This window comes from Sorghum bicolor, chromosome 3, assembly GCF_000003195.3.
Source record: "Sorghum bicolor cultivar BTx623 chromosome 3, Sorghum_bicolor_NCBIv3, whole genome shotgun sequence".
NCBI classification, from domain to species: domain Eukaryota; kingdom Viridiplantae; phylum Streptophyta; class Magnoliopsida; order Poales; family Poaceae; genus Sorghum; species Sorghum bicolor.
In genome coordinates, this window is record NC_012872.2 from 69,100,048 (window position 1) to 69,203,613 (window position 103,566).

General features: G+C 46.4%; 11 protein-coding genes across 21 annotated transcripts; 6 read left to right on the top strand and 5 right to left on the bottom strand.

Moving 5' to 3' along the window:
• LOC8063129 (UDP-glucuronate:xylan alpha-glucuronosyltransferase 1) lies at positions 18,062–23,596 on the top strand. Of its 2 annotated transcripts, none has more exons than XM_021455563.1 (5): positions 18,062–18,214; positions 18,793–18,926; positions 20,900–21,100; positions 21,264–21,898; positions 22,194–23,596. In XM_021455563.1, the coding sequence occupies exons 2-5, from the start codon at positions 18,886–18,888 to the stop codon at positions 23,216–23,218; spliced, it is 1,902 nt and encodes a 633-aa protein (XP_021311238.1). In that variant the 5' UTR covers positions 18,062–18,214; positions 18,793–18,885; the 3' UTR covers positions 23,219–23,596. The 2 variants fall into 2 exon arrangements, with proteins under 2 accessions (XP_021311238.1, XP_002456736.1); XM_002456691.2 differs by having other exon boundaries at positions 18,097–18,319.
• LOC8063130 lies at positions 25,430–29,358 on the top strand. Its single transcript, XM_002456692.2, has 3 exons — positions 25,430–27,076; positions 27,406–27,595; positions 28,846–29,358. Exons 1-3 carry the CDS (start codon positions 25,553–25,555, stop codon positions 28,971–28,973), a joined length of 1,842 nt encoding a protein of 613 aa, XP_002456737.2. The 5' UTR covers positions 25,430–25,552; the 3' UTR covers positions 28,974–29,358.
• Positions 31,064–34,168, bottom strand: LOC8063131 (probable pectinesterase/pectinesterase inhibitor 51). The gene is made up of 2 exons (XM_021455564.1): positions 32,920–34,168; positions 31,064–31,886 (listed from the first exon to the last, which is right to left on the bottom strand). The coding sequence occupies exons 1-2, from the start codon at positions 33,851–33,853 to the stop codon at positions 31,201–31,203; spliced, it is 1,620 nt and encodes a 539-aa protein (XP_021311239.1). The 5' UTR covers positions 33,854–34,168; the 3' UTR covers positions 31,064–31,200.
• LOC8061015 (protein trichome berefringence-like 7) lies at positions 35,782–40,806 on the bottom strand. Of its 3 annotated transcripts, XM_021455565.1 has the most exons (5): positions 39,380–40,799; positions 38,184–38,342; positions 37,704–37,981; positions 36,945–36,978; positions 35,782–36,589 (listed from the first exon to the last, which is right to left on the bottom strand). In XM_021455565.1, exons 1-4 carry the CDS (start codon positions 40,207–40,209, stop codon positions 36,956–36,958), a joined length of 1,290 nt encoding a protein of 429 aa, XP_021311240.1. In that variant the 5' UTR covers positions 40,210–40,799; the 3' UTR covers positions 35,782–36,589; positions 36,945–36,955. The 3 variants fall into 3 exon arrangements, with proteins under 3 accessions (XP_021311240.1, XP_002458862.1, XP_021311241.1); XM_002458817.2 differs by lacking the exon at positions 35,782–36,589 and having other exon boundaries at positions 36,662–36,978; positions 39,380–40,797; XM_021455566.1 differs by lacking the exons at positions 35,782–36,589; positions 38,184–38,342 and having other exon boundaries at positions 36,662–36,978; positions 39,380–40,806.
• LOC8061464 (stearoyl-[acyl-carrier-protein] 9-desaturase 1, chloroplastic) lies at positions 44,355–45,829 on the top strand. The gene is made up of 2 exons (XM_002456693.2): positions 44,355–45,040; positions 45,137–45,829. Exons 1-2 carry the CDS (start codon positions 44,468–44,470, stop codon positions 45,704–45,706), a joined length of 1,143 nt encoding a protein of 380 aa, XP_002456738.1. The 5' UTR covers positions 44,355–44,467; the 3' UTR covers positions 45,707–45,829.
• Positions 46,026–48,095, bottom strand: LOC8063132 (pentatricopeptide repeat-containing protein At3g21470). The gene has a single exon (XM_002458818.2). The coding sequence runs from the start codon at positions 48,066–48,068 to the stop codon at positions 46,434–46,436; it is 1,635 nt and encodes a 544-aa protein (XP_002458863.1). The 5' UTR covers positions 48,069–48,095; the 3' UTR covers positions 46,026–46,433.
• On the bottom strand, positions 50,946–62,987 carry LOC8061465 (CHD3-type chromatin-remodeling factor PICKLE). The gene is made up of 24 exons (XM_021456337.1): positions 62,843–62,987; positions 62,391–62,492; positions 62,179–62,316; positions 61,981–62,061; positions 61,753–61,881; positions 61,550–61,666; positions 61,379–61,474; positions 60,975–61,051; positions 60,812–60,873; positions 60,537–60,618; positions 60,170–60,448; positions 59,586–59,650; positions 58,797–59,206; positions 57,671–57,795; positions 57,240–57,432; positions 57,051–57,139; positions 54,566–54,735; positions 54,328–54,482; positions 53,697–53,719; positions 52,779–52,871; positions 52,564–52,676; positions 52,289–52,409; positions 52,145–52,172; positions 50,946–52,045 (listed from the first exon to the last, which is right to left on the bottom strand). Exons 1-24 carry the CDS (start codon positions 62,985–62,987, stop codon positions 51,246–51,248), a joined length of 3,693 nt encoding a protein of 1,230 aa, XP_021312012.1. The 3' UTR covers positions 50,946–51,245.
• Positions 64,461–66,471, bottom strand: LOC8061466 (putative clathrin assembly protein At1g03050). Its single transcript, XM_021455284.1, has 3 exons — positions 65,434–66,471; positions 65,116–65,397; positions 64,461–64,986 (listed from the first exon to the last, which is right to left on the bottom strand). Exons 1-3 carry the CDS (start codon positions 66,469–66,471, stop codon positions 64,762–64,764), a joined length of 1,545 nt encoding a protein of 514 aa, XP_021310959.1. The 3' UTR covers positions 64,461–64,761.
• On the top strand, positions 67,929–72,229 carry LOC8061467 (F-box/kelch-repeat protein At5g43190). Of its 8 annotated transcripts, none has more exons than XR_002451621.1 (6): positions 67,929–69,032; positions 69,248–69,462; positions 70,067–70,210; positions 71,102–71,160; positions 71,757–71,795; positions 71,886–72,229. XR_002451621.1 is itself a non-coding variant. In XM_002456694.2 (2 exons), coding segments are annotated over exons 1-2 (1,044 nt in total). In that variant the 5' UTR covers positions 67,929–67,989; the 3' UTR covers positions 69,249–69,639. The 8 variants fall into 8 exon arrangements, 1 of the variants encoding a protein (XP_002456739.1); XR_002451625.1 differs by having other exon boundaries at positions 71,933–72,229; XR_002451622.1 differs by having other exon boundaries at positions 70,106–70,210.
• Positions 96,069–99,544, top strand: LOC110433964 (bidirectional sugar transporter SWEET1a). The gene is made up of 6 exons (XM_021457228.1): positions 96,069–96,404; positions 96,541–96,577; positions 96,978–97,073; positions 97,802–98,084; positions 98,224–98,343; positions 98,934–99,544. The coding sequence occupies exons 1-6, from the start codon at positions 96,368–96,370 to the stop codon at positions 99,168–99,170; spliced, it is 810 nt and encodes a 269-aa protein (XP_021312903.1). The 5' UTR covers positions 96,069–96,367; the 3' UTR covers positions 99,171–99,544.
• On the top strand, positions 99,826–103,383 carry LOC8063135 (protein artemis). Its single transcript, XM_002456697.2, has 5 exons — positions 99,826–100,468; positions 100,581–100,686; positions 100,912–101,123; positions 101,228–101,428; positions 101,739–103,383. The coding sequence occupies exons 1-5, from the start codon at positions 100,274–100,276 to the stop codon at positions 102,882–102,884; spliced, it is 1,860 nt and encodes a 619-aa protein (XP_002456742.1). The 5' UTR covers positions 99,826–100,273; the 3' UTR covers positions 102,885–103,383.

The window sequence follows — 103,566 nt, forward strand, 5'->3', positions numbered from 1 at the left end:
CCAGCGGCGCCGATGTCCGGGAGCGCACCGCGCGGCCTTGAGCCCGACCGACCCTGCGTCGCGCTCTCGCACTCGCACATGCGCGCACGCGGGCGCCGGCAGATCGGCAGGCGATTAAACAAGGAAGGGATCGCTGCCACTGGGGTCAAAGCCCGGAATGGTTTTTTGTTTCTCTGCCAAAGAATCCTGATGATGGTTTGGCCATCCAGCTAGGAGGATTATGTGTGTGACTGACCGTGCGTCCCCGCGAGGCATCTGATCTGACTCCCCACCAGCACCCGTTCCCGTACTCCTACATGCATGCCGGTCGGTCGTAGTACTAGCGTACTGACGCAATGCAACGAAAATCACATCACACAGGTTGGCATCGATCACAGCTGGCTCGATCATATCGCTACTAGTGATGAGTGCTAGCCGCTGCGCGCGCAACACATGGAATCTGGACGTGGCGCGGGGGTCAGAGATCGCATGGATGGCTTTGTTTATCTGCGCCGCTTTGTTTAATTAGTGGGCGATGGAAATTAAAACGAGATGAGGCCAGCGTTTAGTATAGTTTTCAGAGTTATCAGCGTTTAATAATATAATGAAATCCGGCTCAGGCGGAGATACGATCGGCACAATGCACTATCAGCCCCTCGTGATCCATCTGGCAATACGACAGGGTCGACCGGCAGGATCGAGATGCCACCGGACACAGCCTCAGGATCAGCCGGTCAGGGGGGGATTTCCTGCCTGGGTGTCTAGATATCCAAAATCATTGCATAGCGTGTTGATTTGTGACTACACTACCTACCTTGCACAGTTACCAGCGTCAAATGGTTAGGATCTCAGGCTCTCGACGCAAGGAACAGAACAACAGAAGCATGATCCAAATCTGGCGGACATTACTAGCTACTACGTCTGGACCACCGATGCAAGACCAAGCAGCTCCAGACAAATGGACCTCGCTTGCCAACACACCTGCTGGACTGTTCATCGTTCTCCCTACGTGTAAATTTTGTCCGAAATCGGCTAATGGTCACGTTCACCTCGCGTCCTTGCCGGGCAGATCATGGGTGGGCTCTGGGCTGTGATGCACCCAGGCGTGTGGGGCTAGCTGAGCTCCATGACGGAATTATTTCTTCAGAAATATTATCGCTTATCGCGGCTTCTTCTGCAGATGGTGATGGCCTATACGGTGGACGCAGTCAAACAATGCATGCATGACTTGCCATGGGGGAAAAAAAACCCGGCAGGACGGGGCAGACACATGCCTATTTTTGCAGACGAGCTGAAAGCGATGATTTTTTTTTTCCTGCCACGGAAGAAATTAGATATCGCCAGTACACAAAACAAATCACAACAATTTTCCGTCGTCCTGATTGATTGGAATACCACGAAACACATGAGTTGATGGGCAGACAGGCATCATCATGGAACTGGTTTGGATTCCTCGCGTGAACGCATGTGACAGCCGATCGAAGAGGGGGCCGGGGAGGAAGGAGCATCGCAACACGCCTCCGCTGGCAATGGCATCGACTGAATTGAAATTGATCGCAATTCTTAACGCTCCGCAACACGTGCAGAGCCTGGTGGGGAGCACGGAAAGTGATTTGTCACCACCCTTGGCTCACAGTACAGCTGCATTAAGATTTGTGCGGCGCCAAATTGTGCTTTGTCGCGGACGCACTCATCAATAAACTTCCTTATCGTCTTTACTCAACGGCTTACAGATTCAGCGGTAGCGATGTGGTTTAATATGATTTCGTCTTTTGGCTTATGAAATGAGCCATAGATTCGTATGCAACGGGAACTGGGGGAGACCACGTGGTTCGGTAATCTCCGATCCGTGGAAAAAAGAGAGTTACTACGGATGAACGGAACATGTGTGTACGGTGGACCAAGTAAAGAGGCCAATTGATACCATCCGAGGCTCTGCCTGCCCGTGTCACTTGTAAGCTCATTTTTCCTCTAGCATGAATGGCGGTACGATTGAGAGAAAGTTCCTTCCTTCTCCCGGTCCATGATCGATCTTGGCAAAAATTCTACACGAACCGTGTAAGCCTTCTCCCCTGACCCCTGTCCCGGAAATCTTGACTCCTGGTGTGGTGATAGCGCCACCGGTGCGTGACTGCGACACCATGTGACGGCACGGCACCAGCTATTAGCGTTTACCAACTTGCTTGCATGCTAGACTCTCGGGTCGGGACTGTAGCCGGACTCCATGCGTCAATGTGAATCGCGTTTCGCAACGCCCGGCTGGCCGGCTGGCCCCGTGCGGCTCCTCACTCCAGCAGCCCTTCCGCGAAGGCACGCGGCCGGACGCACGGGGAGCGCGTCGCGTCGTTTCCCCCGCAGATCTCCGTGCGCGGCATGGGTCCGGGTCCGTCCCGCGCGGCTAGGCCGCTGGCACGCACAGCACAGACGGCGGCGGGCAGCGGAAGCAAGCGGAACCTCCGGGCGGCAGCGGGGCAGCCAGCAGGCAGACCGCAGACGGCCGGGAGCCGGTGAATATTTTGAACCGTGCGCGTTGCCGTCGTCGGCTCCGTACCGTACTGTCTGATTCCACCTCGACCTCGACGCGGGTTGCCCGGCTGGGACTGCTGCGTGCGTCGGTGCTGGCCAGGCCTATAGCTATCGGGTGCTAGAGATGCCGTCCATTTTCGATTTCACTTCGGCAAGGGGTATGTATGTGTATGGTCACGTCACGTTCTTCTTCTGCTTATAGCCGTGTGGGTCACCAGCTACTGCTAGCCGGGTCCCGGGTGTGCTCGAGTGGGGACTGCACCTACGTCGGTGCACGCCACCTGGAAAACGAGTTCTAACCAAACGCCAACACGGATCACACATCACACACTCTAGCTAGCCAGAACCAGAATGGATAGGCATCCATATCCATGCATACTCCAGACGAGAGAGCGCGTGGTAATGGCTACACGCCTACAGGGCCAGCGATTTGGATGTAGCCGTGGCCCATGCAAGCATGCAGGCTTGTCTCGCCGGCCCCCGTCTGGCCGTCTGTCGTCTCCGGATGAGCGCAACCCCACTCCACAATTAGTGATGACTAGACAATGACGAGTCGACGACGACGACAGAGCGCGGCCTTTAGCCGTCGTTAGGCCAAGAATTTTGTCACCGATCGGTCGATTCCCTCTGGCAGCAATGTGGCATGACACGTCTCTTTCGCATCTTCAAACTCTCATGCATGCGTTGATCTCCTGTTCTTAGCTTGTTTGAATAAACGAAACACATCAGGACTCAGGAGCATCCTCTGAGGTCTTCCAAATCAAGTATACTGCTACGAACTCTTGGTTGGTGACTTGGTGTACGTACGTACGCTAACGCCATGGATCGGTTATAACACTACAGGAAACGAGAGCTTTGCCGAGAGCTAGCCCTCGGCAAAGACTGCCTTTGCCGACAGCTAAAAACGACCCTCGGCAAAGAACCTTTACCGATGGTCAAGCTCTCGGCAAAGACAGACCCTCGGCAAAGGCTAGCTTTGCCGACAACCTAGCGCTCGACAAAGATAGGCTATCGGCAAAGGAACAGCGCTGGTAACGGCAACCGTTGTCGTCACCTTTGCCGAGAGCCACGGCGTTAGGCTCTCGGCAAAGAGGAGGTCTTTGCCGGAGTGCCTTGTCAAGCTCTCGGCAAAGAAGAAAGGTTTTTTTTAGTTTTGGACCCAAACTTTTTCTGTAACCCTTACATATTGTACACAAGCATATGTTCAAATTTAGGAGCTTTTTATAACATTTTGCTATATTTTAACAATTAAATTATTTTATTTGTATTTTTCTCGAAAAAGAAAATTTGAACTATAGGAGCATGAAATAATAAAATATAGTCATTCAAAAAATGATACTCATGTTCAAGACTGCATTTTGATGTTGTATCCATAAACTCACCCAAGAGTTTGAATTTCTTGTATATAAAACATGACCATCCATGTGTCGTACAAGTGATTTTTAATTATATAAATTCCAAATGAAGTCCAAAAATCACGAAACTTGACGACGTGTCCTGTTATGGCATGTGGAGACTGTGGTAAAAAAATCATAAGGTTTCGAGTAAGTTGCGATACCGGATATCTAAAACCCAGACATCTCCGCATGTGATCACATTCGATAACATGTGAAGATGTCTGGGTTTTAGACATCCAGTGGCGCAACTTGCTCGGAACCTTATGAATTTTTTACCACAGCCTCCACATGCGATAACACGACACGTCGCCAAGTTTCGTGATTTTTGGAGTTTATTTGTAATTTATATAATTATAAATCACTTTTGCCTCACATTCCTCGACATGTTATGTTAGCGAGAGGGTTGAGATTTCATGTGTGGTTGTGGATACGGCCTCAACGTACACCAAATATCTTGACTATCATTTTTCGAATCATTGATTTCTAATATTTCATATATCTGCAGTTGAAATTTGAATTATGTGAAAAAATTTAAAGAAACAAGATTAATTAGCTAAATATAGCAAAAAATGTCTAATTAATACCAAAATTTAAAATATATATGCTGTCGGCCATCGAGTCGGCTTTTTCTTGCAGGTTTTGGAAACTTCCCCGTGCAGGGGAGGTTCTGCCGAATTTTTGTACTTATAGTGTTGTTTTTCTTGTTTTGCAGAGCAGGACCTGTCGGAGGGGACTCGGAGCACTTTGGCACAGCGCCACCTCGCCACTGCACCGTCTCGGCGCCACATGGAGGCAGAGCAGCAGCACACGCAGCGTCAGATCTCGGACCTAGTCGGCTACTTCCAGTCCATCCAGAGCTCTACAGCGCCTCCGCTTCCTGCCTCGCTCTTCGCTCCACCCCCTGTTCCTCCCCATGTTTCTGCCCCCTGCGGGGAGTCCGGTGAGTGTATATATATGTTTGTGTATTGTTTTGGCTTGTGCGGCCGTTCTGCAGATACTAATGAGATTGCTTCTATATCATGCAGCATCAGTCGTGGGGTTCGAACCCGACCCCTTCACCAGGTAGCGGTTGGCAGGTTAGTCCTTATGGCCACCCGAGTACGCAGCCCACGTGGCCTGGTGCCCATCCGCAGCACGGCCACCCTGGGTTGTCTGGCAGCCCTCCTCAGCGCCCCGGGTACTCGTACCCGTACCAGTTGCCGTCAGGACAGGCCATGTGGGCGCCGTGGGCAGGTGGGAGCTCTCCACACCGTGGGGGGCACTCACCCTGGTCGGCGTGGCCAGATGAGGGCTCGGGACACGACGGAGGCCACGGCGGCGACGGGTCAGAGTCACAGCACTAGAGGTGAGGCGCTAGCGACTTCGAACAGTGATATTCATGTGGACTTATGGTTTATGTTATGAATTTGTGGCTTTTGTTATGAACTTGTGGTTTTTGTTGGACTTTTATGTTAGATTTGTCATATCTATGTGGATTTGTGATGTCTATGGACTTTGATATGTTTCATGTGTTATATATGTAGATTGTGATATAGACATGTGGATTTGTGATATATATATATATATATATATATATATATATATATATGGATGTGCACGTAAAAAATAGAGAAAAAACAAAAAAAAATTCCAGCTTTGCGAGAGCTAGGATGGCTACCACTCGGCAAAGATAGAAAACTGTTTACAAAAATTACAGCTTTGCCCAAGAGCCTGCCAGGCTGGCTCTCGGCAAAGGAGGGCTTTACCGAGAGCCTTCCAGAAAGGCTCTCGGCAAAGATTTTTTTTAAAAAAAAATAAAACGTCTTTGCTGAGAGTTTGTCTGGACGGCTCTCGGCAAAGACCTCCTTTGCCGAGAGCCAGCGTGGCTAAAAAGTCTTTGCCGAGAGCCTGCCAGCACAGCTCTCGGCAAAGACGACGTCAATATTGACGTTTCTCGACGGCGCCGTAGGCTTTGCCGAGGGCGTTTCTGGCTCTCGGCAAAGTCTTTGCCGAGAGCCACGTGGCAGGCTCTCGGCAAAGACTTTGCCGATGGCTTTTAGGCCTTTGCTGAGGGCTGTCGGCTCTCGGCAAAGAAGCCGGATCCAGTAGTGTTACGTGTGAAAATTGTGATATGCATTGAAGGACTGGGGTCATCAGTCAACTCGCGTCGCCACATATCTTTTCTTCGCCTTGCTGTCCGGGTTAGTTCTGGCCTAACCCGGCCTAATTGGAGTCGACACGATTTAGACTTCAAGTCTTTTCAACACATATACGCGCCTAATTCATTCCATCATTGCGTTGTGTGTGTGTGTGTGTTCGTGTTCGTTAAGTAGTCACAGTTTTGCCTGACCTGACATCCACCAAAGGCTTCAAGTCAAATTGTCCACCAAATTAAACCAACCGCTTTGTCATTCAGCGAAGCAAACACGTGTTTGGCACATTTCGTCCAAGTCAATGCACCTGCTGTTACAGCTTCTATTGTTGGGTGCCAGTTGACCCCCGCCCCCCCCCCCCCCCCCCCCCTCGTTCATAGCAAACACAGTACAACACAAACTGCATGCATGCCGCCATATGCTGATGGCACGTATAACTCTTGATGATTAATTGGTGTGTTTAATTTGAAAGGGATTTGGGATTTAGGGTGGACGACAGAAGAAAAGCGAGAAATGATATCGATGCAATGATGCATAACACACGTCAGCACATTCGTAACGGAACTGATCCTCATCCCATTATCCACCTGTAGCTGTAGTCCAGTGGCTGCCAAACGTGCTCTTGTCTCTTGGTATGGTAACATCGCCTCACACTCGAAAAAAAAAAACTCGCCTCACGACGGCAGAATGCATGCATGCCACATCAGACGCGGATTAATCAAGGCTTATACATCAATGACGACCAAACAAGTCTCCGCACCAAAACCAGATAAGTATATTCCAGGTCTGGTCCAGTGATGTCGTACTTGAAGGACGGCCAAACTTAAGGCTACCTTCCGGCAATAAGCGGCCAATCAGAGTGCCAAATGTGACGTGAACTACTACGCTACGGCTACTTGACATCTACTAGTAGTTCTACTTCACCAGGGTTGGTTGGATCGTTCTCCAATGGATCGACGCGAGTTGAAAAAGATGCCACCCGATGAATTACATATACACTGTATATATGAAATACTGTATGATATATATAGGTCGGTTGGATCTTGTTCTCCAATGTACTCGCAGCTGTCCCCATCATCTATGGCAGATCGCTTATATATATGCATCGTCCATGCTGAAATCAGCATGGTTGCGAGCGTGTGCTTATGGCGCCGACCCTGAATGAAAAAACAAAAATTAAAGAGAAGATGATAAAGTTCTGATGGGATGGTGCAACGGAGCATGCAGAAGCTTCCATATCGTCAATGGCGACGCGCAACGATTATTCGGCGTGGAGGAATCGAGTTTGTTGCGGCTTTGCTTTCAGGCAGGACACTGTCTGCCTTGTCTTGCATTGCATTGGCTCCCTCCTCGCATAGTTCCAATTTCCGTAGCTTGGTAGCCACACATTAACAGCGCGAGAGCTATACTAGCATGGATAGAGTTTAGACGTGGAAAAAAATGCATCCAAACAACGCAACACCGCAATCCGCATGATATCGGCAGATCACAGATGATTTTTCGTCCATTGCACAGCGGCCCTAGCTCTTGTTTGCCGGCTGGACAAGGCTTGGCCACTAGCGCATGATATAGCCATGATACAGCGAAGCCAACCCAAAAACGGATTGGATTTTTTGCCATTTCGTACACATCGACTAAGCACCAAACGGCTGTCAGTGGGAACTAAAAGCCCTTGGCAGGCGTTCGATTTCCCTCACAGTGCGTCACAAGTTTTAGCTATGAACGTTTGGTGAAGCGTTCGAGGTTTGTTTCAGTTTGGCAGAAACTCGCCAGCAAAAAAATGTCTTATTTGAGAGCCATTTTGGCCCTGGCGGTCGATCTCTTGCTTTCACAAGGCTGACAGTTCAACAAACCATCTTAGATTCCTAATCATGCTACCGGAAACGAAGAAAGATGACCGACAGATCATAAACTGTGTAGTTGAATTTAATTCAGTTTGGTGGCAGTTGGGGCACAGATGATAATCCTAAAAAAAAACAGCATTTTCTACACTTTTATTAGGGGGCGATGATAGATATCAGTCAGCATCGGTATGACATGAAAATCGTGGCCATATTCTCACATTGAATAGACTCGTGTTTCGGTTCCGGGGTGGTATTTCTCTATAGAAAAATGGGAGACAAATAAATTGCAAAGCATTATTCGATGATAACGCAAAGCTGTACGTACCTTGTAGCTGCTGGTGGGTGGAGTATCAGAATTGTGGGGTGTTGAAATAAAAGACCTCGATCGTTCCATTTTGAAGCCATACGATGCGCCAACAAAGAGAATCAATAACAAAGCATTTTTTTTTTGCAAAGTCACGTTTGCGAAAAAAAAATATTTCGTATGCGTCTTAAATCATCTTTTTCATGAGGGCACTGAATTTTTTAGTACTTGAGATGCCATAATCATCTGGAAAGCGAAGAAAATGTCCCTTCAAACACAACTAGTATGATAGAAGGATTATAGAGAACATCTCTAAGAAACTCTCTAAATCCTTTCTAAATGTTAGAAATAGATGTTTTGATGAAAAAGTACTCCTTCAACAACCTGTCTAAATAGTAATCCAAATATAGCCATCTTCTATTCCGGATTTTTTCGCTAGCCAAAAATAGAAGACATGAGTGAGTCTCTAGAGTGGACATGAGATTAAAAAAACTGTTAGAGAACCAAAAGATATACAAAATGATTTTTATGCAAATAGCTCTTCAAATGATGATTTAGAGTGTAAAATTTAGAAAGACTCTTAGAGATGCTCTTATATGGGCAAAATATTCAAACTTTATAAATTTTAGTCACCAGTTATTCAAATTATGCACATGCTTAATTAATAAAAAAAGGTCAAGTTATGCTTCCAAAGACTTTACTATATACTAATAGGCCTTAGAATAATAAATGGATGGAGTATTATATAAAGGCAATATCAATAAGCACAAATGTTTGTTGTTGAGGAACATGTGGAGTAAAGGTTATTTTATTAGAGTGCAAAAAAAAGTTTGGTACTAGTCATTACTAGAACTAGGTGAATTCCTCGTGCATTGCTGTAGGATTTTCTTAAAAATAAATCATTATATACATAGCATTACTATATGATATTCAGTATATTATGTATGTATACATATATATATGAATTTGACTTGCATGTATTTTATTGTATTAGATATATTAAAAAATTGCTATGTTAATAGAAGAAAAACTAATATTTGGTTACATTATGGAGGAATTGGTTACATTATGGAGGAATTGGTGATGAAACAAACAGTGCATGTACATAACCCGTATGTTAATAGATTAAAGATTTAAAGTATTTCACATGATATAGATAACATGGTCATTTTTTTAATTAATATGGGATGATATGGACTCAGCGTGGGAAATGATGTGGACACCCTGCATGAAGAGATGAAGAGATAGAACATTTAGTGGGTCACTTAGTGGGAAATGATGTGGACACCTTGCATGAAGATTGAAGAGAAAATTGACTTGAATGTTTTTTTATTGTATTAGATCTAGTAAAAAATTGCTAAGCTAATAGAAGAAAAACTAATATTTGGTTATATTATAGAGGAATTAGTGATGAAACAAACAATGTATGTATATGACTTGTATGTTATTGGATTAAATTAAAGATTTAAAGTACTTCACATGATATAGATGATATGGTCATTTTTTCTAATTAATATGGAATGACATGGACTTAGTGGAGAATGATGTGGACACCATTTAAATTCTTCTTTAAAGGAACAGTACCACTCGTCCACTCCTTTAATTAAATAAAACATAGTATAGCCTTTGGTACTTTGCATCGACTGTACCCGGATACCTGTACGGAACCGTTAGTAGTAGCAAACTAGCAACGCTAGCCTAACCTGTAAAGAAACGTTACATGTGACGATGGAATACATAATGAAATACACACACACGATAAAAGAAAAAAAAGGAGGGGGGGGGGGTTAACATGCGTATCACATGAAGAACTTCTCACCAGCCCGGTGCCCCGGATGAAATCTGGGTTGGACCAAAAGACTCGACAAGGACAGCATCGCACCACTTCGCTTTCAACAGATCCATTGTTTTCACTGCCCGGGGGGGTGTGGCCACACGCTTCCATGTGTCGGTCTGATCCGCGTGAGCTGTGTGACTGGCTCCCCCCCTATCCCTGCCAGGACCGGGGTTTTTGTCTCATGAGGCCACAGGCCAGACGGCCAGCCGGGCGCCGGGCGCGCGGTCCCCCCGCCCCGACCGCATCCGATCGGGCGCCGTTCCTCCCTTCCGCATGGGCGTCGCCACGCCCCGGCTGGCCGGCTCCTCCCCGCCCACCGCTGCCGTGTGCCGTACGCCCCGCCCGCCGCGATTTGTTCGTAGCGCGCCGGTGTCCGCGTCACGCCCTTGCTTGCATGTTTCTCATACGCTGGCGCGCCCAGATTTGGTTTCTCTTTCACATCCACCACGTCCTCTCGGTACGTACGTGAGCTCATGCTCATCCAAGCCCGATCGTATCCGGGAAGAGGATGCGGCGTCGTTCTCGTGTACGTACGTAGCAGCCACGACCACGAGACGGAGGAGGACGCGGTCGTATCGTGTATTCCTGTGCTCCGTCGTCGGACGTTTTTTGTTTGCGGTGGTGGTGGGATGAGAGCGAGGCGCGCGGGGAGCACGGTGAGCACATTAAAATTTCCGGACTCCGGCGTGGGCAGACAGCCAACCACCAGCTAGCGGCGACACGGGCGTAAATGAGGTCCAAGTGCGCTACGTGGGGGCAGCCAGTTACCACCAGACGTCGCACTTGCGGCGAGTCCTCAGAGACGCTTAACTCGTGGCGTGCCATTAGGGCACTCACAATGCAGACTCTATTATAGAGTCTAAAGTTATTTATTACATCGAATAATGTAGACTTAGAGTCTAAGAGCAAGTTTAATAATACAGCCCACTTGCTGGCTGTAAGGTTGCTTACAGCCTTCTCCCAGCCCACCCATACAATAGTTAGCTATTCACTATTAATACATGGCCCACTTATCTCTCTCACAAAGTTTCTTGGTTTTTGTGTCTAAGCTGGCTGTAAGCTTACGGCCTGCTTCTCCTCTCTCTCCTCCCTTCTCTCCTCCACATAAGCATTTAGCCAGCTTACAGCCCACCATAATACTTGCTCTAAATAAGACTTGGAGTCTTATTTTTTCTACCTCTTTCTTCAATAAATATGCTACCACATCAGCAAAATACCATAAATAATATGTAATTAAGTGTCTTGGACTCTGTGATAGAGTCTTGCATTGTGAGTGCCCTTAGGGCACTCACAATGCACATTCCATCATAGAGTCTAAAGTTATCTATTACCTCGAATAACGTGGACTTAGAGTCTAAATAAGACTTGAAGTCTTGTTTTTTCTACCTTTTTCTTCAATAAATATGCTGCCACATCAGCAAAATATCATAAATAATATATAATTAATTGTCTTGGACTCTATGATAGAGTCTTGTATTGTGAGTGCTCTTAGAGCACTCACAATGCATACTCTATCATAGAGTCTAAAGTTATTTATTACCTCGAACAACGTGGATTTAGAGTCTAAATAAGACTTTGAGTTTTATTTTTTCTACCTCTTTTTTTCAATAAATATGTTGCCACATCAGCAAAATAGCATAAATAAAATGTAATTAATTGTCTTAGACTCTGTGATAGAGTCATTGTGAGTGGTCTTAAAGAAACAAGGAGTGGGCAACCTGTGAGATGCCAAGAATGAGGCCCCCTCAGGCCCTCAGGAGGCACGAGATGGAGAATTGGGGATGGTGATGGTGGCGGCCAGCCATCTGCCAGTGCCTAGTGGGAGAAGAACAGGGTTCTTGGCTCCCATGTGGGGGCAGGGGCGGAGAAAAAAACGAAGGGAGAGATGCTGTGAAGCGGTACACACTGGTACTACTACTGTCCTACACGGGTGTCGTAGGAGGCACGGTGTGGTTGGTGGGCACGAGCACAAATCTAGAAGGATTTCAATGGCCAATGGGGATGCGTGTGAACCTAGATTAGCAGGAGTAAACTAGCAGTAGTACTGCTGCATCGATGATCGATCGCCACCCAGGCGCGCCAAATGATCCCATGGGATGCATGCATCACGGCATCAGCCATTGCGCATATGGCGATAATGAATAATGAATGGTGTGGAACTGGAGCTGTACTGCAAGCGTTGGATGGTTATCAAAATGTTTGTTGCGGTAAATAACTATCTGATCCCGAGCTGAAAGCTTCGGAGTTGGTAACCGGAAGAGGCCCCTTTTTAATCTGCCATGACATCCTTCCTTTGAGTCGTGGTTGGGTCGGTTATAAATAAATAAACAAATAATGATTGTGATAAGAAGACGCCAGTGGCTACTAGCTACTCCTACTAAGCTCCATGATGCCGTGCCATGCAGCCATGGCTGCTCACTCACTTTCTTTCAGCTCCGTCGCTTTTTCCGTTATGTAAGCTCCCGCAACCACCCGTCTCCTCAACCCAGAGCGTTAATAAAAAAACGCTGTGCCAACCGCCACCTACAATGTGGCGCACAAAATAACTAGAACACTCCTGTCTTTTTTTTTTTGAGTATCTCCTCTCCCCTCGGCTAGAAGGCATGCATGAGGATATACTATTTGCCAGTCAAGCATTAGCAGGTACATTTGTTGCAATGATGCCTGTCAATGATGCACAGGCAGCCTTCTTTCGTCATTGTCCAATACTGCTGCTCATCATTGTAGTTAGCACTGACCTGGTGTAGTGGTGTTGCACAGTTGCACTCGTGCTCGTAACAATACCCAGAACCCAGAAGGAGTAGAAAAAGATACTTACAAAGGTGGAGTAGACAGTAGTCGTGTGGAACGAATTCTTGAAAGCAATGTCCATTTCATGCATGGGCACGGTGCTTAATGCTAGCAATAATAGTATGTAGAATATAATGCTGGGACTGATTCCTCACGTCGCGTCGCCATCGAATTAAGCCCGTGGAACAAAATACTATCAGCTGGGCCGGCGTCGTACTGCCGATTCATGGCGCGACTGGCCCTGGCCACCTTCCGCTCCGCTGCGGCCGTTCCCACGGCGAAGCTGCGCGAACGAGCTAGCCAGCTAAGCTACACTAGCCGCGGCCCTGGCGGCCTCCTCGACCGATCGATCGAGCGGCCAATCAATGTGTTGGCCTGGCGCTGGCGCTGGCGCCGGGGAAAGTCTTGCCTTTGCTGCGCTACCGTTCCCGTCCATCATCATCATGGTCATGTGAAAAGCGCAGGGGCTCGTTGGCTCCCTCCCTTCCCTCCCGTCAATCCAGCCTTGACAGCCGGGGCGCCGTTTCTTTTCCGTGGTGGTGTGTTTTGAATCGGCTTGGCGAACGTCACTAGGAATTGTCTGTCTCGTGAGCGCGAGGAGGGAGGAAGGGGGAGGGCATCACGTTCACGTCACCTAGGATTAGGAATAGAACGAACCGACCGTAACAGAAAAAATCTCAGCCCTTTCCGTAACAAACTTACGCCCTTTTGACCCCTCCTCTCATAACAGCCGCTGCCAAATCATCCGATTTGGCGGAAACTGACGCCAGTTTTCATTTTCACAACCAATCAAAAACGGGTTACCCTTGAGCTCAGGCGCTCTGTGCCGCGGGGAGAGCAAAACCGCGGCGCGTACGCCGAGGCCCCGTGAACGCGGCGCGTACGCCTAGACCCAGACCCGGCGCCACATCCTGGCGGGTTCCTCGCCTCGCAACGCAACGGCTACGACGGCCTCGGGCGCGTGCGTCTCCCTCCCTCCGTCTCTCTCACGTCAAGGAGCGGCCGGCCGCAGCGGATCGAGCGGTGGCTCGGCACTCGGCAGGGTGATCCCAATCAAAGCGACCGGACCGGACAGGGCTTCCTGACGAAATGGCTTTGCGCCTTTGCCAGACAGGATCACAGGGAAGCGCTGCCATCTTTCCGTGTTGATCCCACGTCGGTGTCGTGGTGTTGCCGCGAGTACAGCCACCGTCAGGGCTGAAGCTTGTGTGGGCGTGAATTGAATGCCCCCACACAGGTGGCCGCGTCCGGAGCGCCACGCCAAAGACCACGACCAGCCATTTTTTCACAACGAAAAAAAAAACTGCGAAGAGACACCTAGAGGGCATTGGGTGCTCCGGGAGACCATGCCGAGGACGCCGAGGGCGGTCCGCGGCGGACGGATGGGCTCTCCGACGCATGGCGCTCCTATACCTGGGCATGCAGCCCGAGCCCGTGAGCACGGCCCGAAGCCCGTTATTTTGGCCCGGCCCTAGCCCGGCTCGGTCCGAAGGTCATTGGGCCCGGGCTGGCACGGCACGGGCTGCAGGCCGTGCTTGGGCCGCACTTCAGGCCCGTGGGCCGGCACGGCCCGGCCCGCCAAATAACAACATTGTATAAAATAACTCATTTTGATATCTAAATATATTCTCTACATCTGTCATATGTATTTGAATGTGTTCTTTATCTATACCTACTAATAAATTGTGAAAATTTCAGTCTGCCCTAAACTTTTCTTCTGCTCCCGTCTCGGCCAGAATCCGTCTCTCCGTCCGTTTAAGGCTTGTAGGAGAGAAAAAAAAATAGAATATTTTCTAGGTTCCCAATGCAAATCCATTCCGCTAGCCTCTGCCGTCCGCTCTTAAAAGAGCACAAAGAAAATAAATTTCTTTCATCCTATATCCTATTAATTTTCTTTTCTTTTATTCTTTAATTTGGCTAAAAATTAATAAATGCATAGTAATTCATAGAAAATCTAAAAATTACAAAACAAATTTTGTTCAGCTCGACATATATAGATTCATGCAGTAAACAAAAAATACGTGCAAAGTGTTTGTCCTATTAATTTACCTTTTCTTTTATTCTTTATATCAGCTGAAAATTAATAAATGCGTAGAAATTCATAAAAAAATCTAAAAATTACAAAACAAAATTTGTTCAGCTCCACATATGTAGATCTATGTAATAAACAAAAAATATTAGAAATTTTAGTATATTTTTTTGCTAGAGATGCATGCCTATGCTTTTTAGTGTAAAATTTAAATTGTACTCCCTCCATCCCAAATTGTAAGTCATTCCAAGAATCTTGGAGAGTCAAACTTTTCAAAGTTTTACCAAATTTATATGATAAAATAATTATTATTATGATACCAACTAAATATCATTAGATTCTTCCTTAATTATATTTTTATAGTATACTCATTTTACGTTATAAATTTTAGTATTTCACTCTATAATTTTGGTCAAACTTGAAAATACTTTGACTCTCCAAGATTTTTGGAATGACTTACAATTTGGGATGGAGGGAGTAGTTATCTTGCTCCAATTTGGGATGGAGGGAGTAGTTATCCTGCATATCTCACTGATTTACTAATTTATCTAAAATTATGTTTGCTAAATAGTTTAGCATCAATTTAAGTGTGTAAAAATATAAAATAGAAACTTCTACTATCTTGGCACGATTTGTTGTTATATCATATGAACACTTCATAATTAAGCCTATGTATTTATAATCTACATACATTTAACTGATATATCATATTTTATAGGAATCCTAATCTAAATAAAAAAATAAAGCTAGCAACAAACTTCTCATGTTTTAATATAATACTATTTTTATTATTAAATAAATATGTCTCCAAGCTACATAATACTGTAAATATTAACTATCTCATACCATAGATGTCATGGTTATCAATAAAATAAATTATGGACTTTAAATTTCATAAAAAAGATAAATATAAATAGATATGTAATATTATGTCCTTATTTTTATGACCATTTGATGTTTTTTTCTCGTTGCAACGCACGGGCATATTTGCTAGTACTGATAAAGTGATGAATTGATGAATGTGTTTGAAATATGCTTTTAAATCTGTGTTTATTGATATGTTATTGTTGAACGGGCTATGGGCTGGCCCGGCCTGACGGGCCCGTCCGGTACGCAAAAAGGCCCACGGGCCCGTGCCTGGGCCGGAGGTCAGGCCCGCAGGCCGGTAAGGCACGGCCCGCAGGGCACGACGTGCCCCCTCGGCCCGTTAGGCAACGTGCCCCAGGTATAGGCGCTCCTCATTGATGAGGTCCACAACACTACTATTGCAGGAGACGAGCCGAGGAGGGGGCTGGCCGGATGAGAACGGGTCGGAGGCCCACCAGAATTCGCGTACCCCCAGCGCCTTCGCTTTCTCTCCGTTCTGGCATTTCTTTTTTGGTCTTGCGACCATGATTGCGATGGAAAATCCGTTCCTGCCACAGACGCGGTTAGGCCATCCTTGTGGGGAGTTTCACGACACAGTTGTGTATAGGAGTTTCATAGGGATGAAACTCTCTCTACTTCCATAAAACTCTTATCATCTCTCTCTTCATTAATATAGCGCCACATCAGCATATTTAATATGCATCAAACTCTAATAAAACCTCCATTGAGACTGGCCTTATGGAACGTCGGTGGAGCTGTTTAGCAACACGACCAAGCATTTTTTTTGAAATAAACCAAGCGGATTGCAATAGAGATGGCGCAGGTAAAAGCATATACCGCTGGGCACTCGCAGAAATGTGAGGATGACTAAAAAATTAAAAAAAAATTTAAGATTCCCTCCCATTAAATCTTGCGGCAAATGCATGAAGCATTAAATATAAACGAAAACAAAAACTAATTACGCAATTGGCCTGTAAATCACTGAGACAAATCTTTTAATCCTAGTTAGTTCATAATTAGATAATATCTGTCACAAGCAAACGAAAATACTACAGTAGCGAAATCTAAAAAATTTTCGCATCTAAACAAGACCTAAATTCTACTACAATCAGAATCTCGGTCCCACTGTTTTTGTCCTTGCCATAGAGCTCGAACGAGCACCGACCTCGTTTCTACTAGGGCTTTGTTTAGCTTAAAAATTGCAAAATAAATACTATAATATTTTTTGTATTTGATAAATACTGTCTATTTATAGACTAGTTAGACTCGAAAAATTCGTCTCGTAAATTATAGAAACTGTATAATTATTTATTTATATTTAATATTTTAGTATGTACCTAAGATTTGATGTGACGAAAAATCTGATTTTTTTTAAGAACTAAACAAGACCTAGACTAAAATATGACATGAAGACAGTGAGGCAATAGCTGAACTGCGACTAAAATGTCTACTGTAACCCGTGTTGAAGTTCCTGTAACAACAAAAGCTCAACTGAAAATGCTCGACACCGTACAAAGAGACTCCGCAGGAAGATTCCTCCTAACAAGTTTGGTAATAATGTAACGAGTGGCTGTACTTTACGTGTTTCTCCAGCGTGGCTTCACACTTAAAATTTCATGAGCACGTCAAGTTGATCTAACACAGGTCAATTGGTCAAAGTCGGTCAAATTAGACCACTCGCAGTAGTTTAGCCTACACGGACGGGAGATAAGTTCACCATTCTCACGTTTTACTGGGTTTTCTCCTAAGCACCCTGAGACCCAGGAAAAAGGTTTGGCACATGGTAGACTCTCATTAATTTAATGATGAGACTATGAAGAAACGACGCAAGTATATTTGGAAACCGTAGAATAACGTATATCTAGAGAGATTAACTCCTATGACTTGCACTTTGAAATTAAAGAAGCATGATACTTCCATATACGGAGCGCAGGAGTTCCATATACAAGATTCACATGACTGTCTTTGCCATTCTAGGCATGCGACACGGTTTGTACAAGAAGTAGTAACCACTAACCAGTAACTAAAAAACACGTTCGTTTTTACTACTACTACAAAGCCAGCTTTCGTCATAAGCCAAGAATGTGTCAACGTGGTCTCTCCCTCTTGCGTCAGGCATCAGCCAGCTTACGCTGCTTTGGCTAACCAGCCTCACCGACTCCGCTAATCACCCTACCCCGGGGCCCCACAGGAACCAAAGATTTGGCCACGACCGTACGCGACGTGGGCCCACCAGAGGAAACGGGGAAATATGGTTCTACTAGTAGATTACTCATGTTAAACAGAAACAGCAGCGCGCTTCCCCATTTTCATCTGCTTGCTTTTGCTTAAACCAGCTCCCCCCCTTTGCTTTTGCAGTGGGGTTATATATCTTTGCTATATATACAACTCCTCCTGCTCCACTCTTCAAGCCCACCCAGAGCTCTGTAGAAGAGGAGGAGAGGAGAGAGAGGAAGAGGACGAACCGGAGCCACTCAGCCGCCACCTCACCCCGCATCGGCCGCCTGAGGTCCGTCCAACCGCTCCTGCCGCCGCCCGTTGCTCTCGCCATTGAAGCCGTCGCCGCCTCCTCCAGCCCGCTCGCTTGCCTGCCTTCCTGCCGGCTGCCTTCCGGGTACGCGCCGCCCTGCCTGTGTCAGCCTGTGCCGCCGCCGGTTCTTGCCGTGCTTTCATCTGGTTCCGATGCGTTCTTGCTGGGAGGAGGCGCCTGATCTGTTCTTGGTGTTTCGTGTTCTTTTTGCGCTGGTGGTATGGTAGTGTGTCAGGCACCACCATTTGCTCGATTTGGTGTTCCTACGCTCCCTTTCGGCAGCAGATTTACCCCTTTTTTTCCTCTCCCTTGTTTCTTGCTTGATTTGTTGCCGTCTTTTTCGGTAGATTCGGGTTCACAGCTTTACCGCGCGTTGTTGCTCCTTTCTTAACCGACTTGTTCCCATTCATGCCCTTCATGCTTCGCCTCACGGAGATTTCCGCTTCTATTGTGTCTGGCCCTGTGTGGCATCCGGGGCATCTTCTTGTTTTCTTGCTTTAATGGAGGGACTGCGAAAGCTAGCGGATCCTGACGTGCCTCCCTTGTCTCCATTGCAGATGAGAAGCGGCGCAACCTGGGCGGTGCAAGCGTGGTCGGCCTGAGCCTTCGTCGGGGTTAACGCCGAGAAGAGGATCCTGGAGTTTAAGCGCATGGGTTCCTTGGAGGCCCGGTATCGGCCGGCCGGGGCAGCGTAAGATCTCCCTCCCTCTCGAGTCTCGATCTACCTCCCCTCCCCCTCACTACCCTCACCCTGCCTTCTGCTCACGCTTTTGAGCTGGTTCTGCTTGGTGTGGACTGTGGATAGCGTGCTAATCCAGGTTTAGCCTCAGATGCGCCATTTGCTTAACCATGTGCGGTCATGTGCTGCGTGCTGTATTGACTTGCATCTAAGCTGGTATTGATGCCTGTGTCTGTGGTGAGATGGCGACCATCCTCCATTCTGGGAGAGTGTAATCTTGCAGCAGGACTGCAGGAGGGAGTGTGTTGCGGTACTAGTGCCATGTACCCTGTACAAGATGCCGTCCCTTCCCTTCTGGTCGCTGTTCCGTTCACCATGCCCTGCCCCTCCTTCATAACTTCCCCTGATTTTGTAGGTGGCGCTGGTAGTGGTGGTTATGCCTTTATGACATCTTCCACCTGTCCGTCCGTTCTTCCTCCCATTTTGCCATACCCAGCTAGAGAAACCGGCAACAACTTCGCCCCATCTCCCCACAGATGATATGTGACTATGTGTGGCTGCTGGTGGGTCGCTATCGATGCGTTTGAAACGTGTAAATCTGCCCGTCCTCGCACTCGTCGGGATTTTCACGGTTCTCCTGGCCGAAAGTTACACTCTTTTGTGGCGATTTCCGATCCCATAATCGGATTCTACTAACAAGCAACAAAGATTTGCTGCGAGCTGAGCAGTTTCTTCTGCTGTAAAGCGCGCAGCCTGGCGTCGGTGGCCATCCATGTGCTCGCACTGCTGTTTTGCCCAAAGACTGCACCTTGTGGCAGCAGCCGTATTTAAATCCCTGCACTGCAAGCATTAGCTTCATGTGCAGTGTCTGCTAAGGCCACATTGAGCAGGTCAGCTACTGCTGCTGCTTGGTGCCTCCTCTGGCCCTGGACCGTTGAATTGCTATGCAGGCGTGCAGGTGTTGAAAATAATAGGTTTTTGTGTGCGCCCTACCGGTGATTTCAGCTATCTTGGTCGGGTCCATATGTTTGGACCAAATTTTCTTCATGATGTTTACCCTAGTACTGGGAAGAAAAGGTTTTCTTCTTCTCTGTAGCTGGGATCAACCATCCGTGCGGCTTTTTCGTTGCGTGTTTCATGGTATCAAAGAACATGGAGGGTTAGGTACCAGGCATCTTCCTGTATGCTCTGCTTTCCCAAAAGACTAATAAAGTAGAGCTCTCGACATTAACAGAGGCCACTAATTTCTTTTGGCTCCTTTTTAATTCTCAGTGCTGGGTGTGGATTTTTTTCTTTAGCCTTTTTTCCTTCTATAGCCAAATAACTTTTGTTTGATTGAGCACTTTACTCTTATAAGTGACACGGCAAGTTTTTTCTCTCAAAAAGATGTGCTCTGAATACTTTAATTTTAGTATTACAAGGCAGTACTGTCAGGTGCGGCCACATGTCATTGGATTCATCTCCTCCCAAGCGAGAACATTAAATAAATAAAGATCAATGCAATCTTCTAGGAAAGTTAAATACCAGCACCAGTACTACTTTAGTTTTACCTTTCTAGAACTAAGATTACGAAGTAAAAAGCTGGGACCAGGTTTTCTTACCTCGGACTAGTGTTATCATTTCAACAATATGGCTGTAATTATTTTGGCATGGTCCTGCTGAAAAATATGTATTGCTAACTTGCAGTTTAGGTAAAACACAGTGATCACATGAGCCGAGAATTGCACTTATTTCTTCAGCAATTTACCATGTGTAATTTTTCTCCTAATGTAATTCTGTACTCTATCATCATAAATGGTTTGAACCTACATTGACTTCCATTTTGTGATGACTGCCTTTTATCCAAAGACAGTTGTATCACAAATCAAATATCTTGTTTTTCGATATCTTATTTTTTGGTTGATGATTAGGATTACTAATTGTTGTTAAAATACACGCATTGAAGAGTTTGCTGTCCTGACATTGTTTTCTCTCTACCTTTTCAGTGAGGACACAGCTAAGAGAAGGACCCAGAAAAGCAAAAGTTTCAAAGAGGTTGAAAAATTTGATGTTTTTGTGCTGGAGAAAAGTTCAGGTTGCAAATTCCGATCGTTGCAACTTTTGCTCTTCGCTATCATGTCTGCTGCATTTCTAACACTCCTATACACACCATCTGTGTATGAACATCAGTTGCAGTCAAGCTCTCGGTGAGTATACCTGTGCGCAATATCCAGTAATGCAGTAGAGAATTCATGATACCTCCCCATTAGTTCATGGTCTAATGTTTACGCGATTGAGCCTTGAAGTTTTTAATATAACAGTACAATGTCTATTTATGTGGTGCTTATGCTGTCCATGATGCTTTTGCAGGCTTGTCAATGGGTGGATATGGGATAAGAGAAGTTCTGATCCCCGATATGTATCTTCTGCCAGCATTCAATGGGAGGATGTGTATAAAAGTATCCAAAATCTGAATGTTGGTGAACAAAAGCTCAGTGTTGGACTCCTGAATTTTAATAGAACTGAGTTTGGCGCTTGGACACATATGCTCCCAGAAAGTGATTTTTCAATCATAAGGCTAGAGCATGCCAATGAAAGCATTACCTGGCAGACTCTGTATCCTGAATGGATAGATGAGGAGGAAGAAACAGAGATACCATCTTGCCCTTCGCTTCCAGATCCAAGTTTTCCAAGAGCGACACATTTTGATGTTGTTGCTGTTAAGCTTCCCTGTTCTCGTGTGGCGGGTTGGTCAAGAGATGTTGCAAGGCTGCATTTGCAGTTGTCAGCAGCAAAATTAGCGGCAGCCACAACAAGAGGCAATAGTGGAATCCATGTGCTGTTTGTGACTGATTGCTTCCCAATTCCAAATCTCTTCTCTTGCAAGGACCTAGTGAAACGTGAAGGCAATGCATGGCTGTACAAACCTGACGTGAAGGCTCTGAAGGAGAAGCTCAGGCTGCCTGTTGGTTCATGTGAGCTTGCTGTTCCTCTCAACGCAAAAGGTAAGTTGACTAATGTATCAAGCTTGTAATAGTTTCCCATCAGAAGATGTTCATTATTTCCCTAGTCTACCACTCTACCCTACTGCACATATCCAAAAAAAAAACGAATAATTGCATGCATAAACTTCTCAACACCCGTTACAAATAATGCCGCATTGCAACTATCGTTTCTGGAATATGTTGGTGAGACAGACTAGTTTGCTTTAAACTTGTTGTAAAAAGAAACTCAAATATACCTATTCACTGTCTAAGGTTTTTTTCACCTCAATGATGAACAATTTCCTTTCTTCTGCAGCACGACTCTACACAGTAGACAGACGCAGAGAAGCATATGCTACAATACTGCATTCAGCAAGTGAATATGTTTGCGGTGCAATCACAGCAGCTCAAAGCATTCGTCAAGCAGGATCAACAAGAGACCTTGTTATTCTTGTTGATGACACCATAAGTGACCACCACCGCAAGGGGCTGGAATCTGCGGGGTGGAAGGTCAGGATAATAGAGAGGATCCGGAATCCCAAAGCTGAACGTGATGCCTACAATGAATGGAACTACAGCAAATTCAGGCTATGGCAGCTTACAGATTATGACAAGGTTATTTTTATTGATGCTGATCTCCTCATACTGAGGAACATTGACTTCTTGTTTGCAATGCCTGAAATCACTGCAACTGGGAACAATGCGACACTCTTCAACTCCGGAGTGATGGTCATTGAGCCTTCAAACTGCACATTCCAGTTACTGATGGAGCACATCAATGAGATAACATCTTACAATGGTGGTGACCAAGGATACCTCAATGAGATATTCACATGGTGGCATCGGATTCCAAAACACATGAATTTCTTGAAGCATTTCTGGGAGGGTGATGAAGAGGAGGTGAAAGCCAAGAAGACTCGTTTGTTTGGTGCTAACCCACCGATCCTCTATGTCCTTCACTACTTGGGCCGAAAGCCGTGGTTGTGTTTTCGGGACTATGATTGTAACTGGAATGTTGAAATCCTGCGGGAGTTTGCGAGTGATGTAGCGCATGCTCGCTGGTGGAAGGTGCACAACAAGATGCCCAAGAAGCTTCAGAGCTATTGCCTTCTGAGGTCAAGGTTGAAGGCTGGGTTGGAGTGGGAGCGGCGGCAGGCTGAGAAAGCAAACTTCACTGATGGGCATTGGAAACGGAACATAACTGATCCGAGGCTGAAAACTTGCTTTGAGAAGTTCTGCTTCTGGGAGAGCATGCTATGGCATTGGGGTGAGAACAAGAACAACTCGACGCAGAACAGTGCAGTGCCGGCAACACCTACTGCGAGCCTGTCGAGCTCATGAGATTTGTTGTAGATAGCTTCGTTGAGAGTAGTATACCGGATACAAAACTTCCCAAGCTCCATACATACATAGCAACAGCTCTGTAAAGGTAGCTATGTAGGCCTTTCCCCCGAATGACTATACTTTTGTTCGCCGTCACAGCTGCGCCCTCCCGCTGCTTTCTGATGGTTAACAATTCTTTTGGTTTTTGCCAATAATTCGTCAGTATAGGCTGTTTTTTTTCCCTCTCTGGCTTGAGTCCTGTCCGGGTCTGTTGCTTCAAGTCCCATGGGCTATTGCTTTGCAGTACGCCTGGTTTGTTGTATGGTGGTTGAACAGTTTCAGTGATAAATCTGGAGTGATGCAATATCAGATTGCTGACCAGCGAACAGTGCATCATGTTGGCATGAATATGATGGCGTCGTTTTTTATGCCGTAGTGAAGTTGGATTAGCTTGATTGCTAGGGACCAAAAGGATATTATTTGAGTGCTGTTTGAGATGAATGAACCACCCTGACTTTTGAGTTCTTTGTATGCAGCATCTCGGTGTTTCTGGTCGTGTGCCACTGCCACGTAACCATGGACGCAATGCAAGCATTCAAATGCCGTGCCTCCCTGTATCGTACTGATATAGAGCAAGCATCATTGCGTCCATCGAGAGGTTCGGCTGGGTGCACATTGCTGTTGCGCCAAAGAACGAGATGCATCATTGCCCGGATCCATGATCTCGTCATGTTCACTTGCAGTCTTTTGCAGCTCATCAGCCTTGCTCGCTTTTTCCAACAGCAGCACACCTAAAAAGCACAGGCTGTACGTGCGAGCTCGCTCCAGCGGTGCCATCGCTTCGCCGAGACACTGTACATACTCCTGATTGGAGTCCTTTCCCTTGCCACTCACGATTGGAGTAGTTGGATGGTTGCGTTGCAAGTGACTGGGATTAGGTTTTTCTCCTCGTTCGCCATTAGAAAACCAGAGAAACGCGTCCAGATCTGGTTAGTTGCAGTACAAGTAGAGGTGCATACAATACACAGAAATGGCACTGTTCCTGCATCTCTAACCACTATTCTTGCCATACCCACGAGCGTCGGCGTCGTCGGCGGCGTCGCGTTGCGAGCTCGCGCTCTTTTTTATGCCGCCCTGCCTGTGAGCCATCGTCCAAGACACTCCGTCGTGGTCCGTACCGCGGTGTACTACAATATTGTTTGGGAGGGACGGGTTCGAGGCTCGTACGTACACGCGGCGGCGGTGGTAGCCCCCGGCCCCGGTGTCTCTGCCTCGGCCAGCACGAGCGGGACGCGGCAATCGAACGCCACCGTTCCCGGCGTCAGATACGCATGCAAGGGCAAAGGGCGGGCATGCCGGCATGGGCGGCACCAGGCATGGACCGACCACTGCACTCGGTGGCATAGGGTTAGGCCAGGACAGGACAGAGACCACCGCGCAAGGGCCGGCGCCGCGACACGCGTCGACCTGCGTCGGACGTTTGTCGCCGCGCTGCCAGCTTTTGAGCTTTTGACCGGGCAAAGCGAGAGCCTGCCAAGGGACAAATTGAAGAAAGAACTGGTCGCGGCGACGCTGCGGTGGTGTGGTGGGGGCACTGCGCGTACGACTGTTGGAGTACTACGAGTGTTCACGGCTCGTGCTCGTCTCACGACTCACCTGTTCCGGCATTGCCGTTGGCAACGAGGAAGGCGTGGACCATTCACATGGACACGTCGTGCTCAGCAGGGGGGCGAGGGCGAGGAGGAATCCAGCGCATGGTTGGTTCGCCTCTCGCCGTCACGCACGCGGCTGCGGCGCCGCGCCTTGTCGCCGGTGCGGCAACAGCGACTAGTCCGGGTCCGGCTGCGGCGGCATGCGCCATGCGCCATGACCCAGGGTTTGCGGTCGCGGCTGTGGCTCGGAAGTCTCGGAACGCGGCGTAGGATGGGGACTCATGGCCCGAAGGCCGGCGCAGATTGCGGCTCCTGACGCGGACGTGAGTGGGCCGATACGGCAACGGTGAAGTAACAGGGTGTTGCTAGGGCCCAACCGCCACGCGAAGCCCAAAGTAGCAAACCTTGGCATCCATTTCCCCTGAGCTGTCGACCCTTAAACAGCATCAATGCGAAGATTTTTGGACCCTTAAACAGCATCAATGCGGCCCAAGTCCACGCATCGATTCCACGTTTCAATTGTCCTGGCCCAGTCCACTTTTGCTATTCTAGCGGGCCAAGGTTTTGGGAAAGAAGTGTGGCAATATGTGTAATTGTGCAGTTCATCAAAGGGATTTTTTTTTTCCGGTCCTTGTTGGCGAACCTTCCGCATCCTTCCATCCCGTTCCGCAGACACACCTTGCCGCGCCCGCTCGAAGAAATGCTCCTCCGCCACCGCCACCACCTCCACCTCTTGTCACGCCCGCGCCGCTGCTTCCCTCTCGCCGCCCTGCGTTGTGTCGCCATGTCCTCCTCCGTTTGCCCCTCTTCCTCCACCTCCACCTCCGCGGCCGCGGACTACCACTGCCGCACCAAGCACAGTCCCACCGCCGGCTACGCGCGCGGTCCGGGCCGCCTCGACTGGGCCAACCAGCCCAACCCCTTCCTCCGCTTCTGCCCCGCCCCGCAACTGCCGCTCCCCAATCCGCCTCCGGTCGCCCCCGTCCCGTACCCTGCCCTCTTCCACTCCCCGCCCCCGCCGCCGCAGCCGCTCACCGTCGACTCCCTCTCCGCGCTGCTCTTCCACTCCCTCGCGCTCTCCGCCTGGAAGTCCGCGGGCCTCTCTACCTGGTCGCTCCGCGTGAACCCCAGCAGCGGCAACCTGCACCCCACCGAGGCCCACCTGCTCTTCCCGCATCCGCGGGAGGCCGACCGCCTCGCCGTCGCCCACTACGCGCCCCGCGATCATCTCCTCGAGGTCCGCGCTACCGCACCAGTTGGGGATCGTTCCGCGATTCTGTCTGCGCCGGGGATGGCGGTCCTGGCGCTATCGTCAATCTTCTGGCGAGAGGCGTGGAAGTACGGGGAGCGGGCGCTGCGGTACTGCAATCACGACGTGGGGCACGCGCTCGCGGCGGTGGCGGTGGCCGCAGCCACGCTGGGTTGGGACGCGCGTGTGCTAGACGGGCTGTCGGACGAGGACCTCGGGAGGCTCGTTGGTGTGGACAAAGGGAGCCCGGCTGCCCCTCCGGAGGGGCTGCCTGACAAAGTGGTCAAGGGTAAGGCGCCATGGGTGGAACGGCAGCATCCAGATTGCGCTGTTCTGTTATTCCCGGCGGGGTCTGAGCCTGAGGTCGACTATGGCAGAATGAGTGAGGCGCTAAGGGGGTTTGATGGGCTGGAGTGGGTGGGGAAGGCAAATGCACTTAGTAAAGATCATGTGGTGTGGGATGTGATATACAGAACAGCAGAGCAAGTGAAGAAGCATGGCCCTGCACTCGGGGAACGGTTCTTTGTGATGCCATGGCAGAAGAGTCCAGCCTTGTCCAATGGACTGTATAATGAATTAACAGTGCAAGAGGTAGTGCGGCAGAGGAGAAGCGCGGTGGACATGGACGGCGTGCATGTGATGGGAAGGGATACGTTTTACCAGATGCTGATGCACTGCCTCCCATCAGGGGAGGTTGGATCAGGCGAGCGGCAAGGGCAGCAGAGTGCCCTGCCATTCCGTGTATTACCATGGGAAGCAGAGGTGCATGCCGCACTATTTGTGCATCATATCTCAGGGCTGCCTAAGGGGATGTATTTCCTTGTCAGGAATGAGGAGCACTTTGATGCGTTGCAGCATGCCATGAGGCAGGACTTTGAGTGGGTTAAGCCAGAAGGATGCCCTGATGGCCTCCCACTCTACAGGCTGATGAAAGGGGATTGCCAGAAGTTTGCCATGCAGGTCTCGTGCTTTCAGGTATATGGAGATGTCAAATGGTGTTGTTTCAGGCTATTCATTTATAAATTACACTTAGCATTTGCTATGCACTTAGACATACGATGTCTAGATACATAGTTAAAGCAATGTATCTAGGAAAACCAAAACGTCTTATAATTTGGAATTGAGGTAGTATTTGATTTGCTTTATTATTTATGCTGTTGTTTGCTGTGCTCAGATTTGCGCATTCCACCATTAGTTATGTTGTTTATCCTGCTATATTAACCATTTGAAACTAATTTTAATATTCCTCTTTTAAATTTCCCAATTGATTGTGAATAGTATTTATCCTCTTTTTTTATATACAGGAAATTGCCTCCCATGGGTGCTTTAGCCTTGGGATGATTGCTAGATTCGAGCCCGTGTTGCATGAGAAAGGTGAATGGATGTATCCTCGTTTGTTCTGGGAGACTGGCATTCTTGGTCAAGTGCTTTACCTCGAGGCCCATGCTGTTGGAATATCTGCCACAGGAATTGGATGCTACTTTGATGATGCTGGTAAGTTGAGCTGCGATTTTAATAGCTCAATCATAGTTCCGTACTTTGTTGGTTAACCATGGAGGCATTGTTTTTATTCAGCAATGATCCTCTTACATTAGCTGATATAGGTGCAGGGAGTGTCTACAAATGGTTAAGAACATAATATTTTTTTTGAACACCATTCAATTTGCTCTAAAAAAACTCTCATGCTGTACACAACATGGAGGTGCAAATCCCAGTTTTTTTATTGAGCTTTGCAGTTTGTGAACATTAAAGATCTGGTAATTAGAAACGAGATAGAAAGTGTTTTAGATGTTAATTAAGTTTCCTTGTAGGCATATATGACATAGTTAACATAAGTTTCCTGGGGTTAAAGGGTGTTTGTTAGATTCTGAAGGATCTTTTTGTATCCTTTTTGAATCAAGCGAGAACCAAGAATAATGAATTACTCTTGCCATAACCCAGAAGTTGCATACATTGTCTATCTCCTTCTTCTACCTTTAATCCCCTTAAAGCGATGCTATCTGGTTTTCCTTAGCCTGGTGTGAATTAACACTCACAATAGAGAATGAACTAATTATCATGTCCTGAAACAAAATTGGTTTACATGCCCCTATGCACCCAACTCTGCTGTCTCACCACTAGGTGTCATCAATTTCTACACATTATGTCAATTACACCTATTTCTCAGAAATTTGATGAAAGACAAATATGTGTTAATGCTTGAGCACATGACTATGCTCTAATCATGTTTTCCTAATAGTTCAGCTGTCCAGCTTAATAATGACATCATCCCAACTACTCAATTGATCAATTCTGTCATTTAATATTTTGTACAGTGTTACATGCAAAATGTTTAGTTTTTTTGTTCATGAAAAACATGGGTTGGCTACATCTTTGCAGCACATTGCTCGATTTTCGTGCAAAAGTTGATTGCTCATCTTCACTTCTTGTCATCATGAAGCAAATGTCACTTCTGATTTATGATGCTTGTTTTTTTTTTTCTTAATTATAATCCATGATGACATCTTGAATAACGCCTTCTTGTCATTATTTCTCGAAGTTTCAGACAGCAGTGTACAGCTAAATGCAGGCTAACATGGCTGTCTGAAACTCTGAAACGTCAATCATTATTGACCTGAGGCAGTAATATTCTCCATATTTCCAGTCAATTCAGAGAGTTGGCAATAGTTTAACCATCCACTGATAGCTTCTAATTTTCTCGATTTTTTGTGTAGATTCTAATTTTCTAAATCTTTTTTGTGTAGTTCACGAGGCACTTGGCTTGAAAGGTTTGGAGTTTCAAAGCCTGTACCATTTTACAGTGGGCGCTCCTGTGCTTGACAAGAGGATAATGAGTCTCCCAGCTTACCCTGGTCCCGGAATTGACGCATGATTTTTGCCTAGTATTTTCTGTCGACAGATCATCATGAGAACAGAGCAACCTGACTATTTCATTTCATGTATAGTGGCATGCTTGAAATGTACGCATACCCCCGGTAGTAGCCAGTATTTTTTGTAGTGGTTAGTCAGTATGATCTTATGTTGCACCAGCGTAATGTTGGTACAGTATGTTCGGATGTTCCAGTGTGCGATTATTCTGGTCCTCAACCAGAGTTTTGTATCCACCCCACCATCTTTACTAGAATAACCAAGGTGTACAAAATTGTAGAACTAGCTATGTAAGAAGAAAAATCAGGGGACAAAGTGTAAATCCTTTTGCGGCTATACAATTGAAGCGAATTTCTGCATGTGCAGATTGGTTTCTGCCCAGGTCCAAACCAGCTGGCGTCTGTAAACTGAGGCCTTGTTTAGTTTCAAAATTTTTTTAAGATTTTTTATCACATTGAATCTTGCGGCACATGCATGAAGCATTAAATGTATATAAAGAAGATAACTAATTGCACAGTTTACTTATAAATTTGCGAAATGAACCTTTTGAGTCTATTTAGTCTATGATTGGACAATAGTTGTCAAATAAAAACGAAAGTACTACAATAGCAAAATTTAAAAATTTTCGCGAATTAAACAAGGCCTGAATGTGTGAATCTACCTGCTTTCTTCATTGATCCCTGTATTTGCTTTTGACGTCTTCTGAAGGGAATTTGCCGCAGTACGTGCTATAACTTCAAATATGCCTTGCCCTGGTTTTGTATATACATTCCATGGGAATAGAGTGATGAAACATGACACCTGAAAAGCTGCCACTTTTTTTTTTGGGACAAAGACTATTGTATATATATTGATTAAGAGAAAGCAGTAATTGCTCGCAAAAAAAAAAAAGAGAAAGCAGTGATACAAGACCACCTATTAAGGTGATTGTGAGAAACAAGAAAGTCCTCCAAAAACTTACAACAAGGCCATCAAGGCCGAGGTGGAGCTTTGTTGGCGGCCCAGATTGCTGGTAACCTGTGAGACGCCGAGGCGGAACCGAGGAAGGACTTTGTTACAGGCCCTGTTTGTTTTAGGCCTTGTTTACTTCCAAAATTTTTTGCAAAATAGAAATAGTAGCACTTTTGTTTGTATTTGATAAATATTATCCAATTATAGACTAACTAGGCTCAAAAGATTTGTCTCGTCAATTCCGACCAAACTGTGTAATTAATTTTTATTTTTATCTATATTTAATACTTCATGCATACGTCTAAAGATTCGATGTGACGGAGAATCTGAAAAATTTTGCAAAATTTTTCGGAAACTAAACAAGGCATTAGTTTATCTGTCAGTGTTTTTTTGTCACAAAAAGTTAACAAACAGTATTTTAAGAATATCTCAGCCGTTGATGTAGTAGAAGCTTGTCAGAGTAGCTAATATTTATTTTTCTATAAATATAGTTAAACTTTTTTCTTTAGGACGGAGTAGTACTCCCCGTTACCTCCACACAACATTTCGGCTCTCCTGCGGTCCTGCCTCTTTTGTTATCGACTTCTCGAGTCATGGCGCATGAATGCATGCGTCCGTAAGTGGGTAGGCGCCGATCCACGACACGACGGTGACTCCCCGAGCTCCGACTCATCTTGGTTGGGTGGTCGGGCGGCGGCGCACATGCGGCGATGGAGGGCGCAGCTGCAAAGGCAGCCAGTGATGCAGTGCTGGACCGCCACTAGCGGCGAGGCGATAATGTTGTTTGCCAGCACCTGCTAATTGCGGAAGCCGCACGCCGAGCCTATCTGCCTGTCATCTTCGTGCTCTACTCCTCCACATCACTCTGCCATTTCGTCCAAGGCCTTGTTTAGTTCCCTAGAAATTTTGCAAAAATTTTTAGATTTTCCGTGACATCGAATCTTTAGACGTATGCATGAAGTATTAAATATAGATAAAAATAAAAACTAATTGCACAGTTTGGTCGGAATTGACGAGACAAATCTAATAATATTTATCAAATACAAACGAAAGTGCTACTATTCCTATTTTGCAAAATTTTTTGGAAGTAAACAAGGCCTAAGCCACTCCTCTCTTGAGGGCTGAGGCCACAGACACTAGCGATGTTCTTGTTCATGGCGATCGTTATCGCGGCAGACTGGTTTTATTCGTGTTCAACGTCAGGAAGCACCGTGTCAACTGTTTGACACGATTGCTACATTCTCTACTACTACAGTTATTACACGATACGGCAGTACTACCTACACTTTTGGTATCCACTCGTGCCCCTGTATGAAGTTGGCGACGCTGTAGGCGTCGACGTGTTCCTTGGGCACCTTGCTGCTCCACGCCACCCTCCGGCTCGCCGCGCCGGCGCCAGGTCCGGCGCTGTCGTACTCGCCGTAGTAGAGCGTCTTGAGCGCGAAGTCCCCGTTCCACGGCATCCACCCCTGCGGCTGCACGATCTCCGCGAGCGTGCACCCGAGGTACACCGTCCGGGAGTACTCCTTCCAGGGACGTCCCAGGTACACGTGGTGCACGCCGGGGTTCTCGCGGTACAGCGCCAGGAACTCGTCGCTGCCGTTGACGGCGCAGCGGCTGAGGACGATCCCCGTGGGCTGCGCCGGGTCGGTGCGACCCTGCGCCGTGACGGCGTCGTTCTCGCCCTTCTCCGGCCGCAGCTGCCGGGGCAGGACGACCAGGGCCGTGTCGTGGAGCACCGTCGCGGAGTTGCCGAAGACGAAGTCGACGGTGCCCGCGACGCGGCACCGGGTGTAGAACTGCCGCATGGCGTGCGCGTACAGCGTGTCCTGGTGACCCAGCAGCTCCACGCCGTCCAGCACCGTGCGGTCACCCGTGGACCGGAACGCCACCGCCTGGTGCGCGTCGGGACCCGCCGTGTTGGCGATCGTCAGGTCGCGCGCCATGAACCCGTCCGCGAGCACACCTGCACCACGACACGACGACTTGCCATGAATCAGTGATGGCTGATGGGAGTGCACGAGCACGACAAAAGTTGAGACGGCGGATCATTAGGCGAGACACGACACGCGGCACACGGCTTTCCGTTTGTGGGGCCGACCAGAGCACGGGAAAGTTGAGTGTTTGCGTAGCCTAGGACTAGGGGCAGGCTCGTGACGCTACGCCGCATTGTCGCTTCCCGGCACGGACCACATGCATTGCTGCCCACATATACAGTGAACTGAGCTTGCTACGGTCGGAAAGTGAATCCACCATTTGGATTCGCCAGTAGTAGCACTGATTGACTATCATGAAATGAATTTGTTGGTAGACATTTACTGCCAGCAGTTATCAAATCATTATTTACTCACATAACAATAACAAATATATATTAAGCAGATTGATTGCTTGACACAAACATTAGAGGCGCTGCTTCTCTGTTTCGAGGGCTAAAAATGCGGTCCCAGCTGCCTAGTCAAAAAAAAAAAAAAAAACTTGCAGTGTGCGCCGTGGCCTAAATAAAGGCTAAAGCAACTTCACCACTGGACGTGTCTAGAAACAACTTTTATGTTTATATAGGGTCACATTTGAAAAACGAAGAGCCACAAAGTATTTGGACAACTTCAATCTGGTGAGCTGAAACTTACGTACAATTGTCGAATTATGTGAATGCTAGTGCTAGCCAACTAATCCTTCACCAAAAAACCGATCGTACGCTCACTTGGTCATGTGCCAAATGCCGGACGGCAACGTACAAAGCAAATCAAACGTAGGGCTGCGTCACAACTCACAACATCTAATCCACGGAAATCGTTTTCGGTGCGGACAAACGGCTACCTTAATGCTCGGGTCACGAGATCGCATTGCATTGATTCCATGCAAGCACACGCGTACGACGCCGAAGAGTACGCTGTCATCAGTGTAGTGTAGACGTACTTTTCGCATCACAGGAAGGAACTTGTGAAAAAAAAAAACAAGAGAGAGAGGAAGGGGGCTGAAATACGCGTATTCGTACGCACCTACGGTGGCAGTGTTGAAGGTGGACACGCCGGACGTGTCGGCGTTGAGATTGCCGGTGATCACCGTCTTCCCAATGCCGTCGCCGACGAGAACCACGTTCGTCTTCTCCCACGGCACGCTCACCGTCTCCTTGTACACCCCTTCCTTCACGTGCACCACGAACGCGCCGTCGCCGTAGTCCGGCGCGGCCGCCACCGCCTCCCGCACCGTCTTGTAGTCGCACCCGGCGCCGCACACGGTCGCGTTCGCCGGCAGGCCCTTGGGCACGCCGAGCGCATCCACGTCGGCCGCCTTCGAGGCCGCGGCGGCGGGGGGCGGCCAGTACCCGTCGCGCTCCGTCTGCGGGGGGCGCCAGAGGGACGTGTCGTCGCCGTACCGCTGCCGCGCGGCGAGCATGGAGATGTAGTTGCTGTTCACGGTGATGGTGGCGTCGAGGTAGGCCATGGCGTCGGAGATGGTCCGGGAGAAGTTGACGTACTTGTACGCGGACCAGCAGTCGTAGAGGTGGAGCATCGCCGTGGAGGCCGAGATCAGCGACGGCGACGGGGACGGCGAGAGGCGGTGCGAGGACAGCGCGAGGAACGTGAGGCAGTTGGTGGCGGCGGTGGTGAGGTTCACGTTGGAGGAGGACGCCAGCACGGACTTGGCCGTGGTGACGGCGGGCGGGAGGCGCGCGCGGAGCGTGGAGAGCGTCGCGGCGAGGAGGTCGGCGGTGGAGGCATCGGATGCGGCGCCGGAGAGCGTGGAGACGCAGGCCGGCTGGAAGCGGGTGGCGTTGCAGGCCAGGAGGGCCGCTAGTGGCGCCGAATCAGAGGACGCCGGGGCCGGGGACGGGGACGGGGGACGCTGGCGATGGTGGCGGGAGGAGAGGGAGACGGGGAGGTGGAAGAGGACGAGGATGAGGAGGGGAAGGAGTCGAATTGCAGGAGGCATTGGTGATGGTTAGACGGCGTTGTGTGGGCGCGCGACTGTGATGAGCGGAGTGGCTACTGGACTGGACTGCGCGGCGGCCGGGGTGGTTATATTGCGGATGGAGAAGGGTTGAATGGTGATTTTGACTAGTGCAGATGTAACGGAACGGAAGGTAGGGAGGAATGTCTCCCGGCTGTGAATCGTTCCTGATGATTTCCATTTTTTTTCTTGATTTGAGTAGATAATCTGGGGACTATGATCAATACTACAAGGCCCAGTCTAACGATCTGTTTGGATCTGGGTGCTAAAAATTAAAGCGGTGTTTGGTTCCCGCCACGTGTTATTGTCCATGTTTGATTCAGTGTGTAGATGCGGCAGCCCCGGCTTTTCCTAATCTAAAATCTCGCTATAGGTGTGTTGGATATTTTTTGATGTTGCAAAGTGTGGCGACGACAATCCGCATGGCCTGTTCCGGCGCCGAACCAAACACCTCATAGCTAACCACATCTTCAATGGGAGTTCCATGACACAGTTTGCAATCCATTCATATTTTGGAAACAGTGCATAGGAGTTTCGTGGGGATGAAACTCTCTCTACTCCCGTGAAACACTTATCATCTCTCTCTTCATTAATATAGCGTCGCATCAACATATTTAATATGCATGAAACTCTAATGAAACCTCCATTGAGACTGGCTTAACAATCTATCTAGATCCTCATAATAAGTTCTGCTAATGTCTTACCTACCACCCAGCTAACAATTAGATATTAACTAGTTCCTTCTAACTAACACAAATAATAGTTAGCTAGATGGGTCTAAGCAGGGCTATAAGCTTTTGCTACTACTCCATCATTTCCAAATTATAAGCTTTGGCTACTAGTCCATTATTTCCAAATTACAATTTAATTTATCTTTGGTGTAAAGTTATTTTTCTACCTTTGACTAAGTATATATAAAATATCGGCATCTATATTACTAAATTATTCCTAAAGACACGTGTTGATTGCTTATTTATTTGAAATTGCATATGTTAATGTATTAAAAAAAAACCACTTCGCTAAAAAAATAACTTAAAACTAAAGTGAGCTATAATTTGGAGCTAATTAGGGAATAATAATTGTCTATGCCTACAAAGTGGTATAGATAGAATCTATGATTTAAATCGCAGCTTCAAAAATAAATTTTGAGACAAGGCATTTCTGGGGGTGAAGATTTTCATTATAGGTTATCTTCTAAATCCCTTTTAAGGATTCAGTGTGCATCTACTCGTTGAGCATGATTATCATGAGCATTTGTACAATAAAACTCTAGTTTGCAATGCTATATGTTATGTACAGCCGAAAAACTTGTATTTTTATGTAATATAAGGGACAGTTCAGTAACTGCTCTATCAGTCTGACAATTGGGCCAGTCAGTCAATAGAAGTCGTGCGCTATCTTTATATTTGTGATCATATAAAATTTCATTCTCTCACTATCATATAGATATGATTTCAACAAATGATACTATAGATATGTATTAATATCTTTTTCTATTTTCAACTTATGCATGCATCAATATCTCACAAATTGCAGGAACATTCTCTCTCTTATATCATTTGATCTTTATGGAACCTTGAACCATACAAATATTTTTCATGGCTTGTCAAAAAAAAATCATGGGGCTATACAACTTTTCGAACACTTAGCCAAACACATTAGTCTCTTATAATCGTGTTGTCACTAAAATTCATCAAAATTGTTCATCTTTTTTTGTCATACCCACAAATACATGACGCCCCACCATATACTTCCACCTATACGTATAAATCTGTGTCTTGTATTACTAGCACATAACCCCACCGTCATCACTATACATACACGACCCCATAATCATTGCTGACGATAAAAAAATGACACATCAATAGTTATGAGCTTCGAATAAGATTTATAAGTCTCGGCAAAAAAGATATTCACAATGGCTCTTTTTTCAGCCTACCCAATCTCGAGTTAAAAACAATCTATAAGCTCAAATGAACATGGCCAATTACTTCTTAATTTGGTCTTATTTAGCATAGTTCTTAGTGCTTTTGGCTTTTGCTACAATGCACGGAGGAGCTAGAGCTGATGAAGCTAAAAATAATGACCTCATCGACTTTAAAAAAAAACATTTTCTTACTAAAATACGGAGGAGCTGCAACCAGGAACGGCTACTAGTAAACGGAGGAGCCGCAACCGGAGACGGCCAGAGCTCCGGCGAACGTCGACGGCACGGCAGGGACACTGCTAAATTGCACAACCATGCACGCCAGAAAGCACTTCCCCCCTTGCACTGTCTGGTTGCCACAACGGTCCCGGTGCATTGATAACCTGACTAGTCAATTTGGCGCGATAGCTGCCGCCTGCCGGTTTGGAAATGGACGAAGAGATACGGCGACGGCCGACAGGTTGACAAGCATATATTACCCTCGCACCGTGGCCTGCTGCCACATAGCAATAGCGGCATAGGCAGAGTTTGTTTGATCTGTCATGTGAAGGAGGTTCTGCCAAGGAAGGTCCAACCGTCCAAGAAGCTCTTTACCCACGCCCCCACGGGATAATGGCATAGCATGGCCGCGGAATGGAGGGTGGTTTTTCTCAACCCCCCGTGAGGTCGTGAGGACCAAACAGAAATGGTCGGCGCACCGGCCACAGGCTGAACTGAGGACAGGGGAGCACCGGAGCAGGCGCTGATGCAAACGCGCAAGCCCACAATGTTCTTTCTGCCTTTAGTAAAAGCTGAAAAGGAAGACAATGGACAAAAGACATTGCATATTTATAGCTGTTTCTTTTGACGATGTGCCTGATGAATGAGAATGCAAAAATTACGTCATGTGCATAAAAATTGAATTTCCGAAGTTTTGCAAATGAACTGTTGTTACATACAGGTTGCCACTTGTGATATGCTTCTATGCCTAAAAAGAGCCAAAACAGGAAATGTCACAAAATTCTATGCCTCAGGAGATGTGCAGACCTATGTGACCGAGGGGGGGAAAAAGGTGAACATAACACAACTTGGGGGAAGATGCTGCTGCCCACAAGGATTCTTGCAGCAAAGAAAAAGGAAATTACGAAGCGGGGAAAAAAGGTATACCATGTCAATAGTCAGCTAGCCGGCACTCGCCAACCTGCAGAATCAGACAGCGAAAAAATCAGATCACCACCATTGAACCACATCATGGTTCATCAAGCAGAAACAAAAGGCAGATATGCAATATAAAGCTCTATCGAATTCTGTGAGTCGTTGATATAGATGGAATTTACTCAAATATACATTTTCTGGAAGCGTTACCCGGATAACTTTTCTTTTGCCATGTAGCTTTTCTTGCATACTATCTAAGAAAGAGTACAGAGACTCTTGAACTCAGGCTAAGCGAACATCACATGTGCCCAGCTAAAACACCTGGGAATTCCATTAGCGAGCACCCATGCCACTCTCAACTCTCAAGGATAGAACTCAGGTAGTCAGGTGGGCTGGGAATTCATAGTGAGCCCCAACCAGAATAACATTGCCAATGAGTTTCGAAAGGCTTTATTACTTATGCATATAGATGCAGTTTCTCTAATGTTCAAAGTATTCAGTTTTGACCCTTCACAATTGCCAAGGACAGATCTGTGAATCAATTGAGCATGATACTGTAGAGGAATCATGGCGGCAGTAGGCATCACCAAATATGTGTGTTTTGCATTACATATTACAAAGCTCAGCATTTCCAGATTACATCCCAATTAAAAATGGCTTGTAAGATAAAACAATTCTATGCAGTTACAAAATATTTTACTTGGATGATTTAGGAACATTTTTATTATTAAAAAAATGTCATATAAGAATGTTTGTAAATAAGGAACTCACCATTCGTCAAAAGGTGGGAAAATACAAGCTCATTCCAAGCATCTGGAACTCCTGGAAGGCACCAGTGGCTGCAATCAAGTATGGTGTTAGGATGACTCCAAAGGCCAATATGAGCATCACTTCTAAAGGCCCCCATCAAAGTCACATTTAGTATGGTCACAGGGACACTCATATTTGCCACAACACCAGCAAGTATATCACCAAATTCTCTCCTGTCATTTCCATTGGCCTCAGTTGTAGGTTGTTCTGTTACTTCACACACCTTTTGATTCAAGCCACTGTAAATGTGAAAAAAATCACTGAGTATATACTTTCTCGAAATGACCTGTGCACATTTGCTTTTCGAATACCCACAAAATCAAAATGTAATACCGAGGATGTAGTGATCTATTCATTTATATCTTCATTTTGAATTGCACTTACTCCTAAAATGCAATAGACAAGAAAGTAAAACTTCTTTTGTATGCTAGAAAAACACACCTCCAATGAGACGGTTCATATGTACGGAAGAATACTCGGGTTCGCCTTAAATCAATTCTCTCTTTCACCCATGACGCCCAAGTTTCCAATGCCATTTTGAAAGCAGCATTAATGGATGTTCCCAGTTTAAGCACACCTCCAGCCTCAAAATAGCAACCCCTGTTGCAAAGATCGAGCTTGAAAATCAAACACAAATGAAGTTGTCTTCAATGCAAATCAAGAAATTACAATGGATTACACCTTTATAATAACAATTCCACTACTCAGTAGCTACCCTACCAAAGCTAAGCACTGAAAAGACAACAAAAGTATAGTTTCAATATCGTCCCCCCAAAAAAGACACGTTTATTACTGTGTTGTGAATTGTGATCTTAGCAACATGGGCACACAATGTCCCAAAAAAAACATGGGCACACCAATAAGCCAAAAGAATACAAGAAAAGAACAAAATGCCAACTGAGAGAAGCACTAAGCTTTACTTGGTAACAAATCAGATGACTGAAGTTTGAATATCAACCCCCCCCCCCCCCCCCCCCAAAAAAAAAAGAACGTTTATTACTATGTTGTGAATTGTGATCTTAGAAACAAGGGCACACCATCTCCCAAAAAAAACATGGGCACACCAATAAGCCAAAAGAATACAAGAAAAGAACAAAATGCCAACTGAGAGAAGCACTAAGCTTTACTTGGTATAGTCAAAATCATAAGGTCCACAGCCAATATTCAGACAGAGACAGAGACAGAGGCAGAGGTATCATGAGATGACAAGAGGACCTAACACTCTTTCATGTTGCTATGACTTCAAGGAACAACTGAACTGATACGACATCAGCTCTCAAGGTAAACACATCGAACTGGCAACCAGATTTCTAAATATCTATCCTCAGTGCTTCACTACCTTGGCTAAGAATGCACCTCACATTGACTCATGATAGGATAAGTGTAACTTTGAATTCTTGTGAAAAACTACAGTCTATCCCCTTTAATCCTGTAGAGCTCCTTAGAAATTCAGATAGGAAGTTAGGAACAATGTGCTAGCTATCTGAGTTGCCTTGAACAAAGCATCAATTTTCATGGACTGTGATGAGTGAAGGGATACATGTTGGTAACAAATCAGATGACTGAAAGTCAGCTAGTTATAACATAAAAATTAAAGAAGAACAAACCGTGCTACGAGTTAAAGTAAGAAAACTCACATGTCAAATAATTTGCTGGCAGTCCACCAATGCCCTGAGTTGAAAATAAGAACATCTGAGTTTGCCCATTTCTGACTTAAATCATCCAACTTATCAAGCTTGAGGATGGCACGGACCCTTCTGCGCCCATGACGAAGCGCAGGGATCTGCTGCACAAGGAAAACGGACCGGAAGAACTCCACACTGAGGTTGAAGGTCTCAAATCTCACTCCTAAAAACCGGATTGTCTTTGAGATCTGGTTGCCATTAACCTCATAAACCGTCTGTGGATCATCCACCCCTGTCATGAGCATGCAAATGAAGGACTCCCACTGCGTTCGGCTCATGGAGTCCCCCACAAACACGACCCTCTTCCCTCTCAGCCACTGCAACAAAGCCCGGGCACTGAACCGCGGCAAATCGCATCCCCGAGGCTTCCACCGCCACTTGAGGTACTCGGTGTCCTTCCTCCCATTGGCCAGGCAATTGAACCCCCTCTCTGCAAACGGGCACTGCGAGCTGTTGTACAAGGGGTGCCCCTGATCCGGCACCCAGACGCCGTCGAACACGTCGCAGGACTCGAGATTCTCGCCGCCGGCAAACTCGGCGACCACACGGCCCCGACCCAAGTACCGGAAGACGTAGAGGTACAGAGCACAGGAGAGCACGAGCGCGACGGAGGCCAGGAAGAAGGCCAAGACGACGCGATCGAACGACGGCCCCGACGGCGCCGCCGCCGCCCAGTACCAGTTCCGGTGCGCGGCTCCGGGCGTCGACACCCGCGGGCTCCCGACGCCGCCCCTCGCTGTGAGCCGCGCGGATGTGCTCCGGCTAAAGCTTCCGCTCACCATCTCCCGTTCTCCGCCGCAGCCGCCCGATCTCCCATTCCAGAGCTTCCCTGTTGCCAAATCGGCTTGTAACCAATTCAGGGCAAAACTGTGTCCAACCAAAATCTCTTCGAATCTCGTACCCGCGGCTTCGTCCCAATTCAGGAAGGCCGATGGATATCCTGCCTCCGGATTCAAATTTGTCCGGCGGATCGACTCGGATCGATCCGCACGGCTCCAATCCAAAGCCCGCGCGCAGCTCTCGAAGCCTCGAGATCAGGGAGCTCTGAGCCCGGTCGTCGGAAGACAAAGACAACGACAACGACAGGCGATGCAGGGCACCAGGGCAGATCAGGCACTCACCGAACTCCGGCGACCGGCGGTCCTTTCTCCCGCGATCGCCGGGGCGGGCCGCGCTAAGACCCTAAAAAAGCTGGCCGCAAAAACAGAGCTCTCGATGCGGCAGCGCCGCGCGGCGCGTTGCGACCCGCGTTTGGAGCGGTGGTGAGGTGAGGTGAGGTTTCGCGCGGCGCGGCCAAGTCCGTCCGAGGAGGTGAGGCGAGGCGCGGCGACTCTCGCGGTGGTTGTGAAGGGGATGATTTTAAATATTTGCTGGTGAAAGTGGTGACCCAAAGGTGTTTTATGAAACTCTGATTCGGCCGGAAGAGCTGCTAGTGCTTGTCACTGGCATGCGGGGAACGGGTGTCCGTGGGGCCCGCGTGGCGGTGGCGGAGTGCGAGGTGAGCCGTGTGGGACGCCCTCTTTGCCTTTGACTTTTCGCGAGGTCGACTGGTCGAGAGACGGAGGGAGGTGGGGCACTGGTGCGGCGTGCGCGGCACTGCGCGGGCGTGGCGAAATGACGGTCGTGTTCGTGTTCGCCGAACCAAAGGGGAGTTGTCGGAGGAGCCGGGGAGAACGAGATGAGTACTCATGTTTGCCGGGGCGACGGCCACCACACATCGAAACACGTGTGCCCGGTCGCTGCATTACCGAATTCCGGCGAGGGATAGCAGCCACGATAGGAGGTTCCAGCACGGTGCACCCATCGACGTCAACCCTCGCGTCCTATTTGCACAAGCAATACAAGCATAATGAAGGTCTGACGTTTATGTGGCGCCTCTGCCTTCTGGATTCTGGTGCTGCGACCTGCGATGATGCGTGTAGTTGCGCAAGCGGCCGAGCCTAGCAAGTTTGGCTTTGTGTTGGACCAATGCTACGAAAATGAGTTTATGACGCATGGGACAGTTTCTTAAAAAAAGTGTGGCACGCTATAGTTCTAATATTGAATAAAATAACTACCAAAAATACTATAACATAAATAACTTTTGGCGTAGCAAACTATGATCACGAACCAAACAGACCTCTGGTCTATTGACATGTCATAGTACGGCCTTGTCTGTAGCACTTTCGTTTGTTTGTGGTAAATATTATCCAATCATAGACTAACTAGAATCAAAATATTCGTCTCGTGATTTACAGTCAAACTGTATGATTAATTTTTATTTTCGTCTATATTTAATGCTTCATGCATGTGCCGCAAGATTCGATGTGACAGGGAATCTTGAAAACTTTTTGAATTTCGGAGTGAACTAAACAAGGCCTACGTGGCGGACCTAGGACTCGTTGACCCCCGAACTTCTCGATGTTTAACTCCACTAGATTTAATTACTATATAGCTCATGTACACTGAAGATTAAGCCTAATTTACTACTTAGCCCATAAATCGCCCGAGCTTCTAAAAGGTCCTAGGTCCACTATTGTCATAGTCATAGTAGGAGTAGCGTTAATGGATTGTGGGTCACACATCTATACGTATGCTAGTTTTGATACAAGATTTATGCATCAAGCATGTGGGCTCGAGGAGGGATTTAGCAAAGCATGGATTTTTAGACGGCTTGCCCATCGTTTTTCCATAAATCACACGGTCCTATATTAGGATCGCTTATCTTGTGATGAAATCTAGAACACTGCCAACACAGTGTGGTAAGCTTAATTTTTCTCACCGCGTCCAACTCAATCCCTATGAAAACAAAGCTACAGACCCGATTTTACACATCATGGGCTTGTGGCTCTCTTATCGTCGCTATAGACCGCGCCCACGGTGGAAGTAGGGCCTTGTCCTAGGTTTCTTATGTACTAGTATTTTTTTAATGAAAAGGGTTTTTTTCTACTCCACTCAACTACCATGAGGCTTCGCGTTTTATTAAGCCTTATTATCAAAGGTTGTGTACTATCTTCACACCACCTCCTCCTCCAAAAATAATTTGACATTTTAGTTTGGTTCCAAGTCAAAAAACTTAAAATGATATAAGTTATAAAGAATATCAATATTTACAGCACAAATTCATGTGGAGCATATTTTCATTGTATGATTATTTTACAACATAAATGCTGATAATTTTCTCTATAAATTTAATCAAATTTAAGATAGTTCAACTTAAGACAAAGCTAGCAAGTCAGTTTTTAGACGAAGGTAGTTTTGTGAAGAGTGTTGAGTTTAGCCTTCATGAAGGGTGAAGACTTCGCTAAATTGAATTGTTCAAAGACTTCCACAACAATAAGACATATTTGGATGCATAGAACTAATTGTTAGCCATTTAATTTTTAGCCATAGTTTGTCCAAACAAGGGACTAAGAGATGGACTAATTTGTTAGCCAAGCCTACACCTAGTTGTTAACCAACTAGTTGGTCAAGCTTCATCTAGACTATTTTTAGCCCAAAGTAGTAATTAACCCTTGGTCTAAATAGTCCCTTAATCAAATCTTTGCGAGGTTACAAGAGACTTGAGACTTCCGCTAGGCACTAGCCTCTATGGAGACAGTGTGTATGAAAAAAAAAGGCACATGAGCGAGTATAAAATGTTGTATCAATCAATTTGTATTCAAAGTGCCCTTGAAAAGACATTGAGCTTTAGCAATTGAACATATATTTGTAAGATAAAATAAGTGTCAAAATCTACTTTTTTATATTTTTTTTTCTCGTCAATGCGGTTTATCTTTTCTAGACGGTTAGAAATAAAATATAGTTGGCAGCTAGGGGCGAAATGGTTAGCGTGTAGTGTAACAAAGAGAGCCTCACGTAACTAATGGGTCAACTAAGATTTAGAAACTTCATTTTCCAAGTCCTTTTGGAAACGGTTTTATTTTTCAAGTTCTTCCCATTCCACTTAGCACTCTGTATAATCACCAAAGTATTACTGAAACTGCTTGGGGGGAATATTATAGTGAGCTAAAATCCCAACATCCGCTTCACGAAATCAAGAGCTAGTACCTGTGCAGTCAAAGAATCTGCCTTGACGTCTTTGCTTTGCGTATCGGGTCATCGGGTGTCAGTGTGTCACTGACCGGAGGGACGACGCGCAAAAGAGGTTTACCTAACCAATCTGATTATCTGAACAAGGTTTGGCCATGCTCAACAACTGCTCAAGGCACGACAGTTCCTGCGATACGTGATCGCGGACGCCACGGCTGCAATTGCAAGCCCCCACGAAAAGACTAGTATGTGCCTGTTTTCCCGCGCAGCGGAACACCCACTGGACTTGGTGGGTGTGGCCTTGGTGGGTTGCAGCCAGTAGACAGTTTTCTGCAGGGCGCGTCGCCTACTTGGCACTTGCGGCACGCCCCCGCCGCACGTGCCGGTCGATGGGCAAAAAGACTCCAGTTGTAAAACCCAGGGGCGGAGCACGGTGTTTTACCTTAAATCCGCCTTCGCTAACCAGCCATTGTCAAAAAGGTGGTCAATGGTCCATAACAACAAGGCACTAGGCGGCAATATTCTTCCGCATCATCAAGACATGAAATCAACCAAGTCACAACTTTCGTGCATTGTGGCAATGACAGTCACAAATCTTCTCCCAATATGCTATAGTTTTACCAATCTGAATGACTCCAGCTTGAGTGGCCTGGATGACTGGATGGCCGAGTTCATTGATCGCCGCCCAACTGTCCCCTCCTCATGCGTGCAGGCAACTCACGAACCAGCAGGTGTCCCGCCGGACAGATCAGACACCCACAGAATTCGTATCCCCAGACAGCCAGACTTCCCGCAGAAACCCCAGGCAAAACCACTGCACCCACCGGTTTTCCGCCCACCAGCAAGCCAAGCGCCCAAGCCCACGCCACGATCCAGCTTGTCGCATCCCGTCTCCCGGAATTATATACGCGCGCCGGCGTTCGCTCGCCGTCCAACAAACTCGCTAGTCGCTACACCTACACTGCACAGTCACCTCTGCCTCCTGCAGTCACCGGGCCCCGGCGCAGCGCAGCCAACCCAACGGACACGATGCAGGCCCACGGCATCGCCGTCCGCGCCCGCGCTCCGGTGGCGCCAGCCCACGCACGCCGCCGGCGGCAATGCCGCGTGTCGGCGACGGCCGCAGTCGCGGCGCCCGCCGCGCGCGCCCGCGTGACGCACTCGATGCCGCCGGAGAAGGCGGAGGTGTTCCGGTCGCTGGAGGGCTGGGCGGCGCGGTCGCTGCTGCCGCTGCTCAAGCCCGTGGAGGAGTGCTGGCAGCCGACGGACTTCCTGCCGGACTCCTCGTCCGAGATGTTCGAGCACGAGGTCCGGGAGCTGCGCGCGCGCGCCGCGGGGCTCCCCGACGAGTACTTCGTCGTGCTCGTCGGCGACATGATCACGGAGGAGGCGCTGCCCACGTACCAGACCATGATCAACACGCTCGACGGCGTCCGCGACGAGACCGGCGCCAGCGCCTGCCCCTGGGCGGTCTGGACGCGCGCCTGGACTGCCGAGGAGAACCGCCACGGCGACATCCTCGGCAAGTACATGTACCTCTCCGGCCGCGTCGACATGCGCATGGTCGAGAAGACCGTCCAGTACCTCATCGGCTCCGGCATGGTACGCGTCGCCATTATCTGTTCTCCACTCCACTGCATTGTGCATTCTCTTATCTTGATTCCCATGGCTGTTTTTTCTTTTCTGAATTACATACAGGACCCCGGAACGGAGAACAACCCGTACCTGGGCTTCGTGTACACGAGTTTCCAGGAGCGCGCGACGGCCGTCTCGCACGGAAACACCGCGCGGCTGGCCAGGGCGCACGGGGACGACGTCCTGGCGCGCACCTGCGGCACCATCGCCGCCGACGAGAAGCGGCACGAGACGGCGTACGGGCGCATCGTGGAGCAGCTGCTGCGGCTGGACCCGGAGGGCGCCGTGCTCGCCATCGCGGACATGATGCGCAAGCGGATCACCATGCCCGCGCACCTCATGCACGATGGCCGCGACATGAACCTGTTCGAGCACTTCGCCGCCGTCGCCCAGCGCCTCGGCGTGTACACCGCCCGGGATTACGCGGACATCGTTGAGTTCCTTGTCAAGAGGTGGGAGCTGGAGACGCTGGAGAGCGGGCTCACCGGCGAGGGCCGCAGGGCCAGGGACTTCGTCTGCGGGCTCGCGCCGAGGATGCGGCGGGCCGCGGAGCGCGCCGAGGACAGGGCCAAGAAGGACGAGCCCAGGATGGTCAAGTTCAGCTGGATCTTTGATAGGGAAGCGGTTGTTTAGGCACTTGTTGGCTTGTTGCTGACTGTGATATGGTCTAGTCATGTCGCTATCTGTCAGTGTCTTTGTCACAATATGTTTTATGTGTTTGATGAAATGCAGTAACAGTGTTTTTTCTGGTATTCAGTACAAAATTCCGCAGAAATGTATGTTCTAGAATCTTGACAAGAAATTGTACGATTTGGACTTCGGAACCCAGATTGCAGAATCTAGTGGTGCCAGACTGCCACTGAACCCTGAACTGACGAGCTTGCAAACTGCTGAATAATTCTACTAGTACTAACAACTAGTGCAAACGCTTTAAAAAGAATCGGACAAGGGATAACATGGAAGACAATAAGCATCATATTGATTATTAGATTTATAAGATTTCCTATAAGTTGGATTGTGCATACGTGCATCCAATGTGTTTCATCTTTCAAATTCCTGCGTCCACTTAGGCGCAAAAGTATCCCTAGTGACATAGTGGCTACAGTACAATAATTTCTTCAATATTTTACTTCCATGGGTTCATTTTCTGAAATCAAACTTTTTGAACACAAACACCTGGAAGTTCAGTGGTTGCAGCTCACAAATTCTAGAACAGGAATGCAATGGTCGATGTCTAATTATATCAAACGCATCACATCAAGATCATTTCTTCTCTGGGTGAGCTACTGAAATCAGACCGATGAAAAACATGAAACAAAATTATTAAACAAACTTACAGTAATGTAGTCTGCTCAGAGCACTACTGCCTACTGCCTGCACACACTTGGTATTCAGGAATGCCAAGCTCAAGCGAACTGCAGGCAGGAGTCTTCTCAACCCCATGTCGTGCCATTTTCCTCCTTATTTGCTCTGCCTGCTCCCACCTCTTCGAAGCAGCCATGATATTTGACAGCATGATGTACTCTGCATCATTGGACGATGCGTGAACAGAATGCAATCGATGGATCTCATCCGTTACCAATCTTGACATTTCTGCATCACCATGCACTCTGCAAGCTCCAAGCAACGATCCCCAGATCACCTCATTGGGTTCCTCAGGCATGTTCTTGACAATCTCGTAGGCTTCCTTCAGTTTTCCAGCCCGGCCTAATAGATCGACCAGACAACCGTAATGTTCCACTCCCGCTTCAACTCCATAAGCATCGAGCTTGTTGAAGATTCGTAATCCTTCATCAACAAACCCTCCGTGCGTGCACGCTCCAAGCACGGCAAGAACAGTGATCGTGTTGGGCGTCTGCCCAGAGTGCTCCATCTGGAAAAACAGGTGGAGCGCTTCATCGCTCCGACCATGGCTTGCAAGTGCGGAGATCATGGTGTTCCAGCATTCGGTGTTCTTCCATCTCATGCCATCAAAGATGTACCGGGCGTACACGAGGTCACCACACTTGGCATACATGTCGATCAGACCGTTCAGCACAAAGTGGTTCTTCCGGATATGCTCCCGGTTAATGAAGTCATGAACTTTCTTCCCCTGCTCTAGCGACCCGAGCTGCGCGCATGCTGACAGCAAGCTCGCCATGGTGAATTCATCCGGCTTTACCCTCTCCTGTAGCATCGAATCAAAAGCCTCCAGCGCCTTCTCACTGCACCCAATTTGCGCGTACCCCGCGATCAGCGCGTTCCAGTTCACCAGGTTACGCGTCGGGATCCTATGGAACACCGCCTGCGCCTCCTCAGCGTTGCCAGCCTTGAAGTATCCCGTGACCATCGACGACCAAACAAAGGCGTTCCTCGCGGGCATCCTGTCGAACACCTCCCTCGCAGCCTCCATGTCCCCCGCCGACACGTAGCCGTGCACGAGCACGGTCCACGTGACAACGGTCCGCATCCCCGGCGGCGTCGTCTCGAACCACCTCCGAGCCTCCGCCATGTCGCCCTTCTTCGCGAACCCACGGATCAGCGTCGCCCACGTGACGTACGTCCAGGAGCGCATGCCACCGAACAGCGCCAGGGCACCGTCCATGTCCCCCGCCGCGGCGTACCCGGCGAGAAGCGCGTTGTAACTGATGACGTTCCGGTCCGGCATTTCGTCGAACGCCCTGCGCGCGTCGGCGAGTGCGCCGCACTTGCAGTACATCGACACGATCGTGGTGCCGACGAGCAGGTCGCGGGCGAAGGCGGACTTGAGCGCCTCCGCATGGAGGGACTTGCCGAGTCCGGGCTCGGCAGGGGAGGCGGTAGCGGCGGCCTTGAGGAGGATGGGGAGGAGGGGCTGGTGGTGCGTCCGACGGGGCACGTTCCTGGCGTAGACGAGGGCGGCTTCCCGGAGCAAGGATTGGGAGGCGTACTCCCTGACGAGGTGGGCCCACTTGTCAGGATCATGGGAGCTAGTGGTCATGTAGATAGCGTGGAGTTGCCTCGCTCGGCTAGCCATGCGAGCGGACCCCGTTCTGGGGGTCTTTGTACGTACTGCGTAATAATAGGGGTGGCTTGAGCGGGCTCGGGCGCCAAGATGGCAACGGGAATTCGCCGTTGGGGATTGACCCACCATCTGTCCCCGCGGGGAGAAAATTTCTCCATCCCCGTCTCCGTGAAGGCTATCAGAGGATATTTTTCTCCCATACCCGTTCCTTGCGGGAAATTGGTCTTCGATGGGGATTCCCGCACCCGACACTAAACAAGACGGAGAGTAGAGACGCGTCGGCGGCAATCGATGCAGAGTGGAGACGCGTCGAGCCGGTCAGCGCGCCACGCATGAGCACGAACGCGCCTGTGTTGTGCCTCGGAACTGTGTGGCCGCACTGCACAGCCACAACCTGAGTCGCGGTCGTAGCCTCACAGTCACAGCATCGCAGGGTGCCGTCCTACTGGAGCCCGAGGGTCGCGGCCTCGCGCAGTCACACTCGCGGCCTCCCAGTCGCGGGTCGTGGCCTCGCCAGCGTCGAGGCTGGGCGTTGGCCACCTGGGCACCTGGCCGTGCAGCATATGTTGCTTGCTGGATGTTGGGGATTGGGGAGTCACTCGGGAGACTCGAGAATCTGGGAATGGGAGCAGAGCAGCCAAGCGGCTTGAGCAGGAAGCAGTTGGCGGCAAGATCTGGATGCGAGCAGGAGCAGCTGGCCGCTGGCCGTTGGGTGCCTCCGTGCCTGGGGTAATGGGGTTAGAGTTAGGGTTAGTTGTTGCAATATATATTTGCTGCTAGTTGAGCTGGATATTGGACCTGACATCTTGGGCCTCCACATCCATGTTTTGTACATTTTATCTATTAGCGGGTCGGGTATGCGGGTTTCGGGTACGAGGATAGGGGGACATCCCCAACACCCGATGGGGAGAGGATTTTCCCCATTAGTCTCCCCGTGGGGAGCCAATCTCACCCATCCCCGATCCCCAATGGAGGAATTCCTCGCGGGGAATCGGGTTTCGGGTCCCCGTTGCCATCATGACTCGGGCGCCTATGGTCCTCTCGCACGTATGGCGGCGGAATCCAGACCTAAGGCGCCTCCACTGGCATGCGTTGCAACGGGAGAAAATAAGTGCAAATTTGAACTTTAGTGGGTAGTCTTCCACTTAATTATGCTAGCACACCACTATAGATCATTTACATTTCTGATTTGTTTTTTAAAGAATAAGAAAAAAAGTAAAAACAAAGCAACTAACGCACAACGAGAAAAGCACGGACGCCCGAAAGACCACTGACGCCCCTACCTCTCATCCTCTCGTCTGCTCGATCTCTCCTTCCCGTGTCTTTTTCCCCTCTCGCTCCTCCCTTGCTGCTCTCTTCCCCAACGCCGGCTCCCTCTCCTTGCCCCTTCTCTTTCTCCTATGGCACCCAAATCGGTGGCGCCTCCCTTCTGCAGATTGGTATTTCTGTCATATTGATTTGCTAATCTCAGCTTGCCTCCAATGCTGGCTGGTTGGTACGCCACGAGTTCCTACAAATCTCGTTAAGCTAGCCGCAAGGGAGATTAGGCTGGCACTGGCGGCCGCGCGAGCTCCGTCTGCGGCGGCGGCGGTCGTCGCCCGAGCTCCGTCCACGGCTGCAATGGCGTGTTTTGCCCCAGCACTGCTATGCTCCCATGTTTTTTTCTCAATATATATGTTTCGAATGTCTATGGTTGTTTCGATTGAGTCTCCTCATTCGTGCTATTGTTTTAGTCCACATCACCGATTTGGAAAGACCCAAGGCGGGCAAGCCTCTTGAAGGTGTTCGCATGCTGCCACGGGCGGGCGGACAGATCTGGGCACATACAGGTGGGCGGATAGGGCAGGTGGGCAAAAAAAATTTGGCATACTGAAATTTTCACAATTTAGTAGTAGAAGATAGATAAGTATTATGAAATAAGAGCTTTGTTACTGTGCTTGGAGGAACCACCGGTTCCTCCTGTCAAAATTATTTGGTACATGTTAATTAAGAAAAATAAATAATTATTATTAAGGGCAGTTTAGTACTTTTTTACTGCACACAATCTCTAACTCCCTAACCGAAGTCCATAAGAGCTGCTCTGTCCATGACACCTGGTATGGGAGAGGGTAGGGTCTCATCGGTGATCTTATGGAGCTCAGGCCCACTCGCTGAAGGTGAAGGTGGGCGCTCTGTAGGCGGCCACGTTTGAGAATGCAACACTGTGGCTCTGAGGCTCTGGGACTACGCGGACGGTGGCGCCGCCGTCATGCTCATCGGCAACAAGACCGACCTCTGGCGCCGCACCACCTCTTGTTCGTCTAGACCTCTGCGCCATTAGCAGGAAAGCGCTGCCTGTGTGGCCACGGTGGATGAAGACGCGCCGTCGGCAGGCACCGTTGGGGAGGCCTAGATAGCAGGTTCTTCCCAGCCGGCGGCTCTGCTGGCGTGGGCCATGTCACTGGGAGGGATAGCGGGGACGCAGGCCGCTCTGCCACGCGCGTAGGTCACCGCGGGCGAGGGCTGCTGCTCCGCCGCGCGAGCTGGCTGCTGTAGGTGAGCGCTGCCGCTGTGCCTCGCGTGCTGGTCGCCACAACACAGGGGAGCACTGCTTCTCCGCCTCGCGTACAGATGTCAAAATACAATTATACCCTTCAAAATTAATTAGAAACCAGTTCCGAGTCCACTTTTTTTTTTGTTCCGACCCACAACTTAAGTTCCTTTCATGTGATTCCTCCTAATTTTTAACCATTGGATCTAACCAAATGAATGGCTCTTATTATTTCTAAGCACCGTAAAATTTCACATGAAATAATATATTTTTATACTGTGCTTAATTGATACTATAAGCATTAATATTTTAACCTATATATTTGATCAAACCTTAGACATGTTAACAATCTAGAATTGTATTGTGGACAACTAGATGTCATATAGAGAAAAGAGAGACTCAAAATGTTTAAGCTAACCCTAAACAAAGGTCGCGGGTTATCATGGTACCATCAAATAAGGTTCAATGAGATGTCATCTTGTCTCACCAAAGAGGCAGCAGCATCTAATTTACATATCTGACCACTCATGTACAAAAGACTTTGGTCTGATTCCTACGGCTCCTAACTTCAACCTACAGGACCAAAGGAGCAAAAACAGAAGGCAAAATGAACCTATACGAACCCAAAGGAGTAAAAGTTACAATCTGCTTCCAGGTTCCTACGGCTCCTGACTACCACCTTCAGGACCAAGTACCAGAGTTGCACTGACTGGCTTATCACCGTCGTACGAAGATGATGAGCTGTTATTGGAACAAGCTTTCGGGGCTTCAAGTCCATGTATTGCTCCTGGAGCTCCAATTGCAGGAATCATGTTTAGAGCTTCAGATGCAGGAGCTACAGGAGCTGAAATCATACTGTCAGCCTCATAGTTGTCGTTATCAGAATCATCGTCAGAAGAACTGCTACTGGAGGAACCCTCTGGGACATACATATCATCGCTGTCTGAGTTCTCAAATGCATCATTGTAGTTGACAACTCTTCTTTGCCTCTTGCCACGGCCAAGATCCACCTTGGGAGTAGCAGGCTTCAGAACTTTCAGGTCCTCTACTTTGGGGGAACCAGGTTCTTCATCCTCCATGCCATGTGCAAAGCTCACAATGCTCCCAAGATAGCCATTGTCTTCTTTGGAGCACTTTTCCTCAGAACTAGGGTCTAGATTCAGGAGATCCTTAATGGCCTCATCATCATAGTGGATTGAAGTGGCACTGATCTTTTTCCTGTCAATAATTGTCTTTGCTCCATGGAGAAGTATAGACTGCAACTCATCTGCATTTGGCTTCTTATTAGAAGAGTTCATTAACATATTCTCTACAGCCAACTTCTTCTTGGACTTTTGGAGTATCTTCTCTTCAACTGAACACTTTGTTATGAGCTGGTAAACAACTACTGGACGGGTCTGTCCAATGCGGTGTGCTCGGGCCTGTGCTTGCAAGTCCATAAATGGGTTGAAGTCAGGATCTGTAAACAGAACACCAACAATTAGTGCCAAGAGGACTATATTCCTATTTTTTTATTTGAGAAGTCTGCATGGAAGAACACACAACAAAAGCTACTAACCATAAATAATTACTCTGTCAGCTCCAGGCTGCGAACACAGTAAGCATTGTTAGGACAATAGAGATGAAGTTAGCTTTGCTAGTACCAAATCATTTTACCAGAGTAAACTCATGTTAGAGAATTGGACAGTATTAGAATACATACAAGGTCAACACCTAGACCACCAGCTCGAGTTGACATCAAGAAAATGAATATTTCACTTTCCGCTCTGTTGTATTCTTTTATGCTTTCCTGCCTTGCTGAGAGTGATGTCTGTCCATCAATGCTGTGCCAACACAAACATGAAGTGGATAAAAGGAAAAATAGACTCCCATGCCATCAGTGCATTTTACCAGGAAACATGTCAAGTTGAAACAATTAAGATTATCCATGTATAACACTGGAGGACAGATGAGACACAAGGTTGATCAAATACATACCGTGCATATTTGAACCCCATGTAAAAAAGGAAACCCTCAAGAATATCAAGCATCATGGTCATTTGCGAGAAGATCAGTACACGATTTCCTCTTTCTTTTAGTCTTGGAAGCAACTGCATATTAGAAATTAAGAATTAATTACACTCCCCACCAGAGCCACCACCCCTCTCCCTAATTTGAAATTTAACTTGTACAGATAATGCAATAAGGGGGACCTTTTGAAGCAGTTGGAGTTTGCCTGACACAGCAACAAGTGAAAGAAAATCATCTTCTGGTTGTTGTTCAGTGTTGAGTCCTTGAAATAAATACTGAAAGACAAGTTCAAGAAATTATTAGCTTATCAGCATTATAACAATTTATCGGGTAAACAACACATCTGCACCAGAAAAAAAGAGCTCTCTGCAATCCATCAATCACCGTAGCAAGTACAACCTCTGTCCTGAAATATAATGGATCTGAGTGTCCCTAAGTCAAACCATCCTAAGTTAGGCCGAGGGTAGTTTTTTTTTTTTTTTTTTTTTTTGAAAGAACTGGCAGGAGCTCTGCCTTTCATTATAGGTAGAAGCAAGAGTTTATATACAAGCAGTCCTCATAAGGAGAAAAAGAACAGACTAAGAGAGGCACAAATAAAGGGGCAAACACTCTAGCCGGTTATCCTTAGGGCCCTCCTCCTTTGATCAATGTCCTCCTTGATCCTTGTCGCCACCCCTCTTGCTGATTCAAACGCATTGTTGAAGATACGTTGGTTTCGTTCTTTCCACAAGTTCCAGCAGGTATAGATGACCATGCGGCCGAGGGTAGTTATTGTAAAAATATATTTGATAATTTATCCAATGATACTCATTTGATATTAAATACAATTATTCTTTTATATAAGCTATGTCAAACTTAGGATAGTTTGACGTAGGACATCACAAAATCAATTATATTCAAGGACAGAGGTAGTAAATCATAGTTGTACTCAAGGGCAAAGGGCATATATGATCCGCAGCTTTGGCTTTTCCTTTGCAACACATGTACTCAGTAACATACAGTGTATATGTACCTGGGTGGTTATAAATGATTAATTAATCGACTAGAAAGGAAGGAAAACCTACTGGATGGTTGCAGCATTTTCTCAGTTGCATGAGTATGTTGTTCAGAGCAAGCTTCTTGCCTGCAGAAGTATATACAGTTAGCCAAAATGTGAGTTACCAAGAATATTGCAACAAGCTAAATAACAAAGTGATCTATAAAATTCCATAGACAGGTGAATGAGTTTTACTAGAGCTACAAGATGTTATTTCACACACACATAAAAGAGATAGTAAGGAGAGAAGAGCCCTCAGCTAGTCAACATTGAACATGCAGAGGTTCCATGAGACAATGGCAAGATGACCATCTTTTTTAATAAAGGAAATCTTTTGGCTTAATGAGTAATGGATGTCACAGCTCCATACAGCTAGCAAATTCAGACAAGTCAAGCATGAACAAGGAGGATGAACAAAACTGGACAGTTACTTGAGTGCTACAATCAATCTCAAAATGTAGGATTTGGATTTAGAAGTGTGTCAACCATGTGCCTATATACTTTGTAGGGGCAATGCTCTCTTTGCTAATATGTGCTTCCTCATAAAATAGTTGTCAAAACACAGAGAAAGAGACATTACACTCCTACGTGGAGAAACAAGTTCATAGATATGCCATCATTACCAAGTGAAAGTTAACACATCACAATTCACAATAAGACAAAGGGGAAACATCAGGAGTGACTCTGGAACTGACCGCTTTTAATAGCGCCATTCAACTTTGAATAGTTCTTCTCCAAAATGTTTATGTAAAGTTCTCGCTGGGTATCTGTCAACGCACATGGAACTTCCACCCACTTCTTTGTTGGCATGGAATCTGTTAAAACATCAGACTTCATTCTCCTCAACATCCTAACAAAACAATCAGACATGAACTGAGAACCCACATCCAACTTATGAATTGAACAGCATTTTCTATTAGAGAGTCAAAACACCTAGGCTTTAAAATATCATGAATACGAGCAATCTTCTCCTCCATAGTCAACTCATTTTCCGATTCAATGGGTGTAAATAGATCATCAGCCTTAGGATCAGTAAACTCATCAGGATCAATATAATGAAGCAATGAAAATAGTTCCAGCATGTTGTTCTGCAACGGTGTTCCCTGTAACATTTGAATAGTGAAATTAGAAGTAATCAACCGTGTTTACAGCACAATGGAAAATTTGTTACACGGGAGGGCTAGCTGCTAAAGAATACAATGGGCTACTTGCATAGAGTGGCTAAAGAGCACATGCATCTTCATGTAAGTTACAAGGATGGTCCAGAGACTATAAAGCAGGTCATTAGTCATTCAGGCAACCAACTGCCTCAACTAACAGACAGATAGTTGCCATAAAAGTTAAAACCAATTCATAGGTGAAAAAAAGTTTTTGGTAATTGGACATGTTGTGCTTGACCACCCAGGATGAGTAGCAGGCTTAGCTATCGAAGTGATAGGCCCATAGACCATTTTCTCTTTCTTTCTCAGAATAGATAGCTAAAATCAGTTAGTGATATGGTATTTTCAAGTTTCCACTTTGAGTTAGTTGATCTTTCCCAAGAAAGGCTAGAGGGAGACATTTCAAAATGTCTTTCTTGAAGCCAGGACTTTGTTCTTGGGAAATCAGAGACCTAATCTTCGGCACTGAAGATAAAATCAAACCCCACTAATAGATATGTACATTAGGCAAGTGTATATTAGGCAAGTCTATATTTAGTGTGATTAGCACCTGCCATGTATTACATGTATACAGCCATGTTGGATATATATATATATATATGGTCACCCCTCCGCCACACGTTGGTCGTGTGATTACACTCAAGCAGGCCCCTCGGGCGTGGCACTAGCGTTTCGCCACGTACGTTCGACAACTCATCTTCATCGCCACTGCCACCGACACCTCCCTCTTCGTCTTCACTAAGGGTGGTAAAAGTGCCTACTTGCTGTTATACGTTGATGACATCATTCACACGGCTTCCTCGGACGCTCTACTCCGCCGAATCATCGACCAACTTCATTCTGAGTTCGCCATGACAGACCTTGGTGAGCTACATCACTTCCTGGGGATCTCCGTCACACACTCCTCCAACGGGCTCTTCCTCAACCAGCGGCAATATGCAGTGAACCTTCAGAAGGCAGGCATGGCTGAGTGTCACTCGACGTCGACACCCCTTGACTCTCGTGCCAAGCTCTCTGCCTCAGAGGGCGCTCCCATCACCGACCCCGCCACATACCGGAGTCTCACCGGCTCTCTCCAATACTTGACGCTCACTCGCCCCGACCTAGCGTACGCTATGCAGCAGGTGTGCCTCTTCATGCATGACCCACACGACACTCACCTCGCGCTGATCAAGTGCATCCTTTGGTATGTGAAGGGCACATTGTCGGCTGGCCTCCACATCGGCATTGGGCCTGTCAACAAGTTGATTGCATACTTCGACGCTGACTGGGCAGGGTGCCCAAACTCCCATCGCTCCACATCAGGCTTCTGTGTCTTCCTCGGCGACAGCCTGGTGTCCTGGTCGCCCAAACAGCAAACCACGGTGTCCCAGTCCGAAGGCCGAGTATCGAGTTGTTCCTCATGTAGTCACAGAGTGCTATTGGCTTCGACAACTTCTTCACAAACTTCACGTTCCCTTGATGGTTGCCACAGTTGTCTACCGTGACAACATCAACGCTGTCTATATGACAGCTATCCCGGTCCACCACCGGTGTACCAAGAACATTGAGATCGACATCCATTTCGTCCGTGAGAAGGTGGCTCTCTGCAAGGTTTGCGTTCTCCATGTGCCGTCCAAGTATCAGTTCATGACAAAGAGTTTGCCGATTCAGCTGTTTGAGGACTTTCGGTCCAGTCTCTACATCCGGAATCATGACGATTCAACTGAGGACGGCTGATAGATATGTACATTAGGCAAGTCTATATTTAGTGTGATTAGCACCTGCCATGCATTGCATGTACACTCAGCCATATCTGCTATATATATATATATATATGGTCACCCCCCGCACACGTTGGGTGTGTGGTGTTTCCCCTAATCTCTATTCTACACCCACCCAGTCAGAAACAAAAGCGAGATGGGATAATACGCCAAGTGGTGTTCCTTTTCAAAACAGATCCTCAATGATTCCACATTGGTGAGTGAAGTTTCATAGTTCAGAATTCAGATTCCAAAAATTTTGAGGTTTGATAACGACAATATTATTGAAAAAAAATGTAAATCTTGGTTTTTCAAAAAAAAGAAAAAACTAGCCTAAAGCTTCCTCGAGGTTCCTTAATATCAGGTTGTCTTAGAGGCAGTAAGCCAGTAACACAACTGATAAGCAGCTCTATTCTATGCTTATCAACAGTATTGGAAAAAAACACTGTCAAATAACAACATGGCAAAAAATCCAATTTCCAAAACTAGAAAAGAATAGAACAAAATAAGACTTACTGTAAGTAGCAAGCGAAATTCAGAACTATAGCGCTTTAGGCAAGTTGCAAGGTTGCAATCAAGCTTTTTCATTCTATGAGCTTCATCAACTGAAAAGAAAATGAGGAATCACCAAACATTCTACATCAACAAACAAGACACTTAAGCATTCAAGAACCTGAAAAGGCTATCTCTGAAAAAAAAACTTACTGACAATTGCAGACCACTTAATCTTCTGCAAAAATGTTTTATCAATTTGGACGAAGTCATAGCTTGTCACAAGCACATCAAATAAAATCTTCCCTTCAGAAGAGTACATTTCATGAGCTTGAAGGCACTTTCTAGAGTCCTTGTCTCCTTGATAAACAATAACATTAAGATTGCTTCCCCAGCGACCAAATTCCTATGCGCAGTGCGCCAAATAATATCAAAGAATGGAACAGCTGACCCAGTAAATATGGTATAACACATAATATAGAAACATTTTGCCCATTAATAGTATTTATCAACTCAGATTAGTACAATGTTATTTCAAGTAAACAAACCCAACATTTTCTATATGGCACATTGAATCTGTTTGTGCACCTTTCCTATAAAAGGCTAAGGGTAATAAGACAAAAAATACATAAGGGTTGACATACCTTTTCCCATTGCAAGAGAATGCTCTTAGGAGCAAGAATTAATGCAGGAGATGTTGTGAGGTTTTCTTTAATAACGTGATTGAGAAAACAAATAACCTGCACAGTTTTGCCAAGACCCATTTCATCTGCAATTTCAATGAAAGAAGAGTTGCATTTTATCATGTTTCCATGGTATTTCAGTACAATAAAGAAATATAGCACGTCAAAATTTGTGGTCAGGTTTCATTCAACAATAACCAACAATAAAGACATGTGAAAGTGGGTAACATATTAAATGCAATAACTTCGCTTTATGGACTTGGCCTTAGCTCTTAGCCACCACAGCACCATGAGATCCAAGTCTGCATGCAGTAGGCACATGCAATTGATTATATTAAGTTACTCCCTCTACTCCAAACTGCAAGTCGTTTTAGCTTTCTCATAAGTCAAATTTCTCTAGCTTCTACCAAGTTTATAGAAAAAATGCACAAACATCTGCATCATCAAACATGATTCATAAGATACAGCATGAAATATGTTTTGATAGTGCATTTATTTGATATTGTAGATATTAAAATATTTAAAATATTTTTCTATAAACTTGGTCAAATTTAGACAAGTTTAACTTAGGAAAGACTAAAGCGTATACAATTTAAACAGAGTAGATTATATACTAATTTGCATGCTAAGTTATGTAAGATACACTGGCATCAGGTTGCTAGTTTGAAATCAAGTGTGTTAGCATCATTTGTTAGAGTTGGTTCTATAAAGGAACCGGTGCATCCCATTGAATCAAGCAAGAATTAAGGAAAGATCCTTGTTGATGTGTCGTGGGCTTAGACCCTGCCAGACATCTCCCTCACCCCAACCAAATCCATAATCAGTCTATAGGGTGTCATAATCTTGCACCACCCTTCAATGTTTCAACTCAGTAACCAATGTGCTAAATGTTTCCCCACTACAAATGACATGCATTACAGGTGTAGAGTTCATGAGCTATGATAGTTCTCTGAAAAAAAAGGTGAGCAAACATATATGCCATGCCTTAAAACAAGAGTTCATAAAGTATGGTAGTCAATTAAACAAATGGAGAACGCACAAATATGCAGCACAGGATGCATTATAGCCTTAGAATTCACGAACTTACCAGCAAGAATCACATTCCTCCTAGTTTTGAAGTTATTAAATATCCATTGCAAACCTTGAAGTTGGTAATCATATAAAGCACCATTGTGGACCTCCTTAGAAATCACACTATCTAGGAATAGTGGACTGACATGATTGGGTTTTTTCAAAGTCTTTTGATGCCTTTCAACAAGCATGGAAAGGGCAGCCTGCACACCTTCTGTACAACAAGACTCCCAAGTAGCCTCACAATAATCAAGGCCTTTCCACTTTACAAGGACCTCATATTCCTCAAAGTTTTTATTATCCTGAAAAGAAGTCAATAGGTCACATGTACCATCAGGATCACACTTCCTCCTACAAGCAATGGCACGGTCTACTTCAAGCCACTCAGGTTTCCTCTGATCCTCTGAATAAACCTCTTTAAGCAAGCTGTGAAAACAATTTGCAAAATCATTAGAAAGAGATTAGAAAAAGGGAGCATTGCCCAATCCATGACCCAGTAGCAAATATATAACTTCAATGAAAATACAGTCTCAAACATACAGTATGAACTAGCCAAATTTTCTTTATCATTCAGAATACCCGAACACAAATCTAAGTCCACAAGCAATAAACATAAAGCATGGGAATGACTACCAACCCATGATACACCTAAGTTATCAATTGACTGTTTCCGTATGATGTATATGATTTCTTGTAACATAAACAAAATCTTGCGACAAAAGTGACATATGTGGTATCATTCAAATAACACAAGCAATTATAAAATTATGGATGACTTAAAAGTTCCATAACGCACAAAACTTACATGCTCTTCTTCAGAAAACTCCGTACTCGTATGCAATCAAAAACTTGAAGCCACTCAAGTGGAACCTGGAGTGAGTAAAAGTAAATTTGTATAAGATATGGCAATCAAAATGTTGAATGATTTCCCTTGGTAGTTCTACAAACAAGTGTCATAGCATGGCATTATGGTTTACAAAATATATAAATAGATAACTATGAATACATATAACCTAAAAAAATTCAAGATCCAGCTCATATGTGTGCAGAAGTATGGAGCATCAAGTTTCTTCATTTGCGTAATGATTTTTACACGGGTAAAAATGAAAGGTATAGTTTATAATGGTTCCTATATTAATAGTAGTATGAAAGTATATGTGAATAGTTATATCCTGGTCCTGGCCTCCCCACAGTGGGATGCACATTGCTTCAACTTACTAAACACAATGACATCATGTACATAAAGCTAAAAGTCCTATCAGCTACCTACATTTTTTTCCTAAAACATATGTGACTAACACCAACTGGGATGCCTGTGTAGCTGCATTGAAAATCTAGATGTACTAAAAACAAATTACCACATTTGCACTGAGAAAGGATAAAACATACCCAACAGTCATGATGATGGGAAAGGGAGTGCCATTTCACAAGGACCTGATATTGGAAATCTGATTCCTGAATAAGCAGCATTCTGTGACCAACGTATCTTTGTATCCTTTTTACCAAAATCTCCTCTGTTTCATTGGCCAAGGAAACTCCCATTTTGCACAAATAGCATTCAAAGGTTGTTGTAGCATCCTGCAATGGAGGATCTTGACAGAATGTATGGAAGCTGACAGAACAATTGGAATTCTGGCATCGAATGATATGAGAGCTGGCAGTTCCACTCTGGGGGAGATACAAATGATCCAAGATAAGGGACTATATAAGGATATGGCCTATGGGAAATGAGGAAAAAAAATCATGGATGTCATACCTTGCAAATCAAGCAAATTGGTCCACCAGTTCTTGTGCTAGATTTTACAGAATTGCACAATAATTCATCATCTGAATAAGCGCTATTAGTTAGACAACAGAAAATGGCATATTTAAATATCAAAACGACACAAGAATCCGAGTTCCAGACAAGTTATTAATTCTAAAAGATTGGAGTCACGAAAGCATAAGCACCCAAGAAGATTATCTTTTGACCTTTTTTGTGGTGAGTCTACTTCAAATGAACTGAACTCACAGAACCATGGCTGTCAACACTCAACAATACCTGAAGATGAAGATGCTGATAAACTTGATGAAGAAGCTTCAATGTGACTCTCCTAGAAAAGAGGGAGGATTTATCAATATTTCTGAATAAAAACTCACTAATTACTGTTAGGACATGAGATTTAATAAACTAATTATTAATCTACTGGCATACATCAGGAATGGGAACAACTTTCTGCTTCTCTTTTAGCCGCTTTGACATTCTTCTACATGGAGCTACCTTCCCATGATCTGTAAGAGGATTTCCAAACTTAATGTAAAATGCAGCTGAATTGTATAAACTCGTTTGTATTTTGTTCAAATGTTACTGGAACAATACATAAAGCTTACAAAGCTGTGACTGCATAATTTTCTTTAGAAAGGACTCAGACTGCATAAAATGATACATGGAATCTAGTGAAGCAGATTAATAAAACTATGCAAATTCCCAAAGAAGAAGTGTGTAAGGAGATGACAAACTACATGGTACGCCATAATAAGAAAAGCAAACATCCCTTATCAAGCCGCAACCCTTGTCTGAAAAATGGAAGAATTTTAACTCAAACAACATCCACTTACAATTCACAAAATCATTATCATCATCATCATCATTTGTACTCAACCTAGTTCCCAATTTGCGTTTTGATCTTCGACGGATTGCCAACCTCTCACATTCTGCATAGAACAGGCTTAGAATTGTGTGAAGATTACAAGTGTATTGGTGATCTCTTGGTAACCAAAGCATCTTACCATCATTAGAGCTGCTCCAGCATGCATCCTTATCTTCACTCAAATCACCGCTGGCATATTCAGATATATATTTCCTCTGGATGCGCTTTGACCTTTTTGGAACAAACTTTCTCTCCTCTGAAAGCACCATGTGATAACTTCCTATATCACTATCCATCTTAAAGATTTTTCAAATAAAAAACAGTTAGTTTGTCCAGCCTTACCATCCTCTGAGCTACTACGGCTATCATCAAATATGTCCTCTTTGAAATCTGCGACATCCATGTCTTGAATTCTAGTTTGTTTGCCCAGTATGCGCTTTGATCTTCTGCGCTGACCTAGTTTCTGGCCATCTGACATTTGAAAGAGGATGAAACTAACACTGAGCAAAAAGGCAAACAATCATCACAAAGATTATGCGTCAAGAACTTGAAATTATCACTGAACATCACTATCTGAACTCTGTCTAATCCCCTTCATTGCCTTGGCCTTACTCTGTCTAATATTCTTATTGGGAGCTAAGTTTCCAGAATCTAAAATAAAAAATAAAAAAATAAAAAACCTATTAATGAACAACGAATCAGACAGGTTAACGACACAAATATGCAATGCCATAAATGTGTGTTGCTATCTTTTATAAGATAACAAACCTTCAGATTCACTCTCTTTGACCTCCGCAGCAACATCAATAGCATGCTCCTTGGCGGCTGCAGCTTTGCTCTCCACTGTATGCTTTCTAAGACGCCTCAGATTCCTTGTAGGAGTTGGCACCCCGCCATCTGCATAATCTGAAGTCACAATCAGCCAAAAATCCAGAACTCACGGTAACATTATGAGCTTCAGGCTTCAATCTCGCATTCACCATTAGCATCGTGTGGACTGGCTTCCAACACATCCGCTGTTGTGCCATCCGCACTTGCAATCTTATCAATCAGCATCATCTTAAGTGTACAGTCGTCGTGATCTGAAAGAAAAGTGTGGACACGGTACATCAGCTTTCCGATCCCCGACCAAAATGAAGGATCCAAGATAGCATATATAGCAGATATATCTAACAACAAAACCCCAAACCCAACAAGCCCCTTCCATCCAAAACCCCAATCCACCCTAAGGACGTGCATTGAGACCTCTATCAACAAAAACCCCAAACCCAACAAGCTCCCTCCACCCAAAACCCCAATCCACCCTAAGTACGAGCGGTTTCCCATCTCGCTAGATCAATAGGCATGTACGAACAGTGCAACTATTTCCGAAAAAAACCTCGAGCGTCCCTGGGTACAAAACGAAATGGCAATACTGAGACGGTTCACAAACCATCGTCGACGTCTATAGCTTCGGAGTCCACGGCGTGGTTTCTGCGCGTCACCGTGGCGGCGGCGGCGGCGCCTCGTCCACGTCCCCGGCCTCCTCGTCCACGACCTCGCCTCCCGCCTCTCGCCGATGACCGCACGGGAGGCATCCGGGCCCGTGCGGTGCGGTGGCGTACTGGCGAAGCGTCGTTCTGACTTCTGAGTTCGAAATGACAAGGCCGTTGTGCGTACTGCGGTGGATGGGGGAGCAGACTTGAGAGAGGCGAGAGGTGGGTGGGTTTATAGCTCACGCTTTGGACGGGGGTGAGGAGAGTGGCGGGAGGTCCACGGTAGAAGCGCAGGCAGATGGACGCGGTGTTTACATTTGCACGCCGACGCGTGGGACCAAGGTGGTGTGATTACTTTGATTTCTCGTGGGCCTCGTCCACGGAAGCTGTACGTGGGCGGGAAGGCGAATGGTTTGGGAAGTTTTGGGACCTGGAGAGCGCGCCTGGGCGAGTATACGGAGGGCCGTGACCGTAAGGCCTTCCGCTGACCGTTCGATTGAAACTGGGCGACTGATGTGCAGCTTGCTTTTCGCTCGGTAGATTTTTGTGGTTGCGCCGTGCCAGCATATCCGGGCGAAATTTGTGCCCATTGTATCAGTTTCTATGTATGTGATGTGACGCCAAAAGCTAATCCATTTTTGTTCAAAAACAAAGTAATCCATTTTCGTGGCTTGCTTGCATTTTGTTTCATGGGTAAATGTATTTTATTTATCAGCTTGTATATATTTTGATGTTATTTTCAGCCATTTAGAGCATCTCTAAGAGACTTTCTATATCCTTCTTAAATGGCAAGAATTTTTGGTGAAAAACTACCTTCCATCAATTTTTCTAAATGGCCATCTAAATATAGTCATGTTCTATTTTGGATTTTCGCTAGCTAAAAATAGAAGACAAGGTGGCTCTCCAAAGTGCACATAAGATAAAAAAATAACTATTGGAGAGTAAAAATATATAAAAAAATCATTTTTTATGTAAATGACTTTCTGAATGATGATTTAAAGAGTGAAATTTAGAAAGCCATTTGGAGAATTTTTGTACATCTTATGCGCACTCTAGAGAGTCATCCTTATATAAGACTGTTATATTTGGATGACCATTTATAAAAGTTATTTTAAAGTAGTTTTTCACCAAAATATTTATTCCTAACATCTAGGAAAGGATATAGAGAGTCTTTTGAAGGTGCTCTTTATTGGATTTGGTGTTCAGTGGTGGAGCTTGATCGAAGTATCATAACGAGTTAGTCTCTATAATTGAGACTAATCATACATGAGCAATGAAGTAATTACTATTTAGAAAAAAAGGGAAATTGCATTGGATCGGGTCATTTTTTTTTCCTCCATACAAATTGTGGTTAGATAAGATGGCTCAGAGACAGGTTTACCTCAAACTGTGCAATGGGGTAGGGGGAGGGGGGTTGAGAGGCTTTGAGCAACAGGTTCAAGGTGCGGCACTTGGATTCAACGAGTTGCCTCAAAGCAACCAAGAGCCTATTCGCTAGTTTTAAAAGTTATTAATAAAATTATTTTTTGGTATGGCTTAAAAACAAGAGAACGGAGCACAAACATACATCAACGGCCTTCTTCATTTTGTTTCGGCACAACCACTGCTAAACTAAAACGTAGATCCGACACGTATTCCAGTACACTACTACTGTATATAAGTATAACCATGCTGCAATCTTGCAGTATTCCAGTACGGCACAAATCAACTATACTCCCAAAACCGTATCAGTAGTAACTAGCAAGCAACTAAGCAATCTTCGAAATCTTCTTTTTTACAACTGAAAACTTCGAAATCTTTACAACTGTGTTCAACATTGAGATTTTGTTAACACTCTTGACACCCAAAAGGCCAAAACACTGAAAACAGTACGACCTCACAGCACATTGTAACTCCAGTCTGCCATATGCGTTACATTCTGGTGCCATGCGTTCTGCTCCTGCATAAGGAGCCGATGCCTTGTCTGCAAGTCCGTCATCTGAACACATATCGGCGGAGGCACCGCCAGGGACGCGGCGAATGGATCAGCCCTTGCGGCGGCAGCGGCGGCGGTGCTGGCCCCAGGCGGTGGCGGCAGCGCAAGGACCGTCGCACCAAGTGGCTGCGTCGCCACGCTGCTTGCGCTTCCGGCGAACGCACGCGCGTTTGTCTCGACTGCATTGGCCGTCGCGTGGTTGCACATGTCAAGCACCGTCGTGTTGAAGCCGCCACCGAGCTCCCATCGATGGGCAGCAGCCGGCATGCTTGTGGACTGCACCAGTGCCGTTTCCCAGTCTGCTTCTGAATCGTCGAACGCCACCCATTTCGGCGCAGCTTCTGCTGAGTTACCGTCGAACAATGCCAGTGTCAGATTCCTCCCATGCTCTTCGCCGGATGGCGGCGACGCGTCTTCGTCCAAATTTAAAAAGTCGGCCGTCTTGTCGTCGACCACGACGAGTGAGCTAGCAAGTTCCGCCGGCGCCGCCTTGCCGGCATTGTTCTCCTCTCGCGCAACAACCTGATGCTCTTTCGGCTCCGGCTCAATTGCTTTGACGTCGTTCTTCTCGACAGGGGTAGGCGGCGAGCGGCCCCACTGGGACGCCGACACATGCCTGTCGCGGATGAACTCGTCCATGAGGTCCAGATTCTTCTGCCGGACGCGTTGTATCTCGGGGACGTCCGACGGGCGGCAGACGTCGGTGGCCTTGCACCACGAGTAGAAGTCGTCGAGCTCGTCGACCATCTTTGCGAGGCTGGTGAAGATGGAGTGGACGCGCACGCAGGCGGGAGTGCCCAGCTCGGCGAAGCGGTCCACGAGCACGACCATCACCTCCGTGAGCTCGCAGTACATCGCCGCACTCTCCTTCACCAGCCTGTACAGCGCAGCGGTGACCACCGGGTTCATCCTCGCTTTCCCCGTCGGCCGGCACTCGATGAACCGGCCGAGGAGGTGCTTCAGCTGCTGCGCCTTCGCGATGACATCCTCTGTCGTCGTCGCCTCGGTCAGCGGCCTTTCCCCCGGCGGCACGAGCTCCCAGGCCTCGGGCACCTCGTACGTCGTCCTGTCGGTGTCACCGTCGACGTGCCATTTGCCCGGGCTGGCCGCGCCCGCGCCTGCTCCGCGGGCCTGCATCCGTTGCTTGAGCCGGTCGTCGAGGTACGCGGCGTAGGCGCGCACGAACGCGGCGTAGTCCCAGTCGCGGGACCGCGCGCGTTCGCGGTCGCGGAACCGGGGCACGTCGAGCATGCGCCTGCCGCGGCGCGTGGCGAGGAACACCTCCTGCTCGTACGCCGGGTCCCCCTCCGCGAGCAGGCAGTGCACGAGCGCCAGCGCCTTGACGGCGACGGGCCACGTCCGCGCCCGCCCGAGCCGGCGCGACACGGAGGCCACGCACGCGGCCACGCGCGCGCGGGAGTAGCGCGTCAGCGTCAGGATCTCCGCGGCGTGGCGCTCGTCTGCGGGGGTGGTCTCGCCGTGCGCCGTGGCCCTCACGATGGACGCCTCGACGTCCGAGGCCACCTCGTCCGCGGCGCTCGCCCTAGCGAGGGCGATGATCGTTTGGTCCTTGGCCGCGCCCACCGCCTGCCGAAGCTTGCTCGGCGCCATGCGCACGCTCCCGGTTATTTGCGAATGGCTCCTCTAGTGTGCGTCAGTCAGCGAGGACGATGGCCGAAATACCGATGGCGCAAGAATCGAGAATGGTAGTTGCATTGGAGTAGGGGCTGGGGGGAGAAGGAAACGGAGACGGAGGAGATATAAAAAGGGGCGCATCGGAGACGCTCAGACGCGGTTGTCGGGCGGGTCGCGGGTGGACGGGCGGCGGAGAGGAGGCCGTTTTTGGGGCGGGGGGGGGGGGGGGGGGGGGGGGGGGGGTTAGGCTGTTGTAACCTTCAAAGCTAACCGAGGAAACGGTGCTTCGGGTCGGTCCGTCCGGGGTTTTCACGCGAAATGTTGGTTACCGCAACTCCCCATGCCGTGACCGCCTTCCGGCAGCCTGCGAAATTGCCTGCACCGGCGTGGCAGGTGCTCGTTCACGTTCAACCTGCCTGGTTGGCTTCTGGTAGCTTTTCAATTTTTTGCCAGGCTAGCCCTTGGAACTGTTGTGTGGACTGTGGTTCCAACAGCCTAAGGCCTTGTTTAGATACACCCAAAACCCCAAAATTTTACAAGATTCCCCATCACATCGAATCTTGCGGCACATGCATGGAACATTAAATATAGATAAAAAAGATAACTAATTGCGCAGTTTATCTGTAAATCACGAGACGAATCTTTTAAGCCTAGTTGCTCTATGATTGGATAATGTTTGTCAAATAAAAACGAAAGTGCTACAGTGTCAAAATTCAAAAAATTTTTTGCATCTAAACAAGGCCTAAACCCCCCAAAACGCGCAAGACACGGCCCGCCTAGAGCTACCATGGCTCATTTACCTTGGAGCCTTGGAGGAACGAATGATCCTTGATTGGAAAAGCGGAAAGCCTAACATGTACCTTCTCTCTATCCCAAACTATAAGATATTCTAACAATGTTAGAGAATCAAAACATCTCAAATTTAACCAAAATTATATGATAGGATAATAATATTTATTATACCAACTAAATATCATTACATTCTTCATTAATTATATTTTCATGTATATTTATTTGATGTCATAAAATTTTAAAATTCTCTCAATAATTTTGGTCAAACTTGATATGATTTGACTCTTCAAGATTCTTGGAATATTTTATAATTTGAAATGGAGGGAGCACTCCGTAGGTGTGATTGTCGATTGGTACATGGTGGAGAATTGTGCTTAGTTCGGTAGATTTGCAATATTTTCTAAAATTTTCATGAGTTTTTCTTCTTATTTAATTTGGTTACTTTCAAATTCTCACTTTCATATTGATTTTATAATAACAATGAAATCCACCAAAGGACTTTCCGAAGCCCTACCAAATGGGCTCTAGTATGCAATAGGTGGGCCTAGCGGCCTGCCAGCAATTCTCGCATCCCTGGGCCCAGGCTCCTGATCCGGGGTTGCTTGTCTCCCTGTTCATGACCTCCCCAGTTTGCTCTCCACCGCAAACAGCAGAGAAAAAACAGAACCCCAGATCCACCGCTCCCCATTTCTATCCGCGGCCATGGCCTCCGCCGATGCCGACGCCGGGACCTGCCCGTGGGACGCCCTCCCGTCGCACCTCCAGGAGCGCATCCTCTCCCTCCTCCCCATCACCGAGCTACTTCCCGTCGCCGCGGTGTCCCGCGCGCTCCGCCGCCTCCTGCGGTCCCCGGCGTTCCACGCCCTCCTATCCCCGCACCGCCTCGACGCCTTCTTCCTCCTTTCCCCACGGCTCGCCGTCCACCCGCTGTCCCGCCGCGTCCTCACTTTGCCTGCGCTCGCCGCGCTCTCTCCCCCTTCCTACCCGCTCGTCTCCTCCCCGTCCCCATCGCTCCTCATCACCTGCGCCTCACTCCAGTTCCTCCCGCCGATCCCCGACGGAGCCTACCTCCTCTCCGTTATCGTCCCGTCGCGCCGCTCCTCCCCCTCCTGCACCCTCGTCGCTGTCACCACCGGCGCAGCCGTGCGTTCTCACACCCTGGACACCGGCGATCCCTCCCCGCGTTGGGCGTCTAGAGGCGATCTCCCGCTGTCTCTCACGATCCTGGGAAACGCCGCAGTCGCCCGTGACCGCGGCAAGCTCTTCGTCCTCGGCCGTGGTCCCGACGCGCTCTTGGCTTTTGATCTCGTGACGGGGACATGGGAGGTGCCGCCTGTTGTGATGCCACAAGGTCTCACTACGGCGCACCTGTTTGTTTTTGATGGGAGCCTGTTCTTAGTAGGTGGGATCGAGAGCTTTGGAGAAGTGGAGCGGGTGGTGGTCTGGCGGCTGGACGTCGATAAGGAGGAGGTGTGGTGGTGGAGGGAGGTGAGCGAGATGCCGACCGAGGTTTTCGATGAGTTGCTGGCTGGTAGGTTTGGCAGTTTCTGGCATTTTCAGGCTGCGGACAGATTGGGGATTGTTTGCTTGTACAATGCCGTGGATGGGAGGCTGGTCATGTTTGATGCATCTGATGGCGCGTGGACTGTGCTGCCACGATTGTCTGGGTTGGATGCAGACGAGAGCCTCAGGTGGTTTGGACATGTCTTGGAGCCAGGAGTTGAAATCTTGATGGGACTACGTTGGTGAGGCTTTGTTCTTAACTTAGTATTTCAGTTGAGTCCTGGAAGGTTCAGGTTTATGCTCCTTGAGTCTTGATGCGAGTGTCTGTGTAAACAAGAATAAGTAGGATAGCTAACTTTTGCTCTCAGCATGTGTATATTGATATCATTTTTTTTTTGTCATTTGCTGTTTATAATTCTCTGCTGTAAAAGCTGATTCCAATAACATCCCATTGCAGATCTCATGTTCACGTCATTAAACTCACAAAGCTGAAGTTACTAAAAGAGGTGTATGCAAGTTGCTGGCAATTACCAATGCATTAGAGCTCCTGAAGGTTTCTTTTACTCAGCTCATCATCGTGTTCAGAAGCACAAGCTGCATTAATGTGTAACTTTTCACAGAGCAAAATTCTTACCATCCTTTCCTTTTGGAGAGAGAGAGAAGAACTTCATGGTTAGAATGTGTAACTTATCTATCAATATATCATATCTTTCTCTTTTCGTTTCTTTGCTATGCTGTACCCAGCTTTGATCTGTACGTCCCCATGTTACATATGAAAAATCAAATTTATTGATAAAACCATTTTAGATTTAGTCTTACATGCAATGTTCAGCTTGTTGGCTGATAAAACAAGCTTGTCCTGTTTCCTCAACTTCTTGCAGTGAGAACTATTTGTACATATAGGGTTTAGTTTCATAGTAATAAACATAATATATATCTGATATATCAGAAACCACCATTACGAAATTAGCTCCATATAATTTAGATGCACTAATATAAGCTTTGCCTATGATGGATGCCAATGTTAGGTTCTTATTTTTGTGGCTGGAACTATCTTAAGCCAAAGTATAAATGGCTGGAAATGGAACGAAACATGTAACCCTTTCTACAAAATTCTTCTTTGATGCTTCTCATTCACACTTCCCATTTAGTTCAGGGGAAAAGGCTTCTGAATTTTCGAAATGGCTTATAGGGCAGCAAAAGAATATTGTGGACAGTACAGTTTATTTGTATGCAGATCTACAATGCAGTGAAATTGTCCACCTTTTTTCTCTAGTCGGAGAGCTTCTCATTTCACCTTCCTTGCCAAGTGAAGGAGGTGGTGAGGCCGATGATCCTAACAACTTCAGTACTTCCATGGAAGATAGGAGTAGATTTGATGACAATGCCCACAAACACAAGGCTGTGGACATCAAAATCAGTAAGACTAAGGCTAGTCTCATTTGGGGTTTCATGTCCTAGTTTCCGAGACTCCTATATGTTGGAAACAATGTAGACTAGTTTCATCTCCATAGAACTCATTCTATTTCTCTCATTAATATTGTGTCATGTCAGCATATTGCTAAGTTAGTAGCTTATTCAATTCCCCTGAAACTCTCATGAACCCCACCGAGACTGGCCTAAGAAACACAAACCTTTGACCAAGATAGGTAGTGACCTCTGCTACCGTCGAGAGAAAGGTTTCCCTGGTATCCAAGTGGCATTCAATAAAGAGAGGATTCAATCAAGAAATCTCATGAAAGTGTTACATCATAAACATAAAGAATGCCTTATGTTTACTTTAGCTAGGGAAATGGACAGCAAGTATGTTCATTCCTAGGTAGAAAGCTGTGACATGTTATCAGATTTAAACAATATGAGTTTTTGTCGCTGTTTATTGTCTGCATCTCATTTGGACAATTCTTACAGCGGATGGCCTTGGGACACTATGAAAATATATGCTGCACAGTTACCATTGTTTTCTTGTAATAAAAACGAATCATCCATTCTTTTTTTTTCTCGAAAACGCAGGAGAGCTGCGCCTCATTATATTAAGAAGAGAGTACAGGGCAAGAGCCCAAACAACACCACACACACGCACGCACTCACACCCTACCAGTTCTTTCTTCTCACATGTTCAGCAATGCATTTTGTATTATTAATCAAACTGGTGAACAAGGAGTTAATTTGAGGGAAATGTCACAGGCACTGCATCCACTACGCACCCTTTATTCTTGTGAACAAAAAATGTTGTAGATTATGTAGAATTTGTTTCACAAAGCTACATTTTCCTTTTGTTAGAATTCATTTTCTTTTATTTTATCCCCTACAGGCATGCAGTCTCTCAATTTGGTTATTGATATGCTCGCGAGGTTTCAGCTGACCATTAAGGTAGATATGTGGATATGTATATAATAGACTGGTGTAGCCTTTTTAGCTTGTTTTTTTGTTACTGACAAATCGATGGATTTAGTAAAGTTCACTTCATATGCACCAAAGTGTGAATATTTTTGTTTTATTTTCTTTATTTTTTGCTTAGTCAAGTTCTCCATAAATTTTAACAGACAGATCTTGTTGCTGACATTCTCTTTCCTTATACATTGAGTATAATCTATGCAAACTACAACTGTCATTTTACATTGTTACATATGTACTCCCTCTGGTTCATTAATCATAATACTTGTTTTAGAGGGCACAGGAACTAAGATGGTAGATAAACTCCACATCTGACTGTCAATTAGTTTTCTCTAAAGTGTGCTACACGGGAGTCTGAATTTGGTAAATGGCTTCACAGTTCAATGCATATATGATGGTGTGCAGATTATTGATTCATTTCATAAGCCAAAGTATCATATAACTAGATTTGCTGAATGCAGTCATTCTAACTGCTTGCGAGCTCCGGCTTTTGAAATACCATATGGAGTTACAATTTTACCTATCTGTCAATGTTGTCGTTTTGATATCATGCTCTGCTTTTTGTGCATCAGGAGGACGTTATCCATAGGATGGATGTATTGAATCCACAGGTATATTGACTAGTAGATGATAATATTTGTACTTGTATATTCGATATCCAAGTGTTTGTGTTTCAATATTATTTTTACGTTTTTTTCCAGATGTTTTCCCTTGCTCCCATTGGTTTATACAGACATGCATGACCTAGGTGCGAAGGCTTACAATCGATAAACACTATTCAGGTGTTTGGTGAACCTGTGCCTACTTCTCCAACGATACTGCGGAGTCTTTTGAAGCAAGGTCAGTGGCGAAGCCAGAAGATTTTAGGAGCCCGGACAATTCTCATTAAGCAAAAATATTTAATTATAAAATTACAGAATTTTATATAAATATAAAAAAAATTTCTTTTACATCTTGGCGAGGAGCCCGGCCCTCCGCCAGTGAGCAAGGTCACTGTAAGTCTGTAAGGCCCAGTTTAGTTCCCTACCTAAAATTTTTTCATCCATCCCATCGAATCTTTGGACACATGCATAGAACATTAAATGTAGATAAAAAAATAAACTAATTACACAATTTGGTTGAAAATCGCGAGACGAATCTCTTAAGTGCTACAGTAACCCACATGTGCTAATGACGGATTAATTATGCTTAATAGATTTGTTTTGCAGTTTTCTGATGAGCTATGTAATTTGTTTTTTTATTAGTTTCTAAAAACCCCTCCCGATATTATTCCTACAAATTCGATGTGACACCCAAAAATTTTTTATCCCCAATCTAAACAGGGCCTAATTCTGTAAAGAATCTTCAACAAGGCCTTGTTTAGTTCCAAAAAATTTTGGAAAATCAACACTGTAGCACTTTCGTTTGTATTTGACAAATATTGGTCCAATCATAGACTAACTAGGCTTAAAAGATTCGTCTCGTCAATTCCGATCAAACTGTGCAATTAGTTTTTATTTTCGTCTATATTTAATACTCCATGTATGTGTGTAAAGATTCGATGTGACGGGAAATCTGAAAAATTTTGCAAAATTTTTTGGAAACTAAACAAGGCCTGGAAGGCGGTTCTTTGCTAATCCAATGAGTACCTTCCTGCTGTAACCGTGTAGGACAATCCGGATGGCGATGGTCGTTCTATATTTGTACACATTGTTACTTATTTTTAAGCTTTTGCAACATGTCTTCCCCAGATACTGTTTCACACCTGAAAAGACCAATGCTTACATGCTAGCTGGGCACACTCTCAGTCTGAGCCATGACTACATAATTCAGCCCTGTCTGTGCTGCCAAAGTATTGAATATCTATAGCCCCTTTGGTGTTTGCTTTTTGTATCGTTCCAATTCACACGTCTCTGAAGAGACCCTTGGTGTTTGCTCTGCAAAAGTCTGTCTTGATAGGCTAAAAATGATGAACTTTCTTGGGAAAGGGGAGGATAAATCTCACGGCGGACATCGTCTCTAAATAAATTTATTATGATAGTATATTGAATGATCTATTATATACTATAAATATTAATATTTTTTATAAATAGTTGGTTAAAGTTAAAAAAAGATAACTTTTGGGGAACTGAGAATGACTTTTATTTTGGGGCAAGTATGCGAGCTTGCTGCTGTCTCGTTTAATTTTATTCACTGTTGATTCACCCGGTAATGCCTGACCAACTTCACTGTTGATTCACCCGGAGATGCCTACGACCTTGCCAGCCAGACCCAGCAGCAGAAAAGGCACGCACACCACACACCGTGCAGCAGAGGAAGTCAAAGCGAATGCAGGAGAGGCTACTGCTAGAGACTGCCAGTTCCAGACTTCCAGTGCACCACTGTGTTTACCAGCCCACAGCCCAGCAATGCAGCAAGTGGCCAGGTGTAGACGTAAACGGGGCGTTCGGCCCGACTCCAAGTTTTTTCCGGCCCAGAATGGACCCAGTGACAGCAAAGACGTGGTGCCCTGTCGTGTGTGAGCAGGAGGTGATTTCGTTCACGGATGACTGTGTGAGGTGTGAGGATAGGATTAGTGTAACCGAACAAGTCGTTTCCTTCCGATACAATACAATCTTTCTGCCATTTCTCACTCTTGTTCGATTTCGTCAGCATCTTTTTTTTTTGTGACACGATTTCTTCAGCATCTGATACCGCACATCATCGACATGGTGCCGATAAAGCTTATAATCCCAGCGTCGGGTAGCCTGTCACGTCCGCTGGCGGGCCAAAAGCCTGCGTCACAGCGTACTCCCCGTGTGCGCCTTTCCAACCTCGCCCAGTCCGTCTGCCAGTCCACAACCGCCTCTTTTCTGCATTCCAGAATCAGCCGGTACGTCCCGTACCCCTTTTTGTACCCCATTCTTCTTGCCATCAGCTATGGTTTGACCTGTGTTTTCCTGACATTCGAACCAGCTCGTGCACGCTGCCAAGCGGTTGTTGAGAAACTGCCGATTCTTTCTCGCCATTGGCCCTCACTACTCACCGGACCCTCTTGCTTCGCCAAAATCAGAACAGGAGATGACAGTCTCTCCGTTTGGATGAGGCCCATGTCCATGTCACGACATCACCGGACACGTACAAAGGGGAGGAGAGCGTTACGTCGTTGCACGGTGGGGCGTCGCGGTCTCGCGGATCGAGTTGGGCACGCGCATCACTGCCACACTGCCCGGCCGGCTGAGCCCCGGCTAGTGAGGATCGCGCGCGGATATTTGCGTGACAGCCTGACAGGACACCGGCACACAACTGGGGCGGCCCGTGGGCACCACGCCTCGAGATCTCCTCTGAAAAATATTTTCGCATTGGACAGTGACCGGGCGCCTCATTGATGGATGGGTCGGGAGCGAGTATGAGACGTGACGCGACGCGGGTCTAGCCGGTCCGGCCTGCCGGTCACCATCATCTGTGCTCGCCGCCGTCGGCGGCGCCGCGCACGGCACACCGCGCGCACACGGGCACCATGTGCGTCGGATTTGGACCCAGCCGGACATCGTTGCTTGCTAATCTTGGTACGGTCATCGTCGCGCGCACACTCACGTACGCTCGGAATCTCGATACGCGTCAATGCACGCACAGTACGTAGTACCACGGTATAGCCGGAAGCTACAACATACGTACGATCATCCATGTATAAGTCGTCGAGTCAACCTTATCTGCCGACCGGGTAGCAGTGCCACATCACAGCATGGGCCATAGGCTTTGTTTAGATGCGAAATTTTTTGGATCTCGTTCCTGTAGCACTTTCGTTTGTTTGTGATAAATATTATCATTAACTAGAATCAAAAGATTTGTCTTGGAATTTTACAGCTAAACTGTGTAATTAGTTTTTGTTTTCATCTATATTTAATGCTTTATGCATGTGCCGTAAGATTCGATGTGACGGAGAATTTTGAATTTTTTTTTAGTTTTTAGGATGAACTAAACAAGACCATAGACAATATGTATTTTAACGCATGCAGCTAGCTACTAGGCCGCCGCGACGTATCATCGGCACTTGGGCTGGGCACACAGCCTGACAGTCACACATGGTTCACCCGTCCCGATTCACGGCGGCCGGCCGGCCGGCCGGCGCTGACGAAGGAGAGGAAAACGGCAAGGCAGCCGATGCACCGCGCGCAATGGCAATGCCTGAACCGATGGATGGTTGCCACCGACCCAACAACCCATCTATCCACACTGGCGCCATCGATGGGCCTGAGATCTGACCCGTTTGACACGCATGCTCCCACCTGCTGTTTCCGAGTGAACGAGTCGAGCGTACGTTTGCCAGGCGTACGTGGGACGATCGTCGGCCGGCGCGCGGATGAGGACCGCCGGCCATTTCCTCTGCTCGGCGTTGAATTGCATCGGTGCAAGCAACAGGGGCTATATATAGCTAGTGCCAACAAGTTACAACCACTACGGCCGTAGCTCCGCGTCGGGTGATGAGCAGTGTTGGCGTCTCTGCGCCTCACAATGCCAAGTTCCTACGTGCCGACGTGCGTGGCTGCGTGCCCATCTCTGCCCAATTATCCGGTGCATATATATGTTAAGCGCGCCGCACACGCACGTATGGCTACCTACGCGCGTGTACGTACGTGCGTACGTGCGAGCTTTTATCCGTAGGAAGTTATGATTCCATATATACGACGTATGCACGTACGTACGCATGCAGCACGAGTGTTCAGTAGACTGTTCTACTGTACTAGAGTCTCCTGGTCAATCCGGTGACGTAGAACAATGTACTCCCTCTATTCATGAAAGAATCAATTTCTAAAATTCATATAAGTTTGACTAACTTTATAGAAAAGTAACAACATATATAATATAAAATATGCATCATATGAAAATATATTATATAATGAATCTAATGATACTAATTGATACTATAAATCTTAGCATTTTTTTCTAGAAATTTAGTCAAAGTTTAAAAAGTTTGACTTAGGACAACTCTAGAAATTGATTCTTTCGTGGACGGAGGAAGAATATATATACTCTGAATTGTCACCTACTCCCTCCATCCTAAAATAGTTGTCGTTCTTGCTTTGATTAAATATATATTAAAAATATTAATATTTATGATATATAATTAGGATCATCGGAAAGATCTTTGAATCTAATTTTTTTAACAAATTTATTTGGAGATATAAATGTTGGAGATATTTTCTATAAATCTAATCAAATTTGTAATACGAAAACCGAAAATAACAGTTAATTTGAGACGGAGGGAGTATTTAAATATGGTTCTGAAGGAGTAACTTTGAGCTGTCTGCTTTTGGTTGCTACGAGTTTCGCTCGTACTCGTTCTTAATTACTCCTGTTGATGCAAAACTGATCTGCAAACACAAAGGGCTAATACCCGATTCAAACGTTAAGGCGTGCCAGCCGATTTGACCTTACTATCGGCAAAGGTGATAACTCGAATACTTTAGTCCTGACAACAGCGATGCGCCCGGATGTCACGGCTAAGAGGTACTCACGCGGAACTCGAGAACACGCCGAGCTTAAGTCGACGAATTCCTAAGAACTCGTAATAAAAGGAAAAAAAATATGACGAAGTCGTCGAAAAGTAGATGCTGGAATATGAGTAAAAACGTGTATTTGATTGATTTCTTGATTCTTGATTACAAGGTCCTAGGGTTTATATTTATACCCTGCTCAAAGAGCTACGACCAGACACGATTAGAATTCGAATTCCAAATTACACGGAATCCGTATACAAAACGATACAAATAACTAAGAAAATAATAAAACTATCCTTCGTGACAAACCGAAACTCCTCCACATGACAACTGGCAGCTTCCGGACTCCTCCTTCGCGTCATCGGCAATCCCCTTGCCATAGTCATCGGCAGACCTTTTTACCCAGTCATCGGCACCATATCACTGCCTGTGGACTTAGTCACATTCAACCTCTCCCTCATCGGCAACCATCCTCATCAGCAACCCGCATCGTACTGCCACCCTATCCTGCCATCCTGGACACGTGCCCAAAAATGGTGTCAACACATGCCCTTTGTGTTTGCACCATTCTACTATCCAACTTTGCTTTTCCAGCGGCGGCGCCATCTACAACCCTCAAGATCTCCGACAAGCACTCCTCTTCATCAACTCCGGTGCCCTCCAACGTCCTCTTCACGACAAGATGGCCATTGGCTTCGTCGTCCCTGAGGTCAGACTTCCATCTCATCTACTGTACCTTTTTTCTCGCATTCCTGTTCATCTGCGATTCATCTTACCGAATATTTTCCTTTTCCTTTTTCTTTGTATTTTTATTCCCCAAAACACTAGGAGTTGTCCAACAAAATTGTCATCCCTACCGATCAACCACACCTTCAGTGCCTCGGCCCTCTAGGGGATCCAGATCCAACCGACCTTATCAATGCAGAAACCAACATGATTCCCTTTAGAGCTGAAAACTTTTCTTTAGATCTGTGGAAAGACACCTTTCGCTCTTGGCCCAGCCCTACTGTAGGGTGGAAAGATTGGTTCTTGAGGGTCAGCAATTCTTATGAAGTGCAATGGGGTGAGAGGAAGCTAGCTCAATGCATTAGGCTATCCATTGCCGATATGCACAGAAACGAGTCATTGCTGACAGCTGCATCCTACTTTTGGTCAGACACTCTCAATGCTTTTGTTTTTGGCCACGGCCTTGCTTCTCCTACCCTTGCCGATGTAGCCATGCTTACTGGGCTAGATATATCTTCTGCCGATAGCACCCACTTTTTTGATACCGCTCCCAGTGCCAAAGTGGAGACTCGCGCTATCGGCGGTTGGTCAGGGTACATCCAGAAGTACCGCGGGAGAGGGCCTGTCACCATAAAGGAGCAAACCACCTTTCTGAACATGTGGCTGGACAAGTTTGTATTCTGTGGTCGATCGGCAGGACCGACTTCTGTCTATCTATCGGCAGCAGAAAGACTGGCTAGCGGCGGCCAATTTCCTCTCGGCCGATATTTGCTCGGTGCTGTTTACCACCTTCTTCATCAGGTAGCCCAGAAACTCCTGCTTGGCCAATCCATCGGCAACTTGGGAGGCCCCTGGTGGTTTATTAATATGTGGCTCAATCTGCACCTGCATAAGCGCCTTGATTTCAACTTGTTCTCACAGCACTTCCCAAGAGATATAGCCGAGAATCATGTGTTGGGTGAAGAGGAATCGGCAACGCGTGCCCCCTTAAACTTTGGCGAAGCCGTTATAGTCTTACCCGGTTCAGGGAACAATCCGGATCAGATCGGCCGATTCTTCGAGACTCTGTATGAGGGTCTGGCCAGAGATGAACGACCATGGCTGGCTTATGACGACCCAGACAGCATGCTCCCTCTGACCTTCAATCCATTTGATGAAGCCCTCGACAGGGACAATGAGGTGATGATGGCAATTGTGACTCCCAGAGCCATACCAGTGAATTTCTTCGGTAGCACGAAAACCTCTCCCCAGACCTATGAATTTTATAATCCATCGGCATTAGCTCGCCAGCTAGCTTTCGGCCAATTGCCGATTGCACTTCCTTATGCCGATGTAATAAAGCCCAGAGAACCCATCGCCAACCTCCTCGAGTGGACTCGAGTAGCCCAGCTACCACCAAATGCCGATACAGATGTAGATCTGTCAGAATGGGTTCCAGCCGCCTTTATTACTCAGGCATACAAGCTATGGTGGGCAGAATGGAAAGAGAATCTATTCTGCAGATCGGCCCTCTCATACCGCGGCATGATCGACCCCGAATACGAAGTCCCTGATGACACTGTAAGTATTTTAAACCGATGTCTCATTTTCCAATACCATTCCCATCGGTAACTTACCCCTGTATTCCTTTTGCAGATTGACAAAACCCCCCCATCGGTTAGCAGGAGTGGCAAGCCGATCGACTTATTTCCATCAGGCCCGATCTCCTCAATCGGCCATAATGCTCCCACTCTGGCTTCCATCGTGCACCGGGGTGCGCGCCTCAAGAAAGTTACCACCAGGAAAACTCAGACATCCCCAACGGTAACTGCTTCCACTCTGGCGCAAGCTTTCAAGGCAATCTGTTAAAACCCTTTTTATTTATGCTGACTATCTTTGTATCGGCTATCTGTGCTCATAAACTCCTTTTTGTTGTTGCAGCAAACTGGTGCATCGGCAAAAGCCAAACGCCAAGGTGCCGATGCCCCCCAGTCTAGCCAGCCAAAGAGGAAGGGCATCCAAGGTGCTAGGGCTGGAACAAAGCGCTAGAAAGTGACAACTCCTCCTCCTCCGGTGTCTCCAATCCCGGTGGAATCTTCCCCTTCTTCTCCAGAAGTCCAGACACAGCAAGTACCATCTCCCCAACCAATACAGGAAGCACCACAGATGGAAGAACCCCAGCAGGAAGAACCTCAAACGGAAGGTACATCAGCTGACGCAGGTGAACAAACAACTGGCCCGGTAGGTCCAGCTATATCATCGGCGGTTTCCCCGATTCAGGCGACTGTTGTTTCTCCTCCGGGTAACATATCTCAACAATACTTCCGCCGATAAACTTATTCTCATTTAGTCTCATAATCCTTCCTGTCTTCTTTCAGGCGATATCGTTCCATCGGCAACATTTGCCGATCAACCCGTAGCTCCATCGGCATCTTTGAGTCAAAGGCAAGAAATCGCCTTGAAGCAAGTAAGTCATCCAATTTTCCACCAGTATCGTCTGCCGAAGTTTTGACCATAAAACTGACTTATTTCATCTTCATTTTCAGGAACAAGATTCTCCCAACAGCTTATTCTCCTTCGCCATTGATATCTTCGAAGAAGAAGGCGAGGAAGCAAGCTCCTCTCGGGCAGTTGGAACTGTATCGGCAGAAACCAGAGCTAAGCTGGAAGAGCTATCGGCCATACTTCATCAAGACACAACTCAACTGGTCAATGATTCTGACCCAGCCAAAGCCCTGTTCAAGACCCTTAGAGGCCAAATTCCTACCAATGCTGAAGAAACACTCTTCCACGCTGCACACCTAGAAAGCCGCCAGCTACAGTACCAGAGAGCCACTCGACGCCTTGCCGATAGAGCCGCTCAAATCCAGCTTTCTGAGGAGATGATGAAAGAAAAACTCTTAGCCGATGAGAAACATAAGAACATCGGCACCTTAAAGTCCTCAGGTGATGCACTGAAGCAGAAAGTGTCTGATCTATCGGCAAAAAGAGAAGCTCTACTGGCCGAACTCAAGCAAGTAGAGGACGCTCTGTCCCAAGCCCAGCAAGAAGAGAGTCAACTGCCGGAGACCATCAAGCACCTTGAACAAGAACGAAACGTCCATGGTCGCAAAGCGCTACAGCTGAAGAGGAAGCTGAAGCCGATAGAAGGTTCTGCCGATGATGATATCAAAGAGATAGAGACAGCCAATCAGATTCGGCTGCGCGCCATATCAGCAATCCAAGCGCTGCTGAACATCTGAAGCTTTCATCGGCAACACACCTTTGTTTTTCCGCTTTTAGCTTTTAGTCTAGCCGATAAGACTGTTATCGGCACCTTTTGAAACATTAAGTCTGCCTCTGAACATTTAAATCCAGCCGATAGGAGTGTTATCGGCACTTAAACTTTTATGCGTCGACCCATATGCTGGGGTAGTACTTCTTTAAATATTTGCCATTTAATGCTCTGGGAAATTCAACTCCTTCGAGAGTTTCTAGAATATAGGCATTACCAGGAGCTGAGTGTCTTATCCGATAAGGACCTTCCCAATTAGGAGACCACTTCCCAAACTTCGAACTTTTAGTCCCGATTGGCAAAATCAACTTCCATACCAAATCCCCATCGGCAAACTCCTTAGCCTTTACTTTTTTATCATACCATCTAGCAACTCTCTTCTTATTTTCTTCTATACTCATTAAAGCCTTTAACCGATGCCCTGCTAAATCATCTAACTCATCGGTCATCAAAGTGGCATAATCATCGGCAGCCAATTGATCTTGAAAAGATAATCGCCTAGATCCAGCCTTAATCTCCCAAGGCAACACTGCATCATGTCCATATACCAATTAATAGGGTGACACCTTGGTTGATCCATGACAAGCCATCCGACAAGACCACAGTGCTTCATTTAACAATGTATGCCACCGCCTAGGATTTTCTTCAATTTTTCGTTTAATAAGCTTGATAATTCCTTTGTTAGACGCTTCGGCCTGCCCGTTGGCTTGAGCATAGTAAGGAGAAGAATTCAACACTTTAATTCCCATACCGATTGCGAATTCATCGAACTCCCCCGACGTGAACATGGTGCCCTGATCGGTAGTAATCGTTTGGGGAATCCCAAATCGGTAAATAATATGCTCCTTCACAAAATCAATCATATTGGCCGATGTGACTTTCTTCAAAGGAATAGCTTCGACCCACTTAGTGAAATAGTCAGTGGCAACTAGAATGAACTTATGCCCTTTGCTAGATGGTGGATAAATCTGGCCGATCAGATCGATGGCCCACCCCCGGAACGGCCAAGGTTTTATTATAGGATTCATAGCCGATGCGGGTGCTCTCTGGATATTACCGAACTTTTGACAACCTTGACATCCCTTGAAATATTTAAAACAATCTTCAAGTATGGTTGGCCAAAAATATCCATTCCTTCGAATCATCCACTTCATCTTAAAAGCTGACTGATGCGCTCCACACACTCCTTCATGGATTTCCCCCATCAAACTTCTGGCTTCATCATCACCCAAGCATCGGAGAAGAATTCCGTCGATAGTTCGATAATACAATTCATTTTCAAGGAGCACATACTTGGTCGCTTGAAATCGAACCCGTCTTTCAACTTTTTTGGATGAATCTTCTAGATAGTCGATAATTTCTTTCCTCCAATCACCGGCACTGACTGCCGATGTCGCATTAATCATTGGCTGATATCCTGAGGCATGCTGGGCTAACCGATTAGCGTCTTCATTATGCAATCGGGGAACATGCTCCAATCGGACGTTCTTGAATTCCTTTAACAGTTGCATACTTCTCTCGAAATAGGTTATGAGAACTTCACTTCGGCATTCATAGCTTCCGGCCAATTGATTTATAACCAACATGGAATCCCTGAATATTTTGACAGCGTCAGCACGAACTTCTCTTAACAACTCCAATCCCTTGATCAGAGCTTGATACTCAGCCTGATTATTTGTTGATGTAGCAACAATCGGCAAGGAAAACTCATACTTCCTCCCCTTAGGAGAAACCAATACAATGCCGATTCCTGCCCCCCGGTCACAGGTAGATCCATCAAAGAAGAGCGTCCAGGGTGCAATTTCCAAGGTTTCCACTAGACCGCAATGCTGAGTCACAAAATCGGCCATGATCTGCCCTTTGACTGCCTTAGCCGATTCGTAACGCAAATCGAACTCCGACAGCGCTAAAATCCATTTACCGATCCTACCACTCATAATCGGCATAGATAGCATGTATCGGACCACGTCATCTTTGCAAACAACAGCACATTCAGCCGACAACAGGTAATGTCTCAGCTTGATACATGAAAAATATAAGCATAAGCACAGTTTCTCAATGGCCGAATACCTGGTTTCAGCATCAATCAACCTCCTACTCAAATAATAAATTACTCTCTCTTTCCCTTCAAATTCTTGAACTAAAGCTGAACCGATGTGGCAGAACCTCCTGAATTAAGTGGCCCACATGCACCCATCATTGTCTCAAAGACTTCTGATCAGCGTGCACGAGTTCCAAATGACTCAAGAAGTCTGTCGGGTGTCCTCGGGAAACCCGAATCATCCACATTTTAACTCGTACAGGATCAACATGGAGTTACCACAACATTACAACATTTGTTACAAAAATAACTTACATCAGAGTGCGGAAGATTTATAACTTAATTTACAACATATGATAAAATACAAACTTAACTAAATTTCCAAAAGGTGTGTAGAGTAGTGGAAGCATCCTATGTGAAGCTTCTAAGGTAGAAGAGATGGATAAATCATGTCGCGCCCACCGACATGACCTCCATTAGCAGTCTAAGTCAGCACCTGCAACAGGGGTTATAAAACCCTGAGTACAAAAGTACTCAACAAGACTTAACCGACTAGAAAAGAGGTGAAGACTCAGATATGCAGGCTATAGGGTTGCAAGGTAAAGCTTTATCAAGATCAAGTATTTCTTTTGCATAAAAGCTTACTAAGAGTAAAGCCTACTTTCAAGTTTTAACTCAAGATTATCACTTATAACTAGCCAAGATCATTATCCAACTTTCATAAGCAAAACATCTCTTTCTTATACCAAAGATTCACTTATTACTACGATGATGGTGTGAGGATTGAGGCTCCATGTCCGAGGAAACACGGCGATTCGAATCGATTAAACCCAGCTGGGGATTCAGTACCACACGACATATGTAGAACTTAATCTTGCATATGTCAACCTTTTCTATAGATCCTCCCATACAAGAACGGGTCCAGCGTCACCCGAGAGTACAGTACACCACCATCCTACAGCCAATCTAGATGTTTTCCGGTCATCTCAGATCCGTAAGGTGGGTACACGTTACTCTCGCCATCTTTCCACTCCCAGTACGCGGTTAGCCGTTCTCAAGTATCGGAATAGCTATAGGTAAGGCTTACCGCCGCATGTGGGCTGTACTCAAAGGTCTCAATCACAACAGGCCAATCAACGGTACGGTCCTTAATCGACTCAGTTGGAGACACTACTTTAAGACTCCATTCTTAAAGCAAGTCCACCGACCGGTCTCAATTTGAGCATCATTAACTATAAGAGTATTCCACAACAACCCTTCAAACTCTTTCATTTGAAAAAACTTATCTAATAAGCAAGGCTAAGCATACTAAACATTTTCATAAAGCAAGTACCAAGGTAGATATTGAAATCATCAAGGTAGATAATGCAGCAAATAGGATTCACTCAACTCCTATTCACCTAATGCATCATATTAACTCAAGTGATATAAATAACTTTATGAAAATACAAGGATAGGGTTTAATGTCCGGGGCTTGCCTTGGCCGGAAGGGAAGTCCGACAACTCAGCAAAACCAGATGGATTCACAAACTCGGAAGCAACCCATTGAGGATCAGATTCCTCCGGAGCGTAGTCTACACGTAGAAGTGCATATGCATGATCAATGAGATGCTCATGACATGATAAAGACAGGTTACATGTTCTTGGATGATAACAACAAACATAACTACCTCGAGTACAACTTACCTTCAAGGTATAAAAACAAACTAACTTAGTTATCAAAACATAGATTACTACTAAACAAATTTTATCATTTTCATGAAGCAAAGTTGTGTAGTTATTAAGCAACAAAGATCATTTACATGAAAGAATCCTTAACCAGGGAGCATATCATGTCAAGTAGCCACTGGTTATCAATCAATCCCAAAGATCAATCAAAACCTAAAATGATTAGGCTTTCTATTTATCTTAATAAATCCCTAATTAAATATTAAAGACAATAATTAAGTATTAACATCAAACAATAATTAAGTGCCAAAGGTCATTAAAAGATAATGACCTCAGGTCATCACATAATCCCAAAAGCACTCAAATTCTAATTTGGAAATTAAGCTAATCATTATTTAAGTAAAGGCTAGCTAAAACAATCAATTCTATTTACCAACATAACCAGGACAGCAGCATATACACAACTTTATTCAACCATAATTAGAGATCCAAGCATCCAATAAAGGTGATATTAGACTTTCTGGAAAGCTTAGATAATTTTCTACAACTTTGTTATTATCTTCGAAAACTGATTTAATAGATAACATGGCCAAACAGTATGAATAAACAATTCTGTCCAGACCTTGGACAGAATCAGACATTAAGCTTCATACATCTATAACCAGAGTTCTAGGTCACCAAAAGTCATGATCCATAACATTTTGGAAAGCTTATGAAAATTACTACAATTCATCTTTTATCATGAAAGCATGATTCATAAGTTTAGTAGGTTGAAATTGCACAACTACAGAAACTGATCCAGAATTTGACAGAAAGAAACCATTTATGAAACTTAAATTTAAACAGGCATAACTCAGAAACTATAGGGCCAAATGCCATTAAAATTTAACACCAGCTAGATACATGAATTCTATACAACTTTGTTATAGACAAGTTTCACATCCAACATTATCTACCTAGAGCAATTCATAAGGTTCCAGAAACTGCCCAGAAATCACTAATAATTTAATTATAGACAAATAACATTTCATTTATGTTTCAAACTTGGACCTGGGCAAAACCTAGCTCACCAATAGTTGAAATACATCAAAGAGATACTAGAAAACATCATGATCATCCCTAAATAAATTCTTTTTATGTCTTTATTAATTCATTTAGATAAATAGACAAAGTAATAACCATATATCAAAATTACACAGTAACTTCTGAGAAAATTACAGCAACTCATATATGTTCTCCAAAGTCTACTGTAGAAATTTCATACCATTTGTATAAGTATAGCAATTTCCATGAAAAAGATAAATTTCCATCACAAGAAAGCATGTAACAGCAAGATAAATAAGAAACTCAACATTTTCTACAAACACATAGCTAAATTGTGTATCTATATGATATAACAACCTCATATAAAGGCAGAGGAACTGTATTTTACATTTATTTATTCTTAGTTTAATTGTAAACTATTTAATAAGCACTAAACAAGATAAATTAATAACTTAACCATATATCCTCTACTGAACATGAAATTTTTACTGTAACACTCACATAGTATCATAAAAACACCATAAAAATTTCAGGCCCATAGGAGCTACACAGGATTAGATATGAATTTCTCCTTTTTAAACATAATTAAAAGGCATAAATCATAACTAATTATTTTACTACAAAACATGGTCAGTTTCATATTTTTAATAAAAACTAGACATCTCAAGGAGCACAACAAAATTTGGTTCACCAAAATTGGAGTTACCAAACTCCAGATATGAATTTTCAAAGATTCAGCAAAACATCTACAAACAAGTCCTTATAGCACTATTCACCTGAGTCACAGTCTCTGCAATTAGACCCCTGGGAAACATCAAATTGTCGCCCGAAGTCCCTGGTCGCGAACCGGAAACAGGGGAACTCGCCGGAGATCGTGGTTTCGGCGCTGGAGTGCTCGTCGGCGGCATTGGAGCATCGGGGAAGCTCGCCCGGACTAGTGCGCACCTGCTGGTGGCCGTAGCTTGTCCTGCAATGGCTCGAGGTGGCCTGTCCACGTTGAGGTGCTCCTCGGCGGCGTTTTTGGCCGGAGTGGAGGAAGAACGGACGTAGCCGGGGCTAGAAATGATTAGAGCTTGCATCAAGGGGCGCAAAAGATCCCTGAGCTCTTGGCGAAGCTGCTGGGGTGCTCTGGTGGCGCGGAAAGGGAGCGGGCGAGGCGAATTTCGTGAGCGCATGGAGCTCGCCGGCGTTGAGCGTGAAAGAGAAAAGAGAGATTGCAGCACGGTGTGGTCACGGGAAGAAGTGGATGAGGACGCCAGGAGCTCGGCCACTTCACCGCGACCGCAAGCAGGCGAGCAACTGCGTGGCTGGGTGCGTGGCGGCGTCCTGAGCAGCAGTGTCTGTCGTGGCGGCAGTGCAGGCCGTGATCCTCATCGGTTACTGTAGCAGGCTTTATCCAACCAGTTTTGTGGTTTTGCAAAATTCGTCCAAATTTTGAACTGAAGACAAAATTCCACCAAAACAAAAGTTATTCAGAATTTTACAAACTACAAATCTTCTTTTGGTGACCAAAGCCAATTCTGGGTGGAAAATGACGAATTTGACAAAACAGTTTGAATTTCAAATCCCAAATTGGGGAAATTCCAAATTTTGAATTGGAGCAGATTAGAATTTCCAAAATTAATTTTAATTTTTCCAAACAACTTGAAAAACTCCCAACATGAAAGTTGTTCAACTTTTTGAGCCCTACAACTTTCATGTTGACCACTTTTCAAAATTCCAAATAGATTTTGAATTGGGGATTCAAATCGGAAAAGGGGACAATTTCTGGAAAATTGTATTTTCAAAATTACTTTAAATTTTTTATTGAAACTCCAAAAACTCAAAACACCAAAGTTGTACATCTTGACAAGACCTACAACTTTTCTTTTGAACTCAACCTCAAATTTTGCTTGGTTTTTGAATTGCACAAAAGGGGGTAAAAACTATGTTTGAAATTAGGTTTTTTTTTTTTTTTTTTTTACCACCCTCCTTAACTAGGGATAAAACAACCATCATGAGCATCACTTCACCAGATAAACATACTTTAATTCCCTAAGCACAATCAACCAAAATAAACTTATTTTAGGTTGATGCATAATGATGTGCTCAACAAATATGCTTTGCAATGCTTATGATGACATAATCCAGTTTTAGTGTTCGTAACATCAGGGATGTTACAACCGATAACCGATCCATCGGTAGATAAATATAATTTGAAGGGTTTCCCTTGTTGAGGTGGAACTAAAACTGGAGGATTTACTAGATACTTTTTGATTTCATCCAGAGCCAACTGCTGTTCTTCTCCCCAAACAAACTCCTGATCGGCTTTCAATTTAAGAAGAGGACTGAAAGCACGAATTCTCCCGGATAAATTCGATATAAATCTTCTGATAAAATTTACCTTGCCGATCAAGGATTGGAGCTCGGTTTTATTGGTAGGGGCCACTATTTTATTGATGGCATCAATAGATCTTCGACTAATTTCAATACCCCTCTGATGTACCATGAAACCAAGAAACTGCCCTGCCGATACGCCAAATGCACATTTGTTGGGATTCATCTTCAATCCATGCTTCCTTGTGCACTCCAACACTTTTCGTAAATCGGCAAGATGCTTTGAGAAATCTCCAGATTTAACCACCACATCATCAATATAAATTTCTACGATCTTGCCGATGAACTCATGAAATATAAAATTCATAGCCCTTTGATAAGTAGCACCAGCATTCTTTAACCCAAAAGTCATGACTATCCATTCAAATAGTCCAACATGACCAGGACACCTGAATGCGGTTTTTGGAATATCCTCCTCTGCCATGAATATTTGATTGTAACCCGCATTACCATCCATGAAGCTGATGACCCGATGGCCAGCCGCAGCATCAACCAGTAGATCGGCGACAGGCATTGGGTATCCATCCATCGGCGTAGCTTTATTGAGATTCCTGAAATCAATGCACACCCGAAGCTTCCCGTTCTTCTTGTAAACCGGAACAACATTGGAAATCCATTCGGCATACCGACACTGCCGAATAAACTTAGCTTCAATAAGTTTAGTGATTTCGGCCTTAATATCAGGTAGAATGTTAGGATTACATCGGCGGGCTGGTTGCTGATGTGGCCGAAATCCGGACTTGATGGGTAACCGATGTTCGACAATTGATCGGTCTAAACCAGGCATCTCTGTGTAATCCCAAGCAAAGCAATCTTTATATTCCTTTAACAAACTAATCAATTGTCGCTTACACTCAGGATCTAATTTAGCGCTAATAAAAGTAGGTCTAGGCTTATCACCACTACCTATATCTATTTCTACCAAATCATCGGCCGATGTGAACCCCTGGCCTAATTTTCCATCATCGGCGAATCTATCCATTAAAAACCATCGTCAGAACCGACTGCTTGGATCGGTGGAATCTCATAATCGGCAACTTTGAGAAAATCTTTCTCCCAAACTTCTCCTGAAATGCACCTAGTCTTTTCATAAGTATCCGCTTCTGCCGATGCGATAACATAAGAAGAATCCCCTGGGACGATCTCAATCTTGTCACCTACCCACTGAACCAAGCACTGATGCATTGTAGATGGGACACAACAATTGGCATGAATCCAATCTCTCCCCAATAATAAATTGTAGGCACCTTTTCCGCTGATCACGAAAAAAGTTGTCGGCAAGGTTTTGCTGCCGATGGTCAACTCTGCACATATCGCCCCCTTGACTGGAGACACGTTTCCCTCAAAGTCTTTGAGCATCATATCGGTCTTGGTCAAATCTTGATCCCCTTTCCCAAGCTTCCGATATACTGCATACGACATAATATTAATAGCAGCTCCACCATCAACTAGGATCTTAGTCATTGGCTGCCCATCAACCCTTCCTTTGAGGAACAAAGCCTTAAGATGCTGCCTCTCGTCATCGGCAGGTTTCTCAAAGATAGCCGTCATCGGATCCACAGCCAACTGAGCTATCTGATCAGAAATTTCCAACTCATCGTCACTGGCTGGTGCAAGAAACTCCATCGGCAACATGAAGACCATGTTGACGCCAGCCGATGGACCTTCCCTCTTAGTGACTGACGGCTGCCGACTTCCAGAGTTCTCTCCTTTATTTAGCTCTTCCTGCCTTTCACGTTGCAACCTCCTTTTCTGTGTCTTGGTTAATCCTTGAGGGCACCATGGAGGAAGTGGCCTTTGCCTTGCCGTCGGGCGTTGGTTCTCTCTTGACTCCATGCGATGCGTGTTAGCATCCCTGCAAAATATGAATTCATCGGGAACCCGCGCATCAGCCATTCCTTCGAGCTCCTCTTGGTTCCTGGGAAAATACTGGACACGGTCACCGAGCCGATTGTGAACGCTAAGCCTGCCCCCCAGCCGATCATGAACTGACGCCCTTCCTTTGATCGGCCCATTAAATCGCCGTTCATCATCATGATAACGCCGATCGGTTCTATCGTACCGATCATAACCGTTGCACTCAGGGCAGTCTCTGACAGTAGGAAGCTTGATATTTTCCTCCCAACAATGGATGAAGAATGGACAATTCCAATGATCCCTGTGCCGATTCCACTCCTGTCGGCGTCTTTCTTCTTCCCGTCGATAATCTTCCTGCTGGCACCGATACCGATTTTCCCGCTGTTGCCAATTTTCTCGAGGCCTCCTATGAGTTATGACGATGCCAGATCGAGGAAGCCTTCCTGAGCTAGTTCCTTCCTGGACCAAGCCCTTATTTCTTGCATCGGCAGTAGTAACTTGATGCTGAGGATCTACCGATGCACTCTTCTCAGCTGTTTCCGACGTTAAGACCTTAGCCTTCCCCTTAGCGTCCAACATGTTTGTCGGGAAAGGATGTTGGTCTATCTTCATCGGCTTCTGGGCTTTAGAACTATCAAACTTGATTCTCCCTGACTCTATAGCCGATTGCAGCTGCTGTCTGAATACTTTGCACTCGTTGGTGTCATGTGAAGTTGCATTATGCCACTTGCAATATCTCATCCTCTTCAACTCTTCTGCCGACGGGATCACGTGGTTAGGTGACAGTTTGATTTGACCTTCCTGAAGTAGAAAGTCAAATATCCTATCGGCCTTGGCGGTGTCAAAGGCAAACTTCTCTGGTTCCTTCTGCCCAAAAGGACAAGACATCGGCTTCTTGTTTTTTACCCACTCTGCCAAACCGATTACTGGTTCCTCGTCGGAATCTGAGCTTGTTGCTTCGTCAACAAATGACACTTTTTTATTCCATGCCCTCTTAGGCTCGAAAGGCTTGATGTCTTGATCAGATATCCTCTGCACCAAATGACTTAAACTTTCGAACTCCTGAGAGGCATACTTATCCCTGATATGTGGCAACAAACCCTGGAAAGCCAAATCGGCTAGCTGCCGATCATCCAGAACCAGGCTATAGCATTTATTCTTGACCTCTCGTATCCTCTGCACAAATCCCTCAACCGACTCATCATTATGTTGCCTCAACTTGACCAAGTCGGTGATCTTCTTCTCATGAACCCCCGAGAAGAAGTATCTGTGGAATTGCTTCTCTAGATCGGCCCAAGTAATTACTGAGTTGGGAGGTAATGATATGAACCAAGTAAAGGCCGATCCAGACAATGATGATGAAAATAGACGAACCCTCAATTCGTCCCTGTTACCAGCCTCTCCACATTGAATAATGAACCTGTTGACATGCTCCATGGTTGACGTGTCGTCCTGTCCGGAAAACTTTGTAAAATCCGGTACCTTGTACCGATGTGGAAGCGGGATCAAATCATACGCTGGAGGATACGGTGTCCGATAAGAATAAGTGTTGACTTTGGGTTTTATCCCAAATTGTTCCCTCATTACTTCAGCAATCTTATCGGCCCAATACGCATCGGCATCTTGCCGATGAGGCGGCTGCGGATCTGGCACTTGGTGGCGAACCTCCACGTGTCTGTTTGGGACGTGACCTGCATAGAACATTGTATTGGTCACCTGTCCTCCAATCTGCGGACTACCAAACTGCTGTCCACCGATTGGCTGCCCTCCGAGTTGCTGTCCAAAATTTATTGGCTGGTTGGGAATCCCCTGACCTTGGAACCCGGGATAAACCTGCCCTTGCTGGAACCCCGTAGTCTGATAACCCTGCTGGGGCGATTGTGGAAAGGCTTGCTGTCCAAGCCATCCATTATTAGCGTTCATCGGCATAGGTGCTGCCGATGATTGGTAATTGGGTACCGTCGTCGAATTTACATACCCCGACTGGGCCATAGACCTCTGTTGCATCAGCATTGACTCTGCCGATGCGTTGGGCATCTGGAACATTGAATCTTGAGGATTCCCAGTGTAAGGCCGTGCGGTAGTAGTTGTGGTATACCGAGGACTCTGGTTCACCGGCGCATTGGGAGGTGCCGATGTCATAGGAGTTTTGCCCCTCATGTCAGTTATTTGTGATGTTCCCGGCGTCAACTCTGGAGGCATACCATAACCCCACCAGTTGGGAGGAAGATTTAACCCTGACATTGCCGATGCCAACATATCTGTTGTCAGTTTATGCTGCCCAACTGAAATTTGGGGGTTGGTTGCCATCGGCATAGATAGTGCACCAGTAGTCCCCAATGTACTTGGAGGGACGGCAGACTGTGCACTTGCATTCGTCAAGGCAGCCGATGGAGCCGTGACCTCTGGTGCCGTTGGCTGATGATGGGAGGGCCCCACATAATCTGGCGGGATTTGTCCTTCCTTGAAAGTTCTTGCTACGGCGTTGAAAACCGTATTAGACAGTACACCAGCTTGGTTAATCAACGCTCGATTGATGGCATTGTCAACCATATCTTGAAGCTTGCCAGGATTGGCGTCAAAGGTGACCTGCCGTGGTGCCGGCAGTGCATCTTTCTGGACCACTTCGCCGCTCCTGTTTATGCTGAAAGACTTCAGGCATTGCTGCTTGAATTCTTCCATGGCTTGGGCAATAGCTTGCTTTTGCTCATCCTTGAGGTTGGCTTTCGTCACGGGGATGACGTTCTCTTGATCGAGGTCAGAGATCGACATGTTGATCTTGATCTTGAATCTGTCCCACCGGGCGTGCCAAAAGATGTGTTGATGCAAAACTGATCTGCAAACACAAAGGGCTAATACCCGATTCAAACGTTAAGGCGTGCCAGCCGATTTGACCTTACTATCGGCAAAGGTGATAACTCGAATACTTTAGTCCTGACAACAGCGATGCGCCCGGATGTCACGGCTAAGAGGTACTCACGCGGAACTCGAGAACACGCCGAGCTTAAGTCGACGAATTCCTAAGAACTCGTAATAAAAGGAAAAAAAATATGACGAAGTCGTCGAAAAGTAGATGCTGGAATATGAGTAAAAACGTGTATTTGATTGATTTCTTGATTCTTGATTACAAGGTCCTAGGGTTTATATTTATACCCTGCTCAAAGAGCTACGACCAGACACGATTAGAATTCGAATTCCAAATTACACGGAATCCGTATACAAAACGATACAAATAACTAAGGAAATAATAAAACTATCCTTCGTGACAAACCGAAACTCCTCCACATGACAACTGGCAGCTTCCGGACTCCTCATTCGCGTCATCGGCAATCCCCTTGCCATAGTCATCGGCAGACCTTTTTACCCAGTCATCGGCACCATATCACTGCCTGTGGACTTAGTCACATTCAACCTCTCCCTCATCGGCAACCATCCTCATCAGCAACCCGCATCGTACTGCCACCCTATCCTGCCATCCTGGACACGTGCCCAAAAATGGTGTCAACAACTCCCTTTATTTCTCTATATAAATAAATAGCATTTGGGACAAGCAACCAGTAAGTACGTCGTTTGTCCATAATTAAGGCCAGTCGGAAGTGTATTAAATAGATTGTTATATAGTTCTTTTTATGACATGACGGTATATTTAAAAAGAGATAAAAAATTAAGTTTCATCTAGATTTTATCTTTTTTCCTGAAAGGAAATATATATGTATTGAAAATCGAAGTGATGATCATGTATGTTAACCAACAAATTAAAGGTACAGCGTGGACTAGGCAATCACGTTATCCCCCACGAAAAGAAATATCTGCTCCAAACAAAAGACAATTCCTTTTCAGAGCGCGGCTTGTTTATCAAGGGGAATAAAGTGCTGAAAGATATGCTGAACTGCATGACACGACCTTTATGCATCAATCAATACGCACATATATACACGGAGAGAGCCAAACCGAAAGGCGATGTGGGCCTGCAATGCAAGCTTTTGCGCATCGCATGTGGAGGATGAGACGTCGAATCATTGGGTTGGCAGGTAACAATTTGCATTGCCAATACGGCAGCGCATACATGATGACTGAATTTCTGATACATATCCAGCGACCAGCCATCCCGCCGTGTATCTGTTGCACACACACACATTGACACACACCGTCGTCGCCGTCCGGTCCGTCCCTGGTTTCGCTGCATGCAGCCAACGCAGAGCGCCATCAGATGGACCCTTGCTTTGTCCAGGGTCGCAAGCAATGCACTTATCGTTCTAGTATTCTAGATTCGCGATCGACGTCGACGGTACGGTTTTGATCCGATCCATGGTGATCTATTGAGCCCAGATGCATTTCCCAGAAAGAAATGATTGTGCGTAGCAGCCTTGAACAGGAACCGAAAACGATCGATCCTGCTCCACTGCACACGAAACGGGCAAATCATTTTAGCAGCCAAATTCCAATTAGCCGTTGATGAAAGGCTTCCTCCGGTACATGAAGGATGCTGATTGGCTACTCCGAATGCGATTGTGTGCAGTAGCAGCTTTGGACCAACTCCTAGTGATGCATTGCATTGTACCCGCCTGAACATCACGCCAAAGACAAATGAAGATAAAACAAACAAACAAACAAACAAAACTGATGGATGGCTAGTTGGCTACTGATCACAGATGTGCTACTGTGCCCTTAATCGGTGCCCTGAATTCCTGTGATCGCTATCTTTTCAAGGCAAGCAACACAGGTGTATGTGCAGTTTGGTGAGGAGCACACAGAACAGAACAGACTAGGCATACGCATGTGTAGGAGGGGGGCTACCATCCATGACTCCAGGAGCAGGCAGGCATCAGGCACGGCCGCGACAGGGGCAGGGCACCACCTTCCTTTGTGAAACGCATATGTTCTGTGGGCACACAAGCGGGCACAGATGCAATGACGCATCACCATGGCCTTGTTTAGTTTCTGAACGAAAACATTTCGTGACACTGTAGCACTTTCGTTTGTTTGTGGTAATAATTGTTCAACTATGGAATAACTAGGCTCAAAAGATTCGTCTCGTCAATTTCGACCAAACTGTGCAATTAGTTTTTATTTTCGTCTATATTTAGTATTCTATGCATGCGTCTAAAGATTCGATGTGACGGGGAATCTTGAAAAATTTTGCGTTTTTTGGGTGGAAGTAAACAAGGCCCATGTCCAGCCACTTTTGCCAAGGCGAGGGCGCTGCGCTGGCCATGGGTCACAAGCACGCAGTGCAGGAGATGGCAGATGCAAGGTGACGAGTGACCTCTTTTCTGCGGCTTGCTCTGTCTGCGCTCACACGCATGCCTGGCCCAGGAGCAACGGTGCACCGCAGTGCGCGGGTGAACTTGAGCTCCCTGGAGTGATAATAGTGTGGAACGCGGGCCCTGCGTTTGTTGTCGGCGCCTTGACACGCCAGGTCTGGATTGCAGTAGCGTGCGGTGCGCACCTTGTTGCCGACTTGCCGGGAGGGTTTCAGGACTCGAGGGAGGAGGAGGAGGAGGACCGGACGGGTCGGAGGAGGACACGCGCCGGCCGGCCGGCCGCCCACCCGCCGCGCTGCGACCAGGTGGATTCGATTGGGATCGGCATCAAAACGCTCGGACGCGGACGGGACAGCCGTGAATTGCGCCGGCGGCGACTCTTGTCGTCGTCGACCCGTCGTCGCCTTCTCGCGCGGAACGCCGTGTTGGCTGCCTCCAGCCACGCGGCTCCACCCTCCGTGGCCACCGCCGCGCTCGCCTCGCTGCTCCGGGTCCTCTCGCCGCCGAACGGCACCACGTAACGCTCGCCACCGATCGCATGACCGCGTAACGAGGATCGGATCCTCCCGTGAACGGTACGCCGTACGTGCTCGGCAGGATCCCCCATTTCGTCAGTGGTCAGTTGGCCATGGGGATCTGTTTGTCCCGTGAAGAGGCCGGGTAGGGTAGCCCGTAACCACATGGCGGGGCCGCAAGCCGCAGCAGAAACACGAATTCTGCATTTCTGCTGCTGTTGCTTTCGTGATTCCATTCCACTCCGAGGATTTGGCCGTTGGTGCTGCACAAGTGTACGTTCCTGCTCCTGTTTAGCAACTTAACGAGATTTCCGTTCCGTTGCGTGCCAAGCATCGATCAGGAGTTCAGGACATAGGATAGGCCGGACGGACAAGTGTTGCAGACACACGTACGCATGGTTCTCCACGTTGCCGTACTGTACAGGGAGCTGTGTGCAGCATGTCTGTCTTATTTACCACATAAACAATGACAGTTTTCAGGCACTTAATTTGACTGCTTACTAAATTGACTAATAAGAAAGAAGATATAAGAACGTATGGCTCCCCTCCGAACTCCTTACTAAATTGACTATTTTTTTTGGCGTTAAAGTAAATTGACTAATAATAAGTAAGTTAAGAGCATCTACATACCAGCCGAGCAAGCAGGCGCTTTGGCCTCTTCTCCTATGTTCCTACCTCTACCTCCCAAGATCAACCTTCCTCTGCTCTTTATATATAGCCGCACCCCTCATTTCCTGCTACACCCAGTGACACAGGCACAAAAACACTGGATTTGCGTTGGCTACTGCGCGCCCACCAGCCTTTCTGAGCTAGCTAACTGTTCGTTGGGTGTCCTCCCCTGGACCGCGCGTGAAGGAGTCCAGTCCACTACCCCCTTTCTTCCACCTCTGCTCGATCCATTTAGGTTTCAGGCCAGCAGCAGAGAGGGTTCAGGCCAGCGATAAGCAAAGCACAAGTTGAAGGGCCGGCCGTAATCCGAGATGGAGCATATCGCCAGGTTCTTCTTCGGAGTTTCTGGTCAGTGTCATCATCATGCCATTGCTGCCTCTAGCTGATGGTCTTCAATTCTCTTGTTCTTGTATAACACGCACCTCTCTGAGCTGCGGTGGTTTAGTGGGTTCTTCGTCTAATCTCTGTTGGATCTGTTTGCTAGGGAATGTCATTGCGCTCTTCCTCTTCCTGTCGCCTGTGTAAGTTTTTGATTCCATGTATCTGAATCCTTCTGTTTGTCACTGTCCACGTGACCGCGTCCATGCGTAAAAAAATGAAAGCAGAGGAGCAACTATAGTTTTTTTGAAGAATAGGAGCAACTATAGTACTTACTATATGACAAAAACAAGAACAAGGGGAGAATAGTGGGGAGAGAGAGAGAGGTTTTAGCATCTTTTACGTTCAACCCTTTCTTGTGAAACTCTGAATTCCATTTTTTTTAAAAAAAAGCAAGCATCTTTTCTCCATCCGGAATGCTTCTTCTTCTTCACAACCATGCCGCGCCTTTTTTCTTGCCTCATCTGCCTCGGCCGTCAGGGGCAGCAGAGCACACCGCATGTTTCATCTGACGGGTGAGAAAATCTGGCGGATTCTTTGCAGTGTCACCTTCTGGAGGATCATCAGGAAGCGGTCGACGGAGGACTTCTCCGGCGTGCCCTACAACATGACGCTGCTCAACTGCCTCCTATCAGCTTGGTAACTAACTGCTCTCAGAGACACACGACCTTTCGATGAGCAGTTCACATCATTTCTGTTTTCTTCAGTAAATTAACTCGCAGATTAAATAGAGGGTCTAGAAATTCTTTAGCAGGTTCAAGTTAGTATACACTATACTTTTGTAGTATTGTATTCTTGTGACATGATACATCATGCAGTGCCTGTAAACCAGCAGTAAAAATGGCGTGTAGACACGTAGTTTTTACATTTCAGAAATGCTGCATGGTTTGCTGGCCTGGATGAAGCAAACACTTGGCTCTTAGCGTCCTATAGATAGAGTGATAGAATGGTCGAGGGCTACTCATGGACCCACTCGCCAGCACTGTGACAACGACTGCAATGAAAGGGAAAAGGTTTTATTGCACTGCACCACACGGCTCGTGGGAGCAGCCTGTCGGCAATGCCAGGATGGAGATGACATGTGGGCCTCCCGGCCCTTGTACGTGTTCGCACATGTAGCTTCACGTTCAAGTGTTTGTATTATTTGTGGCTACAAACAAAAAAGGTCTTCATGCTTTTTGGTTATGATGATGATAGATGATTTTGGTTATGATGATGGATGATTTGGTTGCTTGGGCAAGAAAATTAGAAGTGTCCCGTTTGATTTTCACGCACCCTTTTGCATGCATGTGGTGCAGAGATCGATGTGCTAGCTCATCAAGCATGTGGTGAATTTTGTGTGAAATTTATATGCATGCAATATACAGGTACGGCCTGCCGTTCGTGTCCCCGAACAACATCCTGGTGTCGACGATCAACGGGACGGGGTCGGTGATCGAGGCCATCTACGTGGTGATCTTCCTCATCTTCGCGGTGGACCGGCGCGCCAGGCTCCGCATGCTGGGCCTCCTCAGCATCGTCGTCTCCATCTTCGCCACCGTGGTGCTCGTCTCGCTGCTGGCACTCCATGGCAACGCCCGCAAGGTCTTCTGCGGCCTCGCCGCCACCATCTTCTCCATCTGCATGTACGCATCGCCGCTCTCCATCATGGTAAGCAAGCAACGATCGATGCTTTGCATTGCTGGGTATAAGCTAGCTCCGGTCCCCCTTGTGAGCGCGCGTTGTCTTTGCTATCCACGACATCAGTTAATTATAAAAAGCATGTGCTGTGCTTGATGTGTGTGTGCAGAGGTTGGTGATCAAGACGAAGAGCGTGGAGTACATGCCGTTCTTGCTCTCCCTGGCCGTGTTCCTGTGCGGCACCTCCTGGTTCATCTACGGCCTCCTCGGCCGCGACCCCTTCATCATTGTACGTACTAGGCTTCTCTGCCTCTGATCCTTTATCGTTAGCACTCTGACGACGAGGATGGATGATGGATCCTATCCGCTGCACGTGCTGCGCGCCTGTCGTCCGATGGGTACTTGGAAAAACGACTGCAGTACTATACTGCACTGCACCGTAGCTGTTGCCATTGAACGCGTCTGGCCAGTATAGTACCACGGGCCGGCGTCGGTTGCCCTTTCGGTGTCCCGCCCAACCAGGCGCACATGCCTGCCGATGCACGGGCATGGGCGCCAGTAGCGTGGGCGTGGCCACCCACAGGCAGAGGCAGCGCAGGCACAGCGCACGCCGGCGCTGCCGATGGGCCGCCGTGCCCCTGTGCATGGACCAGGCAGAGGAACAGCGCCGCGCTCTTTTCTTGTCGCAATGGTAGCAAACAAACTGCACTCCACTTCAGTACACCAACGCGACAAACTATACAATGAAATATCTTAGGCCAAGTTTAATTTCCATTTTTTTCATCATGAAATCATGTCAGTTTCCTGTAGTCCAAAATTTGCCGTTATTAACGCAGCCACTGTCGCTACAACCGCGCTGTCGTCTGTGCGTGCGTGCAGATCCCGAATGGGTGCGGGAGCTTCCTGGGCCTGGTGCAGCTCATCCTGTACTTCATCTACCGAAAAAACAAGGGCCCCGCCGTGCCGGCCGGCAAGGGAGAGGCCGCTGCAGCCGCGGACGTGGAGGACGCGAAGAAGGTGGCCGCTGCCGTGGAGATGGCCGACGCCACGACGACCAACAAGGCCGCCGCCGACACCGTCGTCGGCGACGGCAAGGTCGTCGCCAGCCAGGTGTAGGCGGCCGGCTGCACGCGCGCGCGCGTGTGCTGATCAAGCGGTCGAAGCTTCGCTGGTTGGGAGGATGAACAGCCTAAAACTGAGGCTGCCTACTGAATTAGTTTGCCGGTGAATCGGATTGGTGTTGATTTCTATGAGCTTTTACGGTTGTCACTCTGATCTCGATCTCTCTCCCGGAGGCTCCCTTAACAATGTAGCTTCTGGAACAGAGCTGTGTCACAGAGCTCTCAAGTTGTGTGTGTCTCTGCAAAGTGTGAATTTCTTTTTTGCTCCACCTCTTTCCTTCTCTTGCTCTCTCCGACTGCTTATCTGCCCCAGTTTAATTTCTCTAGAAATGCAGTATTAAACTATCTGAGGAATTGATCCAACTGCTAGTAATGTGCGTAAGCAATGCATCTTTTGCGTGCTCGGTGAAACACTGAACCCTGAGTTAAAATAATTTTGTAGTGTACTTCGAGCAAGCTCTTTACTAGCTCTGTAACGGCATTAAGGGCATTCACAATGCAGACTCTATCATGGAGTCTAAAGCTATTTATTACCTCGAATAATGTGGACTTGGAGTCTAAATAAGACTTGAAGTCTTATTTTTTTACCTCTTTCTTCAATAAATATGGTGCCACATCAGCAAAATACTATAAATAATATGTAATTAATTGTCTTGGACTCTATGATAGAGTCTTGCATTGGGAGTGGCCTGAGAAAACATTTTTTGTTGGGCCCAAAAATATGAGCTTCCGCTAATAGAATTGTGCCGAGGCCCAAAGAGCGACGGAATCGGGCCCGAACTCCATCCAGAAAAAAGAAGACGTGGGACCCACCCAAACGCAAAAGGCGGCAAGTTACCAGGTTACGAGGATGCAGGTCTAGCCACTCACCCAAACTCCGAACTCCCGTGCCCGTTAACCCGTTACTCTTCCTTCCGAAGGAAGGAGCCGGCTGCCGGCTTCCCACATTCCGCGCGCATATAAACCGACGCAACGAACTCCACCCTGTGTTTCCATCAAGGAGAACTCCACCCACCCTTGTGACCCCACCGACCAGTGGCCGCGATCCGGACGAAGGGAGGGACCTATCCGTAATTTCGGAAAGGAACCTGGGGGAGGATGCCGATAGACATGCCCCGGGGGCTCCCCTTCGCCGTCGACACGTGGGGTCCCTCCGCCCGGCGCCGGCGCCACCGCTTCCTCACCCACGCGCACCGGGACCACCTCGTCGGCGCCGGTGCCGACATCGACGGGGGAGGGACCGTCTACGCCACCCGCCTCACCCTGCACCTCGCGCTTCGCCACTTTCCCCAGGTAATTAACCACTTCCCCTCCTTCTGGTATGTTCGGTTTTGCCCACCGCCACTGTTGGGGGGTGTCTGTCTTTGCTAAAGGCTCTTGCGCCGCGGTGTGAATTGTGATGCAGTTGGGGAGTTGGGAGTTCGTGGAGATGGAGGTGGGGAGGACGGTGGAGCTGGATGACCCCACCGGCGCCTTCTCTGTCACCACGTACGACGCAAATCACTGCCCCGGTAACGTGTTCGCTTTAACTATTCCATTTCTGTCGATTTCATTACTTGGTAAGGAGCTTATCGAGAATGCTCTGTGATTTATTTGATATGAAACCCAATAAAATGTTATTGTAATGTGATGATATCCCTTTGTGTACAGAACTATCTATTGTTCTGTTTGATTTGGGTTCAGTACGCTCCTAGGAGTAAGGGGTGGCTTATGCTTGGCCTGTTTGGTGATTTCAGGGGCAGTCATGTTCTTGTTTGAGGGTAAATTTGGTACCATACTTCACACAGGGGACTGTCGGCTTACACCAGATTGTGTACAGAATTTGCCAATGAAGTACATAACGAAGAAAGGAAACAATAACATTTGCCGACTTGACTTTGTATTCCTAGATTGCACCTTCTCCAAATGCTTCCTCAAGCTACCGAGCAAGGAGTCAGCAATTCGGCAGGTTGTTCTCTGTGCTGTGATTAGATATGTTCTCTGTGTATCTTGTAGATGTGTTCTTCTGACAACAGGGATAGTTACAATTGAGAAATGATTCAGTGATTGCAGGTTATATCTTGCATATGGAAGCATCCACATGCACCGTTTGTTTTCCTTGCTTGTGATCTTCTTGGGCACGAAGATATACTAGTTGAGGTGTCACGGACTTTCGGATCGAAAATTTATGTTGACTGGAGATTGGATTGTTTTAAAGCACTATCACTGACAGCCCCTGAAATCATCACTGATGATTCATCTTCTCGCTTTCAGGTATATTATTCCATGAAACACATTCTTCTGTCTTCCTAGTACTGCAATTTTTGCATTACTTCCATTTTTTAAGCCTGCCCATAAGGGAAATATTTGCCTCACAGTAGTCAGTCACTATGACTCTGTCAATGCTATTACGCATTAGGTTAGTATCATAACATCAAGGTTCTTGCTTCGTCTAAAACAATAAACACAATTGGCTATTACCTGATGCTGAGTCCTGCGCCTTCTATCATTTCTTCTGGTGGCTATCACATGGAGTGACCCCTTGTTTTCTTCCTTGTCTGTTGTGACCTTCTTAACCCCGCAGATGGTTGGGTTCCACCAATTATATGATAGAGCAAGCAAAGAGCTTGCAGTGGCAAGGGCAAATCTCCAACCTGAACCCTTATTTATTCGTCCATCAACACAGTGGTATGCAAGCTGCGCTCGGAAACAGAAACCCAGCCTAACAGAAGCTGAGCAGGATGAGTTTGGCATCTGGCATGTTTGTTTCTCCATTCACTCCTCTCGTGATGAGTTGGAGCAGGCACTACAACTTCTCCAACCTCAGTGGGTTATTTCAACAACTCCGCCGTGCTTCGCCATTGAGCTGAGCTATGTAAAGAAACATTGTTTCAAGACCCGCTTAACAGCTGATGATCCACTGTGGAAAATATTCAGAGATCCTCTTGAAAAGTCAGTCTCCTCCCCTTGTTCAGTGCTTGAGTCTGAAACACAGTCAAATGAAGATGACTCAAATTTTGTTGTTGGTGATGATCATTCATCTTGCACCAGCGATGGATGTACATATTTAAATGTGATAAGCACCCTTGAACTGAAATTTGTGCCACCCCCTCCACCTGAAGAACCAGACATTACATTGTTTGGAAGAGCAAGATTTGCCTCTCAAGCAATTGACATTATGAAAGAAGAGTACATTGCCTTAGAAGAAGCCAGGGCAAGTGCACCAATAGATTCGGTTCATGGTAGTAGTGAAGATGTTGAAACATATTCTGCAATGGATTTCAATACGAAACAACCACCAGCCTCCCAGCAGGATCCTATGGAAGTTGGAGATGATGTGGCTTCCTGTAAGCATGAAGCAACATCAACGCAATTAGAAGAGTTTCAAGTGAAGTCATTACCTACTGTTCAACGCAATATATTAGTGGTGTCTGATCAACTTGAAAAGTCAGAAGTTGCAAAGGAGTCAAAATCATTGGGATCCACGGAAGACTTAAACCTTACCATGGTCAAAAGTGCAGAAAGAACTGATTGTCAAAAGGAACCTTCATGCATTATTGGATCATCAAAATGTTTGAATGCAAGTTTGAAGAGGCTTTACAGGTCAAGGAATATCCCTGTTCCTAGACCTCTGCCGCCACTTGTCAGACTTTTGGAGTCCTCTAAACGGGTCAAAATGCAACCAAATGCTAATTATAATTCATTGAATTCAAGACACAGCTTACCCTAATGACATGGTTGAGCTTATACTCATATATGGCATATTGTGATAGCAAGATGTTCAGATTTCTGAGTATATAAATGGATTATTTTTGAAGAAGACACCTGTGTATTGGTGGTTGTGATAACCCAAATACTCGGATTCTACTGGGATACAAGTATACCTGGATTGGTTCCGAAGAGGATACCTGTACAGTGTTGATCCAGCTTTCATAAGCTTATACAGGAGCTTTGTACGATTTTCAAACTGTTGTACAAATAAATATGATGTAGTTTTTTTTTTTGACAAAATGAGCTTTATTAATTGAAAATAGTTACATCTCTTAGTACAAACTCATAAATGAAACTAGGAGGCTCATCGTCCCAAATACAATCTTGCTTAGATTGTCTTGCTCTCCTTGCCAGCTCATGCGCTACACAATTAGCATCTCTACTGCAATGTTGTATCAAAATTTTCTGAAACCTTACATGATGACTCTTTGGATAATCTGAGGTGTTTTATTCTTCTACAGTACTGGCTAGACATCATGTGATGTCAAATATGTTATCAGCAATGGCTCGATGGTGTGGCTTTTTGTTGTGCAGCTCGTGTTGATGTCTCGATCCAACCAGCTGGTGTAGCATTTGTTGCTTTTAGTTGTTGACTTTGTTGTTTTGGTTGTTATAGTTGCTCAACCTTTTGAGGTCGCATC

Bases quoted from the DNA above. Each gene is read 5' to 3' on its own strand.
- LOC8063129 (XM_021455563.1), top strand. From the start codon at position 18,886: ATGGGTTCCTTGGAGGCCCGGTATCGGCCGGCCGGGGCAGC. The intron at 21,101-21,263 runs GTGAGTATACCT...ATGCTTTTGCAG, and splicing joins CAGTTGCAGTCAAGCTCTCG to GCTTGTCAATGGGTGGATAT. The intron at 21,899-22,193 runs GTAAGTTGACTA...TTTCTTCTGCAG, and splicing joins TGTTCCTCTCAACGCAAAAG to CACGACTCTACACAGTAGAC.
- LOC8063130 (XM_002456692.2), top strand. From the start codon at position 25,553: ATGCTCCTCCGCCACCGCCACCACCTCCACCTCTTGTCACGCCCGCGC. The intron at 27,077-27,405 runs GTATATGGAGAT...TTTTATATACAG, and splicing joins TGCAGGTCTCGTGCTTTCAG to GAAATTGCCTCCCATGGGTG. The intron at 27,596-28,845 runs GTAAGTTGAGCT...TTTTTTGTGTAG, and splicing joins ATGCTACTTTGATGATGCTG to TTCACGAGGCACTTGGCTTG.
- LOC8063131 (XM_021455564.1), bottom strand. From the start codon at position 33,853: ATGCCTCCTGCAATTCGACTCCTTCCCCTCCTCATCCTCGTCCTCTTC. The intron at 31,887-32,919 runs GTGCGTACGAAT...GTCGTGGTGCAG, and splicing joins CTTCAACACTGCCACCGTAG to GTGTGCTCGCGGACGGGTTC.
- LOC8061015 (XM_021455565.1), bottom strand. From the start codon at position 40,209: ATGGTGAGCGGAAGCTTTAGCCGGAGCACATCCGCGCGGCTCACAGCG. The intron at 38,343-39,379 runs GTGAGTTTTCTT...TCTTTGCAACAG, and splicing joins GCCAGCAAATTATTTGACAT to GGGTTGCTATTTTGAGGCTG. The intron at 37,982-38,183 runs GTGTGTTTTTCT...TCACATTTACAG, and splicing joins TATGAACCGTCTCATTGGAG to TGGCTTGAATCAAAAGGTGT.
- LOC8061464 (XM_002456693.2), top strand. From the start codon at position 44,468: ATGCAGGCCCACGGCATCGCCGTCCGCGCCCGCGCTCCGGTGGCGCCA. The intron at 45,041-45,136 runs GTACGCGTCGCC...AATTACATACAG, and splicing joins ACCTCATCGGCTCCGGCATG to GACCCCGGAACGGAGAACAA.
- LOC8063132 (XM_002458818.2), bottom strand. From the start codon at position 48,068: ATGGCTAGCCGAGCGAGGCAACTCCACGCTATCTACATGACCACTAGC.
- LOC8061465 (XM_021456337.1), bottom strand. From the start codon at position 62,987: ATGCCTCCCGTGCGGTCATCGGCGAGAGGCGGGAGGCGAGGTCGTGGA. The intron at 62,493-62,842 runs GTTTGTGAACCG...CTTTTCTTTCAG, and splicing joins AGCTATAGACGTCGACGATG to ATCACGACGACTGTACACTT. The intron at 60,449-60,536 runs GTATGACATCCA...TATCTCCCCCAG, and splicing joins CAATTTGCTTGATTTGCAAG to AGTGGAACTGCCAGCTCTCA.
- LOC8061466 (XM_021455284.1), bottom strand. From the start codon at position 66,471: ATGGCGCCGAGCAAGCTTCGGCAGGCGGTGGGCGCGGCCAAGGACCAA. The intron at 65,398-65,433 runs GTCGAGAAGAAC...ATTGAGCCGGAG, and splicing joins GCCGCTCGCCGCCTACCCCT to CCGAAAGAGCATCAGGTTGT. The intron at 64,987-65,115 runs GCCCATCGATGG...GTGGCGACGCAG, and splicing joins CCACAAGCATGCCGGCTGCT to CCACTTGGTGCGACGGTCCT.
- LOC8061467 (XM_002456694.2), top strand. From the start codon at position 67,990: ATGGCCTCCGCCGATGCCGACGCCGGGACCTGCCCGTGGGACGCCCTC.
- LOC110433964 (XM_021457228.1), top strand. From the start codon at position 96,368: ATGGAGCATATCGCCAGGTTCTTCTTCGGAGTTTCTG. The intron at 97,074-97,801 runs GTAACTAACTGC...TGCAATATACAG, and splicing joins AACTGCCTCCTATCAGCTTG to GTACGGCCTGCCGTTCGTGT. The intron at 98,085-98,223 runs GTAAGCAAGCAA...GTGTGTGTGCAG, and splicing joins CATCGCCGCTCTCCATCATG to AGGTTGGTGATCAAGACGAA.
- LOC8063135 (XM_002456697.2), top strand. From the start codon at position 100,274: ATGCCGATAGACATGCCCCGGGGGCTCCCCTTCGCCGTCGACACGTGG. The intron at 100,469-100,580 runs GTAATTAACCAC...ATTGTGATGCAG, and splicing joins CGCTTCGCCACTTTCCCCAG to TTGGGGAGTTGGGAGTTCGT. The intron at 101,124-101,227 runs GTTGTTCTCTGT...CAGTGATTGCAG, and splicing joins AGGAGTCAGCAATTCGGCAG to GTTATATCTTGCATATGGAA.